Here is a 124,969-nt window from a genome sequence, read left to right as displayed (position 1 = left end):
ATGTGGTCTCTCCAGGAAATTCTTAAGAATCTTCTATAGGACCACATCTCGAAAGCCTCTAGTCTTTGCTTATCACTTTCGGATAGGCACCATGTCTCGCAGCCGTACATCGAGACACTCCATACGTAGGTCTTTATGAGGAGTATTCTCAGTTTTAGGTCTATATTATTTGACTCTATTATTTTCGACCTTTTATTAAATATTATAGCAATGATATTTATATTTTTACGTAGCAAAACGTCTTGGTTTTCTTACCTAAAGGTGATTGAAACGTCAGATTACGACGGGCACTTGAAAACAAACTTGAATTCATTTAATTGAGTAACTCTCAGTTACTAGTAATTTTTTAGGTAATGTTTTGGTACTTGTCGGACAGGCCCCCAGCGGGTTCGTTCCAACTACACGCATACGCGTATGGTTTGAAACATTACATCAAACATTTTTAAAGTGATTTTATCAAAAACTTTTGGTATGTAACAAATTAGAAAGTACGAGGTTGCAAATACGTACACTTTGGGAACCTTTGATTGAAACGAACCTTTTTTTTTATATATATGTGTCTTTCTGAACGCTTGAATTGTGATAATAACCTGGTCACTGAATTCATGTGTATTCAGGATTATTATCTCTATTATAAATTATTACTAGAGTTCTAGGAATGTAGGGCTCTTTCTTCTCTTCTTCCTCATTACGGGAATCGAACCCGAGACCTTCAGCATGGTAGCCAGACACACTCACTACACTACGGAGATGACTATTTGATTTAATTCATTGTTTAAAGTTTTTTGCATGAAATTTTCCTCTTCTCCGTCTTATTCCTCCATTACTGAGGGTTGTGACCCATGCGGAAGCAATGACTCTTCTCCAGTTATCCCTTGACTGCGCTGCACGTAGCGCTCCAGCCACCGAGGTGCCTGCTGCTGCCTTAACTTGATCGGTCCATCGTGTGAGGCATCCTCCTCTCCCTCTCTTCCCCTCCAGGCTACCGAGCTCCAGGGCTCTTTACAAAAGTGTAATCACAATCTGTCAACTCTAGAAATGTACACGTGGCGCTTTGTGGCTCTCGGGTATTACGTAGATCAGGAATCTCCTGTTCTTTCCACATGATTTTTATTAATATTGTCAACAAAATAATGTTTTTTTTATTCTCTTAAGCCAAATTTTCTCCAAAAACTTTTTTTAAGCAAAAATTACACTCAAAATAACTTTTGTTAAACATAAAATTAATTATGAACCATGAAAACTTTGATACGAATATACATAATACGTATTACGTCAAAACAATGTTTTTATGTATCATAATTATCACAGAAGGCTGAAAATGACCTGCTGAAGTAATTTTTATGTTTAATTTTATAAATTAATTTAAATTTACCAAAACGGAGCTTGGTGTATATTGAAGATCTCAAAACTTGCTTATGTTCTTATTGACTGTTAAACAAATTTATCAGTTTTGAAATTAACAAAAAAAACTTTTCGGTAATCTACGTATTTTAATAATACAATGTATTTCGTTTATTAAATTTTTTTTATTTGACGATGGGTTCCATAGTTAAAGCATTTTGAATAGCTCTCGATTGAGGTCACTGGTGACCCCCATGGTGTTTAACGTTTTAAATAAATAAAGTTCTCATATATAAATGTTTTTCTGTCAATTTAAATTTTGTGTCTATTTATATTTTTATCTCTTTGTTTGAATTACAGAAAACATTTTTTAAAATTTGTAAATTTGGTATGTCAAATACTTGAAAAGGGGTCAAGTTAAGAGTCGAAATAACCGGCAGGTATGTGTATGAGGAGATGGATGAATGTGGAAGAGTGTGACAGAGTGGTGTGGCATTCTATTCTCTCTGCCTAACCCAGCGGAGCAGCTTGATTGTTTGTTAGTTAGTTTGGAAATTTGGTAAAAATTTCCAGCGCTGGTCCAAATAAATATTGTGTTATCTTTACTAATTGAGTTATTTTTAAAATTATTACATTTGATCAACCGTAAATTTTGTTGCATTTGAAAAAAATTACTTTTTTAAATTTAAAGTTGTTCTGGATTTGCTTATTTATCGGTAAATTGCACCGTCAACATATCGGCTCCCTTTGTAGAGCATATAGAGTCGACATTACATACTCGACCCATTTAACCCTTTCCACTCTGACCATTTTTTCAAATAACTGATCAGCTACTCTGATCAAAAAAAGTGTGACGTTTTTCTACCATTAAAATAAATATTTTGGTTCCCTAATTTTGGCACACTCTGTCTGGCAATTCGTATGACCATGTTAATTAAGATTAACTGTATTTATCTGAAATATTTGTTGGTAGAATATACTTGGGTGATGGAGAAATCAGTGATTAAAGTTATACCTGCGGCGGGCCAGACATTGTGGCCCACGGAGCTGCCTACTAGAATCATACGGGCCAGAATGTCTGGCCTACAGAGTGGTAAGATTCAAACCAATTGTTACATGAGGGTACTGATGCCTTCATACTAATAACATCATAATTTGAAGTAATTGTTATTTAACATAATAGAATATTGGGAAAAGTCCACAGAAAAAAAAAGCTAAATGATTTCTGTGGATTTGACATCATTGATGAAATAATACTGAAATAAGTATCACAAAATGTGACTTGCTAGTTATGGCAGGGTGTGGTTACCTTGCCAAGATAAATAGTGCTGCTGCAGGATGTTCACAATACTTCACTGGCATATCTATGTACTCCTGGTATAATTTTAATTTAAAGTGCTTACTCCTTGAAGGGTTAAGGAGACATTTAAAAGACTTGATTGATATTCATTTATTGTATGTACATATACCTATAGTTAATTACTATTTATATTGTTTTAATTTTTTTTTAGGAAGTATTCTATTTATTATGTGTAAAAAAAAACATGTGGTATTTTATGAAAAATACAATAACAATAATAAAATTATTTTAAGAATTATTCGAGTTTTATTTTTCTATGTAAAATATTTTTTTTAATGAATATGTTTTATACTGTTTTTTTTATATATATTGACAGTGCAGGCAAAAATCCTTAGGAGAAACATAATTTTTTTTAACTAAAGTTTTTCATTTTTTATAGAACTTATGTTTGCGTTATGGTGGGGACTGACCGGAGCCATTTGGTAGTAACGTAACACGTTACGACGCGAGCATTCGTATAGTCAGTACAGCGAGCCGAGCGCTCCATTCATAGTTTCGGATGCTTCGCCGCGTGGGTATATCAAATAAAAAATAAAAAAATGTATATATATATATATATATATATATATATGTATATGTATATAAGTGTGAGTATATCAGAGGGTGTAAGGAAATAAAAAAGCCAGTTATTGTCAAGTCGAAGAAAAGTTCTAAATATATTTTAATGATACAAAATGTACAATTAATTAGCAGATCATTTGATAATCACAATAAAATTACAAATTCAAATCATACAATCATACAAAGTCAGGAGAGCAAAGCCATGAATTAAAAATTAAAATAAAAACATACGTAGAGAGTAAAATGAAATTCATCAATTGGCAGTGTATTTTATCACATTACACAATAAATATTTTGGCAAGTATATATTTTTAAAATTCTTGAATTCAAAATATCTTTTTGATGTGGGCTTTTATTAATTGCTTTTTTACAGAAATCAAATGTGATATTGCTTTTTAAGAGATTCATGACGGACGATATAATAATGACGATACGACAATATTTGTAAACTAAAATTATAAAATCAATTCGTAAGCTTTTGCTCTATGACATGTAAATTTTACAAAGTCAATAAATATAAAAACAAAATTGATTGTCAAACTAAGCAGTCTGACAAATCTGGTAAAATATTCAAATTTATCACGTGTCAAGCCGTTTAAACTACGATTATACTTAACCAACTGGTTAGGCTCAAAAGCATGAAAATGATTACAGTAAATTTAATTTAATAAATCACGCAATTAATGGTTAAACTTTAAAAAATACACATAAATTACATATCAAATTTGTTAAAAAGGCTTCAATATATAATAATATATAATTAAAATGCATTCCAATTAGTTGATTAATACGAAAAGCTGTTATGTTTTATGCAAACACGTTTTGTGATAATCATTATATTTTTTATACAAGACAAATTGATTATAATTGTTTTATATATGTTTAAAATAAAAAAATCACATTTGTACAAATGGGTCTTACGTTTAAAATTATACACTCGACTAAAAACTGTTTAAAGAAGAAGTGAAATATGAACCAACTTTAATAGTTGTCAGGAAACAAAATATTATGCGGCATTTTCTCCTATCGCTATTGCAAATACTGGAATGACTATTAGGGTGCATCTTTTATACATGGTACAATATACTTAACTAATAAAATCTGTTAGATTAATGACAAGTGACAAATAAATACAATTTCAAAATATAAAAAATATTCACAAGTAGTAATATAAGAGTAATATTAATTTAAAAAAGGATAAAATTAGGATACGCAATATGTTAAGTGATAATTGACTATGCGTATTTAAGAAATTAAACACTAATTATGTAGATACATTTTTGTTAATAAACAAAAGGGACCAATTGACGTTTTAGTGACCAGAATATAAGTATTATTTTATTCTCTCTTTTTACAATACGTTGCCGAGGTTGTACTTTTGTTATATTATTATATATAATACATTTTATTTGTTAAAAATAACACCCAACGGAAAAAATCGGACATGCAGAAAGGGGATTTTTGATTTTTCACAAATAAACCATTGTCAGTTCTTATTACATTTTTTCGTTAACAAATTTTCTATGAAATATTCCCATGAACGATATTACATTCTCAATGTATGTTACAATACATGTTACAATGTACGTTACAATACATGTTACAATGTATGTTACAATGTATGTTACAATAATTCTCAATGTATGTTACAATGTATGTATATTACATTCTCAATGTATGTTAGGATAAGGTTATACAAAATTTTATCAAATGAAGAGACATCTGAACAACCCAAACAAATATGAAATTTGGGTGAAACTTCAATCAGACGAAAATGTAATTTGTTGATTTCTCTTATAAAGATTTGTAAAAACAATATCTAATAGTAACTATTCGTTTACTATCAAAAACATGAAACAAAGTTCAGACCACTCTCTGATCTGCGTGTCCGACCTTATTCCTTGGAGATGTAGGAAAAAAAATCCAATAGGTTTACTGGATTCGGTAATGTATTTATTAAAAATTTGTAATAACTGGTCACTTACCTTAGACATATCGCTATGAAAGCTAATAACTTACATTTTATTGTATAAAATTTGCCAAAATCCTAAATTTCTAGTCCTATCCCTTTGGAAACATGTACGCCAATCTACAAACATGTAAAAAGAAAAACAACTTGGTATCGTGGACGCTAAATAAGCTTATCTTTCTAACAATTCGGCTATTTTTGGAATCGGCAATCCATGTCAGCTTAGTTACGATATTGAAACAGTTTTCATAATTCCCCACAGCCCTGGTAAGATAATTGTTGCATTATAATATGTACATCGCGGAGAGCATTTGAAATAAATAAGTAAATCGGCGGACATATTTCTGCGGGTCAACTCGTCTATGAATACACTTGCGTGTCTAGCTCTCTAGCATCTACGTAACAATATATTTCAACGTGCGATGCTTGTAAGCTCAATATTGGAATCACAAAGGGTCACCAAATGCTATAATATTTTCAATAATTGATTCGGCAGTCACTTTATGGTAAAATCTATCCATTTTTCACTTAAGTTTTACTTGGTAGATACTAATATTTCTTAAAATCTATTATGACACAAGTTTTGATACATTTCTCGTAATTTTCAAACACCGTACAGTGTATGATCTTTGAAAATGATGAGAAATGCATCAAAACACATGTCACGATAGATTTTAAGAAATACCAGTATTTGCCGGGTAATACTTAAATTAAAAATACTAGAATACTCTTTACTTTTCACTAATATACCACGGGAACAAAAAGAAATATGTTTCAAATTAATATCAGCATTTTGCTGATATTATTTTCTTGGATTTATATAAATACAAAAATAATAAAAGTGTGGAATATGGAAACCATAATAAGAATGTTTTTTCCAGGAAGCAGTATGTATTGAGTTCAATATTTTCCCAAGTGAAGATGACCAGTGGCGTACTCAAAACCTGATAACCAAAAAAACACTTGTATACCATATTTTTCTATTAAAGGACTGCTTGTGTCAGTGATTGCGATTTTACGAATATCACATGAGAACATGTGTACTCTATGAAGATATAAGGAATTAATTGCAAGTTGGCATCTCACCAGCCTATGACAGGTCTTAATATTATGAAATATTACTAATATTAATTAATTAATTATTAATAGAAGAAGGCGCAATAATAAGGCGGCTCCAATTTCCCCCCTTCAGACTCAGCCGATTGACGACGTCTTTTTCAAATTTTTTTTTTCTCTCATCATCATTTTCATATCATAATCCGTATCTGCATAAGCACCCTAAAGATACGTACTTTTTCGAAAATGGCGCTATATAAATTATCTAAAACTATTAGCTTTCGGTAAATTGTCATCGGGCCGTTTGATGACCCCGTGTCATTCCAATACAATCTCACAACTTTATAAAAAAAAGCATTCAACTCTTAAAAATTGGATATCTTTCAAGAAGTCTAAGTCTAGGATTACCTCATTAGACGGTATCGGGTATCATATGTGGCTCTGGTCATCTATTCTAGTCTCTAAAGATTCTCCAAAGAGCTCAGACCAAATTCTCTATCCAACAATCAAACAGCGACCTTTCTTTATCAAGATATTTTCAATTTGATAAAAATGCATCGTTTCTTTTTTCTACGAACAAACTACGTGTGTAAACGTCATCCAAGTTTATAGATTGCCAGATTCACATATGATACCGTAATATCGCCATTTAACATCCAACAGCATTCTGTAAAAAAAACTGATATATCGGAGAAAAAAAACTATTTTCATGATATAGTCGGTTACTATTATCATGAGGATAGTTAGTTACTTTTATCATGATATAATCAATTACTATTATGATGATATAATTAATTAATTTCATCATAATATAATCGGTTACTACTGTTATGACATATTCAGTTCCTATTATCATGATTAAATCGGTTACTCCTATCATTGCGATGTATTGGATGTCAAATGGCGATATTTCGTAACCGTCAGTTCGTACAAGTATTTGTTATAACAAATACTTGTACGAACTGACGGTTACTTCTATAGAAGAATTCGATAATATTTAAAATGTCAACAAGTTACGTTCCTTATTCGTGATATTTTAATATTTTTATACAATTCTAATACTCTTATACAAATATTATTGGATATATATTTATGTAAAAGCAAGAAATCTTAGTTAACAAAATGGTTAACATCAATCAACTTCAGAGAAGTCATTTCGTGAGAGAAAAAAAAATACAAAAATCACATTCAAAAACATATCACAAAGATACAAAAATAAAAATTCAGTGCTTGTAATAAGATTATTACAATAATTAGAAGAATAATAAAATAAACACGTACATTCCTTTCCCCGATAAGGTCACTTTGAAATATTTGTCAAAAACATCAAAGTCGGAAAAGAATTAAAAATACTAAATTTTTGTCTCTTAAAATTCTCAAAGTAATATTTTTTTTTAAATAATTGATATAATTGTAGTCTTACAATTTCCATAGTGCTAAACAAAAGACTAGTACTAAAAATTATTGATATGTTGATTAAATAAAAAATTAATTTATTAAAAAAATTTACTCTAACACATGACCTCGAATATGAGAAGAAAATTCTTCTTCTTCAAACCCTTATCCGCACCCCATTATATAAATGCAGTGTTATCTTGATCGTTACCATATGAAGGAAAGGTGATCAGCCCTCCGCTTCAGGTACCAGCCCAGGGAAAAAATTGAAATTAGAGTGAAAAAACAACTTATATTTATTTGACCCCCCCCTGGGAATCGAACTCAGGACCTCCAGAACGGTAGCCGAGCGTGCTGACCATTACACTATGGAGGCGGATAAGAAAACTACCTATTTTAAAAATTCAATATACAAACTTTATTTGAAATCAAATGTCAATGTAATTTACAAAAAAAATTAATTGACATGGGGTAAAATTGATTAGGAATAAAACAGTATTGTATTCAATTATTATTTATATAAAACTAATGTTTATAAAATGATTTTCTGATATAATAAATAAATTTGTATTAAAATAGACCCAAACAGGCAGATATACAAAGATGTTCCAAAAAATTTGGTCGAAAGTGGTCACCGGTATAAAAAGTTAACTAGTAGTCTATTGTCTTCCCATATTCGAGAAAATGTTATTTAAAAAATACGCATTCAAATGTAATTTTCTACAAAGTTGATTTTTTTTTAAATGTCTCGCAAGGCGCAAGCAGTATAGAACGTAAGGTGTCGGCGTTCTATCCTCTTTGCCCCGAGACCCGATCAACAGAATGTGAAATAATTTAAATCCGGTATATCTCTACCGGTAAAAGTGGCACATATGTCAAATACATAATATAAATAATTAAATTAAATTTATTGCAATGAAATATTGCCTAGAAATTGCATAAATTAATATATATATATATATATATATATATATATATATATATATATATATATATATATATATATATATATATATATATATATTTGTGTTTTACATTTTATGAGACAATTCTATAAATTATTGGTAATATTATTTAAAATACTTTGTAAAACAGTGTATCCCTTATCACACTAGAAACCTATAGTTATAATACAAATTGCAAATTCTTACAAAATTATGGGGTATAGGCAGATAGTAAATTTGCCGTATTATAGGAACACTTCCCTACAGAGGAGTGTGTGTGGATGATGAAGTGGCTGATGCAATTCACTACCGTAATGAGGTCCAGGGTCTTAAGAAAAAAAAAGTAATTTCTCACTCTAATACTTTTTAAATATAGATCACCCTGGACTGGTTTTGGAAGTACACAAGATTGATCTCGGTTTCATATAACGATCAAGATAAAACTGCATCACTATGCAACGCAGTGCCCTATGCACCATCGGGACCGGACAAGGGTTAAAAGGACTTGTAGATCACACAACGTATCCTTTCAGTCACTTTGTCACTAGCCAACGAAATTTATCAAACAAAAGATTGTTTTTGGCAAAAATATCTAACGATTATTATGAAAAAAAAATGTATGTCAATTCTTTTGTTTTCCTCTTATCGTGGCGCCTGATTTGTAAGGTATTTCAGTATGGTGATATAACAAGTTTATTTACTCGTAAAAATACTGACAAAATAAATATTGTTAGACTCCTCGTTAAACCTATGTACACGCTTAAAAAACTGTTCCTATAATATGGCACCACTCAAACAACGATTTTAAATATACAGCGATATAAAAACAAAGTGAAGTATGTCAATATTAGTTGGAATGCTTCCCTCCATAGTAAAGTGGTTAGTGTGGTTGATCCAGACAAAGCTTGAAAAAATCAAAAGACCTTACAGTCCTATGCAGTAACCGTTACACTACTAACCCCGGAAAAGAATATGTATACCAAGCTCCAAGTATTACATCAGCAACTTCACTTGGATGATAATACAAAGAATTGTCTATGGTAAAATTTACAAAATTATATAAGAGGATTTTATGAAGACCTTTTCTATAATGTGATGATTTCTATGGATATAACTGTCATATTTTTTGAGGTTATGCATTCAATCTCCACCCTTAAAAATGTTTATTGCTTTAATTTTATATCACTGTAAATTTAAATATCGCCGATTGAAACGACATCGTAAAACACTTCCAAGTCTCTATAATTAATGATATTATCACCTTTAATATTTTATTTTACGCACTAAATGTGTTTACACAGATCATCGTTTGATATTGGAAAACTGATGTTTCATTAATTTCATTTCTATTCACGTCTATTTCGTAAACTTTAAATTCAAATTTTCAAATACATAATTACAAATTGTATATGGATTCATAACAAATATCTTTCTCAAATTGTATTATATTGTTCAGTGATGGTGAGTGCAAAAAATGTACAGTAACATTTTTACTATTAATTAATTTTAAGGGACTGGTTTTCAGTGATGTCGAGTGCAAAAAATGTATAAAAACATTTTTATTATTTTTATTTTAAGGGGTTGGTATTATTTTATTTTAGCATTGTCGAAATACAATTCACTAACAATAAAAAAAGATAACCGCGTTATTTTGCCCTTATGTTCCAATAGCTTTTTAAATATAAAAGTAAAACACTTGTATAATACCACTTATGAGTGTTTTAATGTAAATACAACTAGTTTCGAGACAGGTGATGATGAGAACATCTATAGTTCTCAAAACTCGTGTTTACAAAAATAAACACAAAAGTGGTATTATACAAGTGCAATATTTTTATACATCATCCTATTATTCTACAAAGTTAACGCCAAATAACAAGCAAAAAAATTACTTATACCTCATTCCATTTGTCAAGAGCGGCTAGATAAATATGTAAATGTTCATTTGTTCAAAACGTAAAATCTCCTTAAGTGATTAATTTTGACACAACCTTGCATTCATATACGCAGGTGTTTTAATCTAAGGATGGTGACTGACCTCCACATTTCGTCGTAACATAATGTCGTAATATCGCTCGCGGCGAGCATCAGCGAGCATCCAAAACTATGGATGGAGCGCTCGGCTCGCTGTACCGACTGCCTGAATGCTCGCATCGTAGCATGTTACGTTACGACAAAATGGCTCCAGTCAGTCACCACCCTAATGAAAAAATCAACAGCCTTAGCAAATACATGTTTAAAACAGTGAAGAAAAACGTTTTTCTTTACGGAGCTGGGAGGCCATGACAGATTCTACATGAATATTGGGTTTATAAATTTAAAATCTTATGAAACTAATCAAGGACAGAATTTTAAGGTAACAAAGCAATTTAACAGATGGTTGCTTTTGTCAAATGGAACACGGTATATATTATATTGTTTTTTTTTTATATCACAAAATATTTAGTTTGTCTGCCTCCGTAGTGTGATGGTCAGTGTGTTTAACTACTGCGCTGGAGGTTCCGGGTTCGATTCCCAGCGTGAATATTTAAAAAAAAATGGTGATGTATTCTTAATGGATTTTGGGAGGTCAAAATAAGTGATTTTTCACTCTAATATTTATTTAATATCACCCTGGAGTTACACATGAAGCGCAGGACTGATCACCTTGCCTTCATGCAATCGGCAAACAATGTAACACTGTGTCGTTGCGATGCAGTGTCCTATGCACCGTTCGGTGTAAAAAACTGGTAAGAAGAACAAGACGCATGAAGAGACCAACTTTGAGAAACCGAGTGAAGAAGTGTTCAACCCTTTCAAGCCGGAAGGTATTAATATGGCCGTACCCAGCAGGCCGTGATTTTTTCAACAAAAACGTGAAAGCTTTTGGAAAGATGACTGTAACATTGATAATATCGGTAAATTGTAATATTTTAGTATTTCTTGATCTTCCTGATGGATGTTTCTCTATATTCTAATAAAAAATATTGCAATTGGATTTGATATTGGCTTGCGACAAGCTCAAATGAGAGGGCTTATTTTGTATGGCCGGCCTGGTGGGCACGGAATTGGAGAGAGCGTTAACGCGCTCGTGGATGCGAACGGTTTTAAAGCAATCTGAAAAATTGTCTCACTGATGAGAACGACATACAAACCTAACTTGATCAGACTTTCAAAGGAGACGCATGTTAAGTTATTAAGTTTCCTCGAAAAACTGACATAACGTCGCCATGTTAGTTTTTCTCTGTCGCTCTCTGTTTTATCGACTTTTAGTAGTAGATGTACGTTGGAATGAATTTTGGAGAGCGGTCGGTGGATGTGGCGTTTGGTGGTGGAGCTCTAGGAGTCGTAGCCGGGGGACATGCGCTCCCGCTCCGCGCTGAGGCTGCGGCGGCGCGGGGGCGACGGGGCCCCCGAGCTGTTGTCGCCCGAGTCAACCGACCTGTCTACCACCTGAAAAAAGTGCAATTCACAATCAATTTAACACATTGTTTGCGAGAAACACTTGAAATTGTCTTTTACATACCGATGGTAGAGAGCAGGAGGAGCTTGTAAGCGTTTCATTTGTTACGTTTGGTATAGCGCGAGACGCTCGCAAACGTTGTACAGTTCGGAATTGGGTTTGCGGTTACTTATGATTAGTATTTTTTCATCAACCCCGACCCTAACTAGTATACTAATCAGGGTTTGTGAAAAAACCGTCCAGCAACAATGTGTAAGGAACATGTATTTTAGCTAATTATAGCTATAATAAAAATCAAATGACAGACGCCGTGGCGTAGTTGGGTAGACGCTCGACTGCGAAACTGGCATCGCAGTTTCGATTCCCGCCAAGTGCAAAATAAATTCAAGAATGATTTATTTTCCATTGGTCTGGGTTTTTGTGATGTATTTTTCACATTTACCTTCCCTATCCTTACTATCCTACCTGCAGACAGGCCTATTAAAGTAGAGGCCTTTCGGGTTATTTTTTTTTTTAAATTGAATTTATCTGATTTTAATCTGATCTGGGGTTACTTGTGATTAGTATATGATCCTAATTAATATACAAATTAGGTCGGGGTTGATGAAAAAACCGCCCGACAACAATGTGTTAATATAAGCATGAAAGAGAAAAACAATGTATCCACTACAAAGAATATTTTAAATAATAAGACTCATTGGTGTTGTTGAAACTCTAAACTGTGGTTGTATCATTTTATTACTCAATGACAGAGTGATATCATTCAACAAAAAATATTCAGATTTTAATACGCTTAATGCCCTAATGATTCAAGTACCTCCTTGATATTGTAATTCTTCAAATATAGGAGCCTGAATATTTTTCACTCTTCATGGAAAATATAAAATACGAACAGTCAAAATTACTGGATATAACCCATTTGTAATTGCACCTACAGAATTATCACTAATTCCATCTGTCGACTTGCGGCAAATTATGAACATCACTAGGGCAGTGCATGTATAGGGTTTTTCAATAGCAATGATACAATTTTAAATGGTTACAATGGCAACACATGGGCGATGATTTACCTTGAGGACGTCGTGTAGGGAGCTCATGCTGCCGAGGCTGAGGGGAGTGATGGAGCGATCCAGGAGCAGAGACCCACTCCCCTGGGACCCGCCGCCCATGGATCTAAAGTTACAACACCAAAATTACAACTTCAAAAGAAGAGGGTCTATGCAAGATATGTGTAACAAAACAATTAATAACAAAAAAATCACGGATGCTGCAAATAGAAAACACGGTTCGAAGACATGGCCTAGGTGATGTTGTCCATGACAGAAGGACCTACAACCTAAGGACGAGGAGAGCTGACCCCAGTAGTCTGCAAAGACGATAAGTTGGGATGTAGCCAGGAAGAAGAAGATGCAAGATATGTTACAAAATTTGAGCAGTGCGGTTATTATTTGATTTAGAAATGTAAGTTATAAGATTATAACTTATATTTCTTAGTCAAATAGTCAAATAGGCATCTACAATATTTCTCTTAAACGTTTTAAAAGAAACATTTTTCATGTCTATTTGATTAAATATTTTATTGCACATATCGTAGGTTCAATTAAAAAATTAATTTTAGTAGCATTTGGTATGCATTTTGGGTGGTGACTGACCGGAGCATTTCGTCGTAACGTAACATCGTAACATTGCTCGCGGCGAGAATCAGCGAGCATCCGAAACTATGGATGGAGCGCCCGGCTCGCTGTACTGACTGCCTGAATGCTCGCATCTTAACGTGTTACGTTACGAGGAAATGGATCCGGTCAGTCACCACCCTCAGGGATTTAGAATAATTTGATTGTTTTGTTTCTGGTCTATGCTACCGGAACATAAATTAATAAGTGATTAAAGCTCTGGGCAATCTACATGATTATTTATGATTTTATACAGGAAATTAAGGTCAGCAGTGTTCCTACATGTTACGAGCTTGGGTGAATTTAAAGATTCATTACTTGGAACTCCACCGACAAGACACACAAGGTGGCTTGGTGGATCTCTGCAAAAAAAAAATGTTCTACATATGTAAAAATTTGTGTTTTAAATAAATGTATACAAAAAAAAAAAAACTATCCATCTAAAATTACAATATGATATAAATTTTGATTGTATAGATTCGATTTGATTAGTGTATTTTTTGTATCAAGGGCTCCAAACGGGAGGTCCATATTCTAATTAACTTGGAACATATGTAAAATACAAAATTCTAAGGGTGCGTATATGATTAAATTCTTTCCCTGTATGAAATAGGAAACCAAACATTTTATATGCTTTTTTACATTGATATGAGCCTCAAAAGTGAACTTGCTGTATAGCATAATTCCGAGATACCGAATCTCATTTACTTTTGCTTGTTATTGCCGTGAAACTTGAGAGGTGACGCCCGTTGATCTCGGGTATAGCGGAGGTACGCACCTGTGGTCCACGTACCGGTCCATGTTGTCCCGGGAGGCCGCGGGCGGGGGGCAGTCGGGGGTGGCGGGCGGCTGCTCCTTCGGTCGCACCACGCCTACTCTCTTGGAACCTGAACACCCCAAGCAAATGTAATACAATATCATTTAATATGTGACTTTGTCAAACAATGGTTAGTCAGGAGCTATGTTTGGTCAGTGCTTTATATAGAGTTGGATTTTGCATACCAGTTAGAGGCATTCCCAGAGGGGTTGGAGGCATGGAATTTTTACTATTATTTTTAGGAATAGGGGAAATATTTCACGGCTTTTTTTTTACATTTATAAGTTGTCTTAGAAAATTCTCCTTGCCTAAAGGATTTAAAGCATATTTTGTTTACATATCTTATCATGTCTTAAAAATGTTATCATGTCTTTAAAATGAGTGAATGTGTATAGTTAACAATAAATGAACTTAGTAAATATTACTATTTCTTAAAATCTACTGTGTTTCGATGCATTCCGCACCATTTCAAACACCGTATGTGAAGTAATTCTAAATTTTAGAGTTGGGTCCTTGGGACGTTTAAGGTTGAAGAGGGGGTAGTAGCTGCTTCTTATTTTTATTTATTTATTTAATTTTAATTTTTTATTTCTTATCAGTGGGAGCATAGACAAAGGGGAGAGGCTCGAGTCATTCTCATATTGTTAATTATGAGTTTCACTTTCTATATATCTCTATACCAAGCGTGGTGATCTTCCGGGAGATTAGTGTTCTCATTATTAGTTGTTGTTAAGTTTAGTTGTTACCGTTATAGGAAGCCAGATGCTGGTTAGGGTGAGAGATGTGAGATACAGTGAGAGGCGACGTCCGCTTTTCCCTGTTGGAATATATCTGGAAACAAAACATTCACCGCGTTAATCATTCATCAACGCAACTTAACCTACGTCTTTGCCCAAAAAATACACAATTATTATGGTTATATATGATTTATTGTTTCAGCATTCACTCTGTGGTAAGACATGATTGCATTATAAATAAAATACTTGTTTTTTACCACTTGAGTATTGTATTTTAACGACTTCTTTTGGAAGCTACAGATACTTCCATCTACTGTTTGAATATACCGTTTGGATAACTGTTTACAATTTATATTATTTTTTGACATCTCATCAAAGATATGGAAGAATATGGAAGACTGGGCATTTACGGGGCTGACGACCGTCATAGGCTGGTTTAAGTGATGACTTTACACACGTGTAACATTCACCAATTCTACCCATTATTGACAACAACACTACTCAAATTCTTGGAAGTTCTGTATATATGAACCAATTTTGAAATTTTGAATCACTAGAACTTCACTAGAGACATCTATTGGTGAGATGTAAAGAAGCTTTTTACTAAGCAGAAACTCTTATATAAGTATGTGAGGCCCGAATCCTGGATTATAATCACACACATATTCTTCTTTATCTTTGATGAGATGTCAAAAAATAATATGAAAATAACTCCTGTAATTGGAGATAATTCAGATTTTGTGAACAAGTATTTGGACACACTCAAAATGTTGTTTACAATTTAAATGTTTGTTCTCATTTACTTCTTTCAAATATGCTTCGTATGCCTATTTATTATACCTGTTTGTTGTTTTTATATTTTGCCATGTATTAGTATTAGTTTTAGTTATTTAAAAAAAAAAATGTTACTTTATTATTTGTGTTCCAGTCTTGTTAACCTTAATCCCACGTCCCAAAATGAGAAATATAAATTACTCATATTATATTACATATTATATGTATATATGTAATATGTTTTGAAAAAAATAAAATAAAAACAATCAGGTCTCCTCTTTCACTTATTTTGAAACAATTTCCTTGCTTTGTTATTCACCACACTAAAACCTCTTTCAAGAAGATAAGGTTTTTCTACCACTAATGTTGAGTATGTAGGTTCCTACTTAAATTTTGAGATATGGCAATACCAGTGTGAATTCTGACATCGTCACAAAACATTGCCATTTTTAATGGTTAACATACTCGGAACGTTTTGCACTACGAGTGATATTTGCATATTTTGAAAATCAAAGCCATTTTCGATTATAAATATTTGTTTTTACTTGTCTATCTCAAAACTTAAGTAACAACCTACCTATTATATGTATTGTTTATACTTTATATTTAAACCCGTAGATGGAAGCATGTGTATCTTCCGAAACTAGTAATAATATAATACTTAAACAAGTAAAAAAATAAAAAAACAAGTGTTTTATTTATTTATTCATTCATTCATTCATTCAAACCCTTATCCATACCCCAATGGTGCATAGGGCACTGCAACATAAACGCAGTGTTATCTTGATCGTTAACACATGAAGGAAAGGTGATCAGCCCTCCGCTTCCGGTACCAGTCCAAGGTAATATTGAATAAATAAATATAAGAGCGAAAAAATCACTTATAATCATTGGACCCCTCCTGGGAATCGAACCCGGGACCTCCAGTACGGTAGCCGAGCGTGCTGACCATTACGGAGGCGGACAATTTATAGTTGAATTTATATATGTTTATACATATACATATTATGGTATTTATCAGGTGGTGTCATTTGCATCTCACAGAATCTAACCACATCCCTTATACGTGTTATCTTACTTCCTGCAGTTGTGTTAAAACCCATCAACCCCGCCACAAAGTGCCCGATTGTTAAAATAATTGATTCTTTTTTTCTGATTGCGTAACTCGCCGATTTAAATTCTGTCGGCAAATACCCAACTCACTTAGGTTCAACATTTTGAGTGTGTCCAAATACTTGTTCACAAAATCTGGATTATCTCCAATTACAGGAGTTATTTTCATATTATTTTTTGACATCTCATCAAAGATGAAGAAGAATATGGAAGTCTGGGCATTCACTTAGGTTCAGTGGAAACCGCAGAATCATGGGGAGCACCAGTAACCTCAATCAAGAGCTTTATTCAAAATACTTTAACTGTGGAAACCATAGTCTAATCAAACAATTAAATAAACTAAATACATCATCATATGTGGAGGTCCTCACCAAAACGTTACATTTCCATTATAAATGATTTATAAGTAATCAGGAATTAGTAGCTTGTAAAATTTTTATGTTTTGGTACGATTTTATGATTTCATATTAGTTTAACGCAGGATTGGTCACGTTTTGTCGCAACTTTAATTAAGATTTCAATAGAATACAGTAAACAGAACAGATGTGCATTTAAAGGATTTTATTGTGCAACATTGGAAATGTAACTTTTTGGTGAGGACCTCCACATATTATTAAAATACATAAATAACCAAAGTTTTTTTTATCAATTTCAAAATTGACAAATCTTAGTATTGGCGTTTAACGTGTTAATATACAAAATATCAACCCTTTTACTTAGGCGGTGCTCAGGGTACTGCGGATTAGACGACTTCCTCCTTACCTGGTGCGAAGCAGGACGCTGGTTCCTGCTCCTTCCGGAAGCCTCCAGCGCTGCCGGGAGCTCTAGGAGTCTCTGCATCTGGATGCCTTCGCCTGGTCCCATGTGGGAGATGTGGTTGAAGTTCGAGGGTCCGGAGATCAGCTTGGATCGGCGCTCCGACCTGCAAAAAAAATATTGATTATTGAATAGTCTTGAATTAGCCATTCAGTAACAAAAAACGCCAAAGAGTGTCAGAAATAAAGATTCTTAGTAGCATATATCGGTAGTGTAAAGGCAAAGAGGTGTATCTGTCAAATTTTCAAGTTTGTTCTACAAAATGTCTAAAATGTTACATTTCCGAAATGTTACATTTCCAATATTGCACAAAAAATTATTTAAATGCAAATCTGTTCTGTTTACTGTATACTATCAAAATTTTAATAAGGTTGCGACAAAATGTGATCAATCCTGTGTTAAACCAATATGAAATCATTAAATCGCACCAAAACATAACAATGTTACACAAGCTAGAATTCCTGATTACTTGAAAACATTTATAATGGAAATGTAACGTTTTGGTGAGGACCTCCACATATGGCAAGAGTCTACGAGATAGAATCAGGAACACCAGGATAAGAGAAATATACGAGATCCAAGGCATAGTTAGGTGGGGAAGACAATGGTATGCGCATGTGAGGAGAATGGAACCATCCAGACTCCCCCACATTGCACTGTACTGCTAACTCCCGGGTAGACCGCCAAAGAGATGGATTGACATCGCAGGAGGCTAATCCCTCCTAAAAACAGGCCACAAGGCCTACACCAAGAAGAAGAAGAAGAAAAAGAATAAGCTATCAAACTTAGTTTTTTGGCCTTTTTGAATCGCAACAACTCAAATTGGTTTTTCCCAATATAAATCATAAGAGAATACGTAAGAGAAGATAATACTAAAGATAAAATTTGCCCTTTGACATTTAAAAAAAATTATAAACGGTCAATGTATTAATTATAGCCATATTTTTTATAAGTTAAATTGTAGTATAGAATAATACCATATATAGAAAAACTGGGTGAACCCCAAAAAAGTAACTAAGCCTCAAACGCTCACTCCTTTCAACAACGTCACATATAAAAAAACTTGATTTTTCAGATAGTTTCAAAATGTATTCAAATGTATTAAAAATAAATACCAAGCCAATTATTGAACTTTTTAGGTAAAACCTGAATGTTTCTTCTCTATTTGAAAAATATTTAGTATATTTAAAAAAATAATTGAACAATACCTTTTCTTCAAAATGCAAAAACAACACTTTCTGCCCTGTAGCGGGTAAATATTAAGTTAAGGTGTATGCCAAAATTGGACTAAGCGGATGGACCATTTGAGGCGCAGCCGCGGTCAACATTTAAATGAAATAATCTTCAAACATTAAATAATGTGGATAGTAAAATTATGTTTTTTGTTTTAAAAAAACGAAAGCTAAAAAATCATCTTTTACAATGTATTAAAAATAAATATCAAGCCACTTATTAAACTTTTTACTATGCAACAGATCTTTTTAGGCCAAACCTGAATGTTTTTTCTCCATTTAAAAATTTTTGGTACATTGAAAAAAATAATTGAACAATACCTTTTCTTCAAAATGCAAAAACAACACTTTCTGCCCTGTAGCGGGTAAATATTAAGTTAAAAATATGCCTCTTTTGCTGGGATATAGTACATTTTCTGGGAATTCCGAAAACATGCACAACTGAAAATTGACAATTTTTGATTTATGACATTTTTGAAAGGAGTGAGCGATATGTATTTTGTACATGTGAGATAAATGGCATTTTTTTGGCTTTTTTTAATAAAAAATAAATAGAGGTGAGATGGTTGGAGTTTAAATCATCAACTATAATAAACCATGGAGGCTCATTATATAGTGGTAATATGGTGTGATGAAATAGAAATAATGAGTAAGTTAACTTTGTTGTCCGGAATTATGTATGTTAATTATGTAAAATTAAAAACCAACCAGTAATTTTTTTTATTGATTTGGCGTTTAATTTGTAGAACTCCATTTTAATTTATGTATTAATTGTTAAATCAAACACAGATTTTATGAGTCTACTAATTTGGATTTTATTGTTTAAAAACACATGAACATTAATATTCTGACGATTGTTTTGCCTAGTTATGGTATTTTCAAACGAATTTCATTCATTAAAAAAAGATAATTATATTACAAATATCGTTTTGGATACATGGCATTTGATTGATTTTTATCATCATATAGCATTGAATGGTGGCTGAAATGTTGACAAGAATTTGACATAATGGGACTGGCCAGATGGCACAGTAACCCAGAAGTGCGCTGTCAGTATTTTGGTATATGGGGTCCACTAAAACCTGTTTTCTCCGACTGGACATATAAACAATCAAATTCAAATAAATAATTATTGATGGGCAACTAACTGACTACAAACAAGTTAACTCCAAACTTGTTATTAGAAGTGTTGAACAACATGTCGTTGATGTATATACAGGGTGGACCGAAATTGTAAACTAGTAGTATGCATTCAAAAACACGATAAAATAATGTATTAAATCGTTTTAAAACTTTATGTTTTGTCAAAATTAAGTAGTTAGCGTCTTATACGCTTGAAAACTAGGCGTAATTTATTTTATATATATTTTTGTTTGTTTATATTTGTAGATAGCGGTCAGTTGATAACATACACCAAATATCTCAAAATAAGAAAGGAATGTAAGGCTGAAAGAGGAATAATTGAAAAGATTAGGAAGAGTTCTTTACGGTGGTATGGACACGTGGAGCGAATGGATAGCGAGAGAATGACTAAGAAAATATATGTGGCGAATGTGAGAGGGAAAACAGAACGTGGACTTGGCACGACAGAAAAAGACTTGGCACGATCAGATCAATCAGAACCTAAAATCTGGCGGTGTCAAAAGTCTGCGTAATCGGAGGGCATGTATGACTAGATGTATGGATGTGAAGGAGGCGAGGAGTGTATGTCAGGACAGAAGAGTGTGGCGTTCCATCCTCTCTGCCTACCCCTGCGGGGAAACGGCGTGATGGTGGTAGTAGTAGTAGTAGTAGTAGAAAAAAATGTAGTTAGAGCACTTTACGTAGGGCACGTCGATATGTTCCTACAGCATTGAAAGGGTTGAAGGGTCGGTTGCGTCCTCCGCGTAGTGACGTCACGCTCGTTCGCGATACTTGTCTATGCTCTGCGATTGTTATCTTGTCGCAGTCAGTGTTGTGCTTGTCTTTGGTGCTTGTCTAACTGGTCGGCCACCACAATGTTATTTATTATCTCCCTTTTATTCAAATTGGATGTAAGTAATATTCACAACATTTTGTGTGCATCCGAATCCTTGTCACAAATCTGGGTTTCTCCACTCAAGATAGTCAGGCTTAAACGCTCAGACTCCCGTATTCTAAGAAGTTTCTGAGGTATCTCTACATGAGAGAGTACGGCTATTATCCTTGGCTCTACCCGACCCAGTTTATCCAGGGTATGCTTGGCTACATTTAGAGACTAGAAGGAATGTGTATTTGACTACGCATTTTTATCGATTGTTGCGCGGTATGATCGATAATCCTGAAATTATCCGGAACATTGGTCTGTATGTTCTTGATAGTTAGCTAAGACAGCGTCGGCATAAGTTGTTTCATATTCCTATACACAGGACCAACCTGCCGATGGTTATGCCTGTAGGAAGAGCTACCGCTATGTTGAACAATATCTCATTGGATATCAGATGGATTGATCTGTTCCATGTGTCTGAAGGAGTTTTCCAAAGCGGGATTCTTCTACACCTTTAGCAAAAGTATTCTTGCATATTTTCGATTTTGATGTATTTGCTTTAAATTTTAAGTTTGTAATGTGTATGTTAATTATAAATAAATTGAATTGAATTCTTCTTCATCTATGTTGAACTGTCAAAGGGTAAAAATAACTCCTGTGTGGAGAAACCCAGATTTGTGAACAAGGACTTCACAAATCTGGGTTTAGACACCATTAGATGCGGATAAGGAAGTGGAAGAAAAAATTCAGAGAAAATGCTGCACCAAAATAAAAAATATCAAAGCAATTAAGCTGTTTATAATATAGTTATGAGTTTTGAAACGCACTGTACCAACATAAATATTTATATATTACATCTACGATCTTTAAGGTTATTAATATGTAACCTCCTAAGGCAGGGATTTAAATAGTTTTTTCTGAAACATTTTTTTAAAATGTTTTTTTTTTAAATGTACGTTAGACGGATGTTAGAGGTCAAAATAAAATATGGAACCAAGGCAAAATAAAGGAATGGGTAAATGATCAAGAGTTAATTTTATGAAAATTGTAAAATGTTTATATTCTTAATTTTTCTCTCTTTTTTGTGAGTATATTAGGTAAAAATAGTTAAAAACAATAAAAATGTATTGAAAAATAACTCCACCGACAAGACACACTAGGTGGCTTGGAGAGTCTCTGCAAAAAAATAAAATAAATGTTCGAAATATGTAAAAATTGTGATTTAAATAAATGTTTACAAATAAATAAATAAAAACGTAAAATGACAGGTGAAATAACCTAACGTAAAATAACGTAAAATAACCCCTGTGAATGCCCAGACTTCTATATTCTCTTCATCTATTATGTTGAGACATCAATAAGTAATTTTTTTGCTACTCAATTTTCATTCCTAGCCATGCAATTTCAATATGCAATAAAATAGCAAAGATAGATTTTTCTATACAAAACCGTCAATTAACGATCAATTAAAAAACAGGGGTAGGCAGAGATAATAGAACGCCACACCACTGTCTTTGCAAACATTCTTCATGCATCTCCTCATACATACCCGCCGATTATTACGACTCCTAACCTGACCGCTATCAAGTATTTGGCATACCTGATCGTGCCAAGTTTTTCTCGGTCTTTTTTCCTCTGCTCCTTTTTACAATTACATTCGCCTCATAAATTTGTTTTACCGTTCTTTCCTCACTCATTCGTTCTACATGTCCAAACCATCTCAACACACCTTTCAATTAAAGTATTCATTTTTATATTATGTAACACATTATTTCCGGGAAACGCTTAAAAGCGTCTTTTACATACTTTTGGTAAAGAGCGATGGACACCAAAAAACGTTGTACAGTTCGGAATTGGGTTTGCAGTTACTTATGATTAGTATTTTTTCATCAACCCCAACCCTAATTAGTATACTAATCAGAGTCAGGGTTTATGAAAAAACCACCCGGCAAGAATGTGTTACGAATCTGTATTTTAGCTAATGAAATAATAAAAATGAAATGACAGGCGCCGTGGCGTAGTTGGGTAGACGCTCGACTGCAAAACTGGCGTCGCGGGTTCGATTCCCGCCAAGTGCAAAATAAATTCAAGAAAGATTTATTTTCCATTGGTCTGGGTGTTTGCGATGTATTTTTCACATTTACCATCCCTATCCTTAATATCCTACCTGCAGACAAGCCTATTAAACTAGAGGCCTTTCGAGTTACATATTCTTTTTTTTTAAATATATTTTAATTTATCTGATTTTAATTATTAATTATATTTAAGATTTTTATATATTAACTATACATTTTTTTGGCCGGGTCCCAAAGTGTCAATACATGTTTTGCAAGTGAGTACCAATGAAGAAGGAAACCAGATTTTTATCTCAGTCGCTTTAACACATTCGGTTGGACGGTACAAATCACGCTCCCCGGCCGCGCTATACAGGATACACTCATTTACAAAACAAGCATGAAGTAGGTATTTAAAACACAATATGAATATTTTTTATTATTTTTTGACATCTCAACACAGATGAAGAAGAATATAGAGTCATTTGTACTTAATAATTTTGTACTTAAGTTATACATATTTATATATATATATACATATATTTTTATTTTTTATTTTTATTGGACACTGTCTATCCTCACTAGGTATTTGGAGATACCTGTTCTGAGGTAGGCAGGGTATGCTTATTCTTTTTATAATACAGCTTTATATATTTTTAATGATAATATAAAAGTGGTAAGACTGAAATAATATGAAATAATTATAAAATGAAAGCAAATAGAGAGTTGAACTAAAAGAAAAGTAAAATCTAAAGGAGTAATATTATAAAATTAGAAAATAGGATTATATAATTATAAAACACTGACACATAGATTAATCACACACAAACTTTTATTTGCTGCTCCAGCTGGGATCTTCCAATTTTTAGGAGCCATTCTTTTGTGTGCATTTTGAATTTATTTCCAACTGAACACAATATTTCTTGTGGGAGCATATTATAAATTCGAGGGCCTATAAAATTTGAATGTCTTTGGGCAAACGAAGATCTCACACGAGGAATATTTATTTTGCCTTCAGTTTTTGATCTTGTGCTTTTAGTGTGGTTAATGACGTATGGCTCTTTGTTTTTGTGCAAGTCCTCTAAAATTGACTTAATGAAAATCTGTCTTACATTCAAAATATTTGCCCTACGAAACAAGGGTTCAGACTCACAACGGATTTACAGGACTCACGACCATCATAGGCTGGTTTTAAGTGATCACTTTACACACGCGTAACATTCTAAGCAATTCTACCCACGATTGACAACCACTCTACTCAAATTCTTGGAACTTCTGTATATATTGTTCAAATTCGAAACATAGTGCTTGAATCACTAGAATTTCACTACAGACATCTGTTGGTGAGATGAAAGAAGCTTTTTGTTGAGCAGAAACTCTTCCATTTGTATGTGAAGTCCGAATCCTGGATTAAAATCAAATACATGAGAAACGCTAAAGAATAACATTGATTTTTTTTTATTTTAGCTTATAATTTGACCAGTTGATTTATTTACAACATTTTGAGTGTGTCCAAATACATGTTCACAAATCTGGATTATCTCCAATTAGAAGTTATTTTTTGACATCTCAACATATTTTTATTAATTTCATTAATTGATTTTGAAGTCACTTTGAGGTAAAATCAATCTATTTTTAATTTAAGTTTAAATTAAACTTATATTATAAATATTTTTAATATTTTATTATGTTATTTTTCAGGTTGTATGTGCTGTGCGCACTATTGGGCGCACTCACGCGGGTCTCGCTGGCGCAAGAAGGCCGGTGCATTTCCGAAAAATTCGGAAATTCCTTCTATAAGATAAGGACGCTCCGCCAATTCCGGGGAGTGACCCCCGACTGGGTCAGGTACCTGAACGGATCCGCCTACTACAGCCTCAACGGCAAGACTTTCACCGTGGCGAATGCGTCCAAAGACGACGTAATCATCGGCGGGATAAACGCACCCATTTTGAACACGCCAATAATAGGTGATACCACAAGAATATTTAAAAATCAAAGCAATTTGTATATAACGAAAAGTAATAAAGATATCAGGATTAAAACGAATAATTACAGTGACGATTTTCAGTTTGCGCTTTTGCCGAATCAACTTTTGTTTATTTTGAGCTTCGATAGTCAATTTCGAAGTGATTTTAAAGGGAACTTATACTGGTTCGCTGCTAATAAGGTCCCGAAAGGACGAGATAGCGTCGATGCGACCCAAATCAAACTATTTTCCGAGATTTTGTTGACTTCTATAGACACAGACGCCGCCAGCGGTAATGTAGTCATCGTGGGGGAATCTAATGGAAACGGAGCAGTCTACATGATGGAGCACTTTGCCGCCGATCCGTGCTCCCAAGAAGACAAGAAATGGCAGAGGTTGAACGAAAATGCGAAAAATGACGCGATAAATTTCATCCAACAGGCCCACGATGACTTCGCGGCGATGTTCAGTCATCTCCGATGCGATAACGACGCGAAACAGCCGCGAAACGGCGACGAGAGCCAGCGCAGGGCCCCCGCAGGGGTGAAGACCGGCGCGCGACCGCAGCCCGCTTCCGACAGCTCCGAATGCCAGAGGCTGAAGACGTTCAACGCGAACTTCAGGAAGGCGAAGCGGGCCGTCGAATTCCTCACGAAGGAGCAGAGAAAAGCCAAGAACCATCTGGAGAACCAGAAGATCAAGCTGGAAGACTCGTACAACAAGCTGAACGGGATAATCAACACCGCGCTGCTGAACCAAGAGCGGCCGGCTTCCGTTTTCACCGAGAAGACCCCGCCGAACGATGTTCCGGAATACTTGTACCACAAGTACACTTGCGTCAAGCTGGAGGACCTGGAGAAGGGGGAGAAGGAGCTGGACATCGGCGAAGAGCTGTCGCACGTGAAGAGCGCCCTGGAATTGGTGAAGGCCGGACTGCAGGACATTCAAGCCGATAATTACGAACTGGACAAAGACATCATAGGCCCGATGGACATCGATGTCCGATTCGGCGGCGATTACGATAATTAAAAATATGCATAAAAATCTGCATTTGTTTATTCACCTTATTAACCTTTCCCTCCCAGTGATATGTATTTACTACAACTCGACTTAAAAATGAGAAATATCCGTAGGCTCAGAATTTTTTATATTCCTCCGCAGTGTAATTATGTACTACATAAAAGTATTATAATATAAAGTTATTCATTTGTAGCAATGGAAATAAATAATTTGTGGAAAAATCAGGGATAAAATCACCAAAACACAAACGTTTCTCAGTGTGTGCGCGCGCGTGTCGTGTTTTGTGTATACGTGCATATCGTTGCATGTGCGCCAGTAGTGCGTAGATCGTCTTACGCGTAAGTCATGTCTTTACGCTAGTTATGGCGGCTACTTGCAATGTATTTTTTTCTCGTTTTCAGATATTTATTAGAGCTAACATTACAAAATTGTTACATTTCAACTTCAACTGTGTTCAATAAAAGCATATATCGCTCACTCCTTTCAACAATGTCATATATCAAAAAACTTAATTTTTCAGGAGATCGTTTTTAAAGTTTAAAAATATAATAAAATGCATAAAAATAAATATCAAGCCACTTATTTAACTTTTTAATGTGCAACAGATCTTTTTAGGGAAAACCTGAAGGTTTTTTCTCCATTTGAAAAATATTAGAATTTTTAAAAAAATAATTAAACAATAATTTTTCTTCAAAATGCAAAAACAGCACTTTCTGCCCTGTAGCGGGTAAATATTAAGTTAAAAATATGCCTCTTTTCCTGGGATATAGTACATTTTCTGGGCATTCCGAAAACATGCACAACTGAAAATATCGATTTATGACGTTCTTGAAAGGAGTGAGCGATATGTATTTAACAAATTTATGTTTAAAAAAAAAGAGTAGAAATGTTTAGAAAATTAATAAATTTTTTATAAAAAAAACCCTTGTTACCATATTGAATTTAAAAAAAAAAACATAATAATAATAATAATAAGATATACAGTACTCACAAGCGGTGATGGGCGCTAGAAGCAGTAGATGACTGGTCACGGATGGAAAAGCGTCTTCTCGGTCTGCCGCCGCGGGCGCTCTCCGCTCCGTCCCGCACGGTACCCGGCATCTGCACGTTCAGCTCCTCCGCTGGATAAAACAGGATTTACAACATTTTGAGAGGTCAGAGGGCTCATGAAGAAGAAGTAGAAGATATTTTTGAGAAATGTCAGTGGGTGAATCATCAGCAATGCATTTTACTTAAAAAATTGCAGTACATAAAAAAGGTCTGCTTCAAATTTTCGCTATAAAATTCTCTATTGACAAACATGTACAACTGCATCCTAAAAACTAACCTAACCTTCTCTTTTTCCATATTCATAACAACAATAACAATTTGATTGAACTGCACAAATGGGGATGTTAGGCTAGGTTAGGTTAGGTAAGGTTAGGTCAGATCTCTAACTAGTGCCGTCACTTTGGAGGCAGCGATGATGACGCTGCCCACACGACCTTCGGCTGCCCAGCATGGAATGAAGCGCGGACCTCCTTAAAGGATGAACTTGGAGGCACGCAGCTGTCGCCAAGCACCATGGTCCCCTCCATGCTGGACACGAGGACGCATGGTCAGCCTGGGTAAAGTACGCAACATGCGTTATGAGGACAAAGGAAGCAGAGGAAAGATCCCGGCGAAGATTACTGGTGGCAGAGACCCTAGAGGTCTAGGAACAGAGCTGCCTCCCTGAAGTAATGCATGAAGGCGGATTCCGGGGAGGCAGCTGACGGAGAGGAGGGGTTCTTTTTAGTGGGTAGAAATCCCACATTACCTCAGGGAGCTTGGCGCCGTTAGCCCCCTGTGGTGTCTTTTTGAAGATTTTTTCCCCCGTCGCAAAAAAAAAAAAAGTTAGGTTAGGTTAGGTTAGGCGGCTCACCTCTCCTGTTGCTGGATACATAGACGAGGTGCGGCTGGTCGTCCAGGGTGCAGAGGCAGAGGGAGCCGGAGGAGTTGAGCGGGCGCGCCCCACGCAGATTAAGGGTCTGCACCCACTCGCCGGCCTGGCAGTCGAACACGTCCACGTGCGTCGCGGAGAACACCAGCAGGTGCCCGTCGTTGTACGCTGCAAGGAACACTGTATCGGTCATCTTTCCAACACCACGGGTGTTATTTAGAAAAATTTCCTAATTTCATTTACCTTACCTGCAAGGTCTTGAATAAAAATCGTCCGTGAACTGTACTACCTCACAATGATTCTTTGTTATTGGTATGAGATCATAAGTGTATACATTGAATATATCGCTCACTCCTTTCAAGAGCATAAATCATAAATCAAAAAACTTGATTTTCCAGGAGTACGTTTTTAAAGTTTAAAAATAAATATCAAGCCACTTATTGAACTTTTTTACTGTGCAACAGATCTTTTTAAGTAAAACCTGACGGTATTTTCTCCATTTGAAAAATATTTAGTATATTTAAAAAAAAATTAAACAATACCTTTTCTTCAAAATTCAAAAACAACACTTTCTGCCCTGTAGCGGGTAAATATTAAGTTAAAAATATGCGTCTTTTGCTGGGATAAAGTACATTTCCTGGGCATTCCGAAAACATGCACAACTGAAAATTGACAATTTTTGATTTATGACGTTCTTGAAAGGTGTGAGCGATATATAATAGGACTTGTGGATGTCCTTTGCATGTTTTCCTCAATTCAGGAGAACCACAGGCAAGAATCCAACTCTCCACCCAAGTATCCACCCTTCTTTCTGAACCTAATCTAGAATTGCGGTTATAACGTCTAAAGTGATAAAGCTAAACACATTTAAACTATGATTTTTTTAAATTAGTATTTTGTTTGTAAATAAAAATACGCAGAAATTCTCCCAGTGTGGAGTCAAAATACGAATACGTAAAGGGCGGAGCGTACGTACCGTGGTGCGTGGGCACGGCGGGGTACATGAGCTCGCGGTCGCGCGCCTTGAGGCCGCGCCGCGTGGCGTACACGGCCAGCGTGTGGAAGGCCAGCAGGCACTCCCCGCGCGCCAGCGGCACGGCGCGCAGCGGCACCGCGCCCGAGTAGCCCAGGAACACCTGCACCTGGTTGTCCGGATGCACAAGCGCTGACAGGCAGAGAGAGACATACATGAGACATGGGAACATCACTTTCTTCACACATCTTTTTATTTACCCCAAAGGATTTAGTTAAAACTGTGGTCAACCTACTGGAAAAAATTGGGTCAAAAAAAAATCTCCCTTTTTTTTCACTATTATATTTTTTTTATCAAATTTGAAATATAATAAATCAGTATAAAACATAAATAAACAATATTTCATTTTCATCATTCGAACCCTTATCTGCACCCCAACGGTGCATAGGGCACTGCATCATACAAACGCAGTGTCATCTTGATCGTTAACACACAAAGGAAAGGTGATTAGCCCTCCGCTTCAGGTACCAGTCCAGGGTAATATTGAATAAATATTAGAGTGTAAAAATCACTTATATTTATTAGACACCCCTCTGGGAATCGATATTAGGAACAATAATAGGAAAGAATAAAAAAAAGGAAGAATGGATATATCTAGACTGGTGGGGGAATGACACGAGCTGGATTCGGGCAAATCACTGTGTCAGCGAAATACCTACCCGAATTGTATTCGGGCAAATCACACAAGGGGTTAGTGAAGATTTTATTTGCAATAAAAACAGGTTATTTTATTTCAAATACAAGATATTAACACATTGTTGTCAGGCTGTTTTTCATGAGCCCCGATTCTAATTAGTATTAATAATTAGTATAGTATCACAACTACTTTTAATTCAGCCTTCTCGTGCCCAGTATTGAAGGAAAAACCTTCTTCTTAGATTTTCACAGTTTATAACTAACCTAATCACAAGTAGTCGCAAACCCAATTCCAATCTGTACAATATCTGACTCTGCCACAAAAAACGCGCTTGGAGTGTCAAAAATGAAGACTCTAAGAAGCATATCAGGCAAGAGTCTTCGAGATAGAATAAGAAATGCCAGCATCAGGGAAATATGCGAGATGGAAGATGTCGTTAGGTGGGGAAGGCAACGAAGGAGACAATGGTATGCGCATGTGAGGAGAATGGAACCATCCAGACTCCCCCACATTGCACTGCACTGGACTCCCGGGCAGACCACCAGAGAGATGGGCCGATAGCTGGGAATCGACATCGCAGGAGGCTAATCCCTCTTAAAAACAGGCCGCAAGGCCTACAATAAAAAGAAGAAGACAATATTTTTTGGCTTCTCTTGCACTCTACCAGCAAGTAAGCTAATAGAACGCTGATAAACGTCTCCCGCTTTCTATCAGTATGTAAAAGGCTCTTTTAAGCTTAAAAGCGCCTGCAAACATTGTATAGATGGGAATTGGGTGTTGCGGCTACTTGTGATTAGTATACTGAGGGTCGGGCGGCAGACTGCCAGAGTATAATTAGGGTCCTTTTCCATACTGTTGGTAGAGAGCGGTAGACGCTTGCGAGCGTTCCATTTGCTTACTTTAGGTAGAGCGCGAGAGACGCCTGCAAACATTGTACAGATGGGAATTGGGTGTTGCGGCTACTTGTGATTAGTATACTGAGGGTCGGGCGGCAGACTGCCAGAGTATAATTAGGGTCCTTTTCCATACTGTTGGTAGAGAGCGGTAGACGCTTGCGAGCGTTCCATTTGCTTACTTTAGGTAGAGCGCGAGAGACGCCTGCAAACATTGTACAGATGGGAATTGGGTGTTGCGGCTACTTGTGATTAGTATACTGAGGGTCGGGCGGCAGACTGCCAGAGTATAATTAGGGGCGGGGTTGACAATGACAAGAGTAGGCTAGGCAGCAGAGGAGGGTCAACTCACAGACGGGCACGTGCTCGCCGGTGAGCGAGTAGCGGCTGAAGCCGCCCTGGTAGCCCACGACGAGGGAGCCCTCCTGCACCTGCAGCGTGAGCGCGGCGCAGGGCAGCACCAGCTCCCGCAGCCGCTTGTGCCGCGCGCGCGTCCGGGTGATCTCGTACACGATGATCTGCGAGCCGTTCTGCAAGTGCCCAGAGAGGTTAGTCAAGTATTTGAATTTTTGAATTACGTAACGTCCAAGTGACTCTGAAATCTAGGTACGGCTTATGCAACATCGTTTATCGTGACTTAGGCTTCAACTTAAGTTTCATAGCCTATGCCTACTCGTGAGTGGATTTACTCTTTATGTTTAAAGTTACTATAACTTCACGTAATTCATGTAATTCATGTAATTTCATGTAATCATATATGGAAAAATAAAAAAATAAAAATTTTGTCTTGTATAATTTTTCGACTTACACGAAAACCTTTGGAACAAATTAATCACGTAAGTAGAGACCTTACTGTATTTAACAATTTTTAAATTTTTAAAATCGTGTGAGCACGAATCCACGCAAATCGAAATCGCGTAAGTAAAGGACTTACTGTACATTAAAGAGATTAAATAAATTATTGATAAGACTTGGAGATAGAATAAGAAATGCCAGGATCAGGGAAATATGCGAGATGGAAGATGTCGTTAGGTGGGGAAGGCAACGAAGGATACAATGATGTACGCATGTGAGGAGAATGGAACCATCCAGACTCCCCCACATGGCACTGTACACCAAAGAGATCGGTCAATAGCTGGGAATCGATATCGCAGGAGGCTAACCCCTCTTAAAAACAGGCCGCAAAGCCAACAATAAGAAGAAGAGGAATGATAAGAGTGAGGGTTGGCCGACCTGTCTCTTGAGCGCCACCACGAGGCAGTAGACGCCCGGCGAGACGGCGCCCGTGGCCAGCGTGACGCAGCCCTTGGTCTCCGGCACCTTGATCCACTCCACCTCGGGGCTCTCCAGCGCGCGGATGGGCACCAGCCGGACCTGACGATGCTTGCCCGACAGCACCACTGAGGAAGCAACCAAACGCACATTAGGAATAACATCGGAGAAAAATAATTCAAATCGTAGTCAAAGAGGAGAAAGTGCCAAAGTGCATTTTTTACAAAAATGTGATCATTAACTATTTGATATCTAACTAGCTTATAATATTGCCTTGAAAAATATCCCAAAGGATTTTAAACTTGGAAGTATAATATCGTAGTCATACAGGAGAAGTGACCAAGTGCAGTTTTTACAAAAACATGATTATTAACTATTTGACATCTTACTAGCTTAATACTGCCCTGAAAAAATCCCAGAGCGATTTTAAACTTGGAAGTATAATATTTTGACTTGTTAAAAATGACTAACTGCATTGATGTTTATTTTCTTGCCAAGCAAAAGTGACTTAAATGGCCCTCCTGAACATTTTACATTTTGTCAGTTGGTCACTTTCTCCTGTACGACTACAAATACAGCAAGACCTCTGTAATCCGAACACCTCTGTAATCCAAACGCCCACTCAAGTCTAGAATGGGCTGACCAAGTGCATATTCCTGTGCCAATAATCGAAAATTGACTCGATGTTTGGATTATAAAAGTCCCGCTGTGTTTGGTTGTGCATGATTGGGCGCTCACCGAGCAGCTGCTCCTCCTCCATGAACTCCATGCGGTGGATGCGCTTGGAGTCGGGCGCCGGGCAGCGCGTGATCTCCCCGCACTCCAGGTCCACGCAGGACAGGCCCTCCTCCCCGCCGAGGGCCAGCCGGTCCGCGTCCACGGTGCATGCCGCCACAGCGCCGCGCACGCCGCCCGCCGCGCCCTCCACGATCGTCCGCACGCGGAACACCTGCCGGACCAACGCGCCATTAAATACAGAACGGTACGGATACTTTTTCTTGTCTAATGTACTTTTTTTTCTTTCTTTATTTTAAATTCTTTTGCATCGAACAATATAATTTAAATAAATACAAGTACAAAAAAAAACATACATAAAAAATAAAAAATACATAGTACAAAAGAAGATTAAGCCCCCTTGAGGTATTATTTTACGAAAATGGCGCTATATAAGTTATCCAAATTTATTATTTATTATTAAGATCCAACAAAGGCATGACCCGTGCGTGGGTATACATTTTATATGGCTTATTTCTTATTAATTGCAAATATTATTATACCATTAATTGCTTTGATATTTTTATGCAACATTTGCTCTGCTTTTCTTCTTCTTCTAACCCTCATCTGCACCAGATGGTGCATAGGGCACTGCATCATATAAACGCAGTATTATCTTGATCATGAAGAAAAGGTGATCAGCCCTCCGCTTCAGGGTAATATTGAATAAATATTACAGTGAAAAAAAAATCACTTGTATTTTATTTGACCCTCCCCCCTGGAAATCGAACCGGGGACCTCCAGTACAGTAGCCGAGCGTGTTTACCATCACACTACGGAGGCAAACAAATAAAATCATACTCAATTAGTGGTCTTATACATGTGTCTATTTTGAATAATCTATCGCATCTACTGGCAGCATGACTTACAGCAGTGTTGGGCAGGTTGTTTCTCTTGAGAATCCGGTGCAGTTCGCTCAGGGCCACCACCCACTTGGTCTTCTCCGACTCCGTGTCGGCCAGCATGAGCGTGTGGTTACGAGGACCCCCTTCCAGGAGAGATGTTGATATCTGGAAAAGGGAATACCGTGGAGATCAACTTCACAAGAGATGATAGCTCTGTCACAAATGCATCACTTTTAACACATCACAAATTTTAATTGGTATATGTCTTGGCCAATCAGAATGGATCATCAAGCTTTCTTATGTCGGAGATGAGGAGGGGTCCTTTACACAATTTGTTGACATGACACTTTTTTGGAATTTGACCATCCGGCAGTCCGGTTTTGAAAAATGAAAGCGACTACGACAGTTTAGCGTGATCAAATTTACGCGCAACGTGTTCACGCACTGATCAAGAGCACCAATCTGAAAAAATATGGACAAAACCACATTCCAATCCAAGCCAATCGTCTTTTTAAAACGCTAAATGACTTGCCGGACGGTAAAATTACACGGAATTCCTGGTAGTGGAGAAACGCCCTTACCCTACTACTACTACTACTACTACTACTACCATCACGCCGTTTCCCCGCAGAGGTAGGCAGAGAGGATGGAACGCCACACTCTTCTGTCCTAACATACACTCCTCGCCTCCTTCACATCCATACATCTAGTCATACATGCCCTCTGATTACGCAGACGTTTGACACCGCCAGATTTTAGGTTCTGATTGAACTGATCGTGCCAAGTCTTTTTCGGTCGTCCTCGTTCTGTTTTCCCTCTCACATTTGCCACATATATTTTCATAGTCATTCTCTCGTTATCCATTCGCCCTTACACTAAATATGCATATTTGAATCCTTTACACCTGGCATGTCAAAAACGCGGAGTATCTTTTTTGCAGCCCGCAGATACCCGCAGTTATGTTTTTCATTTATTTCAATTCTTCATTGAAATCATTTTTTGTACGGAAACATATGATATTCTTTTACAAAATCATTCAATTGAATCGACTGTACCTCATGTGACTGTCTTTGATGATAAATTATTCACTTATACATAGTTAGATAAAAATTAAAATGAGTTTTTTGATGTGGCCCGCCGGCGTACCCAAAATACCTCATGCGGACTTTAGTGGCTTTTGAGTTTGACACCCCTGCTTTACGCAATCTACTGACTTGACACTTACCCTAAATATGCACGGTATGTCCTTTTTCGTGGCGTGGATGACGTCCGATTCTCGGACAGAACTGACGCTGAACTCCGCATCTCGCATGTCTAGTACTTGAGAAACGTAAACCGCAGCAAGTGCATTCCTATAACAACAAAAAACAACTTTTTCAAATATAACTTGCAAAAAACCTAGTCTGATGAAATCCAGTCACTGGTCAAATAAAATAAAAGCGAAAAAAAACTATATAGTTGTTGTTTTAACACATTCCCGACGGGTGTTTTTTACACCTGTGAACCGCTGGCGAATTTGATAATTCGCTCACTCCTTTCAAGAACATCATAAATCAAAAATCTTCAATTTTCAGTTGGGCATGTTTTCGGAATGCCTAGAAAATGTACTATATCCCAGCAAAAGCGGCAAATTTTTAACTTAATATTTACCCGCTACAGGGCAGAAAGTGTTGTTTTTGCATTTTGAAGAAAAGGTATTGTTCAATTATTTTTTTAAATAAACTAAATATTATTCAAATGGGGAAAAAACATTCAGGTTTTACCTAAAAAGATCTGTTGCACAGTAAAAAGTTCGATAAGTGGCTTGATACTTATTTTTAATACATTGTATTATATTTTTAAACTTTAAAAACGTTTTCCAAGTTTTTTTTGTTTATGACGTTCTTGAAAGGAGTGAGCGAATTGTGTACATATAGTTTAGACCTTAGCAAAGAGATTGGTACATAATATTGAAATAAACACATCAAATAATTCCATCTTTTCTGACTTTGAAACGAGGCCGGCGCAGAAGGTAAAAATACCCTTCCCGGCCTTAAGTATTACAAAATTGTTTCTTATAAAATCACTATATAGCTTATTACAAATTCTATATTTACGAGTATAATTTTGACCAGTTTCAAAGCACACAGCTTCTTTCTCAAGTCATAATACAAGTACAATTAATACAATGCAAAGATTTTTTCTTAAAGGAATAACCCGCAAAGCGTCTAATTTAATTCTAAGCTTGTATGCAGGTAGAATAGTAAGGATAGGGAAGGTAAATGTGAAAAATACATCACAAACACCCAGACCAATGGAAAATAAATCTTTCTTGAATAATTATGCAATAGTAATAACCCGCAAAGCCTCTACTTTTACAGGCTTGTCTGCAGGTAGGATAGTAAGGATAGGGAAGGTAAATGTGAAAAATACATCACAAACACCCAGATCAATTGAAAATAAATCTTTCTTGAATTCATTATGCAATAGTAATAACCCACAAACTTCTACTTTTAGAGGCTTGTCTGCAGATAGGATAGTAAGGATAGGGAAGGTAAATGTGAAAAATACATCACAAACACCCAGATCAATTGAAAATGAATCTTTCTTGAATTCATTATGCAATAGTAATAACCCACAAACTTCTACTTTTAGAGGCTTGTCTGCAGATAGGATAGTAAGGATAGAGAAGGTAAATGTGAAAAATACATCACAAACACCCAGATCAATTGAAAATAAATCTTTCTTGAATTCATTATGCAATAGTAATAACCTACAAAGCCTCTACTTTTAGAGGCTTGTCTGTAGGTAGGACAGAAAGGATAGGGAAAGAAATGTGAAAAATACATCCTACAGTTAGTTACATACCTGTCGGGAGATATGTCGTAGAGGAAGAGCTTGAAGTCGCAGACGACGACAAACTGTCGGACCCATCCCTTTTTCACTCCTCCCAGCTTTGGTACCTAGAAAGAACAATAAATATAAGTAATGAAAGTCTTTCCAACTCACCAATAGATGTCTCTAGTGAAGTTCTAGTGATTCAAGAATAATGTTGCAAAATTGGTTCATATATATAGAACTTCTAAGAATTTGAGTAGTGTGATTGTCAATAATGGATAGAATTGGTGAATGTTACACGTGTGTAAAGTGATCACTTAAACCAGCCTATGACGGTCGTCAGCCCCGTAAATTTCTTAAAATCTACCATGACACGTATTTCGATGCATTCCGCATCATTTTCAAACACTGTACGTGAAGCTAATTCCAAATTTTAGAGTTGGGTCCTTGGAACGTTGAAGGTTGGAGAGGGGGTAGTAGCTGTTTCTTATTTTTATTTATTTATTTAATTTTTATTTCTTATCAGGGGGACCATAGACAATAGGGGGGAGGCTTTTAAAACATTAATTAAAAAAGGATAGATTTTACCACAAAGTGACAGCCGAATCAATTAATGAAATTACTTCTTCTCCGTCTTATTCCTCATTACTGAGGGTTGTGACCCTTGTGCAAGCAATAATAATGTACAGTAGAAGGAATTGTCAACCAAGGGTTCCAGATTCACTCATATATTACTTGAATTTACCTACAAAAATCTATTTGTATAGTAAAATTATATAAAATGACACTGAAAACCCTTACCATAACATAAACTTAATTAGTATTATAATATATTACTTAAATTCACTCAATTGAAATGCATTTTGTCAGAAAAATTTATACAAAATAATGTTTTTTTTTAACCCCTTTTCTCGTTTGATATATAATAATTTTCGTCTAGCCTTCCACTAGTCTGATGATGATGGTAACGATGAAACCCGGTCACTGTCTAACAAAATAAATGATCAAATACAATAAAAGTGAAAAGAACTAGTTGTTGTTTTATTATACTTAGTATTTCTTTTAATTTTTTTTTGTTGAGAATGGTTCATTGAGTGAAACCGAGCGTGATTCTAGAATGACCTCCAAGATCCATTTCTTCATCAACCATCGATCAATAAGTGTGATTACGCATTTTTATCGATTGTTGCGCGGTATGATGGATAATCCTGAAATTATCCGGAGCATTGGTCTGTATGTTCCCGATAGTTACCTAAGACAGCGTCGGCATAGATTGTTTCACATTCCTATACACAGGACCAACCTGCCGATGGTTATGCCTGTAGGAAGAGCTACCGCTATGTTAAACAATATCTCATTGGATATTGATCTGTTCCATGTGTCTGAAGGAGTTTTACGAAGCGGGATTCTTCTACACCTTTAGCAATACGGCTGTCCAAACTCAAAACACAGTAATGGACATTTTTTTTGTAGTAGGTTTTCTTTGCATTTTTGGACTAAGTAGATTCTACTACACTACATTCTAGACAGCCGAATAGTTCCTGCATATTTTAGATTTTTGTTGTATTTTAATATCTACGATTTCATTTTTTTAGTTTGTAATGTATATGTTAATTGAAAATAAATAAATTGAAATTGAAATTGAAATTAAAATTGAAAATTGAAATTGAATTATACCGACCTTGACGTATCCCTCGTAGGCCGTCCCGATGCCGCGGGTGGGGTCGATGCCGAGCGGCCGGCGTCCCCGGTCGGCGGGCACCGGGCACTGCGCGGGCACGCGCTGGCAGCACGCCGTGTGGCACGCGAACCCGCACAGCTCGCACACCACGCCCTGCCGCGTCAGGCCCACCTGACAAACCGGACATGAGCACAAATGAGAATCCGCCAAGCGACGTGACAATCCGAACAAGATCCAATGCGATGCAGATGCCTCACCACCGTAGATTGATCAATATCCATCGTCAATGCGATGCCCCTGGTATATTGACAGGGATCAGCTTCAAGTGTGGCTTTCAGTACATCATCATCGGTGGTTGAAGGGCGTACCGATCTTTCTTCGTCAGCTGTTGATAATTCCCAGATCTGAATTTAGCAAACCATCGTTGACTGCTTCGAGCATCGTTAGCTTCTCTGCCGTACACATCACATATGTTTTTTACTGCCTCAGTTGCATTGTGGCCTTTATCGAATTCAAAAAGAAGAAGTGTCCAATATGCACTCTTTTTTCGGACATTTGAAAAATTCGCAAGGGCTCTACATATATAGCGCAACTGCTAACGGTAAACTGAATAAAATGTTACAAAAAACCCTCCTTTATATGATACAAAACAACATTAAGAACACTGTTAAGACAGTTGTTAAAAAAAATATGCTACAGATTACGTAAAAATACAACGTTACTTATGCATCACCTATACATTAAGATACCAGGTCATTAGCACTGTAAATACTATAAATTCCATATTCTTCTTTATCTTTGATGAGATATCAATAAAAATCTTGATATAAATAACTCCTAAGTGAAAACTAACGCAGAAATTTTGAACAAAGATTTGGATACAATCAAAATATTGTGTGCCATAATATTTTTGTTGACTTGCAGAGAAACCCGTAGCGCATTTCTTCAAGTCCCTGCGGCTGTCTCGGGACGATTTTTGTCATTAACCACTTAATGCTTTTGAACGAGTCACGCTCGCGCGCTAAATGCGTTCCAATTTCTGCTAGCCCGAGTGACGCTCGCCGGTTTCGACACGCAGCGTTCTATTTTTAGCTTACACGAGTAACGCCCGTGAGAGTTAGCGATGTATTTTGCGCAGTTAGAATTTGCCTGCAGTTGAGATCGGTCGTGTTTTTGAGCTGCTTATTTCGTTTTTACTATATTGTTTTCACATTTTCGTGTATGTATGAATACATCGTTAAAAAAAAAAACATTTATCATATCGTATCAATTTGAATTTGAATTTTTTTTCAAATAAGATCCCAAATGGAGAGTAATAGTGAATATGAAGATATTGATAGTGAATATGAAAATATTGATATTGAACATTCCGAAAGTGATTCCTCTTCGTCAATTTCGAGTTCCGCATCAGAAGAAGCACATCCCAGCCGGCCTCTTGATTTAGATGAATGGACAGAGATCGACATCCAAGCAGACACACCAGGATCAACAGCCCCATTTGAATTTACAGAAATATCATGTATAAATGAGGAAATTTTATCATTCACTCAACCATATGAATTTTTCAATTACTTTTTTGACGATGAATTAGTACAAAATATTGTAGACGAGACAAATTTGTATTTTACGCAAATGCAAAGAGCGAGATCATCAACCTCTTCAAGTGTACAAAATCAATGGCGTACAAGCATATCAGAGATGCGAACTTTTTTCGCAATTGTCTTGACAATGAGTATAGTGTATAAACCAGAAGAAAAATTATATTGGGCGAAGAGAAACTCCATTATAACTCCATTTTTTACTAAAGTGATGTCTCATAGAAGATTTGTTATGCTAAAAAGATACCTCCACTTTTCAGACAATGAAAAATATAATTCTGCTACTCATCTACAACCTAAACTGAATAAAATTTGGCCTGTATACTCACATCTAAACAATAAATTTCAACAAGCATATAAACCTCAGCGGAATATAACGATTGACGAAAGTTTGATGCTTTATAAAGGAAAATTGGGCTGGATACAGTATATGCCTTTGAAACGTGCCCGATTTGGAATCAAGAGTTATTTTTTATGCGAGTCAAAATCAGGATATATATGGTCATCTCTTATATATACAGGAAAGGGAACAATTATTGGTGACTCTCAGTACAAGCATTTACCCATGTCAACACAAATTGTAATGAATCTGATAAAACCACTGCTGAATAAAGGTCATTGTCTAACCATTGATAATTTTTATACGTCTGTTCAATTAGCAGATCTCCTTATCTTACATCAGACTGATACATATGGAACTATGAGGCAAAACAGGAAAGGCATTCCAAAGAAGATATTGTATCCAAAGAAAACTAAGCGAGGATTTATATCTGCTTATCGGTTAGGAAAAGTGATGGTCATGAGGTGGAAGGATAAACGAGATGTATTCTTTCTTTCCACCATACATGGTGCGAATTCTGTAGAAATTGTTAAAAGGAATAACAGAATAAGCAAGCCTAAAGTGGCAGTAGATTACAATTTTACTATGGGAGGGGTTGATAGAGTAGACCAACATATTTCTAATTATCCAGTGACACGAAAACGGGGGAAAAAATATTATAAAAAAATGTTTTTTCACCTCATGGAACAGGCGCTTTGGAATGCTTTTGTTTTATATCAAAAAAAGGGCTCATCTATGACACATTTAGAATTTCGATTACAACTCATAGATGAGTACATAGAAAACTACCATAACCCGGAATATGCGTCAAAAGGCGGACGACCAAGCACAAATCCAAATGCAAATCCATTGCGCCTGACAGAACGTCACTTTTTAGAGCCGATACCAACAACAGAAAAAAAAACATCACCCACAAAAAGATGCATCGTGTGCTGCTCGAAAAAAAACGAGACTGGAAAACGTATACGTCGGGAAAGTCGATACTATTGTCCTGATTGTAATGTCGGTCTATGTTTAACACCATGCTTTAAAATCTATCACACTAAATTGAATTATTAATTTTTCTTAATTTAAAAAAAATAAATATGCTTAAATTGTTATATTTTAATTTAAAAATGTATAAACTTTGAATAAAACATTTAAAAAAACCTGATTTTTTTTTTTAAACTTAGTATAAAAAAACCCTAGCATTAAGTGGTTAAGGTCATCAGATGGGTACCCTTTGGAAAAGTGGCTAAGAGTGATAAGGTCTACATAATATAATAAGGACACACTCAAAATATTGTAAATAAACTAGATTATTTGAATGCTTTTTTTTAATTTTACCATTAACGATGTGCAGTGATTGCATTTGGTCGGACTGCTGAATGTCCTCACTAAGAACTGGTGAATTTTCTGCTTTCCTGGTAGTGTGGGGGCGCCTTGTAGTCCGGGACCGGTGACGGCTTGCACACCGTGTTCCTAAAACAATTCAACGATTTATTGATCCGGCATTAATATTGTGAAATGACATGAAAAGAATATAAGTATATATATGTACCTACATGCCCCATAAACTATTGTTGTCTCCCGTAAATTATTACTGCACATGTTAAAATTATTACCTAAGTACCAGAAATGTATAGCTATATCGACATGCCCTACGTAAGGTACACTAACTAGATTTTGTCATTTTGAGATATTTGGTGTATGTTATCAACTGATCGTTACCTTCAAACAAAAAAATATATATAAAATAAATTACGCCTAGTTTTCAGGCGTATAATACGCTATCTACATGGAATTTTCGAAATGAACTGAACTCCTAAAACACTAACTACTTAATTTTGACAAAGTAAAAAGTTTGAAAACGATATAATACATTATTTTATTGTGTTTTTGAATGTATAATACTAGTCTAGAATTTCAGATAAAACTATCAATTAATAAAAAAAAAAATTCTTGAAAAAATCTTCTAACCTCTCTCCTGTAAAGTAACCAATTAGCAGATAGAGTAATTTACGTACTCTATCTGTCGATATGAGGGACCGTCAGTCCATTAAATCTTCACATTCGTTTGAAAATGCCATAACTAGGCTAAACAATTGTCACAAAATTGATTTTTGTGTGTTTTTTTACAATAAAATACAACTTAATAGACTCAAAAAACCTGTGTGTGATTTAACATTCAACACATAAAATGGAATGACATGTTGATTATTTAAAAAAAAAAAAATATATTGGCCAAACTGCGAGAAATCTAAAAATAAGTATCAGAGAACATTGCCGTGGACTTACTAGTAATTATTATTCAGAATTTGCGGATCACATAATAGAAACTAACCACTCATTTGACTCACATACATTTAAATTATTACATTCAGTTACAAACAAGGGTCAAGTCATGAACAATTTAAAAAATGTAAAAAAAAATCTGATGAAGCATTAAATAATAATATGCATTTTTAAAATACGTCATCATTATTATCTGTTTCCTTTTACAAAAAGTCCTGTTCCTAAACCCCTCCCTCTATATATTACCCTACCAACCTCTTCATATTTTCAACCCTCATTCTCACCCGGTGGTGCATAGAGCACTGCATCATATAAATGCAGCGTTATCGTTATTGTGATCGTTTACACATGAAGGAAAGGTGATCAGCCGTCCGCTTCAGGTACCAGTCCAGGGTAATATTGAATAAATATCAAAGTGAAAAAATCACTTATATTTATTGGACTTCTCCCTCCTGGGAATCGGACCCGGGACCTCCAGTACGGTAGCCGAGCGTGCTGACCATTACACTACGGAGGCGAACATTCTAGAATTAGGTTAGTTTAATCCCTTTAATGTCCATATTTGGCTCTTTGGCTAATATATTTGCCGACCACAGTGCTATGCTGATGTGATGAACCATTGATTCAAATGAGATGAAGAAAAATGTAGAGAAAGTGGAAATAGATTCTCACCATGGACAGTTCACTGAGGTCACTCTTGGAGCTGGTGATAGAGGCGGCTCTCAGGTCACACTCGTCCTGGGAGTCAAACGATGCTGACCTCTGCTCTTTCTGATGCTGTTGCATCTGGAACGGGAACGTCTATTTTTAATGATAAAAACCTACCCGAATAATGTCATTAAAAGCATTGTTAACTTTGTGGTTTGGTAATATAACACTCTCATGATCATTCATAAAAGTGGTATTACACAAAGTGAACGATGAATGATAAGGATAGTGTTTTTCAATGTTTTTGCAGATACCTTGTGGCATATTTAATAAAACTTTATAAAATAAAACTAGAATGGGCATTTACAGGACTTAAGACCCTCATAGGCTTGGTTAAGTGATCACTTTACACACGTGTAACATTCACCAATTCTATTTGAGATTTATGTTGAGATGTCAAAAATGTAAAAAATAACTCCCAAACGGAGATAATCCAGATTTGTGAACAGTTTTTGGAGGGGTGTTTTTTACGCCAATTATGTATGTTTTTTTACGATAATTATGTACATACAGTTAAGACCTTAACAAAGATATTGGTACATCATATTCATATAACAACATTAAATATGTAATTTCTTCATTTTCGACTTTAAAATGAGGCCGGCGCAGAAGGTAAAAATACCCTTCCCGTCATTAAGCATCAATGGACAGATCGGGTAGAAATACCTTTCCCGTCCTTAGTGTGTTAGTAAAAACTAAAAATAATATAAATCAGCTCAGACATTAAGAAGGTTAGGTTAGGCTGGGTTAGTTCGGATCGAGTTAGGTTGGGTTAGGAAGGTAAATAAAATAAAAAGAAAATACCTTGGCGTAACAACACGGTCTGGCATAGCAGTTGTTTCTCTGGAGATGAATTAATGGGAGCGAGGGGTGCTGGTATTAATAAAAAGCAAATAAAACATAATGTAAAACAAAAACCAAAAAAAGAAAACACATTCGCAAAAGAAAACATTTTAAAATTATCAAATGTTTATTTTTTTTAAATAATTTTAGGGTTCCGGTAGCACAGAACCTACACAAAAGAGCCATACAAAGTCCTACAATTCATTTGTGCAAAGAAAAAAATTATATTTCTTTTGCGAATACATTCAAACCCATTAAATAAAAATTACCAACTCGATTTCTCTATTTCAGATGTTGTAACATAAAAAAAATATATATATTTTTATTATTTAAAAAAACACTTCAATTTCATACGATTTCTGTGAGCCTTAGCGGCTCATTGTTAGAAATAGGCATCCAATTGTGGTAGAGCGGGATCAAACCCAGAAACTCTGACTCGAGAGTCCGCGACATTAACCACGGGACCACAACCCGACGCAGCATGCTAGTCTGACATCTCCAATTGAAAAAAAGTATTTTCAGACCTTCTTTAAAGGATCTTGTCTGAACCAAAAATCTGATGACCTGATGGGTGAGGTTAGGTTATGTTAGGTCAGTAGCCATCAGCGGCAGGTGCCTACTGAGAAAAAGATCTTTAATTATTGCCGGAAAATTCATTAACCAGTTCCCAGTCTAGTCCGACCGTGACTCGGTCAGGTAGGGTTAGGTCATCAGCGGCAAGAAAATTAACATTTAAAACCAATTTCTATGTAAAGCAAATAAGTGATTATTTTACAAATCGCTCACTCCTTTCAAGAACGTCATAAATAAAGAAACTTGATTTTTCAGGAGAACGTTTTTAAAGTTTAAAAATATAATACAATTTATTAAAAATGAATATAAAGCCACTTATTGAACTTTTTACTGTGCAACAGATCTTTTTAGGTAAAACCTGAAGGTTTTTTCTCCATTTGAAAAATAATTGGTTTATTTTTAAAAAATAATTAAACAATTCCTTTTCTTCAAAATGCAAAAACAACACTTTCTGCCCTGTAGCGGGTAAATATAAAGTTAAAAATATGCCTCTTTTGCTGGGATATAGAACATTTTCTGGGCATTCCGAAAACATGCACGACTGAAAATTGACGATATTCGATTTATGACGTTCTTGAAAGGAGTGAGCGAAATGTGAGAATATTTAAAAGCAGAGTTGGCAACTTTCATTTAAAGAGTTTGTAAATAAAAATTAGAATTTAAATCATAAAAAGCGAATAAGAGGGGTTAAAAAGAGGAAAAATTAAAAAAAAAAGTTCACAAATATATACAAGGACAAATTGTATGAAAACAACACCAGCACAGATGAAAAATAAGCTTTTAACCTGTTAACCGGGCGGTCCACTGTCCAATTCCGCAACTTGTAACGGGCGCGAATACTGATTCACTCCGTGTCTTAAATTCATGTCGAGACATGTATGGATGACTAATATATATAATATAATAAACATATATTTCAAGGACGTATTCATATGTCCTACCCGTACCCGATATTGTTTACGTTTGACGTATTTATGCGTCCCGCCCGGTCAACAGGTTAAAAAAAGTTTAATTACCATAATTTTGTTAATTAACAAATATGGTAATAAAAGTTTAATTACCATATTTGTTTGAAGTAACCTATTTTAGTTTTTAAGGGAGAAAAGTTCACAAATGTCTTTTATGGTTTTATTTCATAAAATACATATAAATATAACTTCTAACCCCGTGTCCGCCCCAATGGTGCTTAGAGACATAAAATAATGGTGCATAAAAACAGTGTTATCTTGATGGTTAACACATGAAGGAAAGGTGATCAGCCCTCCGCTTCAGGTACAGTCCAGGGTAATATTGAATAAATATGAGAGTGATAAATCACTTATTTTTATTTATCTGACCCCCCCCCCTTGAAATTGAACTCGGGATCTTCAGTTTGGTAAACTATTACACTATGGAGGCGGACAATAAATACATACAATAGTTGTATTTGTTTTAAACACACTGTTTACAGCGTACACATGTTTGTAGCGGTGTGTACATATTTGTGCGTTTCAGAAACCTAATGTTGCGGCTGTGTGCACATTTTTGCGCATTTCGGTTACGAAAAACCGAAAGCCGGAAAAAGTCCTCCCTATATGGCTAAAGACTTTCCTAAAGCTGATTTCCGGTCTCTCGCTTATCGGATGGCGGCATTCAGTCTGCGCTTGATGGCGCGTTGGAATGGATGTGACGCCAATGACTCAGTTGGTGGCGAGTAGATACTTGCTGCGAGCTGCGTACTACGATTTCCATACAAAAATGAACTGGGGTCTTTCGGTACGTGTAATTTTTGTAAAATCAGTATGGAAAAGGTTAATCATGAATGAGAGTTTAACCTCAGTTTAATCTTTAGTTAGTGTTTTGTAACAGGGTATATCTGCAAACGTAGCGAGGATCATATTGGCAACCGAGCTGTTAAGTTTCAGCGACAGGATAGCCAAAACCACTGTTGGTAAGGAGCAGTTATAAACCTTGATGGACTGCGCTGAGTGGTAGTGCTGATCTGAGGACGAGGACCTCTCGGCTCCGGACTGCTGAGGAGTTTGCTGCGCCTGCTGCCGCGGCACCGTCTCCGACACGGAACTCTCCTTGAGGAACTGGTCCAGATAGCTCAACTGCGAAGAGGGGCGCTCCAAAACTGGAACCATATCAGGGAAAAAATTAGATTATTTTAATAAACATTTTTTTTTTGAAGATTAGTTGCAAGCTGCCTGCATAATGAATCATAGTTTTTTTTAGTTTTTTAACTGCATTGATTCATTGGTACACTATACTGACTATGGAGTGTCATAGATCTGATATTTTTAAATGAGAAAAGACATATTGTCATTGATGATCCGAAAAGGGTATATCTAACTTGACCATTTATTTTTGTCCTCAAAACGGGATATCTACCAATTTTTACGTAATTGTATGTATATTCAAGAAAACACATATTTTTTCATAATTTTTATGTATTAATAAAAGGAAAAGGAATGTTGATAAAGAAAATAAGAGGAATAAATAGTATAAATATAAAAAAATTATGTTGTTCAGGAAAACATAGAAAATCTAATGAACGGAACGGTCCCCTTCAAAATGGGACGCATGGTCATGTTAGGTATATCTCAAGAATCTTAAAGTAACGCATAAAAAAATATTTTTCCTACTCATTTACTACCGCTGATCCTTATCCACACTCAATGGTGCATAGGGCACTGCATCGCATTAGCGCAGTGTTTATTGATTGTTAATTACATGAAGGAAAGGTGATCAGCCCTACGCTTCAGGTACTAGCTTAAGGCGATATCAAATAAACATGAGTGAAAAAATCTTCATCTTCAAACCCTCATCTGCAACCGATGGTGCATAGGGCACTGCATAATATAAACGCAGTGTTATATTGGTCAGTAATACATGAAGGAAAGGTGATAAGCCCTCCGCTTTACATCCCTCCGCGCCAGTGTAATATTAAATAAATATTAAAGTGTAAAATCACTAATATTTATTTTCACCCTCCCTGGGAATCGCACCCGGGAGATCCAGCACGGTAGCTAAATGCGGAATAAAACAGATTTAATTTTTTTACACTGCTGTAAAATTCTTGCTGCTTCTGAGATGGTTCTTTTTAAAATATCAATGACAATATGATAATCAGTCGACAGTGTTTTAAGATTTATTTCCAAGTCTAGTAGTTATGTCCATAGAAAAACATACTGTTCTATGCGTATATAAAATTAAATATAAATTTAAAATATATAAATACCTAAGAGAAAAACAAACAGTTATCTTTTTGTGCATTAATTCTTAAGTATAGCAGTAAACATAGAGAAAGATCACTTGCTGGTGAGGGAATAGTACAGAAATCAGGTATGGTGATAAAACTTACAAACTAAATTATTTTTTAGATGTAAACAAATCGGGTAGACAGTCGCCAACATTGAAGGCTTTGAAACTCATTTTCTCAGTTAACACACTTCGGATGGGTGCTTTATAAGGCCTGCGGACCGATGGCGACGGGATTTGATAATTATGTACATACAGTTAAGCCCCAGCACGGCTGTCCAAACTTAAAACACAGTAAGGGACATTTTTTTGCAGTATTTTTTTTTTGCATTTTTGGACTAAGTAAAATCTACTTAGTCCAAAAATGCAAAAAAACGTACTTCAAAAAAATGTCCCTTACTGTGTTTTGAATTTGGACAGCCGAGGATTCGTCAAGTCGCAACTTAATTTTCTCTAAATCCAATTAACATTTTACTAAATTGATTTTTTTCTTAACCTTTCCGGGAGTACAATAATTGATGCCCGAATTTCTCTGGGGAGTATGGTCTTTTAACATTAAAAAAATATACTTAATCCATGTATTATGAAGATAGAAATGATGTAATAATAATAAAAATAATATGAATTATAAAAAAACTCGCAGCCTCTAGGTTTTATTTTATGGCAAAATTATACACAAATATCCACAGATGTTCTTGCTTTACAAGTTACATCATACCAACTGACACATACTTCGAAGTATATTAACGTCGATACTCCTTTAGAAAAATTTGCACCGATTTTCATTTACATCCATACTGCCGGAAAGGTTAAAACACCGTTTTTGCATGAAAAGAAATAGGTTTTTCATCAAAATAATTACATGGTTTTGAAAAGAAAATAGTTTTTGAAAGGTTAGGAGTTAAAAAAACGTATAAAAAAAAATTCTGTATGTTCTAAAAAACAAAAAATTATTTATTATATAATATATTCTTAAAAAAAATTTAAGAATGAAGAGACATGTGACCTCTTTGGTGGTATGAATGCGACTTAACTTAACGAATGCTGGGCCTTAAGACCTTAACAAAGAGATTGGTACATAATATTCATATAAAAACATAAAATATAATATGTAATTCCTTCATTTCTGCCTTTGAAATGAGGCCGGCGCAGAAGGTAAAAACACCCTTCCCGTCCTTAAGCATCAATCGACCCAACGGGCAGAAATACCTTTCCTGTCCAAAGTGTGTTAATACAGTACATTAACAAAGAGATTGGTACATAATATTCATATAAAAACATAAAATATAATATGTAATTCCTTCATTTCTGCCTTTGAAATGAGGCCGGCGCAGAAGGTAAAAACACCCTTCCCGTCCTTAAGAATCAATCGACCTAATGGGTAGAAATACCTTTCCCGTCCGTAGTGTGTTAATACAGTCGGACCTAGATATAAGATAACGAATGAGTTGGCCCTGCCATATTGACGACGGTATAAATTTTTCACACGGGATTTTTACAAAAAAGTGAAAGATGTATTATAAAAAATAAATAATATATGTACACACTAGGAGCAGATTGTATTATGTATGTTAGATCGCTTCAAACACATGTGTATTAATAGCCAGAGAGACAAAAACGCAAACGTTAGGATATTGTTAAACGGATTGGATCTAAATTGTAATTGTTTTATATATATATTGAGAGAGGAAATTTTGTGCTTTTGCAATACAATCAATAGAATTTTAAACTTTGTCTATCTTTAAGTAATATTTTTCTAAAACCTCAACTTAATAATTGTTATAATTTACCAAAAAAAATCATTTACCACAATTTTTTTAGCTGTTAGGCGCATTTTTTGGAATCAACTAACATCCGATTGACTCTGAAATCTAGCTTATGCAGTACTACTTATCATGTTCCTACTTTATAAGTTTTATAGCCTACTCGTACTTAAGTGTTTTTTTTTATTAAATTATTTAATATGGTTACAGAAGTTTTTTAATTTTGATTAATTTTCTAGACGTTTCTACTTTTTACAACCTTAAAATTAATAACGCAGTTTTCTCCAATAAAGAGACTCTTGTGCTTGGAGAGGGTTTGCTCTTGATGTTATGTGGAAAGTATAGTGGAAAAATACAGCAAAAATACAATTTTGTAATAGCTGGTTCTCAAAAAAAAATCTACTTTTCATGGTTTGGTCTCTGTATTATATTTCAAATAAAATGGATAACTTTTTTCATTGTTGTTAAGTATTTTAACTTGATCTTCTTGGCCAAATAATTTCAATCCACTTAGTCATCATTTTATCAACTGATTCGATACACAGTTTGAAGGATGGGCCATGTTTTTGCCAAAAATATATTATTATCTGAGAATCCCATTCAAACAAATGATGTCATGAATTCTGGGTACCCCAAATCATACATCTATTTACGATAGTCCCACAGCACACACATTTGTGTGGTACCACATATGTGTGTGTATGTAAGGAGTAAAGAGTAATGTATCCTTAATGGACCACCTCCGTAGTGTAGTGGTCAGCGCGTTTGGCTACCGTGCTGGATGTCCCGGGTTCGATTCCCAAGGGGGTCAAAATAAATATGTGTGATTTTGACCCACATATTTATTCAATGTCATCCTGGACTGATACAAAATCGCATGGCTTCATGCAATTAACGATCAAGATAACACTGTGTCGCTACGATGCGGTGCCCTATGCACCATTGGATGCGGATAACGGTTATGTCGGTTGTGGGGGAATTTCCACCATGGCCAAGAAACCGCCAGGAAAATGAGAATGTTTTTGTAAAGTAACGCCAGTTAGGGGAAAATCTGGCCATATATTCGGAAAACAAATAAAGTTTAAAATTCAAATGATTGCAGAGAATGTGCATGTAATGTTGTATTGTACTAAGCTGGAGAATGTTCTAGAATGCTATGAGAACGCATCTAAAAGCCAAAAATGCCTTTTTGCCATCTCAAACTATGATCGTCAGCGGGCCCGTTCACGACTTTGTATGCAAATACTAAATTTAATACTTAATAGAGGTCGCAATCAATATATTTTTATTAACATCTCAACAGAGAGAGACAAGCAAAGGTTGCACATTTACAGATCACTTTATACGCTGTGCCACATTTACAATTCTAAATAGTGAATGTAACACTATGTACCATTCACAATTCTAAATGGAGAATGTTACCGTATGTACCATTCAAAATTTGAAACGATAAATGTAACACTATGTACCATTCACAATTCTAAATGGAGAATGATACACTTTGTACCATTCACAATTTGAAACGGTGAATGTACCATTCACAATTCTACATGGCAAATGTTACACTATGTACTATTCACATTTCTACATGGTGAATGTTACACTATGTACCATTTACAATTATACAGTGTGAATGTTACTCAGTGTAAAAAGTGATCACTTAGACCCGCCACGGCAGGTCGTAAGCCTTGTAAATGGCCATATTCTCATGTCAATATTCAATTAACTCTGTTGAGATGATTGCATTTACGAAATGATTTAAAATATTTACAATTATTATAGAAATAACTACGGTTCGTTCATACTGGGAGTGAAAGCGAAGGTGGCAGCATAGTCTACACCTTCCAAGTGTTGCGATTGGTGCGTTTGACTACGATTCGGAGGTTCCTGGTTCGATTCCCAGGGGGGTCAAAAAAATATTAACGGTTTTTACTATATTTATTAACTGACACGTGCCGTGGTGTAGTTGGAAAGGAACTCGACTGCAAAACTGAAGTCCCGGGTTCGATTCCCGCAATTGCCAAATAAATTCAAGAAATTTTATTACAATTGGTCTGGGTGTCAGTGATGTATTTTTCGCATTTACCTTCCCTATCCTTACATCCTACCTGCGGACAAGCCTCTAAAAAGTAGAAGGTTTGAGGGTTATTCCTTAAAAAAAATATATATATCACCTTGGACTTATAACCTGGCCTTTGTATAATTACTATCAAGATAACACTAGTGTCGATACAATGCAGTGCCCTATGAACCATTGGGTGCAGATGAAGGGTTACAAGTTTTTCCTTGGATGTCTGAGAAGGTAAATACGAAAAAATCATACATGAAAATGTAATTTGAAATATGACAATTTGATATTCCGTGATCACTTTCAATCGCTTTCACTCACCAGTATAAACACAGCCTGAGAAAACCATTTTTATATTAATAATTATTTCATGAATATTGATTCTACGATATTTTTTAAAAATAAAATCACTACTGTAAATAATCTTGAAAGAAATCAAAGTGTGACAGAGCTGGGGTGAGAACCTTGGACCTCAAATCCAAAATCCACTAAGCTACCATGCGCAAACCTCAACAATATAAATAATTAAGAAAATAAAGATGAATATATCATTTAAAAAATCACCTGCAGATGTTTTATTGAAGCCGTATGCTCCATCTACGGAACAGACATGTAAAAAAATGATATTTTTACATTTTAAATTGCATAGTGTGAAATTAAATTTGACAGCTGATATTTTTTTCAGTATCTTGCAGGTAGAAAACAAAGATGAATATATCATTTAAAAATCACTTGCAGAAGTTTTATTGAAGCTATATGCTCCATCTATAGAACAGACATGTAAAAAAAAATATTTTAAAATTTTGATTTCGCAGTATGAAATTAAATTTGACAGCTGAATTTTTAAAAATATCTCGCAGGTAGGTGTCTGTCCAGGGTAACACATTAAATGATTGACTTTTACATTGACCCATCCAGGTGTGAAACTAACCTAACGTAACCTAACCTAACCTGAGCTAAACTAAACTAACCCAGCCCAACCGGGTGAGCCACTGCTCTACAAAGGTGGATAAATAACAAAATAAGATATATTATTTCGAGAAATAAAAATACTTTGTGTTTTGATCCACTCACATTTTTAGTAACCAACTAGTTTCGGCAACAACCTGTTGCCCTCTTTAGGGTTCAATTTATGACTAAACCCTGAAGAGGGCATCAGGTTGTTGCCGAAACTAGTTGGTTAATAAAAATGTGAGTGGATCAAAACACAAAGTATTTTTATTTCTTGAAATAATATATCAATATGATCCACAAAGTTAATGCTTTCAATATTCAAAACAAAAAAAAATAAAATATGACATTACTGTAGAAGAAAATACTTTTGAATGCCTAATAGCCAGGGAAGTGCATTCCATAGTAGTTCCATAGTAGTCCAAAAATGCAAAAAAAAACGTATTATAAACAAAAAATGTCCCTTACTGTGTTTTGAGTTTGGACAGCCGAGATGTAGCGCTGACAATTCCGACTTTGGGACAAATAGTGTCAATAGAAAAGTGTGAAATATCGATACAAGACTGTTTGAGACAATGGGCAAAAACGGCATATAGGGGTTAATGACAAGTGCTTGCAAATATGGCGACATCTGGCAATGTACAAATATGGGAGCATGGAGACCTCTGGGTACAACAAAACATAAACGAAAACCACTCGGAAAGCACAAAAACAATAATACAACGCACCGTTTGTGTCATCTCAAGATGGCCGCCGGCGCATGAAGACGATCCACTAATAAAATCTGCCTCATACCAACTTACAAAGGAAAAATTCATACCGATAGCATTTTAACAATAAGAAAAAATTTATTTACAACATTTTGAGAATTTACAAATACTATTTAGGTATTATTTTTCTTTTTTTTTTTACACCTCGACATTGATGAAGAAAAATATGGAAACACTTTATAAACTTAAAATAATAAAAATGAAAATGATATTTTCTGGCGTTTCTCATGTGTGTGATTATAATCCAGGATTCGGACCTCACATACTAAAGAGTTTCTGCTTAATAAAAAGCTTCTTTACATCTCACCAATAGATGTCTCTAGTGAAGTTCTAGTGATTCAAAAATAATGTTTCAAAATTGGTTCATATATATAGAACTCCCAAGAATTTGAGTAGTGTGGTTGTCAATAATGGGTAGAATCGGTGAATGTTACACGTGTGTAAAGTGATCATTTAAACCAGCCTATGACGGTCGTCAGCCCCGTAAATGCCCAGATTTCCATATTCTTCATCTTTGATGAGATGTCAAAAAATAATATAAAAATATGGAAGTCTGGATATGGGGCTTACGACTGTCTTAGGCTGGTACAAGTGATCACTTTACACACGTGTAACATTCACCAATTCTACCCATGATTAGAATTCATTTATTGGTGGAACTGCATTTTATAAATGTAATAAAATAATAACTATATAATTTTTTCTACATTTACGTTATTTGACCAGTGACCGGGTTTTGTCGCTACTGACATCATCAGACTGGTCAAAAAAAAATGTGGAAAAAACTCTTGAAAAAATCTTATAAAATGTCATATTACTAAAATGCTATCAATATTTTACAAAACTCATAATAAGAATATAAATTTATATTTAAATTTATATATATATATTATATATATATATATATATATATATATATATATATATATATATATATATATATATATATATATATATATATATATATATATATATATATATATATATATATATATATATATGTATATATATATATATATATATATATATATATATATATATATATGTATATAAATAAATATAGTAAATATGTCATAATCTGACAGCCAGTTTTTACAAAGAAATATTTCCAATTTGAATTTATTCCATGCAATACTTGCCATAATAGGTATTAAATTCAACAATAATAATAAAATACATCCGGTGCCTACTTAAAATTTAAATAAATTTAAATAAATTTAAATAAATGACCAATGGGCATGCATATACAAATTTAAAATAATTTTATTCTTAATTTAAAAAATAATTTCAAATAGTGGATTGGTAACACAAAAATAGTATCAAATTAAAACTTCTATATATTTGAATTTTAAAATAACCTATCCCATTTTTTTAAAACTTTTATTATCTTTAGGTTGTCTACTTGTTATAATTCTTATCTGCATCAAATGCGAAGATAAGGTGATCATTCCTGAGCTTCAGGTACTTGTATAGGGTGATGTTATACAAATATTGGTTACTTACCTAAGACTACTTGAACTTTGATGTGTTACTTGAGCCCAGTACAAATTTTTTTTTATCTGTATTTGGTCTAGAATAATGAACATATCGACATGATTCATTGTTTCCCTGACAGGTGACACTTATTGTCACCATACTTCGATCGATACCACGATCTGAATATTTTTTTTGTACTGTGCTCAAGTAACACATCAAAGTTCAAGTAGCCCCCGTTCTACGGTACATTTATTTTAAACCTCCTGGGAATTGAACCCGGGACCTCTGAGGCAGTAGCCAAATGCACTTATCATTATATCACTATTCTACTTCAACCCCTTATCTGACCCAACGGTGCATAGGGCACTGCATAACATAAACAAAGTGTTATCTTGATCATTTACATATAAAGGAAAGGTGATTAGCCTTCCGCTTCAGGTACCAGTCCAGGGTAATATTGAATAAATATAAGAGTGAAAAAATGACTTCAATTTATTTGACCCCCCCCTAGGAATCGAACCCAGGACCTTCAGTACGGTAGCCAAGAGTGCTGACCATTACACTACGAAGGCGGATATTATATTATCATTAAATTCAGTCCAGGGTAATATTGAATAATATTTTTTTAAATGACTATTTTATTAAAATTAAACACTTGAATATACCACTTATGGAGTTTTATTTTTATTTACGACTAGTTTCGAAAACGGCAATTGTTTTCATCTTCTGGTACAAATTAAAACAGTTTTAATTTGTACCAGGAGATGAAAACAACTGTCGTTTTCGAGACTAGTCGTAAATAAAAATAAAACTCGATAAAATGGCATATTCAAGTGTTTAATTTTAATAAAATAATCATGCCATTCCACAAAGTTAATGCCGAATCAATAAATAATACCTTTGAATGACTGTCAATTTAAATTTACGATAAAAACATATCATATTTGTCCGAAAAAAAGGTTCAAATCAAGAATTTAAATACATTTTTGTGTCAATAACCCAGATACTACACTAGATAAATAATCAAATAAAAACAAGTAAACATTTTCATGTTTTAATAATAAATAAATTAACAGGCAAATAAATAATTATATTACATTATTTTCTTGGTAATACAAAGTGAAAACTGTAAAAAAGATTATTATAAAATTGTGTTTTTAATTTATATACATTATATCTATATATTTTACAAATGTAATAATAAAATTGAATAGATAATAGTGAAAAAGTAAGTATTTTAAAATAAAAATGCATAGATTTGAGGCACATTAAGATAAAATAATAATAATAACAATAAATTATTTGTTTTTTTGTTCTTGTTTTACTAAACTGTGTTAACACGTTAAACGCCAATGCTAAATTTTGTCAATTTTGAAATTGACAAAAAAAAATTTACTTTTCAGTAATTTACGTATTTTAATAATAAAATGTATTTGGTTCATTTAATTTTTTGATTTGACAATGGGTTCCATAGTTAAAGCATTTTGAATATAGCTCTTGATTGAGGTCACTGGGGCCATGGCACAGCGGTCCCCCCCCCCTATGGCATTTAACGTGTTAAAAATAAGAAATAAAGTGAGTCCTTTATTTATTTATTGTAACTGCAGACAGTTGGTAAAATTCCATATTGAATTGTTGGGTAATATATCCAAAATTAAACAAGGTTTATTGGATTGAATTCTACATTTATTTATGTTTTTGTTAATATGTGACGCGTTTCGTCTTATCAAGACATTATCAAACACTCAACCATGCGAGTGTTTGATAATGTTGATAATGTCTCAGGAGTGTTTGATAATGTATTAATAAGACGAAACGCATCACGTATCAACACATACATAAATAAATTTAGAATTCAATCCAATGAACCTAGTTTAATTTTGGATATATTACCCAACAGTTCTTTATTTACTGACATTTCCAGAAATTGTATAGATATTTTTTCTACATAATTCCTCTACTTTGACATAGGACGATAGAGTACGAACCTGTGCGAGTCACCTGTGCGAGACAGACACAGACACCTGTGCGAGTTTAATATTTACATTGCTTTTTTATGCAGTTTACTTTATAAAATATTACAATTGAAGGACCCGGGGAAAGAAAATGTCAGCACCTATTTCAGTTTTGAGATTAATAATTTTTTAGCTTTGCTGTGCATCGTTGCGTTCGCAATGTAATAGTTTTTGATATTATATTGCTCTTTGGCATTTCGATACTTTCAAAACGTACTAACTTTCTGCACATCTTTTAAAATAATTAAATTAACACATTGCGTCGGGCGGTTTTTACATCAGCCCCCTAATTAGAGTCTTATACTAATCTCAAGTAACCGCAAACCCAATTCCGATCTGTACAATGTTTTTTAGCATCTCTACCAAAAGTAAGCAAATAGAACGCCTATAAGCGTCTCCCGCTCTCTACCAACAGTATGCAAAAGATGCTTTTAAGCGTTTCCCGCAAATGCGTTAAATATTGACTGAAAAAAAACCTTAACGTCAAAGTCACAATAACAGTGCATCATTGAAATGCAAAAATGTGTTTTATTTTAGCTGGCGTATATTCAAAATTTAGTCTAAAATAAGGGATGACACAATCTTCCCTCGAACCGTTCAACTGACAATATACCTATTGCATACATAGCTCGGCTGTCCAAAGTACGTTTTTTTTCCAGTTTTGGACTAAGTAGCAACTACTTAGTCCAAAAATGCAAAAAAAACATACTACAAAAAAATGTCCCTTACCGTGTTTTGAGTTTGGACAGCCGAGCTCCCTTCATAGTTTTTTTTTATTATTTTGCTTTATAATTCAAAATAAAAATGATTTATTCTTTTATATACATTTGGCAGGATTGGTAAAAATTCTCAAAAAATTGAAAATGACTAAAATTGTATTTACATAATACGTTTTTAAGGCAGGTTTTCAGCCATCAAAATGTTTTATTTTAGGTTTTTTAACCCACAGTATGAGCAGATTATAATTCATAATAATTAACGTAAATATTAAGCTAAAAATGTACCCTTTTTTTCAAATAATGCTCTGTAAATTTAATACAATTTTCAAATTTTACATTATTTAAAACCGAAAGAGATCTGAACTTTATTGACATTCAAAATCTTATTATTCAAAAGTATCTTGGAAAATTCTAGGGGCCAAAATATATGATTTTTATTTTTTTAATTTCGCTATGACAATAATGTTTTGTAATAATAGGAGATAGGTTGGGAGCGATTTGAATTAGTGGGTAAGAGTGCCAAATAGGGAGCTTCTAAGGGGAGTAAGAAAAAATGGTATTTTCTTTTAACTTTATGCATATCTTATTTTATACTCCAACGGTGTTCAAGCCATTTACAGAAACGAGAGGCAAATCATTGTCAAAAGAAATTTAATTTAATTTAAAAGTTAAATTTTACTTGGTAAACACCACTATTTCATAAAATCCATTGTGGCATGTGTTTCAATGCATTCCGCATCATTTTCAAACACAAGTCTAAATTTTAGAGTTGTGTCCTTGATTTAAATTTCTGGGATGTTGAAAGATGAAGGGAGCGGTTTCTTATTTTTATTTTTTATTGTCACCGCCATATTGTTAATTATGGGTTTATTATTATTAATATTTTTATGAATTTCTATTGCTCCAAAATGTTGCAGTTTATGACTTTTCCTATAAATTTTTTTCAGGATTTTTAGAATCTTTTCATATTAATATATTGTTTTAGACGGAGGATATCGTGATGTGGTGACGATAACGAAGGCGGTACTGGAATGAACATATAAACAGAATGTCAGAAGACAGACTTCCACGTATCGCCTTTCAAGGTAACCCTGAAGGACGCAGACTCCCAGGCAGGCCTCCGGAAAAATGGAAAGACAGCTGGGAGTCAATATCCCAAGAGCGACATGCCGAGGCACAAACAGATCCCTAGGATCTACAAAAAGAAGAAGAAGATATTGTTTTACATGATGAACCGAATACGAAGAAAAAAATTATACTATTTGAATAAAAAGATATGTGAAATGTCAAAATAAAGTGTTAATACAGAATTCCTTATATTAAAATCGAAAATAACAAACTAACTTTTAGACTAGTACAGTTGACTAGGATTTGGTGGACATTCTGAAATGAACACACAGTCAGGGCACAAGGCTACTACGTATTTATATACAGCCAAACCTGGTTATAAGAGACCCCAAGAGACAAGGACATTTTTCTCTTATAAGTCTCTCTTTTATTCAAGCTTTCTTATACAGAGGTCTAAATAACCTGTATGTACTACTATGTACAGAAGGTACAAAAAAAGTACGTGACATATCGCTCACTCCTTTCAACAACGTCATACATCAAAAATTGTCAATTTTCAGCTGTGCATGTTTTCGGAATGCCCAGAAAATGTACTATATCCCAGCAAAAGCGGCATATTTTTAACTTAATATTTACCCGCTAGAGGGCAGAAAGTGTTGTTTTTGCATTTTGAAGAAAAGTCATTGTTTAATTATTTTTTTAAATATACTAAATATTTTTCAAATGGAGAAAAAACCTTCAGGTTTTACCTAAAAAGATCAGTTAAAAGTTCAATAAATGGCTTGATATTTATTTTTAATACATTTTACTGTATTTTTAAACTTTAAAAACGATCTCCTGAAAAATCAATTTTTTTTATATATGACGTTCTCGAAAGGAGTGAGCGATATGTATGTTTTGGTTAATCTTCAAAACCTCATCCGCACCCGATGGTGCATAGGGCACTGCATCATATAAACGCAGCGCTATCTTGATTGTTAACACATGAAGGAAAGGTGATCAGCTTCCACTTCAGGTACCAGTCCAGGGTAATAATGAATAAATATTAGAGTGAAAACATCACTTGTATTTATTTGACCCCCCTGGGAATCAAACCCGGGACCTCCAGTAAGGTAGCCGAGCGCACTGACCATTACACTACGGAGGCGGACAGTAAGTACTAGTATGTACATATGTACAGAAGATACAAGAAAAAGTATGTGACTTTTTAGGTATAGAGCTACATACAGAGATACACATATGTTCATCTGCAAACCAGACGCTCTTTTATACAGGTCACGGTTTCGGCTCTCTTATATAGAGGTCATTTGATGTGCGACCGAAAGCCAGCAATGAACGGATGGCTACAAAATGCACGTCTGACGGGAATCACTATAGACAATACCAAAAGATAGAGAAAAAACAGATCTGCATTGTATGCATAAGTGCAAATATTCTGCAATGCCGATACTACAACATTTTTTCATAAAATTAATAAATATAGCCCTGTTAATTAATAAATTAATAAATAATAAATAATAAACAGAAATCTATAAAAGTAACTATTTAAATGCATGCTGCGACTGAGTAGACAGTACTGGATTATTTATTTTCATATAAACTGGTGGAAAACAAACGGGAAAAAAATGAACTATCTCGGATACATAATAATATGACTAGTCGAATTTCATGACTTCTTTACATTCACATATTTGGCTGTGCAAATTTAAACCTGTCTGAGAATTTAAATCCATCATACAATTTATATCTATTTGAGAATCTAAAGCCATTTAAATCTATCAGAGAATTTAATTCCGTTTGAGAAGTTAAAGGCATTGGGAAAATTAAATCCATCAGAGAATTTAATTCCATTTGAGTATTTAAATCTATCAGAGAATTTAATTCCGTTTGAGAAGTTAAAGGCATTGGGAAAATTAAATCCATCAGAGAATTTAATTCCATTTGAGAATTTAAAGGCATTAGAGAATTTAAATCCATCAAAGTAATTATTTTTGAGAATTCAATTCCATTACAGAATTTAAATCCTTTCGAGAATCAAAAGCCATTATAGAATTTAAATCCATCAGACAATTTAAACGAATCAGAGATTTTAAATCTATCAGAGTATAAAAAATACAAAATGATACAGTGAAATTATTGGGACGCAACATTTGTCCTATTGTTTTAGCATTTGTACAATAATTTATTTGTTATTACGAAAATGAGATTTGTTCTTCAAAGTCCGAATTTCAGAATACAATTTTTGAAAAAAAAAATACTAAAATAACGGGACAAATACAAGTAACAGTTTATCAATATTTAACATGGTTAAAAAAAATGGACATATCTCATAATGTTGTGACTTGATTGATTCAAACAGGGAAAGTATACATGTGGATATCTTGATTCATTCATACATATCACTGCTTAACCTTCCCCATCCGGTGATATTATGCGAGTTATTTTTATTTTTAATAATTGGCGATAATCCAGATTTGTGAACAAGTATTTGGACACACTCAAAATGTTGTGAATAAATTAACTGGTCGAATTATAAGTTAAAATAATAAAAATGAAAAATGATATTTTCTGGCGTTTCTCATGTCGCTCACTCCTTTCAAGAACGTCATGAATCAAAAATTGTCAATTTCCAGTTGTGCATGTTTTCGGAATGCCCAATGTACTATATCCCAGCAAAAGTGGCATATTTTTAACTTAATATTTACCCGCTACAGGGCAGAAATTATTGTTTTTGCATTTTGAAGAAAATGTATTGTTTAATTATTTTTTTAAATATACTAAATATTTTTCAAATGGAGAAAAAACCTTCAGGTTTTACCTCAAAAGATCTGTTGCATAATAAAAAGTTTAATAAGTGGCTTGATATTTATTTTAATACATTGCATTATATTTTTAAACTTTAAAAACGTTCTCCTGAAAAATCAAGTAATTTGATTTATGACGTTCTTGAAAGGAGTGAGCGATGTATGTGATTAAAATACAGGATTCGGACCTCACATACCAATAAAAGGGTTTCTGCTCAACAAAAAGCTTCTTTTCATCCCGCCAATAGATGTCAAGTTCTAGTGATTCAAGAACAATGTTTCGAAATTGCATCGTATGATATGACTAGTTGAATTTTAAGACATTTTTACATTCACACATTTGGCAGTACAAATTTAAATCTATCGGAGAATTTAAATTCATCGTACAATTTATATCCATTAGAGAATTAGAGAATTCAATTCCATTTGATTGCAATTTCCGCCTCTCCCCGTTTGAATCAAGCGTGCCAAGAGGGAGAGAAACACGGGAATACATGTGTCAGTAGAATATCTGGTAGGCCAGCAGGGCGAAGCCCCAAATGCACGACGTTATCCCGAGCAACAGGGGGAGCTTCTTCATCCAAGGCCCGTCTGTGCCGAGTTATTTCCCGGACGGACATTACCCAAGCCATGTGTCAGAAGTAATAAAGGAGGGAAAAAGAGAAAATAAAATGGTTGTATAACTGACAAAATAAAACAAAAAAATGTAATTATAATAAAATTATAAACAACATAATACGATTTATTGTAACTGCAGACAGACAGTTGGTGGAATTCAATTTTAAATTTTTGGGTAATACACTTAGACCTCGCTTTGGATCGTTCCTGAATTAAGACTCATTTTCGCTATCTTTGATGTTTATATGATTTCCAATGGAAAATAGCAATTCACTTTGCGTTGTTTTAATTTGACGCAAAGTGAGGTCTTAGTGTATATCCAAAATTAAACAAGGTTTTTTGGATTGAATTCTACTTTTATTTACATATAATATGTATACAATAATATGTGACGCGTTTTGTCTTATCAAGACATTGTGTTTGATAATGTCTTAATAAGAGGAAACGCGTCACATACTATCATATATATGTAAATAAAAGTAAAATTCACTCTAATAACCTTATTTAAAAAGAACTAAAATCTAATTTATATAGAACTAAAATCTAACTCTGCAAATGTGAAAGGAGTAGGATCTAAGCTAACCCTGTCAATGTAGAAACAGAATCTAAGCTAACTCTGCCATTGCAGGGGTAGAATCTAAGCTAATCCTGCAAATGTAGGAGTAGAATTGCTAACCCTGCCAATGCAGAAGGAGCAGAATAGCTAACCCTGCAAATGAAGAGTGTGATGTCACAGGGTGGCGGTGCGCGTGTAAGAGTAGATAAAAGAGTGGATACTCACAGCCCTCCCCGGAGTCCAGGCGCACCTGCAGCTCCTTGATCTGGTGCTCCTTCCGCTTGACGTCGTGCGCCATCGACTCGAGCCGCGAGCGATTCTCCCGCAGTTCCCTGGGGAAGGAGGATTCATTTATTTATCAATGGTTCGCAAACAATGAAAAACACATAACATGAAACAAAATACAGTGCAATACGTATTGTTTAAATGTATTTCATCAATTAGATGAGATTTTCATAGTATTAACTGTTGATCATTTACCCATTCTTTTATTTTGTCTTTAGTCCATATTTTAGTTTACCCTCTAACCTCCGTCGGCAACAAATAAAAAATGCTAGGAACTATGTACATATTGAAGTATTACTCTCCGATATTTGCTGCAAAGTCTTGTATTAGTGATTTGTCTCGAAGGATTTCAGCATTGTTTGACCTATAGTTTCTGCTTGCAGTACTTACAGAAACAAGTAAAAGCACAGATACATATGGCTCACTCCTTTCAACAACGTCATAAATAAAAAATCTTCAATTTTCAATTGTGCATGTTTTCGGAATGCCCAGAAAATGTACTATATCTCAGCAAAAGCGGCATATTTTTAACTTAATATATTTACCCACTATAGGGCAGAAAGTGTTGTTTTTGCATTTTGAAGAAAAGGTATTGTTTAATTATATTTTTTAATATACTGAATATTTTTAAAAATCAGAAAAAACATTCAGGTTTTATCTAAAAAGATCTGTTGCACAGTAAAAAGTTCAATAAATGGCTTGATATTTATATTTAATACATTTTATTATATTCTTAAACTCTAAAAACGATCTCCTGAAAAATAAAGTTTTTTTATTTATGACGTTGTTGAAAGGAGTGAGCGATACATGAAGAAAGAATAGAAATACGGTCGTAAAAAAAGACTAATAACAATAAAATGTAATGAAAAAATTAAGTTCAGCTAAACACGAGGTCTGCGGAGACTCACTTGTGGGCGGCCAGCAAGTCGGCGCGCGTCCGGCTGAGCTCCTCGCCGATGGCCTGTTTGGCCTGGATCTCGCTATGCAGGGAGCTCTGCAGCCCGAGCAGCTCCATCTTGTCCAGGCGCCGCGAGCGCCGGTTCCTCCAGCCCCCGGAACGTCCGCCCTCGCCGCCCGCCGCCGCCTGACCGTTGCTCGCTCCTGCGAGAACAACAAACAATAGTCATGTGGTGAATGTCCCGCGCGATTGCGAACATAGCAGTGTGACGTCACCAAGCCCTTATAAGCGAGAGCGAGCCGAGTACATTCTCTCTTTCGTCACCGAAACTGCAATTGAACTGTCGCTACATCCTTCACCTGTGTCTCGTTGTGAAAAAAATTTGTAACATTTTAATAATATTTTTGTGAATATCAATTTAGAATAAAATCTGTAAATTTTAAGTTAATTGCAAACCAAAATCTTTTGTGCAAATAAACGCGGAATTTCAATTAAGTTCGATTATTTATTCTTTTCATGTTTTCATTTAATATGAATTGCAGCCTCTGAGGAGATAGTGGACGCGGGTGCCCGTAATCAGTGCCATTGGGCAAACCACGCTCCCACAATCAACTCAACATGTACAAAACATGCGTTCGACCAATAGCAACTTTCAATTCAATTTATTTATTTTAATTAATATATACATGACAAACTATATTTTTTTTTAATTGTATACATTAAAATACATTAAAATAAAATATATGCAAGAACTATTGCTAAAAGTGTAGAAGAATCCCGCTTCGGAAAACTCCTTCAGACACATGGAATTGATCAATATCCAATGGGATTATTGATTGTGTGTATTAAAATAGATGATTGTGTGTATTAATATTTGTCCGCCTCCGTGGTATAATAGTCAGCGTGTTTAGTTACCGTGCTCGAGGTCCCGGGTTCGATTCCCAGGGGGGGTGAAAATAAATATTAGTGATTTCACACTGTAATATTTATTTAATATTACCCTGGACTGGTTCCTGAAGCGCAAGAGTGATCACCTTGCCTTCATGTAAGTAATGATCAAGATAACAATGCGTCGATTCGATACAGTGCCCTATGCACCATTGGGCGCGGATAAGGGTTATAAGTAAGTTAAGTAAGTATTAAAATAGTCGGTATAACGCCTTTTCCAGGCATGGGCATTGGATTAGACCTGATATGACACGCAAAGAAGAAGAAGAATGTGTGTTAACACTGACCGTGTTTGAGGAACTCCAACTCTTCGGTCATCTTGGTTGCCAGCGCCTGCAGATAGCCTCGAGCGTCCTTCTCATCGGCCACCCATTGAATGATCTCCGTAATCTGTAAACCACAAAATCAATATATTTTATTTTCTTTATTTGCGACTGTAGCCAAGTTGTACATAATAAATATAATATTATTTTTTGACATCTCATCAAAGATGAAGAAGAATATGGAAGTCTGGGCATTTACGGGGCTGACGACCGTCATCGGCTGGTTTAAGTGATCACTTTACACACGTGTAACATTCACCAATTCTACCCATTATTGACAACCACACTACTACAAATTCTTGGAAGTTCTTTATACATGAACCAATTTAGAAACCTTGTTCTTGAATCACTAGAACTTCACTAGAGACATCTATTGATGAGATGTAAAAAAGCTTTTTACTAAGCAGAAACTCTTATATTAGTATGTGAGGTCCGAATCCTGGATTATAATCACACACATGAGAAACGCCAGAAAATACCATTTTCATTTTTATTATTTAAGCTTATAATTTGACCAGATAATTTATTTACAACATTTTGAGTGTGTCCAAATACTTATTCACAAAATCTGGATTATCTCCAATTACAGGAGTTATTTTGAATATTATTTTTTGACATCTCATCAAAGCTGACGACCGTCATCGGCTGGTGAATTTGAGTAGTGTGGTTGTCAATAATGGGTAGAATTGGTGAATGTTACACGTGTGTAAAGTGATCACTTAAACCAGCCGATGACGGTCGTCAGCCCATATTCCATATTCTTCTTCATCTTTGATGAGATGTCAAAAAATAATATTCAAAATGACTCCTATAATTGGAGATAATCCAGATTTTGTGAACAAGTATTTGGACACACTCAAAATGTTGTAAATAAATATAATACATGTGAATAATTGTTGTATAAAATATCACAATCACGTTTAACCCTTTGCGCTCAAGACTTTTTCCTGTATGACATACCAGTAACTCGAGTGTATTTTTTTGGAAATTTGTGCAAAAATATTTGATTTTAGAAACAAAAAACCTGGAAATGGGTATTATGGAAGTGTTTAAAATGGCTTATTTAAGAAAAATAAAGACAATTGGTTATTATTTTATAATTTTATAGTGTTTCAATGTATGGTATCTGACAAAACAATCGCCCGAATGGATCCTAGGCTGCCTAGGACAAGTGTCGCAAAACCCGTAAGTTTCATGCCTTTGCCAATTTTCGTCCCTCCGTGAGCACAGTCTCTTCTTGAACCTACACGCAAAACATGTAGTTTGCCCTCAGCTTAACACATTGTAGTCGGGCTCTTCGAACAATAGACTTTAGCCTATAGCGGGTGTTTTTCGCGATTAGCGCAAAAATATATCGCTTTTTTAAAATTGACACAATTTCTAAACCAAATAATATTTTCGATTGAAATTTTCAAAGAAATCATCTATGACATTTGATCATCAAAAGTAAATTATAATCATAATTTTTAATTAAGTATTCCGTATTTCACATTTTCAGAAGCATTGTAAACTCTAAAAAATAGTCTCCCCCTCCGAGGTATCATTCCCTATACAATGCTAATATATTCAAATAATAACATACCAAACAGTAAACAAAACAGTGCGAGCGGTATGAAAAATAGTCCAATACGTGAAATGGCTCAAACTAAACTTGAGATTGAGATCGCATAAAAACTCTAGATTTCTGGGGATGCCTTTACAAGCGACACACTAGCCAATCTGGACAAGACGTCTCAAATAACGTCAACAGACTATCGCCTAGCACCCAGGTAGCAGATTACCCTTCAACGCGTTTTATTTCACGCTGATAACAAACCCGTATATTACCGTTTCCCGCCGATAACCGGCAGTCGACAAAAACGGCATTTGCCGTGTCCCGCAGTTGACCGACAGTCCGCGAATAACGGCAAATGCCGTGTCCCGCCGACAACGTGTTAAAAAGTAGATGGCCTTCTTGGAGTCTGCCAAAAGTCCCCTACCAACTGATCTGCTAAATTTACTTTGGTATGGCTACTCTCATTTCTTCATCCAAATTGCTAAGCCAAGGTTCACAAATCCTTTCCGCAAACCTACCGCACCGTCTGTATAAATTGCTACACATAACTCCTACGATATTTTCAATTGTTCTAAGTATGATGATATAGAATCAAAGATATCTTGACCGTTGTTGTGAGGCGACACACGCAACTTCGCTTTGCAAGGGTGCTGCCATCTAGCCATTATAACTCAAATCGCACAGTAAATGAGCCAACATGAAATTGTGGTTTTCATAATTTCGCGGAGCACTGGTTAAGAACTACTGTTATAGATTAATATTCAATACTCCGAGGAGTTATTTGATGAAAAGTGGCGTTTTTGTCCGATCACCTACCTGATTTTCCCATTGATTGATGGCATCCTTCTTGTTCCGAAGATCATCGTATTCGGTTTCCAGCTGATTCCGTTCCCCTTCTAATCTTCTCACTTTTTCGGTCATCTGAAAGAAGAGAAAAGTTTGAAGAAGAAGAATAAAGGGTCCGCCAAATAACTTTTTTTTTTTGAAAATGCTATAAAAAACATCGAGTGTAGCTTCGGCTGTGTGGCACGTAGCGCCGTCCTGTTGAAACCAAATGTTGCCAATATCCTCCTCTTCAATTTTTGTGAACAAAAATCCGTTCAACATGGCCCGATAACGATCGCCATTGACTGTAACGGCCACTCCTTGCTCATTTTCAAAGAAAAATGGCCCAATTATGCCTCTGGACCAAAATCCGCACCAAACAGTGACTCGTTTTGGGTGTACCGGCTTTTCAATGTATGCGTGCGGGTTTTCTGTGCCCCAAATACGACAATTTTGCTTGTTTACATACCCGCCAAGATCAAAATGAGCTTCATCCGAAAAGATGATTTTTTTGGCAAAATCGGCATCTTCTGTAAGTCGATCGCAGGCCCACTCAGCGAAGCGAAAACGCATTGGATGGTCAGTTGGCTTCAACTCCTGAACCAATTGGACTTTGTATGGCGTCATACCAAGGTCTTTATGCAAAATTCGTCTCAATGATGTCTCCGAAATGTTCAATTGTTGAGAACGACGGTGAATTGATGTTGATGGCGCTTCACGCACACTTTCTGCCACAACATCGATATTCTCGGGTGTACGCACTGTTTTTGGCTTTTCACGCTTTGGTTTATCGATGAGGATGCCAGTTTCTTTCACTTTTTTCACAAGATAACGAACATACGGAGCTGACGGTGCTTCTCTTCTTCCAAAAACCGTACGCAATTTTCGCACACATTCTGCAACATTACCATGATTTTCAAAGTAATGTCGCAATATTTCCCAGCGTTGTTCAAGCGTATACACAACCATATTCGCTCAGCGGAAGGATAAAACTAATTATCTGTCAAATCAGACATGAGCTAAGTGTTACCATTCACGAAATAAGCACTAGTTGAAAAAAAAAACTTTAGATGGCGGACCCTATAGTACTACGGAATTGACTTGTAGTCTTGTTTGCACGCTGTTGTAGTGATTGTCCTGACGAAGAAATGGGAAGACAAACCGTCTCCAAACTGATCATTTTTTAAAGACTTACATTTAATCTTAAACTACGACAAGTATTGTGTTCCTCAAACCCTTATCCAAACCCAATGGTGCATTGGGCACTACATAAAATTGACGCGGTGTTATCTTGATCGTTTCTTACATGAAGGCAACGTGATTAGCCCTGCGCCTTTTGTACCAGTCCAGGGAAATATTAAATAAATATTCATTCATTCGAACCCTTATCCGCACCGCAATGGTGCATAGGGCACTGCTTCATATAAACGCAGTGTTATCTTGACCGTTAACACACGAAGGAAAGGTGATGGGCCCTCCGCTTCAGGTACCAGTCCAGGGTAATATTGAATATTAGAGTGAAATAATATATATTATATTTATTAAATCTCCCTCTGGGAATCGAACCTGGGACCTCCAGAACGGTAGCTAAACACGCTAACCATTACACCACGGAGGCGGACAACACTAGAGACATCATAATAAACGTAAGTTAAACTATCAGATATATAACTAATAAATGAACAAATGTAATCCTCCATACCGCTTCCAATTCTGCCGCAAGTTTAGTCGACTCATCTCGCAGCAGCTTCTTCTCCCTTTCATTTCTCCTGGAGAGTTCAGCAAGGGCCTCTTCGGAATCCGTCATGGACTCCAGCCGGCTCGCGTCCAATTTGTCCTTGGCCGAGTGTACCTGGAGATTGACCAGAAAACATATTATCAAACTTTTAAAACTAAAATAAAAAAACATATAAGACTCACCCCTACCTAGATTCCATACCAAAGAATATTTTTTTTTAATTAATGTTTTACTTAGTAAATACCACTATTTCTTAAAATCTACTGTGACACGTGTTTCAGTGCATTCCGCAAAATTTTCAAACACCATATGATGCGGAACGCACCAAAACACGTGACACAGTAGATTTTAAGAAAAAGTGGTATTCACTAAGTAAAACATTAATTAAAAATGGATAGATTTTACCACAAAGTGACTGCCGAATCAATTAATAAAAATAAAAATATTTTTATTTTCTTTATTTAATTTTATATTTATGTTCGCCTCCGTAGTGTAATGGTCAGCACGCTCGGCTACCGTTCTGGAGGTCCCGGGTTCGATTCCCAAGGGGGGTAAAATAAATATAAGTGATTTTTTCACTCTCATATTTATTCAATATTACCCTCGACTGGTACCTGAAGCGGAGGGCTGAACACCTTTCCTTCATGTGTAAACGATCAAGATAACACTGCGTTTATATGACGCAGTGCCCTATGCACCATTGGGGTGCGGATAAGGGTTTAATTATTATTATTATTTTCTTTGTTTAATTTACTTTGTTTATAAAAAAATAATAATAATTGTAAAACGAACTCCCTCTCTAAACACAAGTATCTACTTTATTAGAGAGGTAGAAACGTTATATTTGAAATGTATTGTTTATTTACCAACTATTTTGTATTATTTAAATATGTATGTATTTTGTTAAAAAATAAAAAATTTAAAAATAAAATAAAATAATAAAATGAGGTTATATTTTGAGCATTGAAAGCTCCCACCGCATTCCCGGATCTGATCTAGAAGCTCTAGGCTTCCCGGCAAACCACCCTTGCAAAGAAACATCTTTTTATGAATTAAGTAGCGAAAATTATAAGCAAATGTCAAATAAAATTATATCCCCATTTGAATTAGAGTTTACGTTTACAGTAGAACCCCGGAAATCAAAAATCCCCGGGAAATACGAAAAAGATTTTGAAGAAAAACATTTGTAGAAAAACGTCTAAAAAACACGCAAAGACTGAAGAACACATTTAATATTAACTAACTAACTAACTAACTAACCATCACGCCGGTTCCCGCAGGGGTAGGCAGAGAGAATAGAGCGCCACACCACTCTGTCCTTGCAAACATTCTTCGCCTCTTCCACGTTCATGCATCTCCTCATACATACCCGACGATTATTACGACTCCTGACTTGGCCGCTTTCAAGTATTTGACATACCTGATTGTGCCAAGTTTTCCTCGGTCGTCCTCTGCTTCTTTTTCCAACTACATTCGCCTCATAAATTTGTTTAACCGTTCTTTCTTCACTCATACGCTCCACATATCCAAACCATCTCAACACACCTTTCTTAATTTTATCGATAATGCTTATCTCAGCCTTACATTCTTTCCTTATTTCATCATTCGAACATCTATCAAACATCGTTTTGCCACACATTCGTCTGAGGGATCGCATTTCGACTGCATTCAGTCTGCTTTCATCCTTCTTTTGCCAACTCCATGCTTCGCTTCCATACATAAGGGTTGGAACCAGAACTCCATTGTGTACTGCCAGTTTAGCTTCCGCTGATAGATTTTTATTTGCTAAAACTGATTTTAGTGCACCATTCACTCTGTTCCCACATTTAATATTACATAAAATTATTTAAAAAAACCTAATTTTGATCTGTTCGCCTCCGTAGTGTAATGGTCAGCACGCTCGGCTACCGTTCTGGAGGTCCCGGGTTCGATTCCCAGGGGGGGTAAAATAAATGTAAGTAATTTTTTTCACTGTACTATTTATTCGATACTACCCTGGACTGGTACCTGAAGCGGAGGGCTGATCACTTTTCCTTCATGGTTGACGATCAAGATAACACTGCGTTTGTATTACGCAGTGCCCTATGCACCATTGCGGTGCAGATAAGGGTTTAAAAAAAAAAATTTAAAAAAAAATTGATTAGCTTTTAGGAGCACTACTTGTAGCACAGTTTTTTTACATTATCAAAAAAAAACATTTAACCTTTTAAACGCGTTAACTTTGTTCCTAAGAGACGCTCGTGCGCGGCTGTATTTCGCCGTTTTTTAAATTATTACTTTTATCATGTATTTAGTTATGAAACGATATATTTTCCTAAACAAAAACGTTCAATGGGATTCATTGTGCCTTATTGGTACTCTATAATACACGTGTGTCACATTATTCTTGAAATATATCGTAATATAAACAAATTAGATCGTAACATAAATAAATCAAAGCACGCATCGTGTGTCACTCTTACCCACTGGTGATGCGTAGCGTCGAGAGTGAGACAGATATAGGGCATGATTATGGCGCGGACTAATTACCGACCGCAAGAAAAATCAGGGATCTGTTGTTTTATTTATCCTTGTGATGTTACAAATTATTAGTCAGATATTTCAACAGATGTCATAAGGCCGAGGATTGACATATTATTTTATCCAAAGTTCCACACCATGAAAAAATCCCTCCAAGTTGAACTGAGGTTCGAAACTTAGAGCAAAGTGAAAACACAAACGCTTATGTCAGCCGCGTATGGGGCATGTCTTGTTAAAACACATACGCTTATGCGAGCCGCGTGGATCCGGTTAAAAAACATTTTAAAAACACACAAAGACCGAAGAACACATTTAATATTACATAAAATTATTATATATAACCTTTTGACATGTCATCAAAGATGAAGAATATGGAAGTCTGGGAATTTACGGCATAGATGTCTCTAGTGAAGTTCTAGTGATTCATGAACAAGGTTTCTAAATTGGTTATTTTATAAAGAACTTCCAAGAATTTGAGTAGTGTGGTTGTCAACAATGGGTAGAATTGGTGAATGTTACGCGTGTGTAAAGTGATCACTTAAACCAGCCTATGACGGTCGTCAGCCCCGTAAATGCCCAGACTTCCATATTCTTCTTCATCTTTGATGAGATGTCAAAAGGTAATATGAAAATAACTCCTATAATTGGAGATAATCCAGATTTTGTGAACAAGTATTTGGACACACTCAAAATGTTGTATATATAACCTAATTTTTATTAGCTTTTTGGAGCACTTCTTGTAGCACAGTCTTTCACAGTTTTTTTTCAATATTCCCTATTTATACATTCCCTTAATTTAGATTTGGGTATGAAAAAAATCCCATCTACATGATTTTCACAAAAAATAAATCGAATTAAAATGTTTTTTTTCAATACCCCGCATTTACATTTTCCCTCCATTGAAGTTATTTTTTTTAGTCCCTTAAAAAATGTAAAATAGGGGTTCCCTGTATTAGGCATTTTCGTATATACAGTGGGATTAGGCATTAATGACTATATTCGGATGAAGGGAGACAGCAACAGTTACCTCTCTCTCTAGCAAGGTCCTGTGGGAGTCGGCCTCCTGCAGCTGTTCTCTCAAAGCAGCCAACTCGGAACTGAACCTGGCCTGCTGCTGGTTGACCGACTCATTATACTGGACCTGTAAAACGGAGCAGTCAAAAACTGGAATGGAAGAAATTACTCAAATTCTGGCAAGAATCTACGAGATATAATATGGGACACCAGGATAAGAGAAATATGCAATATCTAAAAACGTCGTCCACCTCCATAGCGCAGTGGTCAGCGCGTTTGGCTACCGTGCTGGAGGTCCCGGGTTCGAGTCCCGGGGGGGTCAAGATAAATATGGCCGATTTTCACTCTCATATTTATTTAATATCACCCTGGACTGGTATGGGAAGCGCAGGGCCGATCACCTTGCCTTCATGCGATTAACGATCGAGATAATACTGCGTCGCTACGATGCAGTGCCCTTTGCACCATTGGGTGCGGATAAGGGTTAGAAGAAGAAGAAGAAGAAAATGTTGTTAGTTTGGGAAGACAACGAAGAAGACATTGGTATGCGCATGCGAGTAGAATGGAACCATCCAGACTCCCCCACATTGCACTGCATGGTCAACTCTCAGGTAGACCACCAAAGAGATGGATTGACAGCTGGGAATCAACATTGCAGGGGACTAATCTCTCTTAAAAACAGGCCACAAGACCTACACGAAGCAGAAGAAAATGAAAAAGCTTATATAAGTTTTTATTTTACTTGTCCATTCGCCAGGATGGACAAGTAAAGTATGGACGCTTGGATGGCTTGACTCTGGCCAATATCTGTACCCGACGGATTCTCCAGTTCTTTGGACACGTTGCGCGTGGCAACGAGGATAGCCTGGAATGACTAGTTGTGATCGGTAGCCTGGAGGGAAAGAGAGGGAGAGGAAGATCCCCCACACGATGGACCGATCGAATTAAGGCAGCAGCAGGCACCTCGGTGGTTGGAGCGCTAAGTGCAGCGCAGTCAAGGGATAACTGGAGAAGAGTCATTGCTTCTGCAAGGGTCACAACCCTCAGCAATGAGGAATAAGACGGAGAAGAAGAATTTTACTTTTATACACGTAAACAAAATAGTTTCCGGAGGTAAGTTTGTTATCAGTTTTCCTACCTCCAGCCTCTCCACTTCGGCACGCAGCGATGCCACCTCCTTGTGAGCGGAGCCTGAGATGTTGTCCAGCGGTGGGCCTCCTCGCGAAGCCAGCGCCTCGTACTCCAGACGGCTCTGTCGGCACAACTCTTCAGACCTCTCCCGTAGCTTCCTCTCCTGGGAACAGTCAAACAAATTGGCATTTGTATATTTATAACCCTTTGCTTTTAAACACGCGAAGGAACTGCTCACGAGGTACTAGCGGATATTCGTCACAGAAGCTCTAAAGCATAGGTAGCCAACATTTTCAGTAACCGGGCCAGATTTTAGAAATGAGATTTCCTACCGGGCCGTAAAATAAAATTAATTTTATTATTCAAAGCAAACAAGATAGATATTAGGTACTTTTTGCTTATTTGCATGCTTAACCTCGTAATGCCGTTTAATGCTATACATTTTCATGATAGAAACAGAATCATTGCATATCAGGCATGTCGGCTTTGTTTTAATTTCCACAAAAAAATAGTTTATAGTCCATCTGTCTTAAAAACTTCTCAGTTCTTCTGTTACTCTTCTCTTCTTTAGTCCAATGTCTTTACTACTTGATGCCATTATGGGTCTTTTAATTGCCAGGATAGTGAATACTCCCATATTTGGGATACTATACAAACTACGCACGATGGAATGTTTTTTTGGTGGTTTTGTGTACATTAAAGGAAAAAAATGTGATTTGCTCCGCGGACCGCGGGTTGGCCACCCTTGCTCTAAAGCTTAGTAAGAAACAAATAAGGATCCTAACCAGGACCTTGAAGGACACTGCAGACTGAGAAAACACATGTAAAAAATTGGACTGTATGATTCCCCAGTATTCAGATTTTGTATAGCGAAACACACATCCACATTCTGTATAATTGTGACACACTTGCTCGCAATCGAAGTCACATCCTTGGAGGACCACTACTGACTCCGAGAAGGTGAAGTTTGAATGAAAATTTGAATGAAATAGTGCTATGGTAGTATAGGGTAGTATTGTTTGCATGCTATTATAGTGATTGTACTGACGAAGAAACGGGTACGTCTCGAAACCGGACGACATAAAAATCTCGGTGAGTGGTTATATACTAATATTACTAACATTTTTGTAAAAAAATACATAAGGAAGCTCTCACCTTGTTGGTTTCAGAGACGGTGTCTTCCACTCTGGCCTCGAGTTCTCTGCGCACCTTCTCCGACTTCCTGATCTCGTGTCGCAGGGAGTCTATCTTCTGCATCGCCACTTCCAGCTCTTCTTCCTTATCTCGCACCTACATTAAATATACAAAACATTACATTTATTTATTTAACATCTTATGAAAGCACCTCCGTAGTATAGTGGTCTACCCATTATATGGGTGATATTGAGGAACAAATACATGAGAATAGAAAGTAAAATGAAAATATACAAAACATGTGTTCGACCAATAGCCACTCATGGGATTGAGGCAAGAGCAGATACTTCCAGAACAAAATCTAGACTTCGAACCTCCGAGATGAAGACTCTCCAATTCATAACCGGAAACACATTGCGAGACCGAGTAAGAAATACTGACATCTGGAGCATGTGTAAGACGGAGGATACTGTGAGGTGGGGACGACAACGAAGGCGATACTGGAATGATCATGTAAACAGAATGTCAGAAGACAGACTTCCACGTATCGCCCTTCTATGTTACCCTGAAGGACGCAGACCCCCAGGCAGACCTCCGAAAAGATGGAAGGACAGCTGGGAGAGACACCCCAAGAGCGACAGGCGGAGGATTTGATGGCTGTACCTGTCTGGAGAGCTTCTGTTTCTGCTGTCGCAGCTCTGCCATCCTGTCGGTGACTTCGGTGTACTCCGCCATGGCGAGTTTCCTTTGGCCCAGTGCGTCCTTCAGCTCTTTGTCCTAGAAAGACCAAAAATAAATGTTATCATTTCATAATTAAAACATAACTTTGTTTTAAAATCACTATAAATATTTCATTATAACTTAATTATAATGTCTACCGGTTTCCAAGCTAACCGCGTCTTTATCAAGACTGATTAATACTAAAATACTATCTACTAAACAATATTCAAAATATTTTGACGTTTAGGGAAAGAAAACAGCTTAGATAGATCCCAAGTGGCTTTATTTTTTTTGTGTTGATTGGCAGTCACAGTCAAAAGGGATCAGGGATGATGAGTGATTGGAAACATATTTAATAACGGACTTTTAGCAAAATCATTTACTTGTGTATTTATAAGTTGTAAATTATTATTAATTGCCTTTTTAATTTCTAATATTTCTTAGAAATCTAATTTAAGTCCTCTATTGCATGTGTGTAATATATTAAGACATAACATATATAACATATTTAAATAAAACATAACTTTGTTTTAAAATCACTATTAATATTTTATCATAACTGTTTCGGCCAAAATCTGTGTATTTTTCAGAATAATTTATGTATTAAAATAGTATTAACAAATGTACGCGAGAAGAACAAAGAGACACAGTTCATCGACTTATATTTTGTTTATAATATTGTCCCCACCACGTGTAGCTCCTTTAAAATCGTATATAAGGGGTGGCGGACAAAATTTTGTGTGCTCAGATTAAATAATATTCAAAACGTGTATACGCCGCGCTCGCTCTGTTTTTATATTGGTGTTGCTTTGTTCTTCTTGCCCTTGTGCTTTGTAGTTTTCGATATATTGGTGTAATTTTTGTTATTTTCACACTTATAACTTTGTAATTTTTAATAAATAAAAGATTGTCTTCATTTGCGCGTTTCCGTCTTTCTAATGAAAAGTGTTCCAGTACCGTTAGTAGTAACAATAACTTAATTATAATGTCTACCGATTTCCAAGCTAACCGCTTCTTTATCAATACTACGTCTTTTGGACTATACTCAGTCTTATATTGAGAAGACCGTAAGTCTTTATGTGTTAAGATTATACGGTTATACGGATTGTATGGTTTCGAAGCTAATCTTAATATAAGATCAGTCTTATATTAAGATTATCTTCGAAACCGGTAGACATTATATGTAATCAAGTCATAATAAAATATTTGTAGTGATTTTAAAACAAAGTTATACTTTAATTATAAAATGGAAAATCACCAAGTTATTGCTTCAAATATGAATTATAGGTTATTATTTAATTTTCCGCCTCCATAGTGTAATGGTCAGCACGCTCAGCTACCGTTCTGGAGGTCCCGGGTTCGATTCCCTGGGGGGGTCAAATAAATTTAAGTGATTTTTTCACTCTAGTATTTATTTGATATTACCCTGGACTGGTACCTGATGAGATGTCGAAAAATAATAAGAAGTTCAATAGTCACCTGAAGCTTGTATTTCTCGGTGAGGTCCATCTTGTCCTTGATGAAGTCGTCCTTCTCTATCCGCAGCAACTTGACGGCCTTCTCCAGCTCCCGGATCCTCGCGACCATGGCGGCCGGGTCTTGCGGGAGGCACATGCTGATTTCCTGCAGACGGGAGAACATTAGTGGAACTGACAAAGTACTGTGATGTGTTATTGTTGATTTTCAGTGTCGTCGTTAGGACTTTGTGCCAGGTTGCGAGTTGGGGTTGTTCTTTATTTTTTATGTCCATCGTTTGTTAGGATTATGATATGCGTGTAGCAAGAAAAAATATATGTGCATGTGTGTATATGTGTATGTGTATTTGATTATCGCGGTATGATTGATAATCCTGAAATTATCCGGAGCATTGGTCTGTATGTTCCCGATAGTTACCTAAGACAGCGTCGGCATAGATTGTTTCACATTCCTATACACAGGACCAACCTGCCGATGGTTATGCCTGTAGGAAGAGCTCAGCTGTCCAAACTCAAAACACAGTAAGGGACATTTTTTTGTAGTACGTTTTTTGCATTTTTGGATTAAGTTGATTCTACTTAGTCCAAAAATGCAACAAAAAAAAACATGCTACAAAAAATGTCCCTTACTGTGTTTTAAGTTTGGACAGCCGAGCTACCGCTATGTTGAACAATATCACATTGGATATTGATCTGTTCCATGTGTCCGAAGGAGTTTTCCAAAGCGGGATTCTTCTACACATTTAACAGTCTTCTTGCTTACTTTTTAATTTGTTTTTTTAATGTATACGCCTTAAATGTTAGTTTGTAATGTATATATTAATTATTGAATAAATTGAATTGAATTGAATGTGTATATACGTATATATATGTGTCGTTACTCGTGAAAGGGATCCGAAATAGAGTGTCGATAATGGTTGAGTGGTAATGCGATGATTGACCTCTGTTAATGTCTTTGCACTGTTCCGTGTCTGTCTGCTGTGCTGGTCGAGGTTGTGGGCGTCTGTGTACCGGTCAGTGTCGGGTGGGAATCGGATCTAGCTGACTAATTAAACTAAATACTAATCTCTTTCACTGCCTACACCAGGGTACTTATAGAAAATTTGGTGATGGACTTACAATCTTGTATTTATTTAGATTGGCAGTGACAGGTATATTGAAAGCTCTTAAATGTAAATTCACAGTAAAATCGGGATACAATTTTATATTGTTTCACATTTTCAATAAATTTCGCAACTTGTAAAAAAAAAAATTGCTTAGCAAGAGCAGATCTGTCAGGAAGCCTAGATGCTTCTGTATCAGATCTGGGCATGCGGTGGGACAGCTCTCAATGTACCTCACTTATTACTATAGAGAAGGTCTGTCAGGAAACCTAGATCGGCTGTCCAAACTCAAAACACAGTAAGGGACATTGATTTGTAGTACGTTTTTTTTTTGTATTTTTGGACTAGGTAGATTCTACTTAGTACTAATATGCAAAAAAAAAACTTACTACAAAAAAATTGTCCCTTACTGTGTTTTAAGCTTGGACAGCCGAGATGCTTCTGTATCAGATCTGGGCATGCGGTGGGACAGCTCTCAATGTACCTCGCTTATTACTATAGAGAAGGTCTGTCAGGAAGCCTAGATGCTTCTGTATCAGATCTGGGCATGCGGTGGGACAGCTCTCAATGTACCTCGCTTATTACTATAGAGAAGGTCTGTCAGGAAGCCTAGATGCTTCTGTATCAGATCTGGGCATGCGGTGGGACAGCTCTCAATGTACCTCGCTTATTACTATAGAGAAGGTCTGTCAGGAAGCCTAGATGCTTCTGTCAGATCTGGGCATGCGGTGGGACGGCTTTCAATAGTGGAACTGATTGGTGGAACAATGCACAGCTAAGCATGGGAATAGAAAACATACCTGGTCGAGATTGGTGTTGGCATTGGAGTTATTCAGGTTAATGCTGTTGAGTTGTTCCACGCATTTCAGTTGGCTCTCCAACTCAAGATTCCTTTTCGTCAAACTGTTTATTTCGTCTTGTAATTTCTTGCCATCTATAAAAAAAGTTTTATTACTGTTTTTTTATTTCATTTTTAATTTAAGTTAAGTTTTAAAAAATACAAATCGCTCACTCTTTTCAAGAATGTCATATATCATATATCAAAATTCATATGTCATATCAATGTCATATATCAAAATTCGTCAATTTTCAGTTGTGCAAGTTTTCGGGATGCCCACAAAATGTACTACATATATCCCAGCAAAAGAGGCATATTTTTAACTTAATATTTACCCGCTACAGGGCAGAAACTGTTGTTTTTGCATTTTGAAGAAAAGGTATTGTTTAATTATTTTTTTTAATATACTAAATATTTTTCGAATGGAGAAAAAACATTCAGGTTTTACCTAAAAAGGTCTGTTGAACAGTAAAAAGTTCAATAAGTGGTTTGAAATTTATTTTTAATACATTTTATTATATTTTTAAACTTTAAAACGTTCTCCTGAAAAATCAAGTTATTTGATTTATGACGTTCTTGAAAGGAGTGAGCGAAATGTTAAATGAGTTAAAAGTAAACAGCAAGAATAAAATATAGCAAAAGTTAAGAAGATTAATAGGCAGACTTAATTTAGAGCTAAAGTAAAAATAATAATTTAAAAAAAAAACAGTCATAAGATGTACAAGTTGAGAAGAGCAATTAAGTAAAAATAAGTGCTATAAGGCAACAGGAAAAAAAAAACAGTAAACACGTATGAGAAGCTAATTCAAAATTTCAGAGTTGGGTCCTTGGGACGTTGAAGGTTGAAGAGTGTGTAGGAGCTGTTTCTTATTTTTATTTTTTTGTTTTTTTTTGTATTTTTTATTTCTTATCAGTGGGGACATAGACAATATCTATTAAGCTGGAGGCTGACCGGAGCCATTTGGTCGTAACATAGCACGTTACGATGCTAGCATTCAGGCAGTCAGTACAGCGAGCCGAGTGCTTCATCCATAGTTTGGGATGCTCGCCGCGGGCGATAGTACGACGTTATGTTACGACGAAATGCTCCCGTCAGTCTCCACCTTTAAACTTGATGAAATCTGCATCATGCTCACCCAGCGATGCGATGGTGTGTTCCCCCGTATCCATGTTGGCACTATGAGATCTGAGTTCAGCCAATGACTGGGCGAGCGTCGCATTCTCATTCTCCAGAACCTTGATTCTCGCCTTGTCACCGTTGTTTGATGGCAACACCTGAAAAACACACATTTTAAAAAATTTTCCCTAAAAATTTAAAAGGCTTTGTATTATTTTGAATAGTCATCAATATTCATTTGTCATATTATTTTTTTTGACATCTCATCAAAGATGAAGAAGAATATAAAAGTCTGAGTATTTACGGGGCTGACGACCGTCATTGATGACGATCACTTTACACAAGTATAATATTCACCAATTCTACCCATTATTGACAACCACACTTCTCAAATTCTTGGATGTTCTATATATATGAACCAATTTGGAAACATTGTTCTTGAATCACTAGAGACATCTATTGGTGAGATGAAGAAAAGCTTTTTACTTAGCAGAAATTTTTATATTAGTATGTGAGGTCCGAATCCTGACCAAGCCATTTATTCAGCAGAGAACTTCATGAAATATAAAAATAAAAACTTGGCATGATCATATATTTCAAATTCTAGGCGTGGTCTGTTCGGGAGTTGAAATAATCAGCGGGTATGTATGAGGAATTGTATGAATGTGGAAAAGGCGTAGATTGTTGATAAAGTGTCATGATGGTTAGTCAGTTAGTAAGATTTTCTTACTTGTCTGGCCGGCGCGTTCTTGGTGGGCGACAGCGACGCCTGGTTGACTCCGCCCAGATCCGACATCCGACTGCCCTGGGTGAAGGTGAATCCGACAAACGGCAGGTGGAGACCGGCAAAGGCGGCGTTGGCGGTTGGCGGCACTGCTTCCGACAATCTGCAAGGGAAATGATAGCCAACTTCAAGAAGGTGTCCTTTGAAATGGGCAGATATGCCGGAGGGTTTCTGTGATCTAGATGGCCTCTAAAGAATTTGTGTGGATTCTTAACCTATTAACTGCCGGCAGGTACATGTATGGCGGTACCCAGCACGCCGCGAATTTTACCACAAAAATAAAACCTTCTAACATATCGTTATTGAAAGTGTAATAACGTTTATTTATAAAATTTACCAAATAAATGAAGAGCACGCCAGTCGTGCAGTCATTTATCCATAATTTTTTAATTAATTGTTCATGGTGAAGGGTTGTCACAAAATTTGTCATGGAAAATATGAAAACTAAATTATATGTCAAAAGTAATTGTTTATGTTATAATAATATAAAAAATATACACTACATAAAGTATAAGTATATACTATATTTAAAAAAATTAAAAATCATCAGAATCGACACTAAAATCACTATCATCAGATTCGGCAGTGACGGCAACTCGGGGATTATTGGACAACCCTGAGCGCCATTAGTTGTTCCGACGACAAAGCTATCTTTAATTTACGTTTAAAGTGGTAAAAACAAATTCTGTTTCAATTCTAAGTACGCAAAGATATTCTCAATAGATGTCATTATGCGTTCAATATATTTGTACATTTTAAATAATTGATTTTCTTTAGTAAAAGCCCATTTAAAACGGCGCGTCTTAAGACGTAATTTTTATATGAGCGGCGCTCCGTTCACAGAAAATTACGCGTCTTAAGACGCTTTTGGCAGTTAACCGGTTAAGAATCCCCATTTGTGTAGTCTCTTAAGGATCCCATTTGTGTGGCCTCTTAGGGATTCCGTTTGTGTGGCTTTTGAAGGATTCCATTTGTGTGCTATCCTCGGCAAAATAAATGAAAGTATTTTTTCGCAACATTCTAAGTGCGTACAAATACTTGTTCACAAATCTGGGTTTCTCCACTAAGAAGTTATTTTTACATTTTGTCATCTCAACATAGATGAAGAAGAATATAGAAGTCTGGGTAGCCTATGACAGATCATAAGCCCTGTAAATATCTAGACTTCCATATTCTTCTTCGCCTATGTTGAGATATGAAAAATGTAAAAAATAAGTGATTTTTTCACTAGTACTTTTTGGACTGGTACCTGAAACGCAGGACTGATCACCTTGCCTTCATATAATTAACAATTAACTTCACATCGCATCAATTTGATGCAGTCACCTATGCACCATTAGGTGCGGATGACGGTAGTAATAGAAAATATAATTAAACTTATGAGAAAATACATATTTACCATGTTGTTTGAATCAAAAAGCTTTTACCCTTTTTTTTAAAGATATGAAAAATCTACAAACGTATATTTTACCTTATGTCAGTATCGTCCACATCGAAATTAGAAGTGTCTGTGGGACTTGAGACGTCTGGTACATACGGAGCTTGCATCTCTCTTATCGTGTCCCAATCCAACCCACTGAACCATACGTGAGACTGAAAGGGAATGACTCCAAATTAATTCATTGTTAAATGCAGTGAAAATTTTTGCGCATACATATGAAAAAAGAAATAAATTAACTGGTCTAACTAAAAGCTTAAATATTCTTCTTCTTTTTGTAGATCCTAGGGATCTGTTTGTGCCTCCACTGTTGCTCTTGGGATATTGACTCCCAGCTGTCTTTTCATCTTTTCGGAGGTCTGTCTGGGGGTCTGCGTCTTTCAGGGTTGCCTTGAAGGGCGATACGTGGAAGTCTGTCTTCTGACATTCTGTCTATATGTTCCTTCCATTATCGCCTTTGTTGTCGTCCCCACCTCACGATATCCTCCGTCTTACACATGCTCCGGATGTCAGTATTTCTTACTCGGTCTCACAATGTGTTTCCGGTTATGGATCGGAGAGTCTTCATCTCGGAGGTTCGATGTCTAGATTTCTTTCTGGAAGTATCTGCTCTTGCCTCAATCCCATAAGTGGCTATTGGTCGAACACATGTTTTGTATATTTTCATTTTACTTTCTATTCTCACGTGTTTGTTCCTCCACACCGAGTTCTTGAGGCATCCTGATATAACTGCAACTTAATTATATATTTTTTTAATGTTTTCTAGCAGGATTTGGGCCTCACACACAAATGTAAGAGGTTTCTGCTTAATAAAAGCTTTCCTCACCCCACCAAAGAAGTCTCTAGTGACTCTCGCATACTGTGTTTCGAGTTTGATCAATATACCTAGAAGTTTCAAGAATTTGAGTAGTGCGGCTGTCAACCATGTTGTCTGTATTTACAGTAAGGAATTTCTAGTACGCTATTCATTCTTTAGCCTAGATCTATGATATTAAATTTTAATAGGAAATAAATATTAGTGAAAACATTAGCAGTATATAAGTCATGCAGCCTCTCAGTCAAGTATAGGAAAGCTCTCTGAACTCTAAATGCTGAAGAACTAAACTTCGAAGCGAAGAAAATAGTTAGTAATTATTCTTACCTGAAAATCTACTATCCCGTTTCTCCCTAATCTTGTGTCCGCTCCACAAATCAGTCCTCTGATGAGATCTTTGGCCTCTTCCGACACCTACAATGAGAGTTCAATAAGTTAAACAAAAAAATTATGTGCATATACTGTGGTTTCTAGTTGAACACCTACTTAAATTAACAGAAGGGAAGCAAGATGAAAGCGGATTACTTTTAACACAGATTTATTCAGTTCTAGAAAATGACAGTCAAGAATAATTAAGAATGATCGCGTGATTCTAATGTAAGCGCAGTTGGAGAAGGGCGTGTCGATCACTGGACGAGCAGTAGCGGAATGTGACGCCCTGGTTTTTGTTCGGACCGAGCTCGGCTTCGTTCTGCATTTCTTGCTTGCGTGTTCGAATATGTTCGTTCGTTCGATTATGTTGTGGGTTGCCACAATACTATTTCTGTATAATGTCCAATGTAAAAATCATCATCATGCTGAGCCGCGATTGTTGCGAGGTATGATGGATAATCCTGAAATTATCCGGAGCATTGGTCTGTATGTTCCCGATAGTTACCTAAGACAGCGTCGGCATAGATTGTTTCCCATTCCTATATACAGGACCAACCTGCCGATGGTTATGCCTGTAGGAAGAGCTACCGCTATGCTGAACAATATGACGCCGGATATTCATCTGTTCCATGTGTCTGAGGGGGTATTCCGAAGCGGGATTCTTCTACATCTTTAGCAATATTATTCTTTATTCTTTATTTTATATTTTATTTTAATGTTTTTTAATGTTTAATAAGAGTCTTCTTGCATACTTTTTAATTTATGTTTTTACTATATATGCATTAAATGTGAGTTTGTAATGTATATATTCATTATTATTGAATAAATTTAATTTAATTTAATTTAATTGAAAATTGAAAGCGCCGCATGCGGCTCGCGAGTCGCGGTTTGCTGACCACTGGTTTAGACCATAAACAAAAACAAGTGAAGTAAACAAAACATACCTCCATTGCTAACGAGTCGTTTGGTGGAAAGTCAAAACTATGTCGGTGGTTCATTATTTTTCCATACGTTTCTACGAGGGACTCCGCATAGAAAGGGGTCTCTCCATACAGCATTTCGTACATACACACACCTGGAATTTGAAAAAAATATATATTAAACAAAACCAATTCTTTAACCATGATTGTCATAATTATTAGGCGATTTTTTTTAACAACATTTTAAATGTGTCCTAATAGATGTCTCTAGTGAAGTTCTAGTGATTCAAGAATAATGTTTCTGAATTGGTTCATATATATAGAATTTCCAAGAATTTGAGTAGTACGGTTGTCAATAATGGGTAGAATTGGTGAATGTTACACGCGTGTAAAGTGATCACTTAAACCAGCCTATGACAGTCGTCAGCCCCGTAAATGCCATATTCTTCTTCATCTTTGATGAGATGTCAAAAAATAGTATTATTTTTTTTTTTTTTAACTTAGTACCTACTTAGGATGATATTATGAATACGCTTTGTTGAGTTGGCTTGCATTTGACATTATTTATGAACGATTCACCTGTACTAGAGTAAAAAAAATAAATCTTCAAATGATAATAAAGTCATACTAAAGAAGAAAAACAGTAAAAGGCGAGCTTTAAGTCAACTTTTTTGCAATATCCTCCATTAAAGTCTATTTAAAACCGTAAAATAACCTCGTACATATATATTAAACACTTCAAGCCAATATTTTCTATGGAATAAAACTAAAACTGAGCTTGTAAAGCTAAGCGTAAAATATCATCAATTTAAGGGAAAAAAAAGTATTTTTCACATAATGAGTGTCTCAAAACCACGTTTCATTGTAAACATAGGCCAAACTCATTCTGAATTAGTCCACATATATTTTTTTAGAAGAGAGTTCAAATTGATTTTTTTCTAACCCTCATCCGCACCCAATGGTGCATAGGGCACTGCATCATATAGAAGCAGTGTTGTCTTGCTCTTTAAATACACAAAGGAAAGGTGATTAGCCTTCAGCTTCAGGTACCAGTCCAGGGTTATATTGAATAAATATTAAACAGAAAAATCACTAATATTCATTTTGACCCTCTTGGGAATCGAACGCGGGACCTCCAGCATGGTAGCCTAGCGCGCTAAACAATACACTATGGAGGCGGACAAGTTGAGTTAGCTATATATCTAAAACGTAATTATGGGGACTGACCAGAACCATTTTGTCGTAATGTAAAACGTTATGCGAGCATTCGTATAATGATCAATTGCAACCTCAGAGGTTGCAATTGATCATTATATGAAATCATGAAAAATGTTAATGTCAAGAATAAATGTTCAACTTACTTGGTAATCCGCGTTTATTTTTGCACAAAAGATTTTTCATTACAATTTGACTTGAAATTTACAGATGCTTCTACTCTACACTGATATTCACAAAACTATATTAATAAAATAAAACTTTGGTTACAACGAGACACAGAGGTAGGACGTATCGACAGTCACAATGCAGTGGCGGTGGCGAAAGAGAGGACGTACTCTGCTTCGCTTTGGCTTATAAGGACTTGGTAACGTCACTCTGTATGTTCGTAAACGCGTGGGGCACTCACCACAACAGTACAGCGGGCCAAGCGCTCCATCCATAGTTTCGGATGCTCACCGCAAGCGATGTTACGTTACGACAAAATGTGGAGGCCAGTCCCTGCCATAATAATAAATTGTAAAGCTCACCTAAAGACCACCAGTCACATTCGGGCCCATATTTTCCTTGGCCGTCCTCCATCGCCTGGAAATTAATAATTATTATACCGGACTTTCTATTCTCACTATATTCTCTATGTTAACCTTCCCCTCCCGGTGATATGTATTTACTACAACTCGATTTTTCAAATGAGAATATCAATATAAAATATAAAATAGATACGGGTTTAGAATTTTTGTATTCCAGAAAAATATAACAACCAATTGTAATTTTTTCCACATGAATTTCATTTGACCAGCAACCGGGTTTTGTCTTAACCAACATCATCAGACTGGTGTAGTTTTTGTATTCCTTCATAATATAATTATGTATTACACGAAAGTATTATAATATAAAGTTATTAATTTGCAGCGACGGAAATAAATAATTTGTGAAAAAAAACGGGAATAAAATCACCAATACACAAACGTTTCTGTGTGTGCGCGTGTAGCGTGCTTTATAAGTATACACGCATGTCCTAATGTGTTTACTCCGCGAGTAGTGAGCAGATCGTCTTACGTGGCGGTCGTGTCGCTACGCTAGCTACTGCAAAAAATTGCAATGTATTTTTTTTGTATTTTTCAGATAATTACCAGAGCTAACATTACAAAATTATTACATTTCAATTTAAACTATGGTAAATAAAAGCAACATTTAAGAATATTCAAAATTTTCCCGTTTTAAACCACATTTTCATATGGTGTACAAAATACATATGACCGGTGGTATAATTTTGAAATTTTTCAGATACTTCAACTACAGTCAATAAAAGCAACATTTAGGAATATTAGCATATTTCTCGTTTTTAAACCACATTTTCATACGGTGTACAAAATACATATCACCGGTGCACGCGAGAAGTTTTAGCACCGTAAGGGAAGGGTTAATATAGCGGGCGCACAACGACATACCCTCAGGATCTCCGGAGAGATGTAATCGGGAGTTCCCACTGCCACGTTGGACTGGACGGATCCGTCGTCACCGAGCCGCAGGCAGGAGCCAAAGTCGGCGAGTCGGATGTGGCCGTTGGCGTCCAGCAGCACGTTGTCCGGCTTGATATCTCTGCAAAAGATTGTCCCATGTGAACTCATAATTCAAATCATAGAACTAAAATCATACACATAAGTAACTTTCATTGCTAACTTAAAATCTGATATAATAGTAAAATCAAAAAAATAATTCTTCTTCAACCTTTAAACCCTTATCCGCACCCAATGGTGCATAGGGCACTGCATCATATAAACGCAGTGTTATCTTGATCGTTAACACACAAAGGGAAGGTGATCAGCCCTTCGCTTCAGGTACCAGTCCAGGGTAATATTGAATAAATATTACAGTGAAAAAAATCACTTACATTTATTTGAACCCCCCTATTTTTATTTGATTATAAGAAATAGCGGTATTCCCCAAGTAAAATTTAAATAAAAAATTAGAATCATGCCTTTGACCGGTTCCCAGTTTAGGCCTACCGTGTCTCGGGCAAGGAGTTTGTATTGCATTGATGAGTCCGAGTGCTGCTTGGGCAAATCGTATTACAACTTCTTGGTATTGATTTGCCTGAGGCAAATATATTTATGTATTTGTTTTTATGGTTAACCCAATAACATAGTTATTAGTAATTATTTTATTGTCAATACTGAAACAAAGTTATATTTTATTATAATTTATATTTGAAGCACTAACTTTGTGATCTTCCATTTTATAATCAAAACGAAACATTGTTTTAAAATCACAATAAATATTTTATTATAACTTAATTATAATGTCCGCCTCCGTAGTGTAATGGTCAGCACGTTCTGCTACCGTTCTGTAGGTCCCGGGTTCGATTCCCAAGGGGGTTAAAATAAATATAAGTGATTTTTTCACTGTTATATTTATTCAATATTACCCTGGACTGGTATCTGAAGCGGAGGGCTGATCACCTTTCCTTCATGCGTAAACGATCAAGATAACACTGCGTTTATATGACGCAGTGCCCTATGCAAAAAACCCTTATCCGCACCATTGGGGTGCGGATAAGGGTTTTATTTTTATTTTATTTAATTATAATGTCTACCGGTTTCCAAGCTAACCGCTTCTTTATTAAGACTGATCAATACTAAAACGCTATCTCTACTTAACAATATTCAAAATATTTTGACAGCTAGGCAAATGAGCCTAGGTAGATTTCAAGTGGCTTTATTATTATTTTTTTGTGTTGATTATTTTATTGTTTTATTGTCAATTCAAGTATCCAATAGATATTAGGGTCTAATACAAATTATGGTATCCAATGTGTCTGGAAGACGGAGTGAGAAGCGAAACAGCTCTCTGTACCTGTGGACATATCTCAGTTGGTGTATGCTGTGAACGGCGAGGATCATCTCGGCTATGTAGAATCGGGCCATGTCTTCCGGCAACCGGTCCTCAAACTTGGACAGCAGCGTCAGCAGGTCTCCGCCGCAGTAGTAGTCCATCACCAGATACTGGAAATCATCCATACAATGTTACAAAGGTATCTTATGGTGGGGACTGACCAGTCATTTCGTCGCAATGTAACAGGTTACGATGCGAGCATTCGTATAGTCAGTACAGCGAGCCGAGCCCGTTCCGAGTACTCCATCCGATTTTCGGATGCTCGCCGCAAATGTTACATTACAACAAAATGCTCCGGTCAGTCCTCACCTTAAAACTAAAAGCTCCAAAAGCCTTTTTTTTGTATTTTGTATACAAATTCAAATGTATACTAATTGAATTTTTGGGTAATATATCCAAAATAAAACACGATTTTAGGATTGAATTCTACATTTATTTATGTCTTTATTTATATCTTGATATTTCTTTTTAACACATTGTATTATATTTTTTAACTTTAAAAACGTTCTCCTGAAAAATCAAGTATTTTGATTTATGACGTTCTTGAAAGGAGTGAGCGATATATGTGTTTGATAATGTCCTAAGAAGACGAAACGCGTCACGTATTAATATATACATAAATAAATGTAGAATTCAATACAAAAAACCGTGTTTTATTTTGGATACATTGCCCAACAATTTAATATGAAATTCTACCAACTGTCTGCAGTTTCAATAAATATTTATACAAATTCCCGCAATAAACTGATGGTGGCATCGGCCGTGTGGCATGTTGTGCTATCTAGTTGAAAAAAATAAACGACAAATACTTAAGAATATAATATAGAAGTGACAGCATCTCACCAAGTTGCTGTCATCCTGGAAGGCATAGTGCAGGTTCGTGATCCATCTCCTGTCACCAAACACCAGCACATCTCTCTCCTCCTGAAAGCACGCTGTCTCCGCTCGCTGAAAGTCAAACAATAAAAATTAAAAACATTTTTTTTAAATTATCAACTGCTGCTGTCATTATGTCAACAAAAAGTGCAATCTACCATCGAAAACACAACATGCATCAATTTTTATACAGAAAGATTTGTATAAGAATACAATGATAATTTATTTGATTAGTATATGACGTATATGAAAAAAGTGTTTTTAAAAGTTTTTTTTTTAAAGACTTTTTTTTATTTTTAGAAAAGAGAAATATTTTTGTTTTTATTATTTCCAAAAATACTTAAATTTTATACTATTTCTGTTAGCCTAAGCGGCTCATTATTAGAAATAGGTACCAAATTGTAGTAGAGTGGGTTTAAACCGAGAAACTCTAACTCAAGAGTCCGCGACACTAACCTCGGGACCACAACCCGACAAGATAACATCCTTATAAACAATTGCTAAAAATTTCGATGCATTAAACATGGTATGTTATATATGTTTTTGCTTTATATTAACTTTTACAATAAATCAATATTAAATAAACTCTGTTTTTTCTTTGTTGTATGTACCTTAAAAATTTCTTGATTTGGAAGGTGTACCATGAACAAAAAGAGTTTGCGGAACACTGTCCTAGGTGACGTTGTCCATGACAGAAGGAACTACAACCTGAGGACGAGGAGAGCTGACCCCCACAGTCTACAAAGAAGATAAGTTGGGATGTGGCCAGGAAGAAGATTAATGTCCGAGTGTGTTTACCTTCAGCATCTCCCACTTGTTGAGAATCTTCATGGCGTAGACCTTATCGCTGCCGGCCATTCGCACCACGCACACTTCTCCAAAGGCTCCCCGCCCGATGACCTTTATGACTTCAAAGTCATCCCGAGACAGCCGCAAGGACTTGATGGATTGTGCCACGGGTTTCACTGCAAATAAACAAAAATATATTACTTATTAATTAGAAATAATTGGCAGCAAGAACTTCTTTTTCTTCTTCTTGGTGTAGGCCTTGTGGCCTGTTTTCAAGAGGGATAATCCTCCTGCGATGTCGATTCCCAGCTGTCAATCTCTTTGGTGGTCTGTCCGGGAATCCAGTGCAGTGCAATGTGGGGGAGTCTGGATGGTTCCATTCTCCTCACATGTGCATACCATTGCCTCCTTCGTTGCCTTCCCCACCTAACGACGTCTTCCATCTCGCATATTTCCCTTATCCTAGTGTTCTTTATTCCATCCCATGGATCAGTGGCGGACCTTCCCTAGAAGCCCAAAAGCCCGGGTTGCCTAATAAATCCACATAAAGATGACTAAATCTGGACCAAATGATTAAAAATACACAATTAATGTATGCCTGTTTTTAAATTATCGCGCGCTTTTTCGTACTACCCGAGATAGCAGAGTGTAAACACTCGGCTTTCGCCCCGTCTATTCAGGTGCAGGCGATACAAGATTAGCCATCTCGCTCGCTCTCATTGGCTTCAATTTGGGCTTCTGGTTCCGGCAATATGTCTTATATTTTTGCTTAAAAAATATAACTCTAACCATAAAATAGTAGGTACATATATGGCATTTTGTATGAAAATGGAAGCCAGCTTCTATTGGCCTGAACCTAGCAACACACCTGCTGCACAATTTGCAATCGTATCGAACGTATTTCATAATGGTTATCTGTCAAACTATTGTCAACGACTTTTACGCCTTTGTAGAGTCGATTATTACATATTAATTATTTGCTTTATCTACACTTAGTACATATTTATTTATTATGGGAAATTATCTAATTATTTCCTTACGTATTCATACGTCATAATGAGTTCGAAAATGGCCGATGTCGTTCCTTGTGGCGATTTAAAGTGTGTGAAGGAATTAATTCATAATGTAGAGGTTAGCGCTTTGAATTTTACTAAAAAAAAGAAATGATAACATCTCAAAGACCTACTTTCGATTTAAAAATATCGCAAACGGTTAAATTTCAATGGAAGTTTAATCGTACAGTACAGTTCAACAGTACAAAAAGATCCGCTTATTACGATAAATTTTGCAATAAAAAATACCACACATTTCTGCTACTCGTTGGACGTACTGTAAATATTATATTTGAACAAAAAAATAATCTAATAGACTTATTTAGTGAAATGGCTGACAATCCTCAGCAATGGGAAGGCGATACAAATTTGTCGGTTGGAATCTTTTTATAATTCTTTAAAATCTTTTACTTTTAATTTTTTCTTACAAGTATTTCACATTATATGAAAAAAAACGATAGTTTATATAATATCATACACAAATTGCAACCGACGTGGGTTACTGCAGCAATAAGATAAAAGATTTTCAAAACTGGTTAAGTACGGATTTTCAATCGCAATTTTATCAAATATATGTCGTTGCATCTCAAAATAATACTGCCCCTCGCTTAAGACAAAATGTTTTGTGTGCTCGTACGGAATACAAAAGAATTTTCATCCAAATTATTGATAACATATTTTCCGAAATTAATATTCTGAAATATTCAAACTTCATTTTTTTCAATTGCTCAACAACAAGCTTTACGACAGTATAAACTGAATTTTCCAAATGACGAATTAGAATCTCTAGAATTTTACTGCGGTATTCATTTCGATAAACAATCATTAAAAAATCAATTAATATGTCTGTACTCTTCTTCGGAATTGAAGGATTTTAATGTATTTCAGCTTATAAATTTTATCAAGGAAAATAGTATTGAAGACGTATTTTCAGAGTTGCTAAGGTTAACTCGTTTGGTGGTCACTATACCAGCTAGAAGTGCTTCAGCAGAACGCTCATTTTCAGCTTTAAAACGAATACACACGTACTTAAGAAATACACAAGGACAAAATCGCCTTTCCGAACTCTCTATGATTGCCATAGAAAAAAAACTATTAGTAGATCTCAAACATTTAGCGTCTTTTTATGAGGAAATAATAAAATCGTTTTTGAAAAAAGATAGGCGGTTCGCTTTAGAATACAAATGAAAATGTTTCAGTACGTTGCGGGGCTATTTTTCCCTAATTTTAAATATGCACATATTCCTATTCTATAACATTAAAGCAAATTTATTTGTAAGACAAATACTTCTCGAAAGCCTTCATTCACAATTCATAATAAGGTTTGAGCAAATATGTTTTTTTAAGTTTTTAAAAAAAAAATCCTATCCACAATCTACGAAATTGATATACATACCAAATATACTTTATCAAGCATTATTGTGGATTATGGATTCCGATGGTTATTATTAAACACTATGCATGCCATTTTATGGTGATGGTCGATATCTGAGGAAGATATTTTATTATAGTGAACATTTTATTTATTTCAAGGTGATGGCTATCCCTTACAAAAGTTACATAGATGCATAATTTTTACAATGATTACAATACATTGTTTATATTTATAATACTTTCTGGGTGCTCACTATACTGGGAATTATATTAGGTGAAGAAATTATAGGTTCATCATGTATTCACGAATGTGAAAAATAATGGGCTTGCCTTACTGGTAAACCCTAGGCACGCCACTGCCATGGATTCTTGTCAGATATGCTTCTTAGAGTCTTCATTTCTGACGCAGTGAGCACGTTTTTTGTGAATACAGTGTCCGCTAAAGAACTTCATTTAATAAAATGAAATTGCTCTTCTGAAATGATGAGAATGATCAAATGCTACGTGTGGTTCGTTTTGACGTATGGATATAGAACAGACTGGAAGCATTCGAAATGTGGCTCCATTGACAAATCGCTCAATCCTTTCAAGAACGTCATAAATCAAAAAACTTGATTTTTCAGGAGAACGTTTTTAAAGTTTAAAAACATAATACAATGTATTAAAAATTAATATCAAGCCACTTATAAAACTTTTTATTGTGCAACAGATCTTTTTAGGTAAAACCTGAAGGTTTTTTTCTCTATTTGAAAAATATTTAGTATATTTAAAATAATAATTAAACAATACCTTTTCTTCAAAATGCAAAAACAACACTTTCTGCCCTGTAGCGGGTAAATATTAAGTTAAAAATATGCTTCTTTTGCTGGGACATAGTACATTTTGTGGGCATTCCGAAAACACGCACAACTGAAAATTGACAATTTTTTATTTATGACGTTCTTGAAAGGAGTGAGCGAAATGCTCAGAATTCCCTGGACAGACATGGTTACCAATACCGAAGTCCTAAGGCGAGCTAGCTTCTTCTTTTTCGTGTCTGGAGATTTGGAAAAAGAATAGGTTGTAGAAATTTGAGAAATAAATGATTGTTACCAAAGTCTATAAAATCGGTGACCGTCTTCTCTCTGCGGAGGCTGGAGTTGCAGCACTCGTCGTAGAGCACCAGCAGCACATCGATGAGGGTTTCCACACTGAAACTGTGGCCCCGACCCTGCAAAACCATTTAGGCAATTTTGGCTGAATCATTCAGAGAACAAAAAACTAACTGGTCGAACGATACAATATATTAAAATCAGATGTATTTTAGATGTTTAAATGGTGCGATATAAGGAAAGAATCCAAGGCTGACAATAAGCATTGTTGATAAAATTAAGAAAGGTGTGTTGATATGGTTTGAAGAAAGAACAGTAGAATAAATTTATGAGGCGAATGTGGTTGGCAACAGAAGCAGAAGAAGACCAAGAAAAACTTCAGACACCTTCGTGAAATATAACAATGAAAACTTGGCATGATCAAGTAGTTCAAATACTTGGTGGCGGTCAGGTCTGGAGTTGGAACAATCAGCGTGTATGTACGGGGAAATGCATAAATTTGGAAAACGCAAAGATTGATAAAATTGTGTAATTTTAATAATCTTCGTATAAAAACAGATTGGTGTGACGATCTATTCTATGGTTAGTAAATGTGTTGGATTTATTTATTTTATTTAAAGCTCCTTGTTGTAAATTTTGACCCTCATCCGATATCTCCCTTTGTAGAGTCCCATTTCAGTCAGTTTCTTATGTAGCTATAATATGAATAAACATTGAGGGAGAACTCGCTTGCAATTAGTGTGCGATTGGCAGAGCTAGAAACCGGTCGTCGTCTCTACGCTTTTTCTTTCTCGTGTCTTTACATTTCATATCAAGAATGATATATCTATATATCATTCTTTTTTTACATTTTTTTCATAATAAAATATTTATTTCAAAGAAAAACTCACTTTTTCAATACAAAAACGGTGTATTGAGACAATAAAATCAATTACCTCACGTGTTACCTGGGTTTTAAGAAAATTAAGTTGTTATTAATCATATATTGGACCTTAAGAAACATGATTTGGACAAACCTGTATCGGACCTCCCAGGAACAGCCCCTCCAGCTGCTTGAGGCGCCGAGATCCATTTACTCCTGGAAATAAAAGTATAAACCATCAATCAGATGTTACATAACGCATTCATCAAACACGTCACATGCAAAAACTAAATAAATAACTACACATGTCGCTCACTCCTATCAAGAACATCATAAATCAAAAAACTTGATTTTTCAGAAGAACGTTTTTAAAGTTTAAAAATATAACATAATGTATTAATAATAAATATCAAGCCACTTATTGAACTTTTTACTGTGCAACAGATTTTTTAGGTAAAACCTGAATGTTTTTTCTCCATTTGAAAAATATTTAGTATGTTTAAAAAAATAATTAAACAATACCTTTTCTTCAAAATGAAAAAACAACACTTTCTGCCCTGTAACGGGTAAATATTAAATTAAAAATATGCCTCTTTTGCTGGGATATAGTACATTTTCTGGGCATTCTCAAAACATATACAACTGAAAATTGACAATTTTTGATTTATGACGTTCTTGAAAGGAGTGAGTTTTCATTGTTGAATGTCATGAAAGTATCTGAAGTTTTACTCCGTCTTCTTTTGCTTCTGCTACCAACCACATTTGCCACATAATTTTTTTTACTATCCTCTCTTCACTCATTCGATTCACATGCCCAAACCACCTCAACACACCTTTCTTAACCTTTCCAGGAGTATGTACATATGTAAATGAACGTCAGTGCGAATTTTCCTTAAAGGAGTATGGATGTTAATGAACGTCAAAGTCCACCTGTCAGTTGTATGATGTAACTTGTATAGCAATGACATCTGTGGATATTTGTGTGTAATTTTGTCATAATTAAAAATTATTTAGAAGAGGTTTTTTTTAAAATTATTTTAACATAATTTATTTCTTCATAATCTATCGATTTAATAAAAATAAAAAAATTCATGTAAAAAGAACCCACTCCCCAGAGAAAGTCGGACATCAATTTTTCCTACTCCTGGAAAGGTTAATTTTATCGATAATGCTAATCTCAACCATGCATTCTTTCCTTATGTCACATACAAGTGGTATATATAAACACAAACAGTCATTGGACTAGAAATAAGATGTATATTCATATAAATTCTAACTAAAAATAACTTTAACTTTGTGCCAACTTCAAAAATACTTCATTGTGTCTTTATAGATTACCTAACGATTATCATTTCTACTTCTCTTCACTGTCAACATCGTATAAAACCAATCTTATTCATAGCGAGATCTCAAACTGTGCGACTAGCAAAAATGGTCTGATTCATTTGTTTATATGTTATTGTTTGAATGGATCTAGATTCGACACCCAGGGGCTCTGTCAAAATTAATATTTAAAAAATATAATTTACATTTCAAGCACTAACTTTGTGATTTTCCATTTTATAATTAAAATGTAACTTCTATTTAAAATCACTATAAATATATTTTATTAAAACATAATTATGATGTCTACCGGATTCCAAGCTAACCGCTTCTTTATCAAGGCTGATTAATACAAAAACACTATCAACTAAACAATATTTAAAATATTTTGACGGTTAGGGAAAGAAGCTTGGGTAGATCTCAAGTGGCTTTATTTTTTTGTCGATTGGCAGTCACAGTCAAAAAGAATCAGGGATGATGAGTGATTGGAAAAATATTTAATAACAGACTTTTAGCAAAATCATTTACTTGTGTATTTATTTGTTGTACATTATTATTAATTGCCTTTTTAATTTCTAATATTTCTAAGTAATCTAATTTAAGTCCTCTATTGCACGTGTGTAATATATTTAGACCTTTATTTTTATCAAATGAGTTATTTATGACTGTGACTGCCAATCAACACAAAAAAATAAAGCCACTTGAGATCTACCTAAGCTTCTTTCCCTAGCCGTCAGAATATTTTGAATTTGTGTTTAAGTAGATAGTGTTTTAGTATAAATCAGTCTTGATAAAGAAGCGGTTAGCTTCGAAACCGGTAGACATTATAATTAAGTTATAATAAAATATTTAAAGTGATTTTAAAAACAAAGTTACATTTTAATTATAAAATGGAAAATCACAAAGTTAGTGCTTCAAATATAAATTATATAGATTTTTTCTTGAAGATTAGTTGCAAGCTGCCTGCATAATGATTCATAGTTTTAATTGTATTATTTATAAAATTTGTTAAATTTTTATTCTTCTTCTGGTTATAGATCCTCAGGATCTGTCTGTGCTATATTCCACCTTTTTGGAGGTCTGCCTGGGGTTCTACGTCCTTCAGGGTTTAATGTTTATTTTATATTACGCAAAGTACCAGAAGCATGGGAACAATCACCTTAAAATCGTAAGATTAACCTTTTGCCCGATTTGCCCGTACCAAGTATGAGCAGGAAAAAATGAACCTTAGCAGATTTTCCCGTACCTGGTATGGGTCTTTGTGGATTTGACCGTACCTTGTACAGCCACCCCGGCAAAGACAGATTCTGATTTTACCATAGTAACAGCGGTAGTAGTAGATTATAATGGATTTATGGGCTAGAAATACTAGATGGGCTGTATCTAAGTTCAGTTTTAAAAGTAGTTATAAATTCTCTCATTAAAAACATTTTAAAAAATTGTAAAATCTGGAAAATATTCTTATTTAATGCGTTACAATAATGCATTATTTCATTATCAGAAATTTTAAGAAAACCTCCGTTTTTCCAAGTAAAATCTTCATTAAAACTCAGTCAAAGGGCACAAAATCAAGTTGACACTACATCAACTCGATCCAGTGCTTTATGCCTCATGGGGTGCAAAATTTTTTATTTTATTTTTTAAATGAAATTTTCGAACCACTCATCAGTGGTACGATTCCGGGCTTCTTTTGCGGTCAAGAGATATAGATGCCATATATCACTTACTGCTTTCAACAACTTCATGTATCAAAAAACTTGATTTTTCAGGAGATCGTTTTTAAAGTTTAAAAATATAATAAAATGTATTAAAAATAAATATCAAGCCACTTATTGAACTTTTTACTATGCAACAGATCTTTTTAGGTAAAACCTGAATGTTTTTTCTCCATTAGAAAAATATTTAGTATATTTAAAAAAATAATCAAACAATACCTTTTCTTCAAAATGCAAAAACACTTTCCGCCCTGTAGCGGGTAAATATTAAGTTAAAAATATGCCAAATTTGCTGGGATATAGTACTTTTTCTGGACATTCCTAAAACATGCACAACTGAAAATTGACGATTTTTGATATTTGACGTTGTTGAAAGGAGTGAGCGATATATATAAAAAATTTAGGCAGGTTGAAGTTGGCTAGTAATTAATGACAAGGTCTCACCCGGCATGGTTCCGATGAGGGCTATGCAGCCCTTATCAGGCGCCGAGTCTTCCTCTTCAGACATTTATCCTCGTCCTCGTCTGCGTGTCGCGTAGGGGGCGCCGGCGCTCGCCGAACCGCGCTAGTCTGCCAACACGCCTTGCGAGTATGCACCTCACGCCTCGCACACTCGCGTCATCGGAGAGACTTCAGGAAGAGGAGGGCCCCCCTCTCGGGCAGGAAGAAGAGGAAAGAGTCGTGCCGGAATGCGGTCGCGGCGGTTTCAACATATTTAGTTCACGCGAGTCTTCATCGCATGAGGCTTGCGTATAATTCGGTAACTTCGATATCTGAAAGAAATATGTATAACATTAGCATTCTTTTTTAGGAGATGAAGACTCTCCGATCCATAACTGAAACACATTGCGAGACCGAGTAAGAAATACCGACATCCAGAGCATGTGTAAGACAGAGGACATCGTGAGGTGGGGACGACAACGAAGGCGATACTAGAAGGGACATTTAAACAGAATGTCAGAAGACAGACTTCCACGTATCGCCCTACAAGGCAACCCTGAAGGACGCAGACCCCCAGGCAGACCTCCGAAAAGATGGAAAGACAGCTGGGAGTCGACATCCCAAGAGTGACATGCGGAGGCACAAACAGATCCCTAGGATCTACAAAATGAAGAAGAAGATTCTTTTTTAACCCTTAGAGTGCAAACCGTCGATAGATGGACTCTCTATTAATGCGTATAAAGTGCGGAGCGTCGGAATACCGACTATTGCGCAATTTGATTTAGGTATCGACCTGTACGGGCGTGTCTTAGCGCGCGCATGTATAACGTTTTTAATAAGTTAATAACATTTATTAATAACCATTTAAAATTATTTCGCTGTGAATTTAACATTGATTTTAGTATTTTTTCAAGTAAAAGGTTTTTTTTCCAACTACAAAATGTTAAATTCGTCAACAAGTCGGCTGTCCAAACTCAAAACACAGTGAGGGACATTTTTTTGTAGTACATTTTTTTAGCATTTTTGGACTAAGTAGATTCTACTAATTCCAAAAATGCAAAAAAAACGCACTACAAAAAATGTCCCTTACTGTGTTTTAAGTTTGGACAGCCGAAGTGGTGATGATGAAAAGCAATTAGCAATTTATGCAAAATATGTGAAAATAATATATTATTAGATTAAAACCAATATTTTTAGCTTTTCCACTTTATTTTTATTTGACCAGCCACCGGGTTTCGTCGTTACCGACATCATCAGACTAGTGGGAGGCTATACAAATTGTTATGTTATATATAATAATAATAATAATAAAATTGGATAACTTATATAGCGCCATTTTCGTAAAAAAATACCTCAAGGGCGCTTCACGGTAAATGAATTGGGGAAAATATTATGGTGGAAATGATTTAGCAAACAAATGTGTTTTTAGTCTTTTTCTAAAGATCATCTCACTCTCACTATTTTAACCATTGGTGGAAGAGCATTCCACGCCGTCGGTCCTGCAACAGCAAAGGCACGCTCGCCAAATTTAGTGCGTTGGTTGCGAGCTGGTAAGATAACTTTGCCCATTGCAGATGTTGTAGCCGATCGAAGCGTTAGACGTCTATCAACCAATTCGTCTAACATAACAGTTATATATAACATAACAATTTGTATAGCCTCCCACTAGTCTGATGATGTCGGTAACGACGAAACCCGGTGGCTGGTCAAATAAAAATAAAGTGGAAAAGCTAAAAATATTGGTTTTAATCTGATAATATATTAAAAATGCAATTCCATCACGAAGTGTCAGTGGATAATATAAATCTATGTGAAAATAAGCTCAGCACTGTAAGAGTTAATAAATGTTTTACTTAGTAAATACCACTATTTCTTAAAATCTACTGTGACACGTGTTTCGATGCATTCCGCATCATTTAAGTAAAACATGAATTAAAAATGGATTGATTTTACCACAAAGTGACTGCCGAATCAATCAATGAAATTATCTTTCATTTCTATGTCCGTCTCCGTTGTGTAATGGTTAGCGTGTTTAGCCACATTACTGGAGGTCCCGGGTTTGATTTTCCGGAGGGGGTAAAAATAAATATTAGTGATTTTTCTTCTAACCCTTTTTTTTTAGATGGGAGGTGCATTTATTATTTACCTTGCTTATTATGTACACGGTTAATAGATCATTGTCTACCTCCGTAGTGTAGTGGTCAGCGCGCTCGGCTACCGTCCTAGAGGTCCCGGGTACGATTCCCAGGGGGGGGGTCAAATAAATATAAGTTTTTTTCACTCTAATATTTATTTAATATTACCCTAGACTGGTACCTGAAGCGGAGGGCTGATCACCTTTCCTTCATGGGTTAACGGTCAAGATAAAACTGCGTTTATACGATGCAGTGCCCTATGCACCATGGGGGTGGGGATAAGGGTTTGATGAGTGATGATTATGAATGGATCGTTAAGTGGATTTTTGTTTCTTCTAGCTAAATAAAGCTGTATTTTTTTTAATCTGTGTTGGGGAGAGCAGAGATAATCTACTGTGGACCAATCAGGAACTTCTCAGCATCTGCACATTGTCCTTCTAACCCTTATCCGCACCCAATGGTATGTTTTCTGAGAGTCAAGTATTTTGTGTATTTTATATCAACACTATTTAGCTGTCCCAATTTAAAACACAGTAAGGGACATTTTTTGTAGTACGTTTTTTTGCATTTTTGGACTAAGTAGACTCTACTTAGTCCAAAAATGCAAAAAAAACCTACTACAAAAAAATTTCCCTTACTGTGTTTTAAATTTGGACAGCCGTATTATTCTAGTTCTACTTATAATACCTATACCCTTTAATAATAATAATAAAACCCTTATCCGCACCCCAATGGTGCATAGGGCACTGTGTCATATAAACGCAGTGTTATCTTGATCGTTTACACATGAAGGAAGGGTGATCAGCCCTCCGCTTCAGGCAGCAGTCCATGGTAATATTGAATAAATATTACAGTGAAAAAATCACTTATATTTATTTTACCCCCCTTGGGAATCGAACCCGGGACCTCCAGAACGGTAGCCGAGTGTGCTGACCATTACACTACGGAGGCGGACCCTTTACTATGACCTAAATTATATTGTATACCCACACACAGGCCATGCCTTTGTGGGATCTTTTTTGTATCACTGCACTGCATCGTTTAGAAGCAGTGATATTATTTAATACGGGAAGGAAAGGTGATCAGCCTTGCGCTTTATAATAGCACCGGCCCAGGATCATATTAAATAAAAATTAGACTGAAAAATCACTAATATCTATTTTGACCCTCTTGGGAATCGAACCCGGGACCTCCAGCATAGTAGCCTAGCGCGCTAACCACGACACTATGGAGGCGGAGTGATTTTACACTCTGATATTTATTTTATATGCTGATTTAAGTGATCACTCTATAAACTGCAATTTTCCGTTCTCGAAAAACATCTTCATCTCTACTAAGATATCTATAAAATCTTAATAACAATTCCTTGGAGCTTCATTCCGGGATATGTGAAGAGAATTTTTGATATACATAAAATACAAGTCAGACTTCACTGTAAAGTGGTTAGCGTGTTTTACTTTCATGGTAGAGGTCCCAGGTTCGATTCCCAGCGAGGTGTAAGGTATAATTAATTTAAAAGATTTTTTATTTAATATTACCCTGGACTGTACCTAAAATGTGGGGTTGTTTACCTTGCTTCATGTGATTAACAATCAATTCAACAATGCGTCGGTATAACAAAGTGCCCTATGCACCATTGGATGCAGATAATGATCAGGAGAATAAAAAAAAGAATGTATGAATTGATCAATAAAAGAAAATGTATGGAAAAAAATTGAATGTGTCAATAAGATATGGAAAGTACAGCATTATAGTAAGACATATCTCACTATATTCCCACATATTCGAGTCTCTAGACAGCTACCACATGCATTATTCATAGACTTAAAGATGGAGATCAGAATGCCAAGTTCGGAATGAAAAATGCTAATTACTCACAACCAATCGACGAAATAACAACGTTTCACATCTAGCTACACAGTTATTCCTGCAAAATAGTGGTAATTTCAACTATTCACGATTTATATAAGAGATTTTAACACCGTCATACACTCGTGGTCCGATGTCTGCGGGCCTCGCGCAAACGTCAAATATATTAAATTCACTCGAATAAACAGACAAATGCAATTCAACACTTTTAAAACGAGCAAAAGATCGAGAAATTTTGATACATATGTTTTAATCCGGGCGGCCGAGCGGGTATGACAAACTAAAACGGCAAAAAAATGTCATTTGACATTTAAAAGTGGCCATATAACCGTGGAGAAATAAGTGAAAAGCGAGCGAAGTTTTGCAATTTATTGAAAATGTTCCAACTGAAAACGTTCACGCTAGTTTTAACTACAATTTAAAACAAAGGCGAGACGAAAACAATGACTTTATTTTATGACAGATTCCGACGGCGTATTTCGACATCTGAAAGTGCAAGGACTTTTGCGATATGCCACGAATTTCGCGTATTTAGCTCAATATTGAAAACAAAATCGGAGACTTGCCTTTAAAACACACTGTAAAAAAACGACACGATATTTTTTCGGAATAATTTTACTATGGCTTTAATCGCTCGCTAATCTAACCTATATTTTTTTTAGACAATAGAGAGGACATTATGCAAATCGATAAAGGGCTACTGCAACTGAATTAATACACCAGAAAATATTCACCTTTCATTATATTTACTAGTTTAACATCTTATTCGGCTTCGCGTCCGGGATTCGCAATTAAATATGTTCGTCGAGCGCCCCGCAAATCTCCCCGCTAGAGTAAAATCCAGACGAAACCATTTCCCATTTTTCACTATGGCTGACTAAGAATAATGCACAAGAACACGGACTATGTCTATTATTAAAACGACTCTTCCCGTCGATCGGGACGGCGGGAGTATTATCACAAAACTTGTTATTTAAACTAAATTTACAGTTATTATCAACATTTCGTATTATTGCTAATAATCAGTAACAAATTGTTTTAGGTTATGTTTTTGTTTTCGCATCTCTAGCGGACGATTGTGCAACTACTAAAATCGACTAGAGGCGAGTCGTTCAAGAACGGACCGACTCATTGAGCCGAATCGTATATTTTTATTGAATCCGATTTTGTTTGCAGTCACTAACGTGTCTACATTCTATGTAGTTTTAAAAGAAACAACGCATAATATTGGATATATCAGTACCTATCGTGCCGATACACCTCCTTATCGACATGTACGATTAATCATATGTTATATAATCCTACAAGCTATTATAATTCATAAAACCACCATTGTCTTGTTATTTTTACGCTTTATAACTAAATGCGGGGGGGAAATATCCCTCAATATAATTATATGTTTTACGTTTTTTAATAAAAGTAAATAAAGCCAAATTTGCGTGCATTCTCTGATTGAACATATTGGAACCAGTTCAAACTGAACGAAAAATCCATGCAAAAAGGAATTAATCGGATCCTCGCCTTGTATATCCTACCATCATAAATATTTAATTATAATTTTTACGGTTAATTAGGGTCCCTCTCTTCCGAAATACTTAAAAATCGAAGCCAATCAATATCACCATTATTACCACTGATAATCATTCATTATGTTCACAAACATTTTCAAACACAATCCATTTCAATACTAACGACTGAGAGAATCAAAATTTATATGACGGCTTTTGTACCATGAATGTGGATGTATAAGTAGGAAAGTGAAAATCTCTATGGAAAAACAAAGAAATAACACATATTTTTTCTTCTTTTCTATCGACAATCTATTCTGCCATCATATAATAACACCACACACAAAGCATATAATAACACCACACACAAAGCAAATGGGATAAGAACTTTCAACACCTCTAAAAAAATATGAAGTAAAAATATTGTGCAGTATCGTCATATATGTGTGGTGTGCGTTGATAATTTAAAAAAAATGTTAATATCAACGCCACACACTTCTTTGTAGAGCTTTCGCTTTCTTCATCTAATTATTTGATTTTACTATTCCATGTAATTGAAATACTACGCTGCATATCCCGAATATGTGTATGCAACTCAATTATCCGGTTCTATGATCCGGATAAAACACTTTTCTGAGTATTTGAACGGGGTAGCGATAAAGATCTACCCGGATCTCCATCGCTAAAATCGACCATTTTGCTAACTTCGGAAGCCACACCTCTTCATTCATTTGAATAAACTTCTCTCTGTCGTAAAAATGAGCGAAACGGATATATTATTTCCTTTCACAACTGCGAGGCTTTTTCAAAGAATACATCTTTGAGATAATATTGATTACTTACTTATAATATTTTAATAACACTATAAATTCTGCATTAATATATTTACCTTTATTCATTAAAAAATCTCTTTTATAGAAATTAATTAAAAAATAAATGCTTTAATTTTCATGGTGGTTTTGTGATGATTTTTTGGTAAAAATTAATTTCAATTTCAATAAAATTTTAATTAAAATATTTGAAAATATTATTCTGGAGAAGATAGTTATTTATTTATATTTTCATTTACTCAACTTTTTTACAAGTAAAAAGGGTTACATCTTTTTCCTCTACCAGAAATAACTCTTTGATATTAAACATTATTTTTTATATAGTGGTAATATTTTCAAACGGCATTCCATCGGTGCCTTGTCTATCGCATATCACCCGTAAAGTTTCTGTAGTAGAAATACAGCGTTGCCAAATTTTACAATATACGACCTTTCATTTATTGCGTTCTCTTTCTCTCCCATTACAAAAATTCACTATGAAATATTAATATTTAAATTGCTGATACAAATAAAGGGGATTATTTAAATTTTGGATACAACTAATAAAAAGTCGCATGGTGTAATATTAAGAAAATTAATTTTTGACGGATTTTTAAATTCCGATGGTGTATTAGTTGTTAAACGGCTTCCGAATTTAATACATGGCATGGGTTACCGTGTTACGCTAAAATGCATTATTCGTTATTTCCCGTAGAAACTCTGTTGTGATGTATAAAGAAAAATTAATTGTATATTCTACATGAAATTAACTATCATTTGACTATTCATTCATAAGTAATTAACTCACGGCAACTAATATATTGGCTAAAGAAATTTAAAAATAAGCGGCAACAGTGTCCGTTCACGACATACCAAAATGACTCTCGGATCAAGTTGAACATTTTAAACAAAATATATTTCTGTTAATAACGAATAATTTAAAAATATGTTGTTATCAAAAATCTTCAATTATTTTATTATGTCATCGGTTTTATTCATAATTCGTTCGAAGCTTTTGATTAATTTGTTATTATTTTTATTTAATGACTATTTTGACCAGAGCGTCATATTGTACGCAATGATGGAGTCGTCGTCGGTAGGACATGTAAACTTCTGAAAACTCTGTTTATCGCGTATATTATTACGTTTTTGTCCGGAAACCGAATAATTCATCGCGAATAGTTTAGTGTCCGCCGTAATCGTACGCGATATCGCAGTTTCGTCGAGTTTTCGCGAGTGTTTTCGGAATAGTGCGCAACAGTTTCGGAGTCACCAAAATATTTTCGAAAGTGAGTGGATTATCAACACGGAGGTGGAATTCGAAGGTTTCGCCGTCAACAATCGCCGAGAGGATCTGAATTTATCCGTTTCGGATAAGTTTCTGGCCGGGAATCGGTCCGAAAAGGGCGTTATTCCGCGGGCTTTGTTTCAGACGCGCGTAATTTAGTAGTCGCTCGGGAAAGGTCATGCCCCTGATCTTCCCGGCTTGAGATTCGGGGTTTCCGAGGCCGATGTCGCGCGATAGAAGTCCGACGATCGCTCCGGGGCGAAGGAAGAGGCAGCGATAGGTCCCGGAGGGTTCTAACCTTAAAATCGACACGCAGAATTCATGGTTTTACGCGACAAGCACCGCCCGGCGGAGTCCTCTCGTACCGCCATGGAGCAGCCCGCCAAGAAGAAGCAGCGGACGGAGGGTCCGGGGGCGGGGGCGGCGGCCGGGGGCTGGCTGCCGGCCGGGCTGCAGGAGCGGCTCGCGGCGCGCTGTCTGTGCGGGCTCGCGCTCAGCGCTCCGGCCGCGCGCGACCTGGCCGGCTGGCCGCCCGACCGCCTGCTGCTCTTTCTCTCCAACCTGCAGCTGCTGCTCGACGTGTACCTCAAGCAGAACCGCCAGGGCAGCGTGTGTCCGCGCATCATGGACGCGTGCGACGCGCTCGTGCGCAACGAGCACGACTGGTTCGGCGCCGTGGTCGGCCTGGCGGACCACCCGGACCGCTTCGTGAACTTCGTGGCCTGCCGCGTCGTGTCCAGCTTCCTGGTCGCGGCCAAGGACAACGTGGACCACGACTGGCTGCGCCGCGTCACCGAGAACGTGTACCTGTTCGACACGGTGGACTCGGTCACCATCCGCAAGATTAACTTCAGCCTGGATGTCATCAAGCGCGTGGTCGAGTGGAAGGACGCCGAGCAGCACCCGCTCGAGGACAGCGCCTACATCCACTCGGCCGGCCCGGCTCCGGGCTCCGGAGGCGCGGCGCCCGGCGGCATCAGCGCCGCGCTCCTGCACGACGCCGCCTCCACCAGCCGCGAGAGCGTCTCGCACGCGCTGCAGAGCGCCTTCTCCAACCTGCACACGACGTCCGGACCAGCCGCGCCCGCTCCCCTCCCCGCGCTGCCCCCTGCGCCCGCGCCCCGCGGAGACCCCCCAGGGTTTACTCCGAGCGAGCCCGGCGCACTACCCAACGCCGTCATAACGAGAGATCACTCCCCCGACAGCCTGCCCGACCCGCGCGAGTGCGCCGCCATCACCGTGACGGACTCCGAGTCCTTCGACACGTCGCACGTCAAGTGCCTCACCATCAAGTGTCTGGAGCTGCACTGGCCCTCCCTGGTCAGGAACATCAAGCGGCTGCTGACCGACTACCTGGGCATCTCCAACGCGGAAAACTGCATCCTCACCTTCCTCTCCCTGTGGGAGAACATCATCAGCGTGAAGGCCAACCTGTCCGTGGTGGACACCAAGCCCTTTTACATGGACCTGCAGGGCTTCGTGGAGCAGCTGAGGTACACCAACCTGCCCCCTCTCATCTACACGCAGCTCCTCAGCCTCTTTAACGAGGTCCTGTGCTACGGGTCCACCCTGGCTCTGCAGGACATCCTCCCGGAAGAGACGTGCACCCTCGCGCACAGCGTAGTGAGATTGGTAAAAGACTTCAGACTGTTGAACGACATTCAGATCCGCCACAGTAGAACGGGGTTCGGGTTCGTCGGGTACGAGAGCCCCCTGGTCGTCACTTACGGACTCGGCATTCATTTCGGCGCCCCTCCCGCGAGCCTCGTGGACGCTTCGTACGGACAGCTCGAACCCGACCACACTCGAACCGTTCTCCAGAGCGTGCGGCCCGACGACAGAACCGCGCGATCCGCCATCGCCAACCAAACTGACAAAACCATGCTCCAAAAGATGGTTCTGCTCGTTTTAAAGTCGGTCGCCGTCACCGTCAAGGAGATGCGATGCGACTCTTCCGACAGCTCCATAGACTCGACGGACTACAACGCCATTCAGGACATGCAAATGGTGGAGAGATCCATCCGGGATGTGCTTAAAAAATTAGACTTTTTCTTAAAACACGCCTTGGACTTTCTGCCCGATAGCCCGTTCACCAAGATACTGATCCACTTGTTCAGCGAGCAGGACGACTACCTGATAGAATCCATGGTGTGCACGCTAGACATAACCGTGGGAATAGTGTATAGAAACGCAGTTTTCCCCGACTTGATACCCATGCTCAATCCGATCTTGACTTTCATAGAGTTTTTAGTTGTAGTGTCCCACGATTCGGACGTCCTCTTGGACTACCTAGTGAGTAACGAGACCTGTTTCCTGCTGTATCTCTTGCGCTTCTTGAAATACGTCCGGAGGAACTGGCCAAAGTTTGTCTCCTGCCAGTGGGAGCACGACGGCGCGGGGTCCCGGGTGCTGGACGGCACCATGACCGTCCTCATTCGGTTACGGCGCCAGATCAGCCGGCTAGTCTCCAAGTCCCTCTTCCCCTACAACATCAGTCCGGTGCTCCGGCTCCTCGAAGACTGCGAAGCCCTCTACGAAGAGAACGAACACAGCTGAAAACGACGGACAAAAGTTCAACAAAAACAATTAGTGTAAAGGAATTATTTCTAAATTAGCGAAAAACATTCGATATTACGTTATGTACTAATTTTATCACTTTCTGTTCTATATACATATTTTTAATATTGCAATTTAAGATAGTTATTTATGATTTAAAAAAAAAATAGGAAATTATTTAAAAAAATATAACGACTATTTTCCGAAATTATTTTTTAGACTATTTAAAAATTTACTGTATGTATTATTCGTTAAATCGTGTTCTGTATATCCGACATTGTTTAAATTTTTATTTAGAAGATGTAATTTTTGGATTAATTATTTATTTTTTCATAAAACCTCTTCAGTTTACACTAATGGTAAACTTTGTTCAAAATGTGCAGTGCAATAATGGTCTATATGTTTGCATACGAACCTACACTTCTCACGATCGCGATATAGACACATTTTTAGGTTAAACTGTGTTATATTTTCGAGTAGCGCAACGCCCTAAAGATGTCCCCTTCAAAAGTTAAGAGGAATAAATCATCAATACAGTTTTGCCTAGAGATATAATTTAACCAATATCTATTACGGTAGACGCTCTCTCAACCGACCTTGACGCTACAGACCCAGGGGCCGGATGACGAAAAAGCCGGTTAACCAGTTGCCAGTTTATCCCTTACGTGACTCGGGCAAGGAGTTTGTGTTGCATTGATGAGTACGAGTGCTGCTCGGGCAAATCCTATTCCAACTTGGTGGTATTAATTTGCCTGACCCAAATATATTTTGTCCGCCTCCATAGTGTAATGGTCAGCACGCTCGGCTTCCGTTCTGGAGGTCCCGGGTTCGATTCCCAGGGGGGTCAAATAAATATTAAGGGATTTTTTCACTCTGATGTTTATTCAATATTACCTTGGACTGGCACCTGAAGCGGAGGGCTGATCACCTTTCCTTCATGTGTTTACGATAAAAATAATACTACATTTATATGATGCAGTGTCCTATGCACCATTGGGGTGCGGAAAAGGGTTAGAAAAATATATTTACGTATATGTTTTTATTGACTAACCCGAGCAGTGTTCGGGTAGTCCTGTTTCGAGTTGTTTGGTGATGATTTCCTTCACCGACAAATTTTTTCGCTAAAATTTGACTGTTAAATGGTTCAAGAGAAGGAGTGAAAAACACATTTAAAAAAAAACACTTTCGCAAGGAAGAAAAAAACATTTTTATTTTTCAAAACACTTTAAACTGTATTAGAAACTTACACATTAAAAATGAACATGTCGCTCACACTTTTCAACTACGTCAAATATCAAAAATCGTCAGTTTTCAGTTGTGTATGTTTTCAAAATGCCCAGAAAATGTACTATATCCCAGCAAAAGCGGCATATTTTTAACTTAATATTTACCCGCTACAGAGCAGAAAGTGTTGTTTTTGCATTTTGAAGAAAAGGTATTGTTTAATTATTTTTTTAAATATACTAAATATTTTTCAAATGGAGAAAAAACCTTCAGGTTTACCTAAAAAGATCTGTTGCACAGTAAAAAGTTCAGTAAGTGGCTTGATATTTATTTTTAATACATTTTATTATATTCTTAAACTTTGAAAACGATCTGAAATATCAAGTTTTTTATAAATGATGTTGTTGAAAGGAGTGAGTGATGTCACAAACTGTAAAAAATATGTACAGAAGAAAGCCACACATCACTCCAAAAATTAATTCCTAGAAGAGGCCGGTTGAGAGAGCATCTACCGTAACGTAGTAAATCAAAGCTGAAAATAATAATAATATTAGTCCTCTAACTGCGAAAGATGAAACTGGAAGCTAAATTTCTCCAATTTGTACATTTTAACCGTTAGAGTGCTGAGAATCCATGTATCAGTATTTTTTTACCAAAAGCGCGGCCGTCAATATACCGACGATGATGCCAGTGTATTTTGGCGGTCAAGCTGGGAGCTTCTGTCGTAGAATGGGCGTTTCTTAAGCTCCGATTGGTCAATAATATTCACAATTATTTTTTGTGAAATCGAAATACGCTTTCTGTAAAAACCAATTGTTTTCATGTCCAATAAATTTTAAACAGAATTTTAAACATTTTTGAAAACAAGGTTGTCAATAATTTCTTCTTCTTCAAACCCTCATCTGCAACCGGTGGTGCATAGGGCACTGTATCATATAATATAAACGCAGATAACTTGATCGTTAACACATGATGGAAACCGCTTCAGATACCAGTCCAGGGTAATATTGAATAATAATAATAATATTAGAGTGAAAAAATCCCCTATATTTTTTTGACCCCACCATGGGAATCGAACCAGGAACCTCCAGAGCGGTAGCTGAGCGTGCGGGCCATTACACTACGGAGGCGGACTCCAACAATTTTAGCATACATATAAGAAAAAATCTCAGCACTTGAACGGTTAAATTAGGTTTCTTCTGAAATATAAGAACATTATTTTTACCTTTATTGCAATTTTATTTGCACAACTATACGTGAATCAAAATCTGGAATAGCAGCTTGGGACACCTCTCTGCTCCTAAAAGCGCAACTGTTACAGCGCTTGTGCACTATACGGAATTTCTCTAAATTTTTATGATAAAACGGATAATTGGCTTGTGGTTTTGGCCGTCTTCCTTAGGATCGGTGTCCTCTATCGATGCGTGATCATGGTGCGCGTAAATTAGATCACGCTTAACTGTCGTAGTCACTTTTATTTTTTAAAAAAACGGACTACCGGACAGTAAAATTCTGTGTCGTGCACAAGCGCTCTTAGGGCGCTTGTCCTGTACTTGGAATTTCACCGTCCGGCAGTCCGGTTTTAAAAAATTAATGCGACTACGACAGTTTAGCGTGATCGAATTGACGCGCAACGTGTTCACGCACCGATCCGAAGGAAGTTGGACAAAAGCACAAGCCAATCATCGTTTTAAAACGCTAACTGACTATTAAATTAGTAAAATTCCGTGTGTAATTCCGTGTAGTGGACAAACGCCCTTAGTGTATTTCTAGGCTAAAAGTGTTTCCTTTCCATTTTTTAAGTGTGTTACCAAACCTTATTATTGTCTCATACTGGAAGGCAATCTTCAATAGTTTTTGCTGTATATAAATGAAAATGTAATAATGATTATTCTTGTAATTATATTTTAAATAATCACTGAAATTTAGTAATTTATTTCAGTTTATGTAACGGTCCCGAATTTGGAATGAGCGAATATTTATATTATTTTTAGTTAAATTTTTAAATCTTAGTTTATTTTGTCGAAGAGATGTGGATATTTCAAATGTCTTAATGAACTCTTTTTAAGTAATCCTCAGTAATATTCTTCTTCTTCTTACTTGTATCCGCACCCGATGGTGTATAGGGCACTGCATAGTGTAGAAGCAGTGTTTCTTGATCGTTAAATACACAAAGGAAAGGTGCCTGTCAGCCTTGCGCTTTAGGTACCAGGCCAGGGTTTTGAAAGCTGTCCCACTGCATTCCCAGATCTGATACAGAAGCATCTAGGCTTCCTGACAGACCTTCTCTTGCAAAGCAATTTTTTTTTTTTTACCAAGTTGCGAAATTTATTGAAAATGTTAAACAAAATAAAATTGGATCCCGATTTTACTGTGAATTTACATTTAAAAGCTTTCAATATCCCTGTCACTGCCAATCTAAATAAACATAAATTTGTAAATCCACCACCAAATTTTCTAGAAGTGCCCCGGTGTAGCCAGTGAAAAGGATTCGTATTTAGTTCAGTTAGTCGGTAGATCCGATTCTGACCCGACGTTGGCCGGTACACAGACGCCTCACGATATCTTCCGTCTTACACATGCTCCGGATATCGGTGTTTCTAATGCGGTCTCGCAATGTGTTTCCGTTTATAGGTCGGAGAGTTTTCATTTCGGAGGTTCGAAGTCGAGATTTTGTTCTAGAAGTATCTGCTCTTGCCTCAATCCCATGAGCGGGGATTGGTCGAACACATGTTTTGTATATCTTCATTTTACTTTCTATTGTCATGTGTTTCTTCCTCCACACCAAGTTTCAGAGGCATCTAGATATAGCTGCAGCCTTGTTGATTTGTTTTTGAGTCTCACTATAGAGATCACCGTAGGTACTATTGCTGACACTATCCAATATTATACAACGATATGTTTGAAATTTCCTTAAAACAGAGTGACAGGATTGTGCCTGAGATGAAGTAAAACTTGAGGATTTATGGTCTCTCAAAAACCTGTGAAAACCGGCAACGACAAGCCAAACGATCTGAATACGGTCCTACCGGCCCCAAACTAAAGAATCGCAGAATTTTTAGAATACGCTATCCATTAAATAGATGATGATCAAAAATTTAACAATAATAACGTACAAATCCTAAAAATAGTTTGTACAAAAAGTCATAAATTGCAACATTTTGAAACAATACAAATTCATAAAAATATAAATAATAATAAACCCATAATTGCCAATATGACAATGACTAAAGCCTCCCCCCTATTGCTATGTTCCCACTGTTTTTTGACTTTTGATCGTTGAGAATTAGACACTTAGGCTTACCTGAAAAGGGTGTTGAATTAGAATATAAAAATCAACTAATTTTATGTTTTTAAAAAAAGCGTTTGAAATATCCACATTTTTCTGCAAAATAATATCAAATTGGAAAAGATCTGTCGTATTTATTGTAGCCAAAATGATGGGAGTACGTTTTTCCTCGTTAATATCTTTGTAATGGAATCTGGTAAACCATATTGGGCTGCTATCAGCACCCAGTACCCAGTACGCTACCAATGCATTGTTGAAATTCGTGTTCACTGAATTCCTCATTTCTACGTCAATAATAATTATAATAAATTTGGATAATTTATATAGCACCATCTTTGTAAAATACTACCTCAAGGGACGCTTATAAAGACATACGTGACACCATGTAAAAAAAAGTATACTAACATAATAATCAATTATGGTGGGTAGGTTTCCTTCTTCAAAATTCAATTCAGGATATTAACCGTTTTACTGCTGAGGCTTTTTTCACATATCGCTCACTCCTTTCAAGAACGTCATAAATCAAAAATTGACAATTTTCAGTTGTGCACGTTTTCGGAACGCCCATAAAATGTACTATATCCCAGCAAAAGAGGCATATTTTTAACTTAATATTTACCCGCTACAGGGCAGAAAGTATTGTTTTTGCATTTTGAAGAAAAGGTATTGTTTAATTATTTTTTTAAATATACTAAATATTTTTCAAATGGAGAAAAAACCTTCAGGTTTTACCGAAAAAGATCAGTTGCACAGTAAAAAGTTTAATAAGTGGCTTGATATTTATTTTTAAAACATTGTATTATATTTTTAAACTTTAAAAACGTTCTCCTGAAAAATCAAGTTTTTTGATTTATGACGTTCTTGAAAGGAGTGAGCGATATGAAAATTGCAGAAGGATTTTAGAGAAAAAATGATGTTTCAATTAAGTGTACACAAAATTGTGTACATTATCATTATTATTTTCACCGCGATATACTTTTTAAAAGTTTATTTATGATTATTATTGACAAATTAAAAAGACTTGTGCGCGACACGTCTACACAGGTCGATATCTAAAATCAAACTGAGAAATAGTGGATATTTCGACAGTACGTAGTTTTAGCGCAGTAATAAAGCGTCGATATATCGACGGTCCGCAGTAAAACGGTTAAAAAAAATTAAAAACCATTATTTCTTGTATCTTATTTTTATGTAAAAATTCTTTAAAAAAATCAAAGGTAACAAAAATTATTTCACACACCTCTTTGTGCATAGTATTGAGTAGTAAGTACCTGCGAGGGATGTAGGAAATTCCAAATTATTGTTAGGCATTGTTGAATGGATGTTGGATTTTTTTTCTTTTTTTTTTTACACCGTATTTCAAAATCTTGTGAAAGGGGAGTTCAGAGTATAATACAGTTTCTCGAATGCACTCACACATCTTGTTAATGTGTTGATTGGCAGTTTTATTTGATGATGATTACTGATTGCCAAATCAATTAACAAAGATTACTTTTAATAAAAATAAAACTGATTTTTAAAGACCAGTTAAAAATTACATTCATTAAAAAGTACATAAACATATATATATATATATATATATATATATATATATATATATATATATATATATATATATATATATATATATATATATATATATATATATATATATATATATATATATATATATATATATATATATATATAATATATATATATAAGTTGTAATAAAATATTTATAGTGATTTTAAAACAAAGTTCCAATTATAAAATGGAAAATCACAAAGTTAGCGCTTCAAATATAAATATATATTTTCAATTGTTCTAAGTATGATGACGTAGAATTAAAGATATCTAGGTCTTTCGAACGCTCGGTAAGCTCCTTGCAGTATAGGAATTGATTCACTTTTTCATTTTCATTAATGAAACGAACGAATCCGAGTATACGTAGCTTCTGCCGCTAATGTCAGTGGACTTAAATTTTAGTTTTCGTAATTTCGCGGAGCACTGGTTAGAACCACTATTATTTTTTGACATCTCATCAAAGGTGAAGAAGAATATGGTAGTCTGGGCATTTACGGGGCTGAAAATAGCCCCGCAAACGCCCAGACTTCCATATTCTTTTTCGTCTTTGATGAGATGTCTAAAAATAATATGAAAATAACTCCTGTAATTGGAGATAATCCAGATTTTGTGAACAAGTATTTATACACACTCAAAACGTTGTAAGAATCACTATACTTGGAGACTACTACAGTACTTGTACGACAGCTCTTTTCCAACAGCATAAAATAGTATATTAAATTATGCCAATAATATCGATGGACTGACGAAATTGTATTTTTATATTGTGTACATTGTTTTATTATTGTTAAAACATGCTATTCCTTGCCACTTATCACTAGATAATTATTTAAAATTAAATATACATTCCGGCCACTGCCACCTATACAAACTGTCGGCCATTTTAAAGTGCCTAGTTATTTCATTTTGTACCTTACTATCATCATCGTCATCTGTACATATATACATTCTCTCATGAAGCCTTATAAATAAATGTGCCTTAAATTAAAATATACATTTTATTTCTTACCGTTTATATTTATTTATTAAAATGGAAAATTATGAATAACAGATAAATTGACAGTCCAATGAATAATGTTAGCTCTATCCAATTTCTTCTAACCCTTATCCGCACCTGATGGTGCATAGGGCACTGCATCATGTAAACACATTGTTATCTTGATCGTTAACACATTAAAGAAAGGTGATCAGCCCTCCGCTTCAGGTACCAGTCCAGGGTAATATTGAATAAATACTAGAGTGAAAAAAACCACTTAATATTTATTTGACCCTCCTGGGAATCTAACCCGGGACCTCGTTACTATACTGACAATATTCCACTAAATTGGGAGTCAATTTTTGACATGCTAATAGCTTGAATTGTTATTTATGAAGTTTTAACAATGTATGTTGAAATTCAAATGAATTCTGTGAGAATGCAGTTGCTGAAGTCACAAAATTGAAAAAGATGATAAACTGCCTGTTATTTCATACAGGAAGGCAATGAAGGGAGTTCATTTTCCCTGATTTTGTGCAACAACAGAAATAGAATACACTATGTATTCCTGCAAGAATGGATTGTATGAACCTATGTATTTTTTGTTATCATTGTTTCTTCCGAATTTATTAAGTTTTTTTTTAAAAAAAATCTAAGACATAAATCGCACAGAATATTTATACTGCTCAACAGTATAAATAACTTCATTAATTGATTCGGCAGTCACTTTGTGGTAAAATCTATCCATTTTTAATTAATGTTTTACTTGGCAAATACCACTATTTCTTTCTATACGGTGTTTGAAAATGATGCGGAATGCATCGAGACACGTGTCACAGTAGATTTGAAGAAATAGTGGTATTTACTAAGTAAAACAGTAATTAAAAAAGTATTAATAACTTTTAGCACATTTTGCAGATTTGATTTTATTCATTGGACATGTCAAAATAAAATGTTTTTTATAGTAAAATAAAACTTTTTGTTTTTAAATTCTGAATACTGTAGTAAAATTTTAATATCCCTTTTTAGTGGTTACAATTTTCCGAAATAACACTATCAGAAGACAAAATAGTATCTATTAGATTAAACCATTCGCTGTATTCAACGAATCTCTGGTTTTCCAACTCATTTTGACATTTTTCCCAAATAAAATGATCATTCTGGTTAAAATGCATTAAATTATAATTGATATCATGTAGTATGTGGAGTATTTCCAAAACTTTTCCTTTTAAATCTACCTCGAGTGAGTATACTTGCTTCAAATGTCTACTTATTCTTTCTTATCTGCCCCCGAGTGAGTATACTTGCTTCAAATGTCTACTTATTCTTTCTTATCTGCCCCCGAGTGAGTATACTTGCTTCATATGTCTACTTATTCTTTCTTATCTGCCCCCGAGTGAGTATACTTGCTTCAAATGTCTACTTATTCATTCTTATCTGGCTCGAGAAAGTATACTTGCTTCAAAAGTCTAGTTTTCCTTTCTAATCTGCCTCGATCAAGTACTTACTTGAAACGTCTACTCATCATCATGTGTGTCCATTGTGACATTTGCCATTATTATTTATATATATATATATATATATATATATATATATATATATATATATATATATATATATATATATATATATATATATATATATGTGTATGTATATTATTCAATATGTAGTATAATATTATTGAATTATGACATGTTTTTATTGTAAAACATATATTTGAGCGTACATATTGTTATGTATAATATTTGATAAGAAATAATGATTAATTGTAAGTTATTTAAATTAAATTATAACTAATTTCCACAACTGTCTTTCATTTGGTTTTCTGATTTTAGTAACTTATGGTATTTTTATGTTTCCTTTAAAAAGTTGTCAGTTTACCCAAGCAAGGAGTTTGCATTGTAATGATGATCAGAAGTGCTGCTCGGGAAAATCGTTTTCCGGTATTTGTTTTTGAGCCAAATATATTTTTGTATTTGTTTTTATTTACTAACCCGAGCGGTGTTCCGGCAGCCTGTTACGACTTGTTGGTGACGATTTAGCACCAAATTTGACTTAAGTAGTTAAAAAACTCTTCCATGGTACTCCTGTTATTCATTTTTCGATGAGAATAAGTTAACAAATAATAACAAAAAATAACAAAAGTTTAACTGGCAGTACGCAACGGAGTCCTGGTTCCAGCCTTTGTGTATAGAATCGAAGCATGGAGTTGGCAAGAGAAGGACAAAAGTACACTGAATGCAGTTGCAATGCCTTCAGATGAATGTGTGGCAAAACAATTTATGATCGATGTTCGAATGGTGAAATAAGGAAAAAATACAAGGCTGATATAATCATTATTGGTTGAAAAGTGTGTTGAGATGGTGTGGACATGTGGAACGAATGAGTGAGGAATAAACGGCAAAACGAGTTTATGAGGCAAATGTAGTTGGAAAAAAGAGCAGAGGAAGACCAAGAAAAATTTGGCACAAACAGGTATGTCAAATACTTGAAAGTGGTGTTTAGAAGTCGAAATAATCGGCAGGTATGTAATATGAGGAGATGCAAAAATGTAGTAGGCATTATATTCTCTCTATCTTCTTTCTTCTTCTTTATGAGCCTTCTGTCCTCCACTGCTGAATATAGGGCTCTTCCCCTTCTTACTCCGGTTGGTTGCTGCTTGCAGACAGTTTCTACCCCCCACAGCGACTATGTCGTCGGACCATCTCTTTTGGGGTCTTCCGACACCTCTTTTGTTCTCCCAAGGTCTCCATCGTAGAATTCTCTGTCTACCCCTGCGGAGAGTGGCGTGATGTTTAGTTAGATGGTTGTCTATTCACCTATTGTAAACAAGCGTTACTAGCCAATTAGATGCCAGTTCACTTGATAGGGCGGCTTAGTGGTCTGGCCTCGTATAAATGACCTTTTGCAGATTGTTACTAACTAATTACAAGGACTTTGCAGGAAATGAAGGATAGAGAAGGAAGGAATGAAAAGTATGATTTGCCATTTATTTATTTATTGACATTTTATGTACAGTTCTCATTAAGGTGGAGACTGACCGGAGCATTTCGTCGTAACATCGCTCGCGGCAAATCAGCGAGCATCCGAAACTATGGATGGAGCGCTCGGCTCGCTGTACTGACTGCCTGAATGCTCGCATCGTAACATGTTATGTTACGACTAAATGCTCCGGTCAGTCTTCACCCTTATATATTTCAAAACAAAAATATGTATTGTAGTATACATAGTCACAAAGTCATCCACATACATAGACACACATACATAGTGCACAGAGAATTAATTCATTAGGGTAGGTATTAAGGTAAGCAAGGTACTACTTACTAGGGTAGGAAGTATGTGTAAGTAGTAAGGTAAGCTGGTACTACTTAGTAAGGTAGGGTAGGTACTGGTTGCATTTTCATATGTCACGCGGGTAAGTTGGATGGGCACGGCATTTCTGCCTATATTGAAGGCATTCCCCTGCATACATGCATGTATATGGGCAGGTAGATATGATAGAAAATAATTAGTGGACATAACCTAGAATTACAGCAGAAGTAGTAATTTCCTCTTGAAGGCACCTTCACCGATGTGAAAAAGCAGTTAATAATCACAATAAGCCCGCCAATGTACATATTTACTTTCTGTACATGAAGTTTAAATAAAAAGGTCGATATGCAAGGAGATACGGTTGAGCAGGGATACCGCCCTCCCAATAATGGACCCAGACCAGAGAAATAATGATTTGCTCAGTTGGCTCTAGTAAGGAGGTTAGTACTTTTATGTACATACTGTGCATGAGATTCCGAGAAGGAACTCAATAATATAAAACGACCTTTTTGCTCACTGGCAATTTTTTTTTAGATGGGAGTTGCGTTTATTATAAGGTAGCTTAGGTTAAAAAGTCGTACCATAAAAAAAAAAACACAAAAGATGGAGGTGAATTTTTATCAACTCTTAGAGGTATCCTCTCTTAAAGTCTCTTTAAAAGTTTCGAAGAAGCTTGTTGCATTTATTATTAACCTTGCTTATTATGTATGAAGTTTATAGAACATTAAGTGGATTTTTGTTTCTTCCAAATTAAAAATGTTTTATTTAATCCGTGTTGGGAACAGGAGGGATAATCTAGTGTGGGCCAATCAAGAACTTGTCAGCATTTGCTCATTGCTGGGAGAAAACCACATAAAACTCCTCAGGAGAAGCCGGACTGTTGACTGTCGTCAGCAGACCTTCCGTTTCACTAGAAGAGGTTTCGTCATTTTGTCCTAGCTTGGTTTATGGTACCAATGTCCTTCACTAGTTTTATCATGTATGATACCACCTCTCGTGACAGTTCCTTATGAACTATCACGGATCCGATGTCGGATAGGTCCTGCAAGGTGCCTCCAGCTGTTGTCTTTGAGCCTGAAAAGGGGGCAAAGCATCAACAGGTGAGGGACATCTTGAGGTGTCTCATCATCACACGTACAGCTGTCGATTCACTCGCTGGCTATCATACCTGAAGTGCAGAGCTGTTCTACAACAATAAGGTTAGCACTGCATAGTTCAATCTGTGTGTTATTGGGCGGGGATAAGGATAAGAAGAGGTGGATGGGTACAGGACTCCAAGGTATAAATAGGTAAACTTAGTTGGAGAATCAGATGGTAAAATGGAATGCTTTTGTAACTTCTTTACTAGCTGTTCACCATAAGTATGGTCTGATTTGTCATAAATTACAGAAACCACTTCGATCAAATGCAAATTCTACTCTAATTTTTCACTTATATCATCAGCCATATTCAAAATAATGTATGAGTTTTGTAACATTTCTCAATTGAAATTTTAATTGATTTGGGTAAAATTGTGTAATTTTACCCAATTTTGTTTTAGTGACCTCTGAATTCGAAAATTGTATAATTCTGAACTTATTTTCCAGATGGTAAAAAGAAGCCAGTTTTCTGATTTTAGGATAATTGTTGATATTCACAGGTGAAAAAATAATATATTTGTTTTGTGTGTATTGTAAAGTTTGCATTATGTATTTAAACTTTCGTATTTCGTGCCAAAAAGTGTGGCCAACATAATAGTATTAAATCATCCTAAAGCCCCGTTCACAATATTGAAAAAAATATTTACTAAAACACAAATTTTAAGCTTTTTTAAGAATATATCTTTACATATCCTGTCAAAGAAAGAATATATAATTCAACCTGTTACAAAAAAAGAAAAGGAACCATTTATTTTCAATTTCGAAAGAATTTTCTAGAAACCCGACATAGGTATACATACTCATTTGTATACCTACCAACCACGTGTAGTGATAGTATTGCCATATCAATAAAATACTTTATTTTAAATAAGTACCTACATATTTAACAAATTTAATTATTTGTTTCTTCCATATCCCACCGCATCAATGGTGTAAAGGGCACTAAATTTGTTTGATGCCGTGTTGAATTCATCATACGAAAACAAGGTGTCCAGTCCTAGGCTTCAGATACAAAATCACTTGAATCGGAAGCCAACCGCAATAATCACTTTGCTCCAGAGCTGGGCAAAAATAGGTTCTGTAGTTGGACTGATGCTATAGCGCTAGACTGACATAGTGGTTTTGATTCCCTAATGCAAAGGAAATTCTTTTTATGTGTTTTAAGTCCCCTTCCCTGCCTTAGTTTTTTAAATCCTTAAAATACAGGATTTGCAGGTTATTCTTAAATAAATAAAAAAAAACTAATACAAAAGTCTACATCAACAGTAGCATGTTCCACCCAAGTTTCAAATGATTTTAAGGTAAATCGCATACAAAAAAGGTTTCAATTACTTTTAGCTCTTTTATTACAAACAGTTTAGCAAGAGTGAAGTACTTATATATTTTTATCAATTATTTAGCAGTCACCCAGTTAGAGAATGTTTTTATTTTTATTTATTTATAAACAAAATAATAATAACAATTAATAAAAAAATATTGTTGAAATGGGTTTAGCTTTATCATTTTAGAAATTATGATTGTAATTCTAGAATTAGGTTCAGAAATAAGGGTGGATACTTTGGTGGGGAGTTGGATTCCTGCCTGTGTCAAGCTATTTAGAAAGTTCCACTTAGATTTACATGAGTAAATCTAAGTATCTATTATGGAAATATGACTAATTTTCGGCAGTTATAGGAATGTTAGAAAACAATATTTCTAGGGAAATTCATAACACAAAATACAAAGGCTTGGATTCCTGCCTGTGTTATGTCATTTAGAAAGTTAATTTTGCTTACATTTACTCATAATATGACCAATTTTTGGCAATTATAAGAATGTTGGAAAACAATATTTCTGCAGAAATTCATAACACAAAAATACAAGCACTGGGATGCCAAAAGTTATCACTTGAACTACTAAATTATTCATTCAAACCCTTATCCGCACCCCAATGGTGCATAGGGCACTGCATTATATAAACAAAGTGTTATCTTGATCGCTAACCCATCAAGGAAAGGTGATCAGCCTTCCACATTAGATACCAGTCCAGGAAATATTGAATAAATATTACAGTGAAAAAATCACTTTTATTTATTTGATCCCCCCCCCTGGGAATCGAACCCGGGACCTCCGGAACGGTAGCCGAGCGTGCTGACCATTACACTACGGAGGCGGACAAAATTCACTACTAAATTAAGATAACTTTAACTTTGCTTATGGACTATTGTTATTTAAAAAATGGCTGTCAGTTAGTATTGTCAGGAACTTAATGGTACCGAAAAGAAAGTTAATACATATGTATTTGTTTTTGCATAAAACCAATTGACGACTAATAGTTTTTATATGAAAGAAGATTGAAGTCAGAGCATCTCAGGACTTACGACCTGACATTTGGCTGGCTTTTTATATGATCACTTTATACAATTGTTTTACGCTCACCATTCTTATGTAGTATACTAAGTGTATATGTTTAGGTAACTCCAATTGAACATAGGTGAGATTCATTTCAAATTAGTTCACATATGATACTTCCAGATACTCTTTAAGTTTTATTAAGTTAATAAACAGTGTATCTACTATATATAAATAACCATTTTTGTTTTCAATTTCAATTTTCAATAAAAAAATAATAAATACATAACAAACAATATTCAAGGCGTATATATTAAAAGTAAAAGTAAGCAAGAAGACTTAAAGGTGTAGAAGAATCCCGCTTCGGAAAACTCCTTCGGACAAATGGAACAGATCATATCCAATGTGATATTGTTCAACATAGCGGTAGCTCTTCCTACAGGCATAACCATCGGCAGGTTGGTCCTGTGTATAGGAATAGGAATGTGAAACAATCTGTTACGCCTCTGTGGTGTAATGGTTAGCGTGTTTAGCTACCATAACGGTGGTGCCGTGGGTTTGATTCGCAGGTGGAGTGAAAATAAATATGAGTGATTTTACACTTTGATATTTATCTCATATTACCCTGGACTGGTCGCTGAAAAGCAGGAGTGATCACCTTGCCTTCACGTGAGCATCCATCAAGATAATATTGCATCAATACGATGCAGTGCCTTATGCACCATTGATTGCAGATAAGGGTTATAAGATAAGTATATGCTATATAGGTTAAAGTGGTATGACTTCGACAGGAATGAGGACATGAGGAGAAGACCCAACAGCCCCTCATACTGGAAGTCCTAAGGAGAAGGTGGACATGGTTGGGATATGTCCTTAGAATGCCACCCGAGAGCATCAACCCCTCGTGTCTCTTCTCCCAACCCCGAGGATTCAGGCTCCCCGAAAGGCCTCTGACGACCATTCACCGACTATACTCAGAGGAACTTCAAGGTGCCGGACTGATCTGGGAGGAAGCCAAGGAGATGGCACGTGACAGAGTGACTTGGAGACGTATCGTGTTGGCCATGTGCTCCACCTAGGGAGCGAACATGGAAAAAAAAGAAGACAAAATCTTGAGAAATTTGTCTCTCAAAAGAAATCTCAATCATACCGTGTGACTAGTGAGTTTGCGGATCACTGGGATATGGTAATAAAAACAAATGAAATAAAATTCTTAAATTTTTGGGATATGGTAATAAAAACAAATGGAAATAAAAATTTTCAATTTTTATTAATGTTTTTCTATTTTCATAACACCACAATATCAACGAACAATGACTAATCTATTCATAATGTACCTTAAAACTAGACTAACAAATGTTTTCAGCATACATCCCTACGCACTTTCAATCATAGAACTTAAAAAGCTACCATTTTCGTTAATCCATCAGTAGATTGTAAAGAATATTACATAAAATAATTGTGCCAGTTATTCGAGGATACTTTTCCGCATTTCCTATTCATTCGAAGCAGAATTTTTAGAAGTGCGATGAATTATAATTGATCAGTTGCTCGACCAAGCTAAAACGTTTGGCTTGGCTCCTGTGAAATTTTAAAAGTTTAATAACTACACAAAGAAAAGTAATAATTTCTCCACCCTTGGTAATGTCTTTATCACTAAAGAAAGCGATAAAAATAAAATAACTCATCTACCATACTCAGCCTTTTTTTTTATATATAAAATAGATGTGATGAGACAAAGGCAGTTCAAAAAATATACAAACTATTGTTGACAGTAGTTTAAAAAAAACAATGCACAAATGCATTTTGAAATGAATTTTAAAAAGGTAAGTCAGAAACAAAAATGAGGCACAATTTTTCGTCATTCAGATAAGGTTGGGTGGCACTTTCTGGGATATTTTCTGTTTAAAAAAGAGAAATATTTTGTAATAATCGAGATATACACAAATATTTAAATTTAGTGGAATACACAATATAATAACCCAAAAAATACTTCCAGGACCTGAAGGGAGGTAAAAATCAAAGAAATCATTCAGATCTTCCAACAGCGATAGTTCTTATTATATCAATTTACAAAAATATAGATCTTTTTACAACCCTATTTTTAAGAAAAGACTGATCTTTTTATTATTACATTATGCAATACTGAGACGATTATTTGATAAAAAAAAACACATATTTCAAAGAAATACAAGAGCACGTCTTTCTGATACATATTTTGAAAAATAACGCTGATATAAAACTAAAAAAAATAAACAAATAAAATATGGCTATAATTTTTGGTAATAATAAAAAATAATCAAGTTTACAAACTTTCTTTTGTAATTAAAAGGCTAAATAAACCTACTTAGAGGGATAGATTACATAATATTCCGTCTGTAAAAAAATGCGTGTAAGAGAATGTTTCATTTTACCTATTACTTAGTACTTTTAGCGATTCTAGCGGCAAACAAGAAATGATAATCAAGGGAACGATTGAATTGATGATACGGATTTACCCGGTAATGCAGCTTACTTAGACCCCTTAAGAAAATGCTTTAAATGTCAATTTAAATCAACATATTTATTCATCAACAAATTAGCATCATTCATATTATTTATTTAAATATCTTCCAATGTTTAAACAAGATTTCAGCTGACTGCAAACGTGTAGTCAAAAGCGGAGTTTAAAATTGGAGATGTAGAGAAGATTCACAGCTGTTAACATACTAAGGACGGGAAAGGTATATCTACCCGTTCGATTGATTGATGCTTAAGGACGGGAAGTGTATTTTTACTATCTGCGCCGGCCTCATTTCAAAGGCAGAAAAGAAGGAATTATGTGTTTATATGAATATCATG

At 35.7% G+C, this 124,969-nt stretch overlaps 4 protein-coding genes across 11 annotated transcripts in view; 2 read left to right on the top strand and 2 right to left on the bottom strand.

Annotated features, from left to right (window-relative positions):
* Nucleotides 1-10,185: 10,185 nt before the first annotated feature.
* gek (serine/threonine-protein kinase gek) lies at nt 10,186-103,218 on the bottom strand. Of its 7 annotated transcripts, none has more exons than XM_088272065.1 (44): nt 102,865-103,218; nt 98,130-98,458; nt 94,802-94,863; nt 93,787-93,904; nt 90,278-90,444; nt 89,447-89,551; nt 88,565-88,713; nt 87,160-87,310; nt 86,239-86,293; nt 84,518-84,648; nt 83,529-83,615; nt 82,421-82,542; nt 80,896-81,052; nt 80,185-80,323; nt 79,011-79,144; nt 77,112-77,255; nt 75,576-75,689; nt 74,934-75,068; nt 73,786-73,941; nt 72,661-72,774; nt 69,078-69,227; nt 67,367-67,471; nt 64,960-65,062; nt 63,735-63,927; nt 62,767-62,873; nt 46,440-46,606; nt 43,879-43,947; nt 43,039-43,167; nt 41,419-41,553; nt 38,155-38,325; nt 36,504-36,598; nt 34,882-35,008; nt 33,681-33,821; nt 32,776-32,986; nt 31,999-32,165; nt 31,118-31,295; nt 29,179-29,367; nt 28,185-28,370; nt 27,273-27,402; nt 17,948-18,107; nt 15,308-15,392; nt 14,523-14,631; nt 13,142-13,244; nt 10,186-12,061 (listed from the first exon to the last, which is right to left on the bottom strand). In XM_088272065.1, the coding sequence occupies exons 2-44, from the start codon at nt 98,191-98,193 to the stop codon at nt 11,948-11,950; spliced, it is 5,628 nt and encodes a 1,875-aa protein (XP_088128191.1). In that variant the 5' UTR covers nt 98,194-98,458; nt 102,865-103,218; the 3' UTR covers nt 10,186-11,947. The 7 variants fall into 7 exon arrangements, with proteins under 7 accessions (XP_088128191.1, XP_088128193.1, XP_088128192.1 ...); XM_088272067.1 differs by having other exon boundaries at nt 43,039-43,152; XM_088272066.1 differs by lacking the exon at nt 102,865-103,218 and adding an exon at nt 102,140-102,838.
* On the top strand, nt 23,609-26,305 carry LOC148302133 (uncharacterized). Of its 2 annotated transcripts, none has more exons than XM_088272093.1 (2): nt 23,609-23,697; nt 24,994-26,305. In XM_088272093.1, the coding sequence occupies exons 1-2, from the start codon at nt 23,693-23,695 to the stop codon at nt 26,288-26,290; spliced, it is 1,302 nt and encodes a 433-aa protein (XP_088128219.1). In that variant the 5' UTR covers nt 23,609-23,692; the 3' UTR covers nt 26,291-26,305. The 2 variants fall into 2 exon arrangements, with proteins under 2 accessions (XP_088128219.1, XP_088128220.1); XM_088272094.1 differs by having other exon boundaries at nt 23,609-23,701.
* Nucleotides 103,219-105,516: 2,298 nt separating the features above from the next.
* On the top strand, nt 105,517-114,354 carry lin (protein lines homolog). Its single transcript, XM_088272039.1, has one exon. It carries the CDS (start codon nt 106,057-106,059, stop codon nt 108,289-108,291), a length of 2,235 nt encoding a protein of 744 aa, XP_088128165.1. The 5' UTR covers nt 105,517-106,056; the 3' UTR covers nt 108,292-114,354.
* A 9,025-nt stretch (nt 114,355-123,379) lies between these two features.
* The window catches only part of LOC148302130 (heat shock protein 60A-like), a 3,648-nt gene continuing 2,058 nt past the window's right edge, over nt 123,380-124,969 (bottom strand). The window contains exon 1 of the mRNA XM_088272007.1: nt 123,380-124,969. This exon is cut by the window's right edge and continues 2,058 nt beyond it. The gene's annotated coding sequence lies outside the window, so the exon portion shown is untranslated.

This window comes from Brachycentrus maculatus, unplaced genomic scaffold, assembly GCF_059751285.1.
Source record: "Brachycentrus maculatus isolate JH-2025_06_01 unplaced genomic scaffold, ASM5975128v1 h1tg000475l, whole genome shotgun sequence".
NCBI lineage: Eukaryota > Metazoa > Arthropoda > Insecta > Trichoptera > Brachycentridae > Brachycentrus > Brachycentrus maculatus.
Note: the sequence above shows the minus strand (reverse complement) of the source record. Positions and strands in the feature narration are given on the sequence as shown.

Bases quoted from the DNA above. Each gene is read 5' to 3' on its own strand.
- lin (XM_088272039.1), top strand. From the start codon at position 106,057: ATGGTTTTACGCGACAAGCACCGCCCGGCGGAGTCCTCTCGTACCGCC.
- gek (XM_088272065.1), bottom strand. From the start codon at position 98,193: ATGTCTGAAGAGGAAGACTCGGCGCCTGATAAGGGCTGCATAGCCCTC. The intron at 81,053-82,420 runs GTAAAATATACG...TTTCCCTTGCAG, and splicing joins GTGGACGATACTGACATAAG to ATTGTCGGAAGCAGTGCCGC. The intron at 35,009-36,503 runs GTATGTAACTAA...TTGTTGTTATAG, and splicing joins TACGACATATCTCCCGACAG to GAATGCACTTGCTGCGGTTT.